The 125,675-nt window shown below is 33.6% G+C and overlaps 1 protein-coding gene and 1 long non-coding RNA gene across 4 annotated transcripts; one reads left to right on the top strand and one right to left on the bottom strand.

Annotated features, from left to right (window-relative positions):
• Positions 1–5,888: 5,888 nt before the first annotated feature.
• LOC144840186 (uncharacterized) lies at positions 5,889–37,988 on the bottom strand. Its single transcript, XR_013611863.1, has 3 exons — positions 37,934–37,988; positions 7,459–7,509; positions 5,889–6,483 (listed from the first exon to the last, which is right to left on the bottom strand). It is a non-coding gene; the product is annotated as an uncharacterized LOC144840186 (long non-coding RNA).
• A 14,335-nt stretch (positions 37,989–52,323) lies between these two features.
• On the top strand, positions 52,324–125,384 carry LOC144840147 (serine/threonine-protein kinase Nek10-like). 3 transcript variants are annotated; one of them, XM_078695842.1, is made up of 33 exons: positions 52,324–52,464; positions 73,022–73,126; positions 75,340–75,394; positions 75,936–76,051; positions 77,065–77,125; positions 78,529–78,566; positions 78,772–78,856; positions 78,997–79,038; positions 82,423–82,501; positions 84,646–84,713; positions 87,780–87,859; positions 88,688–88,774; positions 89,873–90,002; positions 92,246–92,337; positions 93,150–93,249; positions 95,085–95,124; positions 95,862–96,010; positions 96,892–97,059; positions 97,261–97,389; positions 98,486–98,654; positions 100,562–100,683; positions 101,522–101,624; positions 101,747–101,825; positions 103,223–103,352; positions 103,753–103,823; positions 107,299–107,448; positions 111,385–111,513; positions 111,916–112,004; positions 114,590–114,664; positions 115,040–115,150; positions 117,652–117,789; positions 120,235–120,570; positions 121,574–125,384. In XM_078695842.1, exons 2-33 carry the CDS (start codon positions 73,086–73,088, stop codon positions 121,780–121,782), a joined length of 3,471 nt encoding a protein of 1,156 aa, XP_078551968.1. In that variant the 5' UTR covers positions 52,324–52,464; positions 73,022–73,085; the 3' UTR covers positions 121,783–125,384. The 3 variants fall into 3 exon arrangements, with proteins under 3 accessions (XP_078551968.1, XP_078551969.1, XP_078551967.1); XM_078695843.1 differs by having other exon boundaries at positions 111,913–112,004; positions 115,043–115,150; XM_078695841.1 differs by having other exon boundaries at positions 111,913–112,004.
• Positions 125,385–125,675: the final 291 nt, after the last annotated feature.

The following is a 125,675-nucleotide window of genomic DNA, read 5'->3' as shown; positions in this document are numbered from 1 at the left end:
ATTTATTTTTAATAAAAGGTAAATTATTGTAAAAATTTTTTTACAAAACTTCTGTAAAAAAAAAAAAAAAACCCAATTATTTTTTTACTTATAAAAAGACAAGGGAAACGTTTATTTTAACCAAAAACCATTATCTGACAGAAAATTTAAGTATTTTTTGCTCTAAATTTTTTTCAGGGGAAATCAATTTTTTTTCGATCAAGTTTTTGGTGGTCTAAGTGAATACTATTACATGACATTAAAATGGAATATTCAACAAAAAATTGGACCAAAAAAAATGTTTAGGGGGGACAATATATCTTTAATATTTAATCTTACTAATTTAAGGCCGCCAGGCTCCTATGGACTGGATACACATGCAATTCTATTGAGCACTCATTGCAATGGAAAAAGGGAGGAGGTATAGAGAGTTTATTAGACACTGTTCATCAAACGGATAAAAGGCCTTGCATATAAATGTTGTGTACGCCCTCTATTAGAGTATTCTAACACCGTCTGGGACCCATATAATTCCAATTTAATTGGTAAACTTGAAATGGTACAGAGAAGAGCGGCTAGATTTGCCTGCAACAACTATAAGCGCACGTCAAGTGTAACCGAAATGATGAAGGTCCTTGGTTGGGAAACCTTGGAAGAGAGGAGGAGGATAGCTCGACTGTTAATGTTCCATAAGATACATTACTGCAATGTAGCAGCTGATATGAAACTGGTCATGAAAAACACCTGTAGACCCAGTCGGAGAGAGAACAGTCAATCATACCATATTCCTCACTCAACAGTTGATTACTTTAGGTATTCATTCTTTCCACGCACTGCCATCGACTGGAATCATCTACCAGATAAGGTTGTAAATTGTACTTCTATTCTGGAATTCAAAACCCATATTGTCCAAACTTAATTAAATAGGGTACCCCTTGTCACAACTTACTCTCTGAGGGTCTCTGTCTTGGTGACAGCTCGCTGGGCACCTGGATGGCTGAGGCGGGGTAAATGGGTATTTAGCTACTTTATTCTGCCTCCTAGGAAAGTGATAGCGGTTGGCACGGACGGTAGACTTCCATAGTGTTTGATGTTGGGTACAGTTTACTCTATTTTACTCTTTACAAGGTGTCTGAATACAATACAATTATATAAAGGATAGATTAAATAATTATATATATTCATACTAACATGTATATATATTTAAATAAGTAAAAAAAAAAAAAAAAAGAGAAAAGGGAAAGAAGAAGAAAAGAGAGAAAGAAAAGTGAAAGGAGAAGTAAGGGAAAAAAATAATAATAATAATGATAAATAAATAAGAGAGTCAGTTTCTTTCTGTAAAAGAATAAATAAATAGAATAATACCACACAACCAAATACAGTAGAGCTAGCAAAACAGAGTTGGAGGAGCAGAGTCTTCACATATGAAGTTGGCTCCAAATACGAAGAAGAAAGTAAACTGTTGTTCAATTATTCTGCTGCTACAATCTTGAATTGAATTTCAAATATAGGCTAGGCAGTTCCCAATGACGACAGGTTTTATTTGGTGAAAAAACATCATGTATTATTCCAAAAAAATTCAAACAAATTAGACAAGTATTAATAAATACGCTAAACTCAACTTACAAAATAAATCTCCATTTTACATCATTAGCTAATCTTTGAAAGCTCAACTGATGTTATATACAGTATAATGTGAATATCCTGACATTCCTTATTCTTGGTAAACTTCGATGTAAATTGTTGGCCTCATTTACATCTAATGTAATCCAATCTAATTTAAAAGCACTTATTACTTACACAGCGCTTCCAATGATTACCATAAGCCATCACCTTACAACATATTGTTGCTAAATAGATGTGCTTATAAATGGGTTTAAATATTTCATTTGTGATTATGTCATTTGGAAGGGAGACATTTAATCTACATTTTAGAAAGTGTGGAATAAATTCTTGTAAATTATGATTTCTAACATAGGTCAGTCACTTGACAAATCAAATAGATTAATAATTACTAAAAAATAATGATTTGAACAGATTATGATACATACATATGATATACATAATAAAAATACTGTATACCATTTCTATTTTGTGTACATCACACAGTAGCAGTTGTAAAAACAAGATTACCCATAAGCAGTAGTATTAAATAGCTCAAACTGATAGTCGTGGTTTTCCCACTTCCTGAAATCTTCCGGGAGTGATATCTTAAGCTTGAATACGGAAGTCAGTAAACATGACGGAAGCAGTTCTAAGGAAATCATAAGGAGTTTAATATTCCAGCTGTATATAGTTAAAACAATTGTCTTCCTGTTGAATTTAATTGTTGCGTCTTACATCCTTCCATTGTACAAGTTAGGGAAAGGTCTAAAAACCCCAGAGTCATTGTAACATGTGAAGATACTTAAGAACAATTGATACGTAATTAGTTTCTTTTATGTATTACCACACTGACCAGTGATATAGTCTATTATATGTACTATATGACATTGTACGTTCCTTAGTAGATCCTATCTTTATCAACAACAGCTTGCTTGCTGTTCTTCTACGGAAGTCGTAAAGGTAATCCAGATTAAAATGCTAAGTGCTTATTTATATTAATGATTGGTGTTAAGCACAAAATTATTCATTTATCTTTTATGGTTTAAAAGAAGCCGAGTCCCTATTTTTATCTATACATAATGGACGTCTTTTTTTCTTAAAAATGGCCATCTTATTGCCAACTCGATTTCCCATTCTGGAGTTCAATTCTAATATTTACTTTTCTTTCACTGTAAAGATCAGATTGAAGAGAAGCAGTGAATGTTTTTTCGGCAATCAAATTTACCAATATAAACATTCGGGTGAATCTCTTGAAATAAGGTCAACATTATTGAAGCATCACTGTTTAGATCCATGGCGTTAAGCAGCTGTCGTACATGCCAAGGACATGGCTGTAGCCAGGCTCTGGTAAGAGGGTTCGGATACCAAGTATTGGGTTTGTCCATCATAAAATCATAAAAAAAACCCTGGCTGCGGGCCCTGATGGCGTAGTGAGGAACTTTTAGATTTGAGCGAAAGTGCATGACGTTCATGTACACACGGGTCATAGACGACTGTTACTCATCAACAGATTATGAAAATTTAGATTAAGCGGACATTTACGTTGGCGTACCAGTGAATATATGATGTAAAGACCTTGGGATCTGACATGGTAATCTCTAGTAGCACTCAACTATTTTTCCACTGTAGACCCATACACACAGAAGTTAATATTGCGGTAATCTTACGGTTTTCTGTGTGAAATGTAACAGTGAAAGGTGCAAAAAAATGGCAGACGACAAACATGCCTAGCTAAAGTAGTACTAGAACCAGGGTAGTTGTATTTCTTTTATCGGTGCATAAAAACATATATTCTAACGATTTTGACACCATAATTAAGTATCTGTGACTAGCGGTTTCCAAGATACAGAGTACGTTATTAAAAATGGCCGCCATTTTTAATTATGCAAATTAGGCTACTTCCCGTTGTCGAAAAATTTCCTAACGTTGATAAATGTGTTCAGTAGGGTCTAAAGAAGACATTTCATCAAAAAAACCTTTTCTTGCAACTTGTGTCCAGCTAACTAGCTAAATCCCATGGACTATATCCTAGTGGGTTAGTGACACAAAAGTGAAGTTTCAATGCAACGATTGTAACTTACATTGCATTTTTTTTTGTTTTTAGTGCCAACTCAAACCACACAAAGCTGCCTGCATAAATACTATCACTTTTCTGTTCAACTACCCAAGAGGGTTGATAAACAACTTTTTTAGCTTGATGATTTTTTTTATATAGGAAGATGCACCAGCTGAGAATTTGCTAATTTTATAGATAATTTTTATGTTTTATTTGTTTTTGAGTAGGCATTTCTTAGAAAGTGACTTGCCATAATAATAATATTTATATTCATGCAATGGGTATTCTAGTAGGCTAGTGACACCCCAGTAAATTGTCAACACAAAAATAAATGATTATGCAATAATCACTTATTTATTATAAATAAAATATTGCATTTTTGGGGGTTTTAATGCCAATTTAGGCCAAGAGCTTCCATAAAAACGACCCCTTTTTTCTTTGAAACCATTTTTACTGTTGTTATATTGATAACACATGAATGTAACTCTTGTGGAGAGAATTATTATTTTTGATAATGATATGAACTAGATATACTGTATATACACACAATATACAACAATTTTTTTGGGATTTGTGTTTTTCTACAACCCTACATGTTGCCCAATATACAGTGTATATAATCCTACTTTTCTCTAGCTACGCCGTACCAGTGGCGGATCTAGGGGGTGAATAGGGTGGCTAGCCACCCACCTTCATTCTCAAAAAAAAAAGAAAAAAAGATGCAACCAACCAACCGCGACCGTCGCTAGACGCACCTGACTCTTTTTTTTAATTAAGAAAAGTAGGCTAGAGCTAGGGATAGCATTATAGTTGTGTAAATAGGCCTACATAGTGAAATAGCTAAGAGTTTAATTTATGAATTCAAGAGTTTAAAAAGAAAACTCAATTTAAAATCTTCGGAAAATACCCACAACTGAGTTATTTCAAAACACATGACGCACTCCTACTACTACTACTGTACCAGCGTCACGTTGTTGTCTAGCTCGCTCTCCTCGTGTGAATGCCAACGTCATCACTCTCCAAAAATACACCACTGCACTCTGTGGTCGTCCGTCCGTGTGACGTGTGCAAGCGTGGCGTTACACCCGGCCCTGTACAGAGAGTGGAGTGTAATATCGTGAACTTTTTTCTCGCGTATGAAGGTTTTTTATATAATAATGGTATGCAGTATAAACGATAAAAATAAACAAGAAACATGGTGTTCTTTTATTATTTCATAGGCATAAAATAAACATGAAATATGTACACGGCCGAAAAAATTGTGTGGCGTATTTGGCGTTTTATTGATTTGTGTTATAGACACGGCGATTGGCGTTTATTGATTTGTGTTATAGACACGGCGATTACTGCAATCATTGTATACTAAATTACATTGAGTTATTCACCCGGCTGTAGGGTATATATCTGAGGTTAACAGACCACCAAAAACACAATACACTTAACACACATGCACTATCGAGGCATTTTCGGAGTACCTGTGTTTTTCAATCAAAGTTTATCATCAGTTCGTCGAAAAAGATCCGTACAGTATTTAGGAAGGATTTATTTAAATTTACATTATGTAACAATAGTTATTAAATGTGATGGAAACAGTTGCTCTAGCCTATTAAACAGTGCGTAAGCATCTATTTTTTCAAAAATGTTCTGAGGCTCGGGAGGGGGACATCCCCCTCCCAAACCGACCCCCGCTCAGTGCTACGCACCTCGTTTGCCACTTTCGTGGCCACCCCCCCTCGTCAGATCCTAGATCCGCCACTGCGTACCAACATAATAAGTACTGTAGTCAAGTAGAAAAGTTTGTCAATTTTCAGGCGCGGCTTTTTGGCCAGTACAATGGAAATAGCAAATATATTTTAACTATATAGTAATAATTACTATGTAAACTAATATCTGTATATACAGTATGTACATACTAAGTGGTAGGTAGGCATGTCACACCAAAATTGGTCTGGCGAACCAGTTTTGGCTGCCAAAATCGGTCCGGGGGACCATCTATGGCAGGAAAAACCTGTCCGGCCAGACCAATTTTGGCTGCCAAAACTGGTTCTGCCTAGATAAAAGTAAGGCAGTAAGACTGTTTTTGGCAGCCAAATATGGTCTGGTCTTACAAATATATGGTGCGCAAAATTAGTCATAAATTATATATCATTAAAAAATGCCATGATTAGTCATTATATTGAATATTACGGGGTTTTATTTGTTATTTTAATATTATAAATTAAGCCTATTTTTTAATTAGGCTTTTTGTGTACAACAATATAGGCCTATTTATGTCTGTTTTTAATCCATTTTGTTCTTTTGTTTGTTTTGTCTTCGTTTCGCCATGATGTTAAAAACAATTGAATTTATTACTGATTTATGGTTAGTCAATTAATAAATCAATTTAATACAATTATTATAAAACAATTATACCAATATTGATTAGGCCGAGAAAGAAAAAGGCCTCAATCATAAAATACAATCTAGCTGGCAATATCATACCAGTTCATGTGAACTGTGACAGGCTGAAATCAGACAATATAACTTACTTATATATACCATTGGATATTTTTCTAGCCATAAACAACTTTAATAATATCGTAGGCCTAGTAATTTAATTAAAATCGACAGAAGAAAAACCCGGACCGATTGGCCACAAATTTAGAGCCAAAACTGGTCCGGCCGGACCGATTTTGGCCCTGGACCATATTTGCCGTGACAGGTATAATTAAATATCGTGCTGTTGGAATAAAATATGATCAACATAGATTCAGCAACATTTGCAGTAAGTATTTTACATTCAGCCAGTTGATGGTGGTGAAGTTAATGAAAAATGTCCAATTGTTTTGAAGCTGGTATCATTTCTGTAACAAATAATCAAGAATATATTATCTAATTTATCGATTACTTAATATTTTAGTTATACTCCATATTATTAAATTACAATGAATCTTTGGTTTTATATTTAAAAATTAGTTCAGATTTGTGGTAAACCATACACAGAAATGTTGTAACATTCTCAACTTTACTTAATACTCTACCACACACTTTACATACTATAGTGTTTATTGACAATGCAACCTGGTATATAAAACATTTTTAAAGTAATTGATGTTTTTAAAGCATATTTCTTGCTTTCATTACTATTTGTGGCATATGCAAGCGAAATCAGACATAAGTCGCATGTGTAGATTTGTAGAGACAGCCGAAACAATAAAAGGCTGAAAAATTATTTTAGAGAATATCTGAAACAGTATTTATTTACCTTGGTGTTTTTCTATTTTGAGACAAATAAATACATATATTTTAACATTTTGTGTGGTATGATTTACATAAAACCTTTCATGTTTTATGCTTAAATTGAAAGTGTTCCAGTGGGTTGTTTTTAATGACAATTTTGCATAATAATAGAACAATAGTTAATAAACGAAAGGTGCTAAGTTTAGTTGAAATAAAACAATTAGAATACCCTTTTGCTAAGACGTAAACTTAAACGTATTAGTTTATGTACAGCGATTACATGTTTCACAACATTAGGTGCTATATAAATCCAGGATATTATTATTATTAAACGCCCTGTTTATTTTTGTGTACTTGTCATTTCCCGTTACAGCCAAAACTTTAGACTGAGATATCTCTGGAAGTAGATATGGTATCAAGATATTTTTTTCAGCATATTAAATCTTGGTTTATGTAGTTTCAGTATTTGTGAAAATCTCAATTTTAAAAATTCTGACTGATTTTTAACTTTCATTACTACTTTTACTACTATTATACATAATTATAACAAAACATAAAGCATTTCTCATCTCTACATTGAAAAAAGATCCAAAACTTACCAGAAGCAATGAATGTGTTTAGCATGTTGTGCCTCCTTTCCACTAGACAACCTAGACATAAATTGAATTGAAAAGATACAGTTGAAATTGAAATGAAATACATTATTTTTAATTAACTATTATAAATGAAAATAATACTGTCCTGTGATGCATGGGATGTATGAATACTAGTCCTCTGACCAGGTCAGTATAGGGAAAGCCTGCTAACCAGGCCAGACCATATTAATTATGGCATGAGTTTCAAACAATTATATTATTAATATTAATAATGAGTTTGCTCAAAATTTACTAAAATTATGCTATCCTTACCTCTCCCCAACCAAATCATCATTTGGTGTATATTAAAATAAAATACCAAAATCAAACAGTCATTTCTCAAAATTGTTCACATGATGGTTAACTTGTTGTTATCTATAAAATTATTATTCTAAATATGTAAAGAAATTATAGATCCATCACATTGGGACATGATGAAACATTAGAATTTACTGCTCATGGCCTACTTGGACCCAGGCTTACATTACAGCATCTTCCTCTTTGGACCAAAATTATTGTATTAATATCATGGCCATATTTTTTTTATTACAACATACTAATCTACACAAATGTCGATATAATCTAGTAATAATAGTAATAAAATGTCCCGAATTCGACCTTTGTTTGTAATGCTTCGCCTGATCACACAGATCAGGCTTATAACTGTGACGGTAATAATACCGAAATGTTACTAGGTCCAGAGGCGGTCTAACAGAAGCCAGCATTCAGGGATTTTTACCCTTTCACACATAAACCGGCGTTCATGAATTACCGCAATGTTACCGTCTTGCAGCTCTGTATGAAAGGGGTTCTAGTGATAAAACCCAGGCCACAACCTGTAGTATTAAACTCTTTATTTATAATAACCAATAAGCCGAGAAGCAATTTTTTTTTTAGTACAGAAGTTGGGGGCCACTTATGTGAAAGATAGCTGAACTACTTCCTAAATATAACTAAACCTAATCCACTCGACTACACAGACGGCTCGACAGAAAACCTTTGTATTAGCAAATTGTAGTTAGCTCATTTCTTACGTCACACCTTACATGATCATGTTTTTTGTGACGTCTCATGAGGGGTCCTCAACTTAATACGGATTACTGGTAGACCATAATTACAAAAGTAAGTAGCAAGTACGTAACAAATCTCCCATACAAAAAAATTGCAACATATCAAAACCAGTGAATTAAAAATAAAATGTAAATGAATAAACTTAACAATTCGTGTTTCCACAGCAATGTGTTTTTCATTCGATTTTTGTCCACTTTTTATTTTATTTCTACTGTATGTATCAAATAATTAATACACCACGAAAAACACCCAAAATAAATTGGCATTTTATACTTTCATTATGTGTTTGTGCGCATCATCATTCACACAAAAGTAAAGTCTAAAGTTCCATATCCACTGTACTATTGCTTTAATTTTTTAATAGCCTACATATTTTAAAGTGAAGGGATAGTGTATAACAAACCAATGGCCGTAAATACAGTAGTTCCGAATTTTATTTGTGATACAATTTGTTTTTCTATTTTAATAATTTGCCGAAGTACTTTTATCAGAGTGCGCTGTTATTATACTTGCCCATGCAAAGTATATAACTACATATTAAGGCAGAAAAAGACCGTGCGGAGCTAGACCACACTTATTACAAAGTAGCAAATAGGTAAAAAACTCCCAAACCAAAAAAATTGCAAAATATTAAAACCATTGAAATAAAAAAACCACATATTAATTCAGAAAAGACCATGCAGAGCACGGGTTACTGCTAGTTATTATTATTACTGTAATGATTAAATACAAACATTATAATGTAGCATTTGTACTAGAATGTGAATGTTAAAGCTATCATAAAAAATGGCATCATATGAATAAATGAAAGGCATCTGTTTCTGAATAAATTCTCACTTAAATTTTATTAAAATGAATGTAGTAACCTATATTATATTTAAATCAGTCACCAGAATTCACTTGATTTATAAAACACAAATTTAATTTAATTAATTTACTGACTTAGAATAGATGCACAACATCATTTATACATATTATACTACAGCAATTATTGATTATTACATTGGCATTTGCTAACATCTAGTGGTTTGTACTAGTTATCCTAGATTGAATAGTTCCACTTTGAAAATACTGTGCTATGCTGTTTTGTATTCATGAATGCAACTGAAGTATAGAATGAACTATATATCTAATGCAGTATATTTCATTTTATAAAAACCGCCGACTTTATGTCTCATATAGAAGTAGACAAATGTCAAAAATCTGCTATTGCTATGGACGGGTAATCCTAGCAATCCTGCTGCTAATTGTTACAGATGAGGAGTACCATTTTATATAATGCATTTTAACATTAAAAATGGAATATAAGCTTCACATTTACTTTTTGTATAATTATATTTATAAAATATAACTTCAATTTATAAATAATGGAAAAATAGAAATTATATTTAGGGGTGTGGTATTCAACAAAGATTTCAAGGAACATACATTTTGAATAATATAATACCTAGAGTACTTTACCTTTTTATGAATTCCTTTAGTGATAGGTATAGTGATCCAAAAGGCAATTCATACCAAGGAGAGACCTTTATACTGGTGTCATATCAAAGTCTACCAAGAGTGTTTAGGTTGAACATTTGACACTATTCTTTCTGGGGGCCAAGCTTTATTCCAAGGACTCCAACAATATCTTGATTTATTATGTTGTATTCCAAGCAAATATACCATATCATTTCCTATGATGCTTTATTAAACCAATAATAGACATTATGTGCCAGTAAATATGTTCCGTGATCCCTGCTACAGAAATCACTCTGGAATTGACCCTCAAATGAAGACATTAATAAGCTTTTGCATCGGGATGGTATGAAAGGAGACGGTAATTTATACAAAATATTAATTTGTGCATGTGTATAAGAAGCAAAGTATACACTATTCCGTTCATTATCGTGACTGTATTTGGTCATTTTAACGTTCGGACTGCAAAACCAGACAGAGAAAAATATACGTCATTTTGAAACTTTTCAACAATAAAAAATGGCTTCTCAGTACAAAGCGAATGTATACATGGTGGGTCTAAGTTTTATTTTATAGTCACACTCTAAGACATCACTATTAAGGCCAGCCAAACTGGCTTATGAGAGACGTGACTTAGTTGCAGAGTATGGCATACAATGAGCCAACATGAAAAGTTAAAGATTACACAGTATTATTTAAAATAATTTCTTTATGCGTTTCAATGATTTTTATTTTGACAACACAGGTATCTGGAAAATTACAAAATAAAGTTCCAAATCATTGTCAACATGTCAACACAAAAGACAAATTACATAATGAATTGTAGTAGGGACACTTAAACAATGATACTCTTCAATTGTGTTGGAATCACACAAAGGACAAATTCTTTGATCAAGTGGAATATTTCCATATCTATGTATATTTCTATACCACAACTAAAACGGAAAAGGGTATAAGCGATACCCCAGCAAACACAGATTGTTAAAACGTAATCAAAATGAATAATCAATAAAGTTCCATGGACACACTGACTGTTTGGATTCAGTCTGTACCTTTATTTCTCCTTTCTCCCTCTAGAGGGCAGTATCACTCCACCTTGTTTATTCTCTGTAAATTATTTGAATTGTTTTGCAATTACTAAATGCTGAGATTATAAGATTACTCATGTGCATAAACAAAGTCCTGTTATGGTGTAGCCAATTTACCTAAATCAGAAAACAATTGAAAATTTGCTACTAAAACATTGATTTTCATGTATTATAAATCATGTCCATAACATAGTTTGTTATTGTTCTTTCCTTTCCTCATTCAATTTTTTTTTAAACAGGTAAACTTCATAAATTTGAAACTTAAAAAGGTGTAATAGTCATAACAAAATCGTTGAGATATCTTGGCAATCGGGTGTTTCGGTGTGGCAGTAGTGGTAACTGTGGACCAGGTATTGGGTTGGCCATTGGTTCTGGTTGTCGTCGTCATAGTTACTATTTCCATTTGTTGGGTTGGATCTTTGTTATTCTTTAGATACTGGGTTTTCTTGAAGAAGGATGAATTTCTTGTTACTGTGCGATGGCTGTTCGACACTGTAATCATGGTACCCTTGACATCTGTGACTGTATGTCTGGGTGTGGTAGTGGCTGCACATTGATTTGTCTTTTATTAGTAATACAGTGTCACCGGCATGAAAGTGTTTTGTTTTGAAGGATTCCTTCTTTTGGGCATTACGTTTCATTTGGTCTTTTGCCTTCTTATCACGACAACAGATTTAACTCTCACCAGTGGCTTTGTGTGGTAATTCGGGTAATTGTGTGCGAACATCTCAATTAAACATTAATGTAGCTGGACCAATGCCAGTGGAGCTATGTGTGGTTGCTCTGTAGTTTCTTAAGTATTTGTTCAGTGCTTAGTGCTTGTCTAGTTCGATTTGATGGTAACCTTTCTTTAGATGGAGCTAGGAAAATATCGTAGCGCTGTTTAGACTGGCAAGAATATCATCTATCGTCGGAGTGATGTGACACTCCCGCAGGATTGCCTTGTTTGGTGCTCGCATGTGTACACAAAGCCTGATTTCGTTCAGACTTTTGGGGTTTTTTCGACTGTAATGGGTAAAATCCATGGTGTAGGTACTCTCTCTATGACATCCAAGCTTTGAAGTCGTTCGAGCTCCACCTCAACTTTTTTTCAAACCTGAAAGGGTATTTTTCTGTGTGGTTGGGTAATTGGTTGAATTTCATTGAGGTGTAGCTTGCATTTCACATTGGCGAGTTTTCCTAATTTGTCAAATCGGTCACTATAGCTTCCTATGAGTTGTTCGATTATTTCGTTTGCTGTGTTTATATTTCGCGCTACATGTATGTCAATCAGGTTTAGTTTTCTCGCATTTGCGAAACACAATAGTGATTCGTTTCCTTGACTCACTACATAGAAATTGGCTAGCGATTGGCGATCGTAGTTTATTTCAACATGGAAGTTCTGTTTTGGCACCATAGGCAAATATTTTCATGTTTGTGCATTTTAACTGCAAGGGTTTATTTGTTAGGTGATTGTAATTGGTTTTCGCTTAAGACGTCTACAGACGCACCAGTGTCGATTAGTACTGTTACCAAGTCATTGTAGTAGTAGTTTTACGTGTGGTTGTTTGTTTTCAGATCCGGTGGTGTTAGCTCGAAGAATATAAGCGAATTCGCTGTCGGTATCTGTCTCACTACTTGTATCATTCCGGATAACATTAGCTCTTGCGTTTTTCCATGATTTACAACAATTTGCCAAATGGTTTTTCTTTCTACAATAGTTGCAAGTAGCTCCAATTCTTTCTGGTGGAGATATTCCCCTCCACAATTGTAGCATGTCTTTTTTTCGTCGGAATATCGTGGTTTGGATGTTGGAATTTCGCGGCGTGTGTTTGTGGAGGTGTTACCTGGTTTTCTGCGAATTGCTTCCTCCACCTTATCAATATCAGCGATTTTGTCTAGCTGCGCAATTGCTACGTCGTCAGCCCGTATTATGGTTCGTGCCTTGCCTAATGTAAGGTCATCAGTGCACAACAGGCGTTTAGCACTTTGAATATTTTAGTTTTGTCACCTGCTTCAGCCCAATCAAAACTATTATATACATCGAAAGCAGACTGTCCAATAATTGAGAGTAGGGTAGCAACTCACTGTGGGTTGTTTTTTTCAGATACCCCTGTGGCCAGCTAAAATTATCGAATCGTTGTTTAAATTTTTTCCAGGCATCGCCCAGGTTGCCTGACAACATGTCCAGCGGTGGTGGCGCTGGGATCATGAATGGCGTCACCATTGTATCGATGTTAAAAATGGTCGGTAAAAGGTATTTACCTGAAATGTTGCGTCGTAGGTGGGTGACGATCTCTTACATCCGTTGTCATCAATATAATGTTGGTAAATATGCCTTTAGAAATATAAGTTAGGCCGAATAATCAACCAATCAGTTCCAAGGACACACTGACTGTTTGGATTTTGTCTCTACCTTTATTTCTCCTTTCTCCCTCTAGAGGGCAGTATCACATTGCTGCAATCAGAGCCATATATATAGAGAGTTACGACATTGGATTATAGTCACGTGATATGCAGATCAATTTGTGTCAAACTTGTCTCCGTTATTGCATGTAAAGTATAGGAGCAAGAAAATACTTTAAACTTTTTCTTATATTTAAACAAATGTAATTGTACATTTTACGGTGAAATATCGATGGGCACAGCGTACAGAAGTACTTGCGGCAAAGAATATTGCGCGCGCGTGCGCTAGTACATTATAAAGTTCGATTGATTGATTTTGGAAAGAAACATCCCATAACTACGTCCTATTAATAACAATTATGTTATATTTTCAATTCATAATGCATGCTTTGATGACTAAATAAAATAATAGAGTGTCTTGGATATATTTGTTAATATATTGAATAGGGTATGAACAATATTAAAATAATAAAGGCAAATTATTACAAATGAAATGATGAACGAGTCTCTGAAAGTTTGTGTCAAAAACACACAGAGAGCCATATACTGTATAAAAAGAGGGGTGAATTTGTGTGTTTTTTGTATTGGTTCATGCTTTGATGTATCTTGAATTGCATGTAGGCCCTAGCATTTATTCTTTTGTTATAATAGACACAATATATATATGTTACCAAATTAATACCATTAATAAAATTAATTACTAAAATAAAAACGGAATATAAGCGTTATTTCATAAACAAAAAAATCTAAAAATAATGCATGAACTACAGGAAAACGCTATACAAAATAGACGCACGCGCCCTCAGCGTGCGAATTCTGTGACACAAAAATGGCTTCTAATTTTCAATGTCGTAACTCTTTATATATATGGCTCTGGCTGCAATATTACACACTCCACGTTTTTTAAACGTATCTGTGTAGAAATAAATGTTCTACATCCAAACGTTATAAAAACGTTCTAATAATGAATGCAAAACACTAAATATAGGTAGGTATAAAGCTATAAAGAACAGTAGAACATGAATAGTATGAAAATGTGCATTATTATATTATAACTATATTTGCACAAATTATCATTGGTTATCTTTCACAGAAAATGAATAGTTGTTTCGACAGTCTCATATTAGCCGCATTGTTGAACAGCGTGTTGGTATAGTCACGTAGACTCCGAATAAAGGAGTGCCCGAAAAGGCATACTGTAATTGGCATGATACCTTTATAAATTAAAACAGTTACTTACAGAAATGAGGGAGAATGTGTGAAATACAGTTGAATTCTGAAGAAATTACGAATAGTTAGGCTGTGATACGAAAAATTACTCTCCAAATATATAATGACAACAATGAAATGGAATTTAAAAACTGAGTTTTGACGCAGGACGTAGGTTCAGTCTTAATTAAAACAAAGGAGAAAAATGTTGTTTTTAAATTGTCACTAAAACCCCAAAAAATGCAATATTTAAGTTACAATAAATACGTTTATTGCATAATCATTTCTTTTTGTGTTGAAACTTGTCACTAACCTACTAGAATACCCATTGCAGGAATATAGGTATCACTAGCAGTGGCCCGTGCTCCGCACAGTCTTTTTCTGCCTTACGTGGGTGGTTATATACTTTGCATGGGCAAGAATAATAAAAGCGCACTCTGATAAAAGTACTTTGACAAATTATTAATATCAAAAAAAAATTTGGAACTACTGTATTTACGGCCATTGATTTTGTTATACACTATCCCTTCATTTTGAAATATATGTAGACTAAAAAATGAAAGCAAAAATAAAGAAAAATTGTGCTGTGTGAATTAGATGACGAAAGTATAAAATGCCAAACTCTATTATTTTGGCTGTTTTTCGTCGTGTTTTAATTATTTATTTAATACATATAGATAAAAAAACATAAAAATTTCTGTGGAATCACAAATTGTTATGTTATTGCAATATATAAAACAATTTGGAAATTGCGTTTGTGTGTGTTCATTATTATTCATTTACATTATATTTTTTAGATTAAGAGTTGTGAATAGTGAAAATGAACTATACTACTATGTACTATGAACTATCTGTTACGATATTCAAATCTTTTCACTAAGTGGGGAAAAATCCTATTTTATTGTTATTTTCTGTTTTGTATTAATTTTTGTTGTATATGGAATATTTATTCTGAAATAAAGTTTCAATTCAATTCAATTTTTATTTCAATGGCTTTGATATTTTGCAATTTTTTGGTGTGAGAGATTTGTTAGCTAATTGCTACTTCTGTAATTAAATTGTTGTCTATAGCAGTAGCCAGTGCTCCGCACGGTCTGGTCTGCCTTAATAATTCGCATGGGATAGTATAAAAGCACAATACTGGATATGGTATATGAAAGTGACAACTTGCATGTTCGGCAGATTAAAACATTTTAATGAAAAAATATGAATATGAATTAAGTTATAGAATAATAAAACTACAGCTGTTTACGAACACAAAAAGTGCACAACTCGAAATGCATTTTTTACGTTGATATTTTTGTGGAAACATGACACCCATTTGGATTCGTGTTATTTATTAATTACATTGTGGTCTAGTTTCGATTTTTAGCTTTAAGCGGTAATATACTTAATAATTCGGATTCAAACTCGAACATACTAAGCATTAATATCAATCGCCAAACTATGATTTACGAAAATCATTCTGTTCAAAGAATAGGTGTAATTAATTAAAAATTCAACGACGCAATACAGTTGACTAAAGACTGTTTTTGGCGGCCCGGCATGGTATTTGTAGATCCGGCCATGGCGGTACACAACGGAGGACGTTGCGTAGTTTATACAGTGAAGTAACATGGTCAAATTACTGCTATATTTTGCCTTTTTTTAGTGGGGTTGTCGTTATTTTAGCGAAAACAAAAAGAATTAAGAAAATAAATAACAACAAATCGCGTCAGGTCTTAGCCTAACCTTGTACCACTGGGGAGTCGCCGTTATTATTCGCGAAAACAAAAAAACGCTTACGAAATAAATAGCAATAGATCGCGTCAGGCCTAGGCCTAGCCTTGTGGACACTACAACCACTAGGCCTAGCCAAGGCTTAGATAGATGCCCCAAAATCTGAATTCCACAAAAACAGGCGCTTCCTTATTTAGGATCAAATACTGTAGATAAATTATTAGCCTAGACCTTACTACTTGTTGCTCGATATAATACGTTGTTTGTGTTCTTTTGCGCGAGAGTTTTTTAGCGTATTCGCGAATTCCGGATTTGTTGTTTCACAACTGTGCGGCAAGCATGTAGTGCATGGCCGGCAAGAACAGACACGTGTTTATGGGTTAACTGAAGTTCAGCAACCTGAAGTTATCCAGGGACGTCCAGTCCAGTAAGTTTTATAGCAGTTAGCAGGGGAAGTCCCTTGCCGCTGCGCGCGTGGTTGTTGTTGTCTTTGTGCCGTACGTATTTGTTTGTCTTCTTTAGTGTTAATGTATTCAGTGTTTTAGAGTAAAATAATAATAATAAATAAAAAACAGTTTATATTTTCGTTTGTCTGCTTTATTTTTACTTCATTCTACAGTAAATCGATCTCATTTTACTGGCACTTTTAACATATATAATATTCACAAAATAAGAAACATGGCATAACATAATAATTTGGTGGCATAACATGAGTAAAGCATAATAACAATGTTATTAATGTTCCTTGTTGTAATTGTGCTATTGCATTCGGATTCTACGATTCGTTGTAGCAGCCCAACTCTTAACAACCTCTACAAAGTCAAAGTTACTGGCCGTCACGGGCCATCAATAGCGATGCGTATCAGGCCATCAAGGCTTGTCTGACAGTAGGTATCCCAATGAAAGCGCACAGAGGGGTATCACTTTTGAAATATTAACAAAATTCGAATAAGTAGTATGACTTTGATGGTAAATAAAATGGTATTCACTCTTAATTAATACTTTAAAAATTTATATTGTTTGAAAGTACTTGTTTTAATCTATGTATAAGTGTGTTTACAATTAAAATTAATGAAGTAGTTGCCGAGAAAATGTGATTTTAAAACGGTTCTAAAATCCCGTCGAGCCGATTTCCGTGCGTTGAAAACCTCATCGGAAAATCAGTTTTCAAAACACGATCGATTTGACGGGAGCTACTGCTGATCGCGAGTAAGCCGTTACTTGGCCTAAACTTTAGCTACGTATTTCAATTTAATAACGTACTTACGGTTAGAAATACGAAAAGAAAACCATTTTTGTAATGTTATATATGTGACCTGCTACCACGAAATGGCTGTAAACTCGTCCTTCAGCCAAAATGAGTTTTTAATTGATTCTGATAGAACACATTATGAGCTTTATAATGGTGTTTAAATAATTTTAATCGGATGTCTGGAAGCCAAGTTATACTAATTTGAAAAATAATCATACTATCAAAATCTGTTCATTAACGTTTGAGTAAAACAGCTTTAAAGTTACACCATACAATTAATATAAAATGTAACCAGTTGACTACATTCACACCTTAGCAACGACCACTTCCCATGGGACTATTGCAATGAAATTTTCATATGTTGTCCAACTGATGTTTGGGAATGAGGACAAAAAAATTTACAGGAATCCCCCCCGGGGATATGCCCCCCGGGGGATTTAGCGGCCATTTTGAAATTGGTAAAATAAAAGTATAATAGGGCTCATTTCTTGAAGATCTTATTTGGGTGTTAACCTATAATATCCTATTTGGGAGTGTTAGTAACCTATAAGTAGAAAAGGACATACCAGCTAGGGTAGGGAGTCAGGGTGGGGGAGGGGTTATGTGGGGGAGGGGTTATGTGGGGGTGGGGAGTGACTTGGAGAGATGTCATTGTCGCATAAAATTATGACTTTCTTTACGTTCTGTTCACCGATGTTCCCATGTAGGTTGCAGAATATATACTGGATAAAGGTGGGTGTGAGAGGAGATGGCAGGTTATAGAGGAGAGGTATGAGATTGCAGAAGATTAAACAACAACTGTATTACTCTTTAAAAATCACAATTATTCCACAAAATATAGAAACGTAACAGCACAATCTCTGTTATTTATTTTCATCATAAACTTTTATAGGGTACACTTATAGACTTTATTCGTCTTCAGTAGGTTCTTCTCCACCTGGCATAGGACATGTTACGTCAGCTCTATGGTCCTGTGCGCAGTACTGCCTAATGTTCTTATATAAGTACCACTGACGTTTATTTGCAAGGCCGGGTGGTTTGAATGGTTGAGGCAGTTCCAGTGGTGGAACTACACCATCTACCTTCAGTAGTTTTAGAATCTTCTCCTCTGAATCAGCAAAGTCTCGGCATGTGACGACACCAGGGTTATCAGAAGAAAAGCTGAGATGGTGAAAGGATTTAATCCCAACTACTGGTTTAAAGTAACCGGCCAAAAATGATTTCCAATTATACGTTGGTACAATGGATTTTCCATCTTCTGTTCCAACAAGCTGTGGAATATTAACTACAGCATTGGTGCTGGAACGGCAAGAGTCTGCAATATCATTCAAACATGAACTGTGGCATACATTATATCTTTGTTTAAACAGACCAAAGCACCAGTCAGGGGCAAACTTTGTGTGTCCAGCCACCAAAAAGCGTACCCTGATTTCCTTATGCAGGCCATGTAGTGTCCTCCAGAGTAAATACCACATTACATACTTATTCTTATTTTGTCCACTACAGTTGTCACAATGAAGGTGAAGAACTTCTTCACCTAAACTGTAGTGGGCAAAATAATAATGAAGATATGAAATGACGGCATTTGCTCCTTTGCCAACGTCCATCCCCTCATCGATCAAAAAATTGACTTGATTGGAGAATCCCTCACAGTGGATCCCAAAGACGCCACACTTTCTCTCGGTTAAGAAAAAAACAGGTCCAGGCTGTTCGGGGTCGTGTGGATAGAACAGCTGAAAAAATAGAATAAAAATTGTATTTAATAAAAACAAATATAATGTAATTGGCGAGTTATTTACTGCTAGGATGCAAATGGAAAAAAAAACCCAATAGAAACAACAAATATGTACCAACCTGCTGGGCGAAATCAAAGCTGTAATGCATGACACCTTTCCTTGAACAGGGCTGATGTGGTCCAAGTTGATCTGGCATTTCTCTGATGGACTCTTTAGCTTTTGCTGTGTCGTCCTGATACAGCTTTCTTTCTTGGTCAACAACACGAAGATGCTCAACTTGTTCTTGAATTATTGCTGCTTTATGGGAATCCGATGAATTAGCACTCAAGTAAATCTTTTGACTATGCTTCTGACATGTCCAGCACAGGTCACGACGAGGTTTGGTTGTCAAAATAAACGGCCGGTATCTCTTCCAAGCCTTCACAAACGACCATCGACCCATTACACGATATTCTATTGGTGAAAAAATATAATTTGCATAAGTGAATAGAATTTATTTTTATACTGTTTCCTATAAAGAAGACGGTCAATGTATACATTAAAATAAAAATAATAAAAACTTTAAAAATTATACCTCTTCCTGATGCTGCACTAAGTTCATTCAAACTCTTTCGATACTTTCGCCACACTGAGGTTTTGTTTTCCACAGCAGGAAGCAGCCTAACTCGTGGATCAGTGCACTTTATTCCAGGTATACGTCCAGGTATGACTAGTGCCTTCTCATCCGCAAACTTTGAAAGGAACGTCACAGATCTCTCAATATCTTCAACGCTAAATCTCCTTGTGTTATATTTTGCCCCTCCAGAAAACGATTCAGGGATCTCAATTCCATTTTCCATGTAATGTCTAGTAAGTTTTGTAAGAAACTTGTCACTGGTACTGCAAAAAAAGACAATACATTAATTCCAAGTTAAAGATAATTGCAACCTGTGAAAATAATTCATCAGAAAAAAATAATAAAACTCGCTACAGTTACATAAACAGAATAGTTTAGAATGTTTTGATTGAAAATTACTTACATATGGATAAATAGAAATGCATCTCTGCACACCTTGATCTCATCTACATAGTAGCCCATGTCCGTTCTTTTCCGCTTGCGATCCTTATTAATCTGCTTGGAGCACTGAGTTGTTGCACCTGTACGAACACCTGAGGTAGCGATTTTTCCAAGTAGAAAGAGTGTCTTCGATTCCCTGGATAATGCCTTTAATTGGTACCGCATCTTAAAGACGTACTCATCCGAGAACTTGTGAGTGCAACCTAAGCCATTATGTGGGTTCTTACATCGACATTTTTTGTGTTTGATGTTCTGCATTTCCTGTTATTAAAAAATATAAATTAGTTAGTATAAATAACAAGAACGGAACAATGTGTTCTGGATGAATTTAATGTAATGAATGGGGACCAACCAACATTCCAACAAAGCTACGTATTGAGACTATTATACTATTATTAGGCCTAGGCCCTAAGCATCCACTGCCTAGAACAATGAGTAGACCTACTGTAGGCCTAGACCCAAGTCAGGGTCCCCTACGCCCACCCCCGACCTTTCTTGAAAGAAGGTCAAAATAATGGTAGTACTTACCTTTTCTTCAAACTCGGACATAAATTCGGGATCTCCGTTGCTCAAGATTGTATCATCTCCACCAATCATGGCATTTTCGTCTTGGGATTCATCAGTATCTAGGCCTACATTATCATTCTCTTCATTTGGCCTAGGTCTAGGCCCATCAGGTTCGTCAATGTTGTCTTCGTCGTCCTCCGAAAACAAGCCTTCTTTGTCATAATCGTCATTATAATCAGCCCTTTCCTCTTCCGTCAATTCCTCATCATCCGACATCGTTCTCTCATCAAAATACTCGTCAATCAAATCCAACAATTTCTGATTATCATCATCATTAAGATCCAAGCCTCTAGCTTCATTTAATACGTTTTTAAGTCTATGATCAAGCGGTTCCTCCATCTTATTATTTTTACAGAAATAAAAGCATGTGTCTGTGACCAGCTGTTAGCTCGCTAGCTCGCGCAAGGAACACGAAGTGAAGTGAAGCATGTCAGAGTGACCAATCGGGAATCGTTATTTCAACACGTGACAGGTGTAAGCCAATCAAAGTTGATGTTTTCTGGCCTTAGTAACCATTGTTTACCGTACAAAGTACGTTTTCTATTGGATTAAACTTACAAAAAAAACCAATCCAAGCAAAAACTGACCAATCAAATGATATTTAAACATAATAGACAACAAACTAACAGTCAGTGACGTCATAAATCGCAAAGGCAAGCGAAATATGGCGGTCCAAAGGAAGCTTGGTTTTCGGCGATTGTGGTCGCATTTTCTACACATTTCTATTCAATTTATACAGAATCCCTTCAGAAAATGACTGATTTTGACAACTTACAGATGGAATTTCAAACCCAAACTTCAGGAATAGTAAAATTAATGATTATATTTTCTTTATTACACAAAAACTCATTTTGACAAATTTATATGTATTACGGCCTATTCTAGTTCAAAAGGTCAATTTCTCAATACATCGCGGTGCGAGTTTACAGCCCTTTCGTGGTAGCAGGTCACATATACTATTCAGGTAAACAATTAATTGTTTTAATTAACATTGATTATTTTAAATGAGTTTATTTTGACCCATTGTGTATTTGCGCGCCTAAAGGCCAGTAAGAGCATATCTTATTTATAGCCCGGCTTAGATTTGGTGTCATAATCATACGGGCCTAAAATCTTGTTTTACGTATTCAAAAGTTATATATAATAGTATTTATGATTGAAATTATGGAATATAAAATATATTAAAATAATATAATAATCATACTTACCAAAAATTAGTGTGAAAAAAAGGAAACGGTACACACAGTTTTTAACATACCTTTTCATTTTTTTTTAAATTTCACCATTAAAAATTTTTTCATATTACACATATCTCTGCATTTCAAATATTTTTATTAATGAAATATACACTACATTCTAACTACAAAAAAAATTAAATGAATTAGTACAGTAGTTCAAAAGTTAGAGATCATTGAAAAATTGCATTTTTTTCATTTTTTAGGGAAATCCAGCAAAAATGGGCGCAAAATGCTTTCCGACCTACTTTGCGGACCAATAATTTAAAAAATAGGTTTCGTTGAGGCTCCAAAAAAAAAAGAGTTGTACAACTCTGTGATATCTATAGGTTTAACAAAACTTTTAACTGATTATTGTAAAAGTTATAACCTTTTAAAAATGCTTCAAATTTTAACTGCAAAAAACACCATTTTTAAGCAAAAAAATCGTATATTTTTTTACCACTTTAAATAACCATAACTTTAGAACGGGTAATCGGATTTCAATCATTTAAATTGCAAAATGCTAATTACATTAAGTTCTTTATGGTTAACTGAAAGAAAAAGTAAAAAAATCAATCTGAATTTTTTCATTGGGATACCTACTGACAGAGTCTATTTCGTGGAACAGTTTTGATAAGCGTCGGTTGAGAATGTCCGTTCTGAATCGGCAGTATGACATGGTAAAATCTGATAGATTTGGGCCAACTTTGTCACATTTGGGAATGCATCCCTGGCCAGGCGGTTAGTGCAAAGATAGTTCACAATGACATCGGTAGTTTTCCATTCATTTTGAACGTCGGCAGTGCGGGTATTATCCAAAAAATGTTCACTTAGTGTAGCAATGTAATCATTTCCAAAGGTTTTGTCGGCAGTGCGAAGCAAATCTGGATCAAACAAACTAAATTGTGAAAGTTTAGTAACATCATCAACTGGGAATCTTTGAGTAATAATTTCCATGAGTGTGTCAATGTATTTTCCACGGATGTGTTTATCAAAGTAATCAGCATCATCAGTTCTTTCTTTAACGTCAATGTCGGAAGACTTAAGATTATCCAAGAGTTGTGGTAGTTCCTGTAAAGTTGGACCATCTGTCGTCTTCATGTCAGATATCGTAGCAAGTGTTGCTTTAACAAGTGGTTGGATCAAACAATGTTGAAATTCCCGAGTCTGGAATGACGTGTGGCAATATATCGCAAAGAAGCAACATCGTTGCAATGAAACGGTAAGTTCTTGCTAAATGAAAAAGTCCAATGGCCTTGGCGTCACCGCGTTCTTCCCCTTCTCTTTCCAAGCTTACAATAGTACTTATAAAACTGTCTTTCAAACGAGAAACTGAATGTTCAATTCTAAGCCATCGCGTAGATGATGCTTCGATGGGTTTCAACACCTTCTCGTTGAGTGCCGTTTGTATCGCATGCAAACCAGCAGTTCTGACTGCTCTGTTATTGAAGAAGTCGTACAGTTGTCTAAGAATCAACGAAAATTTCTTCACAAATGGTACGGCGTTGGCAGTCTGTGATGTTGCCAGTTGTAATCTGTGTCCACAACAATGAATTCCTATGGCAAATTTCCTGCAATCGCTTTATGACGCCGTTGTGCCTTCCGGTCATTACAGCAGCACCATCAGTACCTATACCACATAAATGTTCAAAACTAAGTCCTTTGTCATTAAAATATCCAGTAACGTGGTTTGTAATTGTTTCGCCGTTTAGGGCAACTGTACCGTCCCCGTCGATTGCTGCTCTCAATGGTTCATCATTTTTAGAAACTTTACACATAAATTCCCATTGCCATCAATGTATCGGCAGTTCAATGTTAATTGTTCAGATACGCTGACATCAGTTGTTTCATCAAGCATAATAGCAAAATAAGGCGAGTTCTTGACGGCAAGTTGCTTCCTCCAGCTGGTTAGAAATAAACGATAACATTTCCTGAATTGATTTGTTACTACAGTATGTAACGTTCTTCGCAACATTTAAATCCTCTTTAATGTTCAATCCCAGTTGTGTGAGTAAGTCCAACAGCGGCTCAAAGTTCGTGGTATGCGGGATACGCCGTTTGGCAAGGGAATTAGAGGCATTTGAACGCAGATGTAATTGCTGAGTTGTTCACTTCTGGTTGGATAACTTCAGCAATGTTGTGCGTAGTTTCTACAACAAGTTCAAGATTCATGCTCATGCTCCTTGATCCTGTTGAGTCTGAGCCGTTTGCAAGGTGTTACATTCCAAGTATCTCTGTCATATAGTCGCATATTGTGTTTCTGACAGAGGCGACAGTACATCCCAATCTCACTAGGCTTAAAAAACAGCCAAGATTTACGGCCATTTGTGGACTGCTTTCCCGTTTTTGCCTTCTTTGTAAGTTGAGGTACCGGGTGGTGGTTCTCCTCATTTTTCTGTTTAGGATAACTAGGGGTAAAACCAAACCGTGCTAGAGACATGATTGGAAGCGAGACTATTCTGGAACGATGACGATAATTAGAGTAATTCTGGACAATAATAACTTGTTGAAAACTGGATAAGAAATGGTGTTCATCAATGTTTTCGAGAACTTTATATAGGCCTATGCGAGGTGCGAAGTATAGAATTCTGACAATTGCACTTGGAACATGCCGTTTTCTTTTTAATACCGGCGAGTGGGATATGTGCGATAAAAACGCCCTTGCTTTTGTTTTATATAACAATACACAATCGGCGGAAAGTCGGCGAGCGCTTGACACTTTAATATACGTCAATACTTACCGTGCGCGCAAGCGAATCACAATTAGCTAGAAGTTCATTGATTATTATGTAATTATTGTACCATGCTCGGCGATCATAAACGAACGAACTTGCCCGGTCTCATTGAACCATGCGCATGTTATTTTATTTTTTTTAATAGTTCGTAGAGTAAAAAAATGTAAAACTAGTAACATAATATAATTAAAGCAGGGTGACAAAACATTCAGCAATTAAAAATTATTTTGTTTGGGTCTATGTAGTTGTATATTTTTAATTACTGCGTACTTGTTTGTATTTTTAATCTGTGCAAAATAAAACACTTGAATGGTCGCTATGTGAACTTTAAACTTGTACACTGTGCTGTGTCGCACGTTGTTCGCCATGACTCACAAGCTGTAACAATGAATACCAGGGCAGGGTAGGCCTGGTATTGTGTTACAAATAAAGTAACATACGTAACCACGGAAACATTTGCTGTAGTCTTTTGTCTTATCTACATGAGGCTAGCTTGTCTGTTATTAACGATGTGCTAGCTAAAATGTTTTAGTACGAATTTTAGTTAGGTCTTAGGCCTAATATAAATATCGTAATGATTAATAAATAATCGTGGTGGTCGGCAGCCTGTAAATCCTGGTCGGAAATTTTGAGTGCTGGACCGGGCCGACCAGTGTGGTGACATCCCTGATAGTGAGAGTTGATTATAAAGATATAACTGCTCAAAAACCAACAAAAAAATATTAAAATTATCTATAAAATTGGCCAAATCTCAGTTTTTGCATCTTCATAAATAAAAACTCCCTAAAGCTGACAAGTTAAAGCTTTAAATGTTGTTTAACAACCCTCTCAAATAGTTGGGATAAATATAAATAGGGTATGTCAATTACAAGCTATTGTGTCTTAAAAATATAAAAAAATATATAGTGATTTTGATTATTTACTGAAATTGATATTATTGATGTCAATTGACATATTAATGATGAACGATGTACGTTAATTAATTGTACAGTACAATGTAACGTCGGCATGTCTGTACGAATTTGGTTCTGTACCCGATCTAGGCCTAGGACTTAACATTGTATTGAGCTAGAATAATGATAATTATGTTTTCTATGGCCTTTGTTTGCCATGTTTTTATGTACTGTATATAGTACCTTATTAAGAGTTTAACTTAACAGATGATATTTCATAATTAACTGCATTGTAATTTAGACTTAGCGGTACAATGATATTGATTTATTCTTATACGTATATTTTCAGGAGTATGTGTGTTTTTAGTCTTTTTATTTAATTCATGTTCAATTGTTCAAAGTTCAGTTATGCAATAAACGTTCTACAACGTTATAGAGTATGAGGTTCATTCCTTGAGTGCGTCCCACGACAGTACTTTATAAAATGTGCCATTTATACCCTTACTTGTAATAATCAAACCTGTAAAATGCTTGCCAAGAAAGTATGCGAGTATGAATATGGCAGCCAAAGTTGTTGTCTTGTGATCGAGGATAGTTGTAGTATCAAGTTAAGAATTGGTTTTATGCTGTAACTTTCTGCATACAATGATAGAATACAGATAATTATACTAATATATAGTAAACAGGTTACAATGGTTTATGATGTTAATTATTATTATTATTAGCTTACTAGTTTGAGTCGGTCAAATGGAAATTGGTGGTTATGCATAAAATAATCACTATCATTAAAATAACATTGATGTAATATAAATTGTATTGAAGATATTAATGATTGTGTGGTGACACAATGTAAGATGTTATATATAATAATGGTTTAAAAAAAAGATGAAATTATCTTTGATATTTTAGTAGACATAATCATTATAGTCATTTGTGTCTTTGGTTGGTTGGTCATTTCCGCTTATTTACCCTATAATGTGTTTCAATAGATCATCATGGAAGCGTTCCTATCATTAACCAGAAAAAGGATAGCATTTGTATACATTAGGGATACATTAATTCTACTACATCATTTGGATTCATATACAATTTACATTGTATTTCATACGAAATTTAATTTAATGCTTTTTAAATGGCATATACTGTAAACTGACATCTGGAAAAAAACAAACAAAAATAAAAAGAACACAATTAGGCCATTGGGGCAGCTAAATTTAGCTACTGTCAGCGGCCACCTAATAGTAAAACTGACTGCTATAATTATTCTTATATTCTGAGATAGCCATGCACAATAAGCCTATGATAATACATACTCCACCTCGGTTACTCCCTCTAGCTGTCCCAGATGCACCACAATAGGTAGATTTGATTTTATCAAACATATACGATACTTCAATAGTTCCATATTTGTCAATTACAACAACAAGGTTTATCAAATTTGTTATACAGTATGTAGAATACCGTAAAACCTCAAAAAGGCCACTGGGCTTCTTTTTTGCAAAAATTGAGATTTCTCCGCCTGGTGTATGGTGTATTACTACTGCTAATGTAGAAAACACCAGCTAATGTAACACCGTTAATGTAGAACAGTTCACCGCTTATGTAGTAAATAAAAAATCAACACCAGCTAATATAGCACGGTTGACAGCTAACGTAGTTATTATCGGCAGCAGAATAAGCTGTTTCTACATTACCTGGAGGTTTTACTACATATGCGGTGGATTTTCTACATTAACAGTTGTTACGACATTAGCTGGCATTTGCTATATTAGCAGTTGTAACAAGCTTCCTGTTATTATATTAGTGACATTCATTTTGAGTAACTAGTAACAAGTTTTTTTTTATTGTCAGCTGAATTAAATTTTTTTCTTGACTGTTGCTAACAATGTTATTCGTTCAGGTTACCATTTCCAGGATTTGATGTCTTCACAATACATTATTCGGACAAGTTAAAAAGTAACTTTGAGAGTTATAATATTGGATGGAAGAATTTGCTTGTTCATATTCTAACATGTCTGGCCACTATGAACTATGTTATATTTTCAGCAAGTTATTTAGCTGGTCACTGGATACTCATACCATTTCACGATTGTGGAAAATGTCTAATATAACACCTTTGCCTAAAAAGAACACCCCTGTTACACGACTTCAGACCTATTACACTTACATCAATTCTGATGAAGTGCCTTGAGTCATTAGTTAAGTGTATTCTGCTTATGGTCTGTAGCCCGCTTTTAAATAGGTTCCAGTTTGCTTATAAACCCAAAATGAACATCCCTGACACATTACTTACAGTACCTGCACTCATTTTGTACAGTCAAATTTGGATAAAACCAGTAAAGAAAATAGGTATGTTCAAACTATGTTTTTCGATTTTAGTTCGGCGTTTACAAACACATCACATAAGCTGAGGACCCTCAATCATCCTTTGGATCAGTAATTTTTTATCAGATCACCCTCAAAAGGTTGTTATTAGAAATATAGCATCTGATGTTTTAGTATGTAATACAGAAACACCACAAGGATGTGTCCTTTCTCCTGTAAAATTAAATTTGATGACTCCTGTTTAATTAAGTATGCCGATGACAGTGTCATAACTGGATCTATTAAGGATAATAATGAATTAAACTATAGATAGTCAATAAATGATTTTATTTCTATTTCAATTGCCACACTATGAACAAAATATTGAAATGGAATTTAAGTATCTTGGTGTTGTGCTTAATAAAAACCTAAACTGGAAAGCCAACACTTTATCTACTACAAAAAGAGCAAGCCAGAGAATGTTTTACCTCCGAACACTTAAAAAACCTTCAATATCACATGTGAAATTCTTAACTTTTTTTTTATAGCGTTATTAATGTTCTTTTATTCGGCTCAATTGTCTGGTTCTCGAATCTAATTCAGAGGGAAAAAAACAAACAAGCTAAAACTGTAAAGTGGGCCAGTAAAATCATCTTGGCATTAGCCTTGAACCTCTTCCTTCATCTCATGAAAGGTTCATGCTAAAAACTGTAAATAAAATTTGTCAAGATCCCGATCACACTCTAAATAAATTCTTTAAGCTTAGCCAAACTGGTAGACTGATCACTCTGAATCAAAACACTAAATGTTTTCTTTATATATTTCTATATTGTATGTACTGTATCAAATGTATCTAACCCTAACCAATTTTTTTGTAACTTGTAAAAATTACAATAAATACTATCATATCTATATATCTTGCTGTTGTCTGCAACAGCTCGATATACGTGATTGAAAATGGAATTGATATAGGTTTACTTGATAAAAACACTTTCACTTCATATTTAGTCTATTGTTAGCCAATCCATAAACAGTATCATATTTATGATTCTTATATAGATAGAGATATAATTATGGTATTTTGATTAAGTATGATAAATTTTGTTTTTTCTAGAAAGTTGGATCATCAGCTTGGGAAAAATTAAAAGAAATATTCATCATCATAAAAATAATAGTTAAATATTATAAGTTATCTATAAATTATATATTACAGAAAACTGTAAACAGAAAATTAACACATGTGAACATTTCCTTGTGGCACTCAAGTTCAGATTAAGCTAATTCAGATCCAGGATTCTAGGCTGTACTGGTTACTATTTGTTCAAATCGGTATTTTGCTACAGAGATATAATAGTGGTTTGACCTAGACAAAATTAGAACAGAATTTATTTTTGCTGTAGATACTTCCTAAGACCCATCTGAACAACATGAAGATGAAGAAATTTCCATGTAACTAAAATTGCCGTTTTCTTTCAATTTTACCCAAATATCACTATCAGTATTAAAGCATCTGAGTTTGGCAAATTTTTGTTCAACATTAAAACATATTTTTTTGCAAGAAACTACTGTATCACTGGAAATTAAAAATGACAAACATACTTCAAAATGGCCGCCATTTTTCTTAAAGGGAAAAGTTTGAGAAAGATGTATACCGTATTTTCCGGAGTATAGGTCAAGACTTTGTGGGAAAATTTTAATTGCAAAATTGGGGGGGTCGACTTATACTCCAACCATGCGCTTTTTGAAAAAAATCAGGCCGAACAAAATATGTTCAAAAGCCGTCAGCTGTCAAGGCCTAGCAAGGTCAGTGGCCTATCATCAATCACTCACAGAAGTTTTCAATTGTACATTGTACAAAATAATATAACTCCAACAAGTACTGGTCAATAAAATATTAATATCACAAAGACTCATTTTAATGTTAATATTACGCTTTTAAGATAACTAAGAATAAATAGTTTTCGTTTCGTGTTTTATGCTTCTTATTCACTCGCGAAAACATCGTAACACAAACCACAAACGAACTACGGTGTCGGAATGTCCATGCAGCATGTTTGTTATTGCGCGATATTTTCATCTATACACATGCGCAGTTTGTTTGTTTGTTCGTAATTACAATTACTGCGCATGTCTATTCATAAAATAAATTCTCCTTAGTCGGGCGCGTGTACATTTACAGATAACGCGATTTACAACTACTCGCCTGTACAATTAATAAGCCTCCTAACGGAAAACTCGTTTTAATTTATTCGAGTGACGCGAAAAAACGCTGATGGCAAGTAACGCTACATCGCTGTCTTTTATTATAGGCTGGCGAAGACGGCGACGAAGACGTTGTGGTTTACATAAATAATAATAATAATAGATTGTCTTATAAATATTATTGATTACACTTTAATAATATAAACAAACAACCACATTTCATACATTTCTAGCCCTCTTTGAACTTCAAAGTAAGTTGCGTTATTAGCCGATTTTGGGGGTCGACTTATATTCAGGTCATACCAAAATCAACGATATTCTAGGTCAAAGTTGGGTGTTGACTTATACTTAGGGTCGACCTATACTCCGGAAAATACGGTAGTTCTTATACCTGATTTATTAGAAGAAAAAAAACCTGCATTACACTACAGTAAAACCTTATAATCAGACCTTATATGTATAAACTATTTAGGTATACCAACAGATTATGACTCATAATTGAATTGATTTAAAAAAAACAGCTCCTGCTTTGATTTCAGAGGCATACTTCCAACCATGATCTCCATGTTCCAACTAAGTTAAAGACCCATTCCCTAAAATTTGTGACGTTTTAAAAAAATAATGATATATTACTTTAAAAACATTAAACCAGGTCATTCCTTGTCTTAAATGAAACAATGTACTACCTAAGTAGCTCGCAGTGAATGTCCTCTCGTGGATGGTCTTTAGGCCTAGCCTAGCTAGGCTTAGTTTTGCAGGCCTAGATAATAAACATCGGTAACGTACGAACACCATACGTTAGCTACAGGCCTAGCCTGACGTTGTATAGTTGCTGCATTAATTGTCTTTCTGTTTTTGCCAGACTCTGTTGATACAAATTGGGGGAAACCCGGTATTTTCGCTGAAATGGTAGGAGTCTTCCAGGCCTCGAATTTTACCGCGGCCACCGCCATCGGCGGCCACCGCCATCGGTGCCCTCCCAGTTGGCCTCAATGCCCTCGAAAATGAATAGCACCCACGGCCACTACTGGCCTGCCCTTTTTGTGCGTTGCCCGTGAGTGCCCTCCCCGAGTTTTACCACAATAAAAACCACTGAAGTAGATAGAAAATAATGTCAAGAATATCGGACGAGACGCAAAACTATCGCCTGTCTTCGTTGCAAGGGGATTTCCCTAAACGCATTTAGACAAAACATCGAACATATTTGTGTAACTAAAACAATATCGTCCTGGCCGCCGTGCGTGGTAAATCATGGTATAGATAGTACATTAAAATACAGGGGTGTATTATTATAATAATAAAGCTAAAAACGTTCCTCGATCGGAGGTCACTGAAAGTATTAAAGTCGCACCACCCCCGCTTCAATAATCGAGCTAGCCGCCTTCGTTGAATAAAAATTACACGCACTCCTAGCCTAGCCTATCCGATCCTCTCCCAGCGCCGATCCGATCAAACACACGAAATTCAATACATTGGGAATTCCATTTGACGCACACGCACCCTCTGATAAGAAATTTCACACGACGTCGTGTGAGAGAGTACGTACGAAGGATCGGATCGTTGGAAAAACAATTCCTTTTGACGTACACGCACCCTCTGATAAGAAAATACCATGTGCGTTCCTGCATGGTGTAGTCCATTATACGTGTAAAATTAGGGGTGTCCACTTTTAGTACTAAAGTTAAACCGGTACCTCAACCCGAAGATCGTTGGAAGTATATTATATTTATATTTTATCGCACCCACCTCAATAATCCAGCCGACAGATCATCGAAAAATCTTGTTTAACAACGTCGTACACTAAATTAACAAACACGTTTTTACCGAACTCAAGGAAATGGTATATAGTCCACAATACACATGCAGAAGGCTAAACAGAGAGAGAGGGTCGGCGTCCGTCCGTGTTTTGAATTCTTATAAATATGGATTATACTAACAAAAAAGCTTCAGAAATCGAAACTCGGAAAATAATAATTTATATTCTACAACATAATGTCATTGGCTTGATTTTTACCGTGGTTAACACTCTGTGTATGAATAGTTGTAGTTAAGGCCTACAAACAAATTGTTTTTGTACCATGTGTTCTCCGTCCGCTGCGCCTTAGAGTGCTGCTAAGTGCTTGCTGTTGTTAGGGTCTTTACCTGTTGGGCCTGGCTTCACATGCCTTTTTTGATCGCATTGTTTGAAACTAAACGAAACATTCAACACAGGAAGGTAAACTGTAAACGCTAAACATCGTACCTTAATAATTATTATTTATATAGATCGTAAATACACGTAATATTTATATGAAATACAAAAAGATGTAGACAGTCCTCTCCTACTACTGTACTACTACGCAATCTGATGAATAGGGGAAATTCCCCCAAAAATGTTTGCGGGTAGAATTTTTTTTTTTTTTGAAAAAAATTCCACCTGGGCGCTCAACCGGAAACAAGCTATTTTTTAATTTTGGCCTAGTTATTAAAATATTTTTTAATTTTGGCCTTAAAACAAATGGCCTTGGTGCCCTCCCATTTGGCCTTGGTGCCCCTCAAATCAACGAAAACCGGAGGCCAAATGGCCTTGCCCCTAAAATCCCCAAATTCGAGGCCTGGTCTTCCATTTGTTTGTTTAAGTTATCTTAATAGGACCATACAGTATTTATTTTTACATTATATGTAGTTTTTGACCTTAAATTAGATCTAAAAACCATAGTGACCTATCACACTTGCTGTGATTGTAAGTCTTTTGTAGTAGATAAAAGAACCTTCAGTTTGGTGGCATGAGGCACTATGGGCAACAATGAACAAAATACAACATAAGACAGATAAGAAACAGATCCACACCATCAAGCAGCTATGCCAAGGTCAGCAATATGTGACGTTTTGTTGCCAATCTGTCAACTGCTTCAGACTAAAGCCTGGGTTGGAATGGTCTGGTTTTGTGTAAGTGACGCTGAACAGCGCCACCAGCCGTCACAAAGGTAATTTTTCCTTATCGTTTCTTTGGTTCATCATAAAAGTAAAATCCACAAACAAAAAAAAACTATTTGGAACCAGATGAATTTATTCAATATTATCAGATCGAAATACGGTCCAGATACGGTAAAATTAGTGCGCACTCAAGTAAAGATCATGTTAAAGGCAGCCCGAACACGAAGCCACCGAGTGTTTGCTTTACATTGTTAGCAGCTCAACATCACGCCGAAGGGCCTACAATTAAAATGCCCTATAAAATCCAGCAACGCAGAGAAGATAATAAAAGATGCAGAAAAAAGATTAGTAACAGAAAGTATTCGAAAATCGACAGAATCAATAAAAATATTACAAAGGCAGAAGAAAGAAATTGAGTGAAGCTTAGACGAGAGGTTTATAAACGACGTGCGTAATAATAGGCTGAAGCCTAGTGGCGTCAATACAGGTTCAGGTAGCCATGACGTTCGCGGCAACACCCGGAAACATTTAACGATGTATTGTCCCTTTGACTAATTCCAAAAAAATAAAAAATAACAGATTTCAAAAAAAGGTGGGTCATTTTGAAGTATCATAATAGTTATTAACTATCACCAAAAAGTTTTCGAAAAAAAAATCATTTAACTGAAATACAGACGTTTTTTTGTTTAAAAAATAACTCTGACTTCCAGTCAAAGTTTTCGATCAAAACATACCCCATAATGAAACGCGCTTGTTTGGCTACTCTGTATGCATAATCATAAAACTTCCTCACGATCTGTGTGAAAATACCTTCTCAACCGTGACGAGTTGTAAACAATCCCAATTAGCATCATGCATAATGCGTACTCGTGGTTTGAAATCTTTGTTTACCTTCGCTCGCGACGATTTTCCAGACGAAATGTAATCAAACTAATTTACCTGTTAATTACGTAAACATGTTGCTTTTGGCTCGAATTTTCGACTTAAAGTGAATAACTTTAATATTACTTTGATATGGCCAATTTAAATTTAGAATATTTTGACCTTCATTTTTTTGTGTTTCAAGGGACAATACATCTTTAAACAATGTTAGACTTAGAGAATCAGAATTTGCACATGTTAAATCCAGACAGAGGAAGAAGCTAAAATGGTGGGAAGACAAAGCAAAGAAAATAAACAAAAGTTTACAAACGGAAATCGATTTAAGCGGAAAATTGTTGAAAGAAAAGTGGGTGGTAAATTTATCGTCTAGGCCACTATCGTCGGACAAACAAAATGTGCTCAGTAAGGGTTTGAACTACGCGGGCAGGTCCATTGAAGAAATAATTGTTTCAACATAAATGATATGTAAATTGGATAGCATACCATTGGATGAGAAGGATACTATCAGAGGGAAGGTAACTAGCATTCTTAAATCATCTAAAGCCCAACTCCCCAATTTAAGTAGAACAGAAAGAAATGCTTTAGAAAGATTAAAGAAAGATAAAGAGGTTATGATATTGCCAGCTGACAAAGGCCGCACAACGGTGGTTATAAATTGAAAAAATATCTGCTTGATAAACGCTAACTTTATTTTAATTGTATAGGTGTATTTTAAATTGTCTTACACAGAAATACTAATTAATTAAATTTTTTATATAATCTGTATATTTTATATTCATTTTTAACTTGTATTAAGTTGTATGTTACAGGGGTTGCGGACACAAATGTGTTATGGCGCTCTGTTGCTGTCGCAACCCCTGGACCGCTTGTTGTTGAATAAAGAAATGAAAATGAAATGAAATAAACACGGAAGATTATGTAAATAAAGTCAATCTAATGCTGAGTTATAAAAAGGTCTATGGGAAGTTGGCTACCAATCCGACCAAGAAATACAAGGATAAACTAATAAAGACACTGGGTAGATTTCTTAAAGAATAAAAGATCACATGGCCACAAAAATGTAGTTTGTACCCCACCACAGAGGTAGTGCTTAGAATTGACTGTCTGCCTAAAATCCATAAACCTGATTGGCCACTCAGACCTATCGTTGACAACATCAACTCTGTTTTCTATCGCGTGTCTAAGTTTATCGCAAAGGATGTGTTAAGCCCCTTGGTTGGTCTACGCAAATATCATGTGACCAATTCGAAAGAACTGGCGGAGGATCTAAAACAGCTGAACCTTTTGGAAAATGGGGTGATGGTGTCATTTGATGTCATTTCCTTGTTTACAAAAACACCCACAGGTCGAGCATTGGATGTTGTAAGATCGTACTTGGAGAAAGATACAACACTACATAAGAGAACGAAATTAACAGTTGAAGACATCATGGACCTCATCTACCAGTTGATTGAAGCGACATATTTCACATTTCAACAACAGATATATGAACAGCACGAAGGTATTGCAATGGGATCTCCGGTAAGCCCTCTGATAGCGAATATATATTTAGAATGGTTAGAAGAGGAAGCCATTAAAAGCGCAGATGGAACCATCAAACCGCGTTTTTGGAGAAGGTATGTTGATGATGTTTTTGCCATTGTCCATAAAGATGCACCGCTCCCCCTCAATCGCCATCTAGATAGCATTGACCCGTCGGGAAACATCAAGTTTACCACAGAGATAATGTCGGAGAAACAAATACCATTCTTGGACATGATTATCACGATTAAACAAGATGGAACACTTGCTACCAAGGTATACCGAAAACCAATCATTGTCATGATCTTGCAGGGCATCTTCGTTAAGTGTGTTGCAATATTGGTCATTAGCCAGGATGAATGCTTCATAAGAAGTCATCCACTTTGTCTATCGTAATCTTGCTTCCGTCACTGGTGTATTCTCATTCATATAGTTTCTCAGCTCCTCCGAACCCTTCTGTCCAGGCTGTACCAAGAGCTTTATACTTCATTTCGGTTGCATATTCTTGTCCCTTGATAGTGGACTTGCGTTCTCGTTCATCTGATAACGCCATCGTACTTTAGAATATAAACTTGAAACTGTAACAACCTCTACTGTTGGGTGTAGGTTTTCACTTTAGAACGATCAAATAAACAATCTTAGACTACTTGTAACGCATCAAACACTTTATTCAATTCTCAATGGCGATGGCCATGGCAACTTGCCGATGTGATGAAGATCACGATAATGACGCTGATGATGATCAGCTATTGAATAAAGACTGACTGTAAGGCCAAAAAAAAATTTATTGTGTTGGCCACGTCCGATTGACCCTAAACTGACGAAAATGAAGGTCGGCTTTTTTTTTTGTGAGCCAAACAGCAATTGTGAAACCAAATGGTGAAAAAATATTGTCTTATTCGCCAAATTGGCGAATATATTTCACCTCCGCCGGACGTGTAAAAAAGAAGCGTGCAACCAACCGTGAAGCAATCATGTGATAACCGGAATATGCAATTATCAATTTTAGGGGTATCCAAGTTTTAACTAAATAAACGTTTGAATAAACAGTGGTTGAGACATGTTTTTAATAGTTATCACATTTTGAAAAACCCTCATAATTAATGGACTCTACCAATTTTGATCTGCTGGAAAGAACAACAGATCGTACATCGCACGAGGTTGTTGAGGCGGTGTTTTTTGGTTTTACTGTACAGTACTACGATCCGATTACGAACTTGTTACATAATTTCAAATGCATGGATGATTCGCCAAGCAAGTAGGCCTATACGTTTAATAAAAAATTACTTAAGATTGTTGTAAGCTATTTTGTTCAAACTTGTTATTTATATAGTGATAATCCACCCATTCTGGCATGCTACTAGGCCTATTCCTTGATCGTTTGATATTTCTGGCTGGTGGGGAATTTCCCCGTGATAAGAAATCGGCGAAATATGGCTCATAACGGCCTACATTTTAATGTTATATCTTAAATGCCAGTGTAATTACGTATGGATAAAACAATAAAAAACTTAATATTTTTCATCTGGAATAATAAATATGTTAACTCGCGTAATGTAGCATATAACACGGAAATAGTTTATTTCGATCGATCTTGATTGTTGTTGGCTATTATACTATAGGTAGGCCTATATGGTAGCTAGAGCCTCTAGCTTAGCAGATATACCTATATTTATAGCTAGCTAGAGTTTTTTTTAAAGTCTTTTTGTATCATTTGTGTAAATTGTTTATTATTTTGCCGGCAACACATTTTTGGTCTGAAAAAAAAAAAAAAAAAATGTCCGACCTACCCATTTTTGGGATTTACCCAAAACGTGGCCAACACAATAATTTTTTTTTGGCCTAATGATGATGATGATGGTTTCAACTAGAAACAAAAGATAATAACATGTTTGTTATTATAACAAGCATTTACGTTTAAATAACTCTTACGGAGCTCCAAACATAACAATAACAAACACTTCCGTGTAAATCAAGCGGAACGACCACCGTCCGCATCACTGGATTTCATCCCATGACAACCGCGGGAGAATGATTACGAACATTGTACAACGAGCATGAACATGCTTTCAATCTTGGCCGTAGATAGGCTAGGCCTACACTCCACGCACCATTTACACGGCGTTCGGAGTCAAAATTGACTATAATATAACTTCAATCAACTACTGGATTAATCATAGTTTCTTATTATTATCACAATATTATTCATTAGATGATTAAAACTTACGTTTGTGTCTCTTCTAGATAGGCCTACGCATAGAACACATTATCTTTGAGCGGACATGTTACACAATTTTTTATTTATAGAGGGCCATATACTGTATATAAAAAGTAACGACTTTGAAGATTAGAAGCCATTTTTGTGTCAAAGAATTCGCACGCGCGTCTATTTTGTATAGCGTTTTCCTGTAGTTCATGCATTATTTTTAGATTTTGTTGTCTATGAAATAATGCTTAGATTCCGTTTTTATTTTAGTAATTTATTTTATTAATGGTATTGATTTGATAACATATATATATATTTTTATAATAACAAACAAAATAAATGCTAGGGCCTACATGCAAGTTAGGATACATCAAAGCATGAACCAATACAAAAAACACACAAATTCACCCCTCTTTTTATACAGTATATGGCTGGCCGGCCGGCCGGCCGGCTCTCTGTGTGTTTTTGACACAAGCTGCGCCGCCAACGTTATTAAATTTCAGAGACTCGTTCATCATTTCATTTGTAATAACTTTTGCCTTTATTATTTTAATATTGTTCATACCTTTTTCAGCATATTACCAAATATATAATGACACTTTATTATTTTATTTAGTCATCAAAGCATGCATTATGAATTGAAAATATTATTATTGTTATTAATAGGATGTTTCGTTCCAAAATCAATCAATCGAAACTTACAGATACAGATACAGATACAGATTCATTTATTGTCCAAAATATTAATGGAAATTACAGTACTCATAAACCTTGGCTTGCCTAAAAAAATAAATATAAATATAAGGGGGACTATCTAACAAATGTTTTGTTATAATGCCTTATCCCAGCTGGGTAGAACGAGTACTTTGTAACGGTCCGTCTGCGCATTCACCGTCCTCATCCTACCACTTCTAACGATAACGGAGCCGATAATGTCGTTATGAAGAGGATGGTTGGTGTCTTCCAATATAGCATGGAACACATCGGCAAGACGTTCGCTGTAGAAAGAGTCAAGCGTTTGCACAGACGAACCACTTACTTTCCCCGCTCTACCCAGCACCTTTTCAATTCGGTCTTTATCCCCTTTACTAATATTCCCAGCCCAGCCCAACATACAATAACCCCAAATAGATAACATCACTGATGAGTAAAACATTTTACAAATATCCTGCTTTACTCCAAACGAACCGAGTTTCCTCAGGCAGTACAGCCTTAGTATTTAACTTCTTAACTATATGGTAAACATGATCCCCCCATTTAACCTTACAGTCAAATACTACTCCCAGTGGCGTATCCAGTGGGGGGGCCGGGGGGGCCCGGGCCCCCCCCCTGATTTGGCGTCCGTCGGCACATCATCGCGTCCGTCGGCAAACAAAGGTGCCGGGGAAAAAATAAAGTTAAGCAAATAAGAATAAACTATTATTCTGACAATAATTGTACTGTAAACATAATTCTTTTGAGTGTTTGTTTATTTACATATCATATTATTACCTTCAGATCAACTATTTTTTATTTTCATTACATCTAACCAAACACGTAAAAAATTAGGTTAAAATATCTTCTCATCTTGCACGTCGTACGGCCGTACGCGCTAGATTGTTTACTCTCAAAAAGTCTTTGAACGGTCCGGTGACCTTATCCTATTCAACCTTGTTTTTGCAGTTGACCTGGGATTTGTATGTTTTCCTACGCTAAGATTATATAGTTCCACTTGCCACGTGCTTTTTTCTCTAAGATATATTTATTATAAGTGCCAAAAACCCGGTTTTTTCTCGATATGAGGCCTTTATTATTCAAATTTTTTAAAGAAAAAGCACACATACCATAAAAAATATCCATGTATTTAATTTTTGTAACATAATATTCCGTGAGGCTCAATTAGAAAACCACCATTGTGTGATATGATGTCATCGTTAGCCAATCAAAGCTGAGCTTTCCCGTGATTATCGGCATTGGTCACGGTTGAATGATTTTGGATTCTGGCTGATTTGATTTGATTGGTGGATGCGAATCACCCGCAGCGAAATGTTTTCTCTCGCGCGTGTACAGTACCATGAACTCACATGATCTCTCGTTATACACAAAGTTAGAGCAATGAATTTGTCCGAATTCCGTTAAGTAAACAACTTTTTATATTTTATAAGCATTTAATAACATGTTTTATTGATATTTCCAATGGGTGATATATAAAATAAATTACTAAAAAACGTAATCATATGTAATTATTTAAACAAAAAATGGCGTAGTTAATAGAATTGTCGACTGAGGCCGGCCTCAAATGGTTTTACTTCTTTCGTGGCTAAAAACGATCTTTTTCGGCGATGTTTTAGACCCTATATTTCGAAAACTACAAGTCAGATTTTCGTAATTCTTTTTTTATTGTAATATTAATACAACATACTAACAGATAATGTTTAATTTGGTTTTAATTTTGCATCGTTATCCCTATAAGACAACATATGACTATGCAATCCTGAACATATATTGATCAGGTGTATATCGGGGTGTAGGCCCTATGTACAGGTAATGACACTAATTTTGTCGGCAAATTGGCAATTCCGGGCCCCCCAACTTCAAAATCCTGGATACGCCACTGACTACTCCCATGTACTTATAATTGTTAACAATCTCTACTTCCTTTCCATTAATGTATACCGGGTCCATACTGTCAGACCTATTGTGTTTTCGAAAATCAATCCGCATTTCTTTCGTTTTATTTATGTTTAGTTCAAGAAAATTATTGCCACAGTAATCGGTGAATCGAATAATCTCAGAAAGGAATAGAGAAGAATTGTTATTATTAATAAGTCCAACCATAGCCGAGTCGTCCGCAAATTTTATCATTGGACTCGGGGATAATACCGACCTAAAGTCTGACGTGTACAGAGTAAACAAAAAAAAGTGTTAATACGGTACCTTGTGGTGCACCAGTACTAGTACGCACAGTATCGGAAATAATATTATTCTGAAACTTAACATACTGGTTACGTTCGACTAAAAAATTAAACACAAACGAAATTAAAACACTTGGAACATTCATATCAAATAATTTATAAAATCAAAGTACATAACCCGGCGCATGGGTTCGTTTTCCAGTCATCTAAATGACGGTACATTTGGTGGAGCTTATAATTATATCAAAGCGTCTTCAGTGCTCCTGTTTGTGCAGTACGTGAATTGGAGTGGGTCAAGATAATCCGCAACTGATAACTTAAGCCTATTTAACACAATTTTTTCACACACCTTCATAGGCACAGAGGTCAGTGCAACTGGTCTAAGATCATTATAACAACTAATAGGATGTCGTTTTGGAATTGGGATAAAACATGACGTCTTCCACGCACGTGGAAGTACACGGGAGGACTAAATTAAAAATAAAACTAAAAATATGTGAAAGATGACAAGCACACAATTTCAAAATCCTAGGTAAAATCTTATCCGGTCCAGCTGCCTTTAATGATTTTAGTGCTTTAAACTGTTTCGTAACTTCTATTTCGTTGGTTTCAAGTATAAAATCACAGTCATTTAATGAGTTGCTAATCGTGAATTTCGTTTCCAATCTGTTACTCCAAAAATCGTATTTGTCAAATCTATTAAAGAATTCATTAAGTTCATTTGCATATTGTTTGGCACTGTTGATATTGATGCTCTTTGCTTGAGACTTGTTATATCCGCTCCTTTCACGCATTCCGCGCCACACTTGCTTCATATCATTACTTTTGAATTTGCTTTCGACTTTATTTTTGTACTCTAATTTGTTCTTACGTATTACTCGTTTCAAATCCTTCTGAATAGGCTACTTTTAGCTTGGGCAACGTCACCATTATTAAAAGCTCGTCTTTTTTTCTTAATTATCTCCATTAGGTTTTTATTGATCCATGGTTTAAAATTACCATACACTTTTACTTTCTTAATTGGGATCACATTATCAGTACAAAAGTTGATATAGGCAGTAACAGTTTCCGCTAATTCATCCACATTCTCAGAATTGTCCTTGAAAACATTCCAGTCTGTCATTTCGAACTCAAATTGAGTGTTCAATTGCTTCATTAGACCACTTCTTTACCGTAACCATCTTCGGCTTTTGACGCTGGACCTTTGGGCGGTACTTTGGTTGTAGATGCACCAGGTTATGATCTGATAAACCCAGGTTAGGTAATTTCCGTGAAATGAAGGCATCCTTTACGTTTGAATAACAGAGATCCAGCGTAACTTCGCCCCTTGTACTGCACTTAACGTGTTGGTAAAAATAAATACTGCTCCTAATGTACAGTGGTTAAAGTCCCCGCTCACAATGATAAAAGCATCAGGATACGCAATTTCTATCTCGCCAATTACGTTACTTAATTTTGCTCTAGCTTCCCTAGCCTATTTCTTGTCTGGTGGTATGTACACCGCTACCATGATTACGTGCGAAAATTCCCTAGGAATATAATACGGACGTATATACAACACCATAATTTCAATATGGGGCAGACAAATACAATTTTTTTGATGAACATTATTCGGATGACAGTAACTTTCATTAAGGTATACAATAACTCCTCCTCCACTCTTCTTTCATGATGAGTTCGTCCTATCACCTCGAAATAACTGGAATCCACAAATCTCAAAATGTTCATCTGACTTATCCTCCGATAACCAAGTCTCCGAAACACATAATGCTGGCCGTCCTGAATTCATGAAAATATATCGCGTTAGCTCTCAGTTCGTCAATTTTATTACAAATGGAGCGTACGTTTCCCATTACGATACTAGGTAAATAAGGTCTAAATTTCCTAGTATGGAGCCTTTTCTTAACTCCGCCAGCCTTGCCCCGCTTCCTACGACGAATCATGTATGGTATTTGTATTTGCATACTCACACCTGGTCTTGAAATGGTACTAGCTCGTATGGCTTTCAATTATTCACCCGCCGCGTAACATAGCCTACTACCAGGCCTAGGCTAGCTTCGTTCGATGTTTTGACGTCCAAAATTGATATAAATATGAGAAATAGGAATACTACCATCACTAACATGTCGAAAACATTACAGATCATCAATACGAAAAAAATTAATCAATTTTCACTTGAAAAATTAAGGCAAGTCAAGTGAGCTCAGTCGTCCGTATGAACAGCGACTATTATTCTGTATTATTCTTATAATATCAAAGAACTTATAACACATGTTTTTAAATATAAGAAAAAGTTGAAAGTATGTTGTTGCTCCTATACTTTACATGCATTCGGAGACACAATTTGATCTGCATATCACGTGGCTTTAATCCAATGTCGTAACTCTTTATATATATGGCCTGGATGAGCCCAGAGCTGGGTTCATAATACTTTCTGTTCTTGCCACATCCCTCTTCTATGATTCTACTCTTTTTTTAAAAGTACGAAAGCCTAACATATTTTAAAATGATAATCGACTTTCGCAGAATACCATCACTGACAGAGAATGGCGTGTCGGATTACTGGAATGACCGTAGCCAATTCTATGGTTTCATTAAAAAAGGTCATTATTGCAAGAAGCGATCTATACAACTATGACCAATCGAAATACACCAAACGGACCAATCACATTACACTTAAGTTGAATTGTTGGCAATTAATTACAGTACAATGTTTTATTTTTAAAATTATCTGTAAAAAGTGTTGGTAAAGTATACGTTAATCGTAATATACCAGATATAGCTGGGACTTTAAACAAGGGCAAGATTTTGAATTATTTCATGGTAAAATAGAAGAAAAGTTTAGAAATTGGAATGCCGATTCATACCATGATGTTGACATGCTTTGGGAATCATGGAAACAACATTTAATTGAAGCGGCCCGTGAAGGAATTGGTGTACGTAAACAAAAAATAGTAATAAATGCAATGCTTGGTTTGACAGGGAAGTCGAAACAGCTATAAAACAAAGAAGAGATGCAGCTCGTCTTCATAGAAAATGGGCAAAGATTAAAAGCAATTTAGATGAAGGGGAAAGGCTATGGCAAAGCTATCTTGATAAGAAAATTCAAACAAAAAATCTAATTAGAAATAAGATAACTGAAATGCCGTCGGAATGAAATAGTAGCATTGTTGTACCAATATATAAAAAGGGTGTTAGAAGGGATTTAAATAACTTCAGAGGAATATCTTTAACATCCATGTGTTTCAAAAATATTCAATAGAGTTGTACATCACACAGTTTCCGACTTCTTAGAAGAAAACAATACTCTTTCAGAAGTTCAAGGAGGGTTTAGACCCCACCGAAGATGCGAAGATTTTCACTCTTAAAAACATTGCCAGTTGCCGACTTGCTGAAGGCAAGAAGACTTACTTAGCATTCCTTGACATAAAAAAAGCATTTTGATAGCGTATGGAGAGATGGATTGCTAATGGCAATATGGAATATATGAATTCGTGGTAGGCCTAGATTATGGAATATTAAAAGTAGCTTGTACGACAATGTTAAGGGGCAAGTAAGATTTGGTGACATTCAAACACAGTCTTTTGATATAGAAGAATGTGTTAAGCAAGGGTATGTCCTTTCACCAACCCTGTTTTGCATAAAAATCAACGAACTCACTAAATTATTACAAGAACACGCGTGAGGTGTGCGCATACACGATATCTTCATGGGTAGCCTTTTTTTGGGCCGACGATATCGTACTTTTAGCAGATAGCGAAAAAGAACTTAATAAAATGTTAGATTTAGTATCCTTGTTTGCTAAAAAATGGAAATTTAATTTTAATAGTGAAAAGTCAAATGTTTTGATAATAGGCCAGAATTTGAATAGTGAAAAACTTTGGAAATTGGGGGATACTTTTATATCTGAAGTTGAAACATATAAGTATCTTGGTGTATACATTTCTAGAAATCTAAAAGACAATTTCCACATCAATCAAGTTATCAAAAATGGTAATCATTGCGTATTGAGATATCCTTTGGAGAAGTATTGGCCTTCCGACTATTAACTATGCTTGTGCTGTATGTGTTTTAATACAAATACTAAAGATTGAGTCTCTTCAATTACAAATGGCGCGATCAATACTTAAAGCGAGTAGAAGCACTGCAAAAGAGGCACTTTATGGCGATATAGGTTGGCACCAATTAAAGTAACTCAGGATATTTTTAAAGCAAAATATATAAGAAATATTATATGTATGGAAATGAATCGCTGGCAAAAACTTATATTAAATACAATTATGAGACTTAAGAAGTTTAATTCAAGGTACCAATTTATTAATGAATTTGAAAAAACTTATGATTATATTAAGTTCGATTTCAATGATATATGTACAGGTACTGAGTTTGATATAAACTGGGTCAAGCCATTTGAAAATACAATTAAACAATCATATTCTACTTTTTGGAAACAAGAAGTAGTAAGAAAATCATCTGTGCTTGATTACTCTTTGATAAAAGGGTCACCTGGCCTAGAACCTTACCTATTGGATAAAACAGATTTTATGGCTCAAGTTTTTCAAACATTTTCAAAATTTAAACTTCGTTCAAACACTTTACCATTTTTGGAAAAATTACAAATAAGTGGAACATTGATAATCTAAGTGATAAATGTAAGGTTTGTGGGTCAGGTGAAGAAGATGGTAAACGTTTCCTGTTTATTTGTAGTAAGTTACATTGTATTAGAATTAAAGAATTGCAAACACTGCAACGTAATCTTATTGCAATGAATTGTGTAGATAATTGGGTTAATTTTATTTCTGGTGACCTATCTATTAATATGTCTTAGGAAGCACGTTATTTTTATGATTATATTAAGTTCGATTTCAATGATATATGTACAGGTACTGAGTTTGATATAAACTGGGTCAAGCCATTTGAAAATACAATTAAACAATCATATTCTACTTTTTGGAAACAAGAAGTAGTAAGAAAATCATCTGTGCTTGATTACTCTTTGATAAAAGGGTCACCTGGCCGACACGAACTTAATGGTGTTAAATGATCAAGAACGAAATGTAAATATAATCAATGTTAATGCTTCACAACCAATTACTATTACTAATGCTAATTAAAAATTATTATTTTGCTGAATTAATTAATTCTGAATGTACTTATGATAATAGTTTAAGTAATAATGTAAACCAAAGTGATTTTATGATAGATTCAAAATTAGGTTCTGATAGTAAAAACAAGCTAAATATATTCTATTGCAATGTAAGAAGTGTTAAAAATAAGTTGCATGATATAAATTCTCGACTTAATTCTTCATTTTATGATATTATATCTATGACAGAAACATGGCTTGACAATTCCATTTATGATAGTCAACTATTTAATAACGATTATATAGTTTTTAGAAAGGATAGAAACTCACATGGTGGGGGAGTATACTTATTGCTGTAAAAACATCATTACAACCATCTGAGTGTCATGAACTAAATGATAATATACTGGAGTTATTGTGGTTAGAGTGTTACACTGGTATTGGAAAAATTCTTATAGGTGTATATTACAGACCACCATCTTCAAATATTCAATACACAAATGCTTTATACACAAATTTAGAAAAAGTACAAAGAAAAATGACTCAGTACAAATGGGTTTCGCTTATTGGTGATTTTAATATACATATTGAATGGAATGATATACAGGTAGATAAAAGTAGTGGTTTAACTAGCCTAGCGAATGGTCTATTAGATGCAACAAACTCTACTGGGTTAGTTCAAGTCTTAAAGCTCAGGTACAGGCATGAATTTTAAATATAATATTTGGTTAATTGTACATAAATCAAATATTTGTAACAGAAATCAAGACGAAAAAACTTGAATTTCCCGTAATATGGTCAAATACAACATTTGGCAAAATTCTTCCATAAAAACCAGGAAGACTTTTTTCAGTAGTTAGGTAGTTAACCTAATGTAATAACATGTCTGGTGACTCCCTAGATGGTGAAAAAAGATGGTGGATATACGGTGGATAATTTTTGCTATAGCATGAAAATAAAAATCTGAAGTTGAATAAAAATATCAGAAATGTAATATTCAAGTTATATTACCTATATTTATTCAGCTGATAATATTTTTTACCAGACCGTTTATTTTTCATAGCTTTTTAAAATGCCTCTCTATTTACAAAATGTGTGTACAAAAGAATAGAGATTTTACTATGTAATTTGAACTATCCCCCCACTGATAAGAAAGTGCTTATTTTCAACAAGCTCGTGTAACACAAATAAAATCTGAAAAATTATGAAACATAGGGGAAACTATAGATCGAAATTATTGGAATGTATGATCAATAGAAATTTTTTGCCCGCACCTGGCCTTTAAAACAACCATCGTATATTACACGTGATAGTAAAGGACATTTCTTAGATTTAGTATTTGTTTCTAATCCACTACTGATTGAAAAATGTCGTACAATTTATAATTTTGAATCATGTGATCATGAAGCAGTTGAGATCTCTGTTAAAGTGTCATATAAACGTGCTAAGGACATAACTAAAACTGTATATGCTCTTAAAAAGGCTGATTTTTCAAAAATGCAGACTATATTAGATAATTTTAATTGGGAGAATTGTTTTCAATATAATAATATTAGTGATATATGGGAAAGTATTTCTAATAATATCATTTTTGCAATTTCAAAATCTGTACCAACTAGGAAATGTAAAAAATCGAAATCTTTTCCCTGGATAACTCCAGAAATCAAAAAGCTTTGCACAAAGAAAAGAAAGTTGTACAAAATTGCTAAACAAGTAGGAACTGAAGAAAGCATAAATAAATTCAAATATTGTAGCAGGGAATTAAAAAAGTCAATATATTGTAGCCATCGGGATTATGTTGTAAATATTTCAAACAAAGCTACAACTGATATAAAACAATTCTGGGCGTATATAAGGTCTATAAAAAATGACTCAGATGTTATTAGCTTTAAGATAAATAACACAATGGTATCTGATGCTAAGGTGTTGGCTAATCTTTTCAATACACAATTTGTAAACAACTTTTGCATAGATAATGATCAGCATTGTGATTTGGATACAATAGATTGTCTTACCAACTTTGAATGTGAATCCTTTGTGATGCCTGAGGTATTTTATGCCCTCTCACAGTTAAATGTATCCAAATCACCAGGACCTGATTGTTTGCTTCCAATATTCTTAAAGTCATGTAAGGCACAATTGGCTAATGTTTTATGTACATTCTTTAATTTAACTGTACAAAAAGGTATTTTACCAAAACAATGGAAGGATGCAAATGTTGTACCTATTTTCAAAAGAAATGGAAAACCCAAAGACGAAATGAAAAGCTATCGTCCAGTGTCCTTAACTCCCATAATTTGTAAGATTATTGAGAAATTGCTTTGTTATCGCTTAAGGGAATATCTAGAATATAATAATATCCTTTCAGAAAATCAGTTTGGGTTTAGACAAATGTATAGTACTGAACTTTTACTTTCAAAGGTTTTTCATTCATGGGCACAGAGCTTAGAACTTAAAGGTTGTAAAAATATTGATATTATTTTTCTTGATTTTTCGTCTGCATTTGATAAGGTGTCTCATAAAAGATTAATTAAGAAACTTGGTGGAAACACTAATGCATGGATTACAGATTTTCTTTCAAATAGACGCCAAAGGGTTATTTACAGAGGAGAAAAGTCAGAGTGGGTAAATGTTACTTCAGGGGTACCACAAGGGTCAGTTTTGGGCCCTCTTTTATTTTTGATTTATGTAAGTGATATTGTAAATAATATTTCTTCTTCACTTTTTCAATTTGCTGATGATCACACATTATCACGTCCTATTTATAACAATAATGATTGTAAATTGCTTCAAAAGGATTTAGATTTAATTGCTAAATGGGCAAATGTAAACAAACTTCCCTTAAATCCTGTCAAATGCGCCGTAATGCATGTTACAAGATGTAAAGAGATAGTTAACTGGGATTATACCATAGAATCAGACAATATTCCTAAAGTTACAGAATTCAAATTTCTAGGTGTTTATGTAAATAGTTCGTTGTCTTGTCATACACAAGTTAATTATATATGTTGTAAAGCAAGCAGATTGCTTGGTTTCATTTCAAAATGTAGTAAAAATATGTCCTGGTTAGCTATGTTGAACTTATACAAAGCTCTATTACTTCCAGTGGTTACCTACTGTTGTTCAATGTGGGCACCATTTGAGAAATCATATATTAATAGAATAGAAAGTATACAAAGGAAAGCAACAAGGATAATAATGTTTAGAAAGGAAGGTTCCTGGGACACATCTTATTTTCATAGGTTGAAAGTGCTTGAATTATTATCTATTGATGACTTGTTTAAATTACATAGACTTTCATTAGGATTTAAGGTGTTGAAAGGTTACTGTCCCCATTCTTTCAATGAGTATATTAAAACTAGTGAAAGATGTCCGGGTAGGCTTTTACGTTGGAATTCGAAAGGCAATACTTTTCATAATTCTGTATTTGTTTCCTTTCCTAGACTATGGGAGCAAATACCAAATGACATAAAGATTCACAAACAATTTCAATATTTAAGGCTGCTCTAACAAAACACTATATTTCATGTTATGTATAATTTATTTGTATTTTTCTTGTATATGGTTTTATCTTTAACTGATTGTATTGTATGGAGTGAGTGCAGAATCTGTTTGGGCTTTAGCCTATTCTCATTCCTGGTTATTTTTACATTGATGACCGAATAAATATTATTATTATTATTATTTCATAAAAATAATCTCATGAGATTTATGCTGTGTTTGACAGTTATTGTAAAATTTACACAAGCCGTGCTTGGAAACTAAGAAATGAAATTGTATCACAACTTTGAACTGTTTTATTTTTAAAAATGTGTGTTTTCTTTTCCATTGCTGTTGCAAAATTAGTGAGTTGTAGTTTTAGTGTAAGTAAGTAATATTTATTGCTTTCCAAGAACAGTACAAATTTATAAAACAGTATAATGTAAATGAAAAAAAAGAGAAAACATTAAATATAATAATACAAGACTAAACTAGAAAATAAGCATGGAAAGCAGGGGATGGCCCTTTAAGCCCACATGCTTGTTTCCAAAGGGGTCCCCAACATGAAAAACAATATTATAATAATATACAAAAATATGGATCTATTATTATTATATACAGTATTACAAATAATTTTAATTACATGTTTGATTTATGCCGAATTCTGATAATGATTATTATAAAAATATCTACTATTATTTACAAGAAAAGTCAATCATAATTTTAGGTCTATAGAATTTGCATATTTGTTAATAACAATTTCTTAAGAATTCTTTTAAAACTATTGTGTGTAAAAATATTTTTTATTTCTATTGGTAATTTGTTCCACAGTGTGATTGCATTTAAAAAAAAGGTCTTACTAACAGTATAGTTATTCATTGGAACAATAAAATTACAATCTTTACCTCTAGTACCATGGTTATGATTTATCCTATTAAAATTATTTAACATAAAATCTGGACAACTTTTTGTATATATTGTCTGTACGTGTTGTAGTGTCATTTGTTCGGCCCTGGTTTTAACATCTAATAAACCAAGAAAAGTATAATCGTCTTTGGTGGTATAGTATCTATTATGTTTCCCTAAGATGAATCTAATTACTTTATTTTGTGTTATTTGAAGTTTAGTACGGGAATCCGCGGTTGTACCGCAGTACCAGGATGATATAGCATAATTTATATGGCTTAGAGCCAGGGCTTCCATTACGAGTTTACGAATACAGCGATCAAAGTTACGACAATTCCTATACGCACATTTAATATACGACCATTAACTTTCTTAATAATTGTTGCGACAATTAATTCACTATTAAGCCTATTGCTTAGTTCGACACCAAGGTATTTTATAGAGCTATTCAAAGAAATTGTATGGCCATTGTAAAGAACGCTAAAATTTGTGTAGTTCTTGAGAGACATCCTGGGACCAAACAACATTAGTTCAGTTTTTCCCATGTGAAGTGATTGTTGTCAATTAACCATTTATTACAATTAGACAGATCCCTTGCAAGATTTTTACTGATAATATCAGGATCATGATGAGAATTGACAATTGCACTATCGTCAGCATATTGCATTAACAATGATGAGACGGACATTGGCATATCATTGACGTAGATGAGGAACAGGAGTGGTCCCAGGATGCTCCCTTGTGGCACTCCACATACAATTTCTGAAGGCTCTGAAACAGCCCCACCAATATTAACTGTTTGATGTCTACATTCCAGATGATTTAAACCAGCTGACAGATTCGATTCCAATTTTTCTGAGTTTCTTGACTAAAGCAGTCAAAAGCTTTTTGGATGTCAATAAGTAAGATACCAGTAAATTTCCCTTTCGCTGTTTGACTTTTAATGAAGTCTGTCAAGTGAATTAAACAATGATCTGTTGAAAAGGACTGTCTGAAACCAGGCTGAAAACGATTTAAAAGTTTGTTCCTTTCCAAAAACTCATTTAATTGTGAGTGAAAAATCTTTTCTACAATTTTTGACACCACCGACAGTATACTGACAGGCCTATAGTTAGCAGTTTCAAGATTACTTTTTTTCTTGTAAATTGGTCGAACACGAGCCAATTTCATCTCATTTGGAAAACATTCCGTTTCAAATGAGAAATTGATAATCCGTGTTATGGGAGTTGCAATAATTTCGGACGCATCCCTTAAAAAACGTGCGGGTATGCCATCTAGACCTGTACTTTTATTCATACCGAGACCCAAGATCTCCTTTTTAACTATATCGTTGTTTACGTAGTTTTAGTTTTAAAATAAGTTTTGTAACCGTTGAATTTTATGTTTTTAGTTCATAATCAAATATGAAAAATGTTTTAGTTTCAGTTTTTATTTTCCATTGTTTTTGTATTAAATTTTGTAATTTGTATGGACGCACCATCTACGCTTGTGTGCCACTGTTAAACAAGTGTTGTTCCAAATAAATACTATTATTATTATAGATTGACTTGGTGGGTTACTATTAGAAGGAGGGTTACTATTAGAGTGTGGGTTACTATTAAAAGATTTACGGTAACTAGTTTCTGCTGCTGCTTGAAATGCCAAAGATTTTATATAGCCCTTTTATATTGCACCTCTCTGAGAAATACAATCAATAAATACATAGATTTCGCGGCCATTTTGAGTGGTGTCCGCCCCCTTTTTTTGGTCATATAGGACATGTCTACCAAATTTGGTGCCTTTATCAAAAAGTGAATGATCGATCTGTTTTTTCGTGCTAAGAACCCCCCTACTAATTAATATATAAAAGGTGCCGAATAATAAAAGAGAGCCGAACGTATTGAAATTGATGGCGCTCTTCTTCCAGCCATACCAGAGTCATATATAGAGAGAGAATTGAACAGCAGCAGGCAGGTCTCATAAAATAGAACAGTTTAAAACCTGTAAAAATGGATTAAGGCCTAGGCCTAGGCCTAGTTTAATATTATGTGCTTATTGAAAAAGCATATTTTTTTTAAAATACTTTTCTCAGCCATAAGATAGTTACATTTAAAAGTGGTTTCTTTACAGCCGAATATTTGAAAGTAGGCCTATCATCAGATCATCAGACAGAGAGGGAGCTGAGAGATATTTTAACAATGTTTACCGTGAGTATGGTTACGCCAAAACTAGTCTCAGTGTAGCCATTGTGTTTTCATTGCTTGAATAAGCAGCACAATTGTTATTGCCAACTAAACGAGTTTTGCTGTCTTTTATAACTAAACATTACAAAAATTTAGAAGAAAAAAAGGATAATGTTGATATTTTATTCTAAGATAAAACACAGGTTTAGCTCTTCCTATCGCCCTACTAGGCTAGCTAGGCCTAGGCCTCTACTCTAGGCCTAGGCCTCTAGTAGGTAGGCGCGGGTAGGCCTAGCTAGGATAGGCCTAGCTAGGCCCAGGCCTAGGCTAGTAGGGGATCCAGTCAAGTCGCCCCATCGCAAAGTCGCCCCTTTTAGGCCTATATGGTTAACCCATTGACCCCTAACTAAGTTTATTTTGCTTCCCCGGAGCGGGACCTAAAAATAAGGTTACCGAGAGTTGACTCCATTGTTATTTTATTGCCATGATTCAACTCTGCGTACGTTACCATGCGCGCTATGTCATTGACATGATTATTTGTCTATTGGTAAACATATTTTTATGTATTATTATTCTGAAAATAATTGAACTGTAAACATAATTCTTTTGAATGTTTGTTTATATGTATATGTAAGCGAACGTGTTTGTTTGTTAGCAGGATTACTCAAAAAGTAATTATGCACTTGAATTGTATGACCCACTATACGACCCCCGGGAGAGGTGTGTTATTTGTCCGATGTGCGTCATACCTTATGAATACCATGATGCACCTGTGCATAAAAGTTTACAGTAGGCGGAGGTACTGTATGCACTCTCAGAGTGGCTTTCTAGTTTATATATCATTCCATCAGATCAACTATTTTTTATTTCCATTACATCCAACCAAACATGTAAAAAATGTAGTTCAAATATTGTATCATCTAGCGCGTACGACCATATACGCTAGATTGTTTACTTTGTTTGTCTTCCTACGCCAAGATAATATAGTTCTACTGTACATGCAATGTGCTTTTTTCTCTGAAAAATATTTATTATAAGTGCCAAAAAAACGTTTTGAAACGGATGCGTCCAAAGTAGTGTTGAGTCAGACCGGCAGGTCCGCACCGTGTCTGGCTATCGGTCTGCCTTGGGTGCTGTAATTCCAACCTTAAAGACGGCTTGAGCATACCTACATCTCCTGCAATTTCAGGTTTGCTTTGCGAGATGTTTAGAGGAATGTTAAAGGAAAGGAACACCCTAATATTTTACCTAACTATTATAAAAGTAACCCTAACTTAATATTCAGAACAATTTATGTTTAAATCTGATTTGTAGTTTTCTAGTAAACAGGATTTTAAAGCTATTTTCAAGACTTTTGAAAATCGCTATCTTGTGCTCATGGCAGCCTGTTTGTGACGTCAGATACGGCCGATGAAAATTTTAAGATTCGCGGTTGCATTCGGCGCTTCTATTGGCTAATATCCGCTAATATGATTGGCTAATAACGCGACATGCGGTCATGCAGGACGGCGATGACACGGTATGAGCATGCGCTGGCTTGGTAAACAAACCTTCGATCGATCTTTTCTTCTGCAAGCCAATTCGTAAATCTTTCAGCTATTGTTAATCTATTGTTACTTTTATTGCCTAGCTGTTTCAAACGGGATTTGGTAGGGGAATTAACTGGCAAACCTTCCAAACGGAGGCTGTTGGTTGACGATGCAGTGTCTACTTTATTTTCGTTCAACACGAGTTCTAGGCCTAGTACTATTTTAAAAATAAAATACTTAAGCTTTTACTTACCATTATAGGGCATAGGTGTGAAAGACGCTTCAATTGTTGTTGAAAATACTTAAATTTAATATTTTTTGGCACGCGTGTCATTTTCCTCATGTGTTCACTGAACATGAGCAGATAGCTCACTAAAAAATTCCACTGCGCATGACATGTTCTGATTTATTATAATATGTCAGCGAGTGCCGTATAGCATAGTAAGTAATTATCCAGCGTTTAGTGTGCGTCCGATAGAACGCGATTACAGTATGCGGCAAATTTTTTAGTGAGCCAATTGTTACTCGTGCCAGTTGGCTCAGCCGAAAGCTCTAGTGTGCGCCGGGCTGTAGAGTCACAAAAACTTAAGATGATGCATCCGTATTTTGAAAATAAGTAGATAATGCATGTTGGATTGAGTGTTTTTGAGTTTATAAAATAAAGTTCAACCAAATTTGTTTATTCGTACTGTTTTATTATTTTGCTATAATGAGTTGCTGACCGAGAAAGTTGGGGGTGGGTTACTATTTTCAGGTGCCTAATTTAAGATTAATTATAGTAACCCACTACTCTAATAGTGACCCCCCCCCCCCTTCTAATAGTAACCCACCCTAAAAAACAATCAAGGAATAATAACCTAGGGTTACAATTAGAAGATTTACAGTATGTAAAGACAATGAGTTAATAGGCCATTTATTGTAAAGTATACATGTCTATTGTTATTTAATATTATGGTTATGACTATCATTATAAGCGCTTTTCAAAATGAAGAAATAAAATACGATCTCATCGCCGATATGATCGTTTTATAGGTATTTTAGTAAAATTAATAAGAACGTATGACGAATACACACGCACTTCATTTTACTAGAAAATTTATGGCATGTTTCGTTTGCAGGGAAACACGTTATAATCATTAACTCAAGCTTTCTCCAGACTGGTTGGATTGTTTTACAAAGAAATATATGTTTTTCATTTTCTGTTTCAGTTTTATATTTTTTGCATAGGTCAGTTTCTACCCACTTCCATAATTTCAGCTTTGCACTATAATGATAAAATTCTGTGCAACAGCTTGAAATTAAATTGGCAAACTTTGACTATATGTTTAGAGCTAACAACTTTATTAAACCATATTTTATGCTAATTTAACTCAACGCCTAATTCAAATTCCCACTTTGCTTGAGATATTGGAATGGAGGCTTTGTTATTTGCATTACTATAAAATATCGAAGATTTGTTTTTCTTATAAAATAAACTTATATCGAACTCGGTGTTCTCCCCAGGATTCACATCAAGTGCCACGCTTCGGGGGGTGGGCGGTACCATTCCGACACTAAGTACATGAGTCACAGCCCCACCATGGTTGGGGCTGTGGCGAAGCGATTTTTCCTAGATGGCCGGAAATGGTACTCTCGCACGTAACATTCATGTTGAGTGACACCTCTAGTTTGTCCGGAATATGCGATAAGAAAATGTTTTTGCATTCAATACAAACGTCAGGGAGAAGTCCCCGATGAAATAAAACTAGTTTTCAGGCCAACAACTGTAGTTGGCCGGAAAGGACACTTCATAGCCCGCCAGCAAACAGCACGATCGTAGCCTACTTTTTCCGCCGGTAAACATACGCGATAAGAAACATTTTTTGCGTTCATCACGAACGTCAAGGGGAAGTCCCCAATGAAAAAAAAATATGCCTACTCATCAGTAGGACCATGGTAGGACAACTCTGTAGTTGGTCGAAAAGGACACTTCATAGCGCGCTAGCAAACAGCACGATCGTAGCCTAGCCTACTTTTTCCGCCGCGAAACATACGCGATAAGAAACATTTTTTGCGTTCATTACGAACGTTAAGGGGAAGTCCACGATAAAATAAAACTATAGGCCTACTCATCAGTAGGACAAATCTGTAGTTGGCCGGAAAGGACACTTCATAGCGTGCTAGCAAACAGCACGATCGTAATCTACTTTTCCGTCGGTAAACATAGGCCTACGCGATAAGAAACATTTTTTGCGTTCATTACGAACGTCAAGGATAAGTCCCCAATGGAAAAAAAATATGCCTACTCATCAGTAGGACAACTGTAGTTCAACGACGTTGTTAAACAAGATTTTTCGATGATCTGTTGGCTGGATTATTGAGGTGGGTGCGATAAAATATAAATAATATACTTCCAACGATCGTCGGATTGAGGTGTGGATTTAACTTTGGTACTAAAAGTGGACACCCCTAATTTTACACGTATAATGGGCTACACCATGCAGGAACGCACATGGTATTTTCTTATCAGAGGGTGCGTGTACGTCAAAAGGAATTGTTTTTCCAACGATCCGATCCTTCGTCGTACACGACACACACCGTGTGAAATTTCTTATCAGAGTATGCGTGTGCGTCAAATGGAATTGTTTCCCCAATGTATTGAATTGCGTGTGTTTGATCGGATTGGCAGTGGTGTGGTGGGAGGATAAGCTAGGAGTGCGTGTAATTTTTTTTCAACGAAGGCGGTTAGCTCGATTATTGAGGCGGGGGTGGTGCGACTTTAATACTTTCAGTGACCTCCGATTGAGGAACGTTTTTAGCTTGATTATTAAAAGTGTACACCCCTGTATTTTAATGTACGTAACTATCTATACCACGATTTACCACGCACACGGCGGCCGGGACGATATTGTTTTGGTTTTTACACAAATATGTTTAATGTTTTGTCTACTGTGTATTATGCGTTTAGGCAACTTGCAACGAAGACAGGCGATAGTTTTGCGTCTCGTCTGAGTCGTGTAAACAAATCTTCTTGACATTATTTTCTATCTACTTCAGTGGTTTTTATTGTGGTAAAACTCGGGAAGGGCACTCACGGCCAACGCAAAAAAGGGCAGGCCAGTAGTGGCCGTGGGTGCTGTTCATTTTCGAGGGCATTGAGGCCAACTGGGAGGGCACCGACGGCACTGGCCGCGGTAAAATTCAAGGCCTGTACGTTACCGACGAAAGAGTAAATCCCACCGATCCATAAAGAGTCGATTCAGTGTGATATTGAAAACATCATTGATATTTATTTTTTAATACACATAACATTTTTACAAGAAAAACAATACAATCAATCACTGTTTTATTTACAATATACAAGTTACTTAGACGATTCAGACAACAGCCAATACTAGAGATCGAAAGAGAGACATGGCAGTAACAAAACACGTGTTTACATCTCTCGACGGCGGCCGGTGAAAGCACGTCTCAGTTGTTATAACACGCAGTCTTTTGTTTCTTGGCTTGTGGTCATGTCACGTGTCTCGTATGCATTAGGCTCTTTATGCATGCCGCGCCTCAGCTCTAGAAAGTACCTGCCTGTTATTAATCTATTTTTAGATTGGTTGTGGTTGATATTTTTAAGCGTCACGGATAAGGTTTTAAGCGTCACGGCCGACCGTAAAGCGTCACGGTAGACAACCCAAGCGTCACGGTACCGTGACGCTTCAAATGCCTGGGGAGAACACTGTCGAACTACATATTTATCATTTTCATTGGTGATGTTACTATTTTTTCCCATTGATTTGGTATTGCATTGATAATTGAGAAATATTCTATTAAAGCATTTTCTTTATGACACAACTTGGGAAGCAACTCTTGGTATTTTTTAAAGACGTCATAGACATTATTTAAATTATGTGCGATTTTATGATTTTTTATGATTGATCATAGATTAAAAACCAAGCTTAATTTTTTATTGACACTTTGTGAAAATTTAAGTCATATCAAGGGCATGTTTCACAAAAAGTTACACGCGCACGCGCATTTAACATTTAAAAATGTGCAAGAATAATTTCTAACTAGTTTTGAACTTGTCACTACGGACGAGTTAGGTTATCCTGCAGCCCAAATGCCACATGCATGTCATACGTTAGAATATTGCACACAGAAAAACGATTATGCCATTGAAAAAATGTTAGTGTGCTCTCTATTTTGTGTCACTTCTATTCTAAGTATATACAGTTTATACTATATATTGAATACGTACTACCAGGGAAGAGTTAATAAACTCTTTCCTGGTACTACATACAGTGCAGAATAGGTGAAAATAAGTGACCAAAGTTATGGTAAAAATTTGCACGTACGTGGACGAACCGCCAAAAATAAGAATTAAGCCCGTGCTTATTATGTGTGCGATTCCATTTAGGCTAGTCAATCTAGCATTTTGAGTGAAACAAATTGCAAACAGAGATTTTTTTTTTTTAAATGGTTACATATGATAAGGTGATTATTTTTTGAGCATCACAACTCTGACACTCATCCCGAAGGTATGCAAATTAGCTTAAATATGCAAATTAGGGTGAAATTACAGGGTTACCATATCTTAAAAACTACTAATCGAAGAGAGTTCATTTTTGCACAGTCTGGTTCAGAATATATATATTTATATTTGCTCTAATGAGACATTTTACATAAAAATGTCCGGAAGTACCAAATTTTGACCCTTGACCCCATTTCTCAATATTTACATAAATATGTGATTAAAATGTCTGTTAAGACTTTATTTTGGACTCAATGACTTGGATATTGTTTTTCAATACCCCCCATAAAACTGTATTATAATTCCCAAAATCACAACTTCGTCACGCACCTCGAAAGTATGCAAATTAGTAGTACAAGTAATATTAAATATGCAAATTAGGGATTGAAATTACAGCGTTGCCATATCTCGAAAACCGCTAATGCTAGAGTGTTGATTTTTTCACTAAAATATTTAAAATGTATATATTTATATTTGCTGTAATGAGACATTTTACAAAAGTAAGTATGACATTTGACCCTCGACCCCATTTCTCAATATTGCATATATAATGAAAACTAAAATGTCTGTAGAGACTTGCCCTCAAATGACTCGGATACAGGTTTCTAATAGCCAACATAGGAATGTTTAGTAAATCTCAAAATCGGTCATTAGCGTTTTCGAGATACATAAGGCAATTCACTGTAATTTGCATATTTCATATAGCTTGTACTACTAATTTGCATACTTTCGAGGTGCTTGACTTATACTGGCTATATAAAACCTGTATCCGAGTCATTTGAGGCCAAAACAAAGTCTGTACATGTACATTTTAGTTGCATTATATGCAAATATTGAGAAATAATAATAATAATATCCTGGATTTATATAGCGCCTAATGTTGTGAAACCTCTAAGCGCTGTACATAAACTAATACGAAAAAAGGGAATTCCAACCATGCCAAAACAAAGGCGTGATTTTGGGAATTACAAAGCGGTCCTATGCTGACTATAGGAAATAGGAGTCCAAAACAAAGTCTCTACAGACATTTTAGTCGCATTATGTATGCAAACATTGATAAATGGGGTCGAGGGTCAATTGTTGTATTTCCGGTAATTTTTTCGTAAAATGTTTCATTAGAGTAAATATAAATATGTACATTCTGAACAAGTTATTGAAAAAATCAACTTTCTAGCCTTAGTGGTTTTTGATATATAGGAACCTGTAATTTCACCCTCTAATTTGCATATTTCATGTAACTTGTACTAATAATTTGCATACTTTGGAGGTGAGTGATACAGGTGTGATTTTGAGATCTACTAAACAGTCCTATGTTGGCTATTAGAAACCTGTATTGGAGTCATTTGAGGGCAAAACAAAGTCTCTACAGACATTTTAGTTTCATTATTGCAATATTGAGAAATGGGGTCGAGGGTCAAATGTCATACTTCCGGTCAATGTTTTGTAAAATTTTTCATTGGAGCAAATAGAAATATGTACATTCTGAATACGGCTGTGAAAAAATCAGCTCTCTAGCATTAGTGGTTTTCGAGATATAGGACAACTGTAATTTTTTCCCCTTATTTGCATATTTTATTTAAATTGTACTACTAATTTGCATACTTTCGAGGTGTGTGACAAAGGTGTGATTTTGGGAATTACAAAGTGATCCTATGCTGGCTATTAGGAACCTATGTCTGGGTCATTTGAGGGCAAAATAAAGTCTCTACAGACATTTTAGTCACATTGTATATGCAAACATTGAGAAATGGGGTCGAAGGTCAAATGTTGTACTTCCGGTCATTTTTTCGTAAAATGTTTCATTAGAGTAAATATAAATATATACATTTTGAATAGATCAGTGAAAAAATCAACTCTCTCGGACTAGTAGTTTTTGAGATATGGTAACCCTGTAATTTCACCCTAATTTGCATATTTAAGCTAATTTGCATATCATCGGGATGAGTGACAGAGGTGTGATGCTCAAATTTTGATCTCCTCATCATATATGACCATTTAAAAAAGAAAAATGTCTGTTTGCAATTTGTTTCACTTTGGGCTGTTTTTTTTGCTAGATTGACTAGCCTATTTTGAGCGCCAGACTGGGCATATTCTTGGCTGCGCCTACAAGTTAAGTTATATGTAGGTCTAAAGCCTAATGCTAAATTCTGCCTAAGAAATATCGGGAAGAAACAGATGAATTTTAAATTTAACAAAGTAATTACCTCAATAGTATAATTTAACATGTTTAATTTTATTTCCCTTTCGATTATTCTAACCGTAAGTTACACTTCAAATTGAAATATATGGAATATACGGCAACGCTGACCAAAGCGCGTTGCGGCCCAGGCCCGTATACAGCATTTATAATGGGGGGGTGCGATCGAAGCGAGCAACAATGGCGGGGGGCCAGGGGTTGTTGTGGCTTGGGCTAGTTGAACGATGGACACCAGAACTTAACGCTTTCATGATGTTTAAAGGCCAACTTAGACAGCGTCGATTTTCCAGCAGCTTTCCGCTTTCTAGCTTCCTGCTTCCTTCCCATGTTTAGGCGCCGTATTCGATAGTGTCTGTATTTACCGCCGGTTGTCTGTATTTCCAGCAAATTACCGCCGGTTGTCTGTATTTCCAGCATGCAAAAACACTTTACCGCGTACCGCGTACATGAAGCGCTAAGCTATTGCTTGTCGTCACATGATCGACTGCGCATGTTTCACATCGAGTTTGTAGTCAGTTCAGATTCCGTAATTTAATTACCGGTATTTTTTCATTTTATATTAACATATTTTTGTTTGTATACCATTGATAATGTAAATTTTGTATATATATAATGATTGTCTTTAGTTAAACAAGACAAGAAAAAATACCAACAAGGAAATAGTGGACCTTTTGGGACTTGGGGGGGTGCGTCTGCACCCAACGCACCCCCCCTGGATACGGGCCTGCGGCCGCCTACATAGAATTGGTTACGGCCGCTGAATAACAAATTTAAAGCTTCTTAAATTTATTCGTTACATTTCTTCATAACATACTTGCTTTATAAATTAGTAGATTGATAAATATTCCACTTTAAAAATAATTTAATAAATCGGTAAAATTGATGTTTCTAAGCAAATATTCCATGAGAGGCGACATTTTTTTACCTGTTTCGTGTGCGGGCAAAGACTAGTTCCGAAAAATGAAACAGTCCACTGCAGGGGTATCCAATCATTACTTAACGCGCTAATACATGCATACCATGCACATTGCCTGGGCGACGGTAATTTAGTAATAAGCGGAGAACTGAATCCCCCTGTAAGGAAAGTGGTAAACACTGATATTTACAGTAGAGAATATTTTTTTCAGTGGTTGGTCTTGTTGGCCTCTTCACACGATGTCCACGCAAAGTCAAATAAAAAAATGTGGTTTATCCAGAAATATAAATTAGCTTCAATTCAATACTAAATTAGCCAGATTTTGATAATGAGAAAGAATTTTATAATCGGAAATTCAATTTTTATCGGAAAAATTGACATTTGAGGCAGATGTACATAATAATAATAACCGATTTACATATCAAAATAAAGAAATTTAAAAAAAATTAAATATTTGCAACATGCGACTGATCTGGCTTGTCCCTGCCACATATTCTTAGACACAAAATAGAAAGCACACTAACAACATTTTATTTTCTTCAGGTCATAAGAGCGTAATCTTTTTTCTGTGCACAATATTCTAACGTATAATATTATAATATTAATGATATTACTGTAATCGTTTGAGGTACAACCCACACGTACTTCAACCTCAGCGGTTCCTTTGGCCCAAGGGGTTTGCCATCAGCCTGATTTAGTTCTGAGGACAACTTTGACAGGCATGGACGCTCCAGTTCGTGTCTATTCCCATCACCTTTACTTACACTTAAACTCTTCATTTGGGTCCAACCATGGTGCATATGATCTCGTACTTTCTGTGGTTGGTTGTCCGTCATTTCATGTTGGCTACTGGGTTTTTCTCGTCCATTGTTATTAGGACGATCTTGTCCGCTATTATTACTATTGATAAATTTGGTTAATTGGTTCAGCGCTCATATTGAACCGCTCATCTATACTTCCTCTCGAATAGCTTGCACATGCTTGCGGCTTTGAATAGGCATGCTCTGCTATATTCAATGCCGCTAAAATTGCATTGTCCAGTGTCTTTGGACAGGATCTAACGATCCCCTCTCATACATCTGTTAATATCACTATAAATATATTTGTAAAATAAGTGTTCATACATTTTACTGTATTATTAGTTTAAACAGTAAATACAAATTAAGTAGTAGGAAGGAAGGCTGCATAGTAATGCAAGAATCTAATAATTAATGCTCATTAAGTAATTGTAAAAATAATTTGTAATAGAAAAAGAATTCTTCTTTCACCCTAATTGTTTTACTATCTATAACTAAATACAATTAACTTGGCTTGAAGTTGCAGTGCACCTACAGTAACAAGTTCAATTAATTTTAATAACAATGATTTACTTTAAACATTTCTTTTTTCAATTCTTCAGTTCTTATTCTATTACCTAAAGTATAAATAGGTATCCCAATGACAAAATTTAAATTAATTATTACATTTTTTCTTTAAAATACCCAAAAAGAACATTTTGCAATTTAAATTATTAAAATCTGATTACCCGTTCTAAAGTTATGGTTGTAAAAAATGTATGATTTTTTGTTGGTGCATTTCTGAAAGGAACAGTACAATAATGACTTAAAAGTTTTGAATTTTGTTAAACCTATAGATATCACAGAGTTGTACAACTGTAATATTTTTGGAGCATGAACGAAATATATTTTAAAAATGATTGGTCCGCAAAGGTGGTCAGAAAGCATTTTGCGCCCATTTTTGCAGAATGTCTCAAACAATAAGAACCTGCAGTTTTTCAATGATCTATAACTTTTGAACTATTGTATTACTTCATTTAATTTGTTTTTATTTGTTAGAATATAGTTTATATTTTATTGATATAATTATTTGATTCTTAGGGATAATTTGAAATATGAAAAAAATAAAAAATTCTGACGGCCATCAAGCAATCATGTTTGAAAACAGGCGGGGGGTTTTCCGAAAATCGTTTGTAGTGCGAAAATTCGTCGGTTTGCGATTTGGACTAATTTTAAAGTACTGTTTTCGCTGGAAATACTTCATCAATTTTAATAAATAACACATCTTAGTGAATAATAAAAAACATTCTTTTAATATACTTAATTTTATTAAAATGCAATCAAAATTAGTGTAGTAATTTTAACATCATAGCCATATCAATTTTTCAAAACTGCCACAACACAATGTGCGTTCATTGGGATACCTAGTATAAATCCCCTAATTATGTGGTTAAATTGCTGGATATCTATGGATAAAGAAAGGTCATGGCTCATTACTTGTTGCACTCAACCAGAAATAGTCAAATAAGAGCTTTCAAAACTCGCTAAGTGTGTCCAATTGGTTTATTTTCTACCAATTATAGTTGTATATATATTATTTTCTTCCATTTTAATGATTGAATGTTCTATTGCATGCTCAGCTCTTTGTAAACAAAATAACTTTGTGCGCCATCTATACCTGCCCTGCTTTAGAGACCAAAATATGAACACCTCATTTTAAAAAGCCCAGCCATTCAATTTAAGATAAAAGGAGCAGATTAATTTGATCAGTTATTTATTGTTACTTAAGTGATAATAAAATTGCAAGACAATCGCAGATGTATTTTGAAGAGAGAGACTTTCTGTGGAGTTACTTTAAAATATGTGTACCAAACTTTGCAAGCAAAGTGCCAACCCTAGTAGTAGAGCAGTTAGTGCCATAAAAATAGCCAAGTTGTGCACTTTATTACCAAAGCATGAAACTTGCCACAAAGTTTCTTTGATGTATATAGATTAAAAATATCGGGGGGTGCCAAGTGTCCAACGTCCGGTATGGCGGCCATCTTGATTTCAAAATGGCCACCATAAAAACAAAAAGTGTTCATATCTTGGCAACTATAAACAGTAGAGACTTGATTCTGGTGTTAAATTGTTCACAAACCACATATTTCTATTTGCTCTAATAAAATGTTTCGTCAAAAAATGACCGGAAATGACGTTTCTCCCAGTTTGACCTTTGACCTCTTATCTGTATATCTCAGTAACTACTGATCATTTTCAATCGATTTTGGTGTCATTTTGTTCAGAATAGAGACATTTATATTTGTTGTAATGAAATATTTTCACATAAAATGACTGGAAATACAATTTATAACCTTTGACATATATAATATGTGAACATACTGTATGTGGTTTACATTGGTATAAATGCACCTAATTTTTTTTAACGAAATAAATGACACTGCAAAAATGACCAGGAATTATTATTCTGAATTTTTTACTTTTAGACAGATCACTGAGAAACAGCAATCACTGAGCTCATCTATGCCGACTTGTTTGCTAAACTGTGATGTGTCAATTGTTAGATAAAAGTTTTGGTCCTCTCTCCATCATCTTTTTTTTTTTTGCAATGTATTATACCATATGGACAATTGTCTGAAATAAAAGTTGAATTGAATTGTTAGATGCCATTTGGAAATATTTTTGATGTAAAGTAGCATTCTTTCGTTGGGCTCTTTGATGTTGCATATGAGACAAGTTCGGAAAGTTTTCATTTTCATGAGTTAAGAGAATACCGTCTTTCAAAGTACTTACTACAAACTTATCCTGCATTTGTGCAGTAGACCTACTTTCATTAGTCAGAAACTCAGATAATTCTTGTTCATTTTCGTTGCATCTAAAAAAATGTACTCCATTTTTATGGTAATGGGCCTTTGCTGTAAACCATCTGAATCCTTTTCCTCGATTTTCTCTACTCATTGATTTTTTAGCAAAATCCGAACCAAATCAATTCGTAAAAGACATCTCAATATAATTATTCAAGTAATTCTCAAATTAGTGACATGGACCTACAATATACTGTTCTGTACAAGACCTTTTTAGGCATCCACTTGTGGACTTTCACTTTGAAGGTCTTGGTCTCCTAATCATACAAGAAACAATGTCTGATTTAATCAATCAAAGTAGTGGGTCCAGACAAAGAAGGGGGTATAAGACCATCCACAGACAAAGAAGGGGATATAAGACCATCCACAGACAAAGAAGGGGGTATAAGACCATCCACAGACAAAGAAGGGGTATAAGACCATCCACAGACAAAGAAGGGGGTATAAGACTATCCACAGACAAAGAAGGGGTGTAAGACCATCCACAGACAAAGAAGGGGGTGTAAGACCATCCACAGACAAAGAAGGGGGTATAAGACCATCCACACACAAAGAAAGGGGTGTAAGGCCATCTACAGACAAAGAAGGGGGTGTAGGACCATCCACAGACAAAGAAGGGGGTATAAGACCATCCACAGAGAAAGAAGGAGGTGTAAGACCATCCACAGAGAAAGAAGGAGGTGTAAGACCATCCACAGAGAAAGAAAGGGGTGTAGGACCGTCCACAGACAAAGAAAGGGGTGTAAGACCATCCACACACAAAGAAAGGGGTGTAATACCATCAACAGACAAAGAAAGGGGTTTAATACCATCAACAGACATAAAAGGGGGTATAAGACCGTCCACAGACAAAGAAAGGGGGTTCAAGACCATCCACAGACAAAGAAGGGGGTATAAGACCATCCACAGACAAAGAAGGGGGTGTAGGACTATCCACAGACAAAGAAGGGGGTGTAGGACCATCCACAGACAAAGAAGCGGGTATAAGACCATCCACAGACAAAGAAGAGGGTGTAGGACTATCCACAGACAAAGAAGGGGTGTAGGACCATCCACATACAAAGAAGGGGGTGTAAGACCATCCACAGACAAAGAAGCGGGTATAAGACCATCCACAGACAAAGAAGGGGGTGTAAGACCATCCACAGACAAAGAAGCGGGTATAAGACCATCCACAGACAAAGAAGGGGGTGTAGGACTATCCACAGACAAAGAAGGGGGTGTAGGACCATCCACATACAAAGAAGGGAGTGAAGGACCATCCACAGACAAAGAAGTGGGTGTAGGACCATCCACAGACAAAGAAGGGAGTGTAGGACCATCCACAGTCAAAGAAGGGGTGTAAGACCATCTACATACAAAGAAAGGGGTGTAAGACCATCCACAGACAAAGAAGCGGGTATAAGACCATCCACAGACAAAGAAGGGGGGTATAAGACCATCCACAGACAAAGAAGCGGGTATAAGACCATCCACAGACAAAGAAGCGGGTATAAGACTATCCACAGACAAGGAAGGGGGATATAAGACCATCCACAAACAAAGAATGGGGTATAAGACCATCTACAGACAAAGAAGGAGGGGTAGGACCATATTACCGAGGAAGCATAGGCCTACAAAAAGAAGATGCAATCAAAATAGGCCTACCACTTGGAAAACAATAAATTGTAGAATAACTGAGGCTTGATTGTTGAAATATAAAGGGTTCTTTGTAAGGTCATTAATAATATATTGATATAAACACGATCATCATACTATTCATTTGACATTCAAATACAGTCTATCTCGAAAAGAAGCTCATACTATCACCTTTTCGAGGTTTTACGGTATTCCATAACATGTATGTTATTTCCTCTGTCAAACTATTAAAACTTTTAGCGAATCAGAAGGTGCCAACATCATTGAACTAATGGTACCACCAAGCACAATGTTTACCAATTTTATGTACTATATACAATTTAAGTCCATTAATCATTTAATATAATTACGCCTATCAGGTCAAAGTTCAAAATTAGGTGCATTTAAGACCACCAAAAACCACATACAGTATATTCACATAATTAAAAATCAATAATTAAATGTCAAAGGTCATAAATTGTATTTCCGGTCATTTTATGTGAAAATGTTTCATTACTACAAATATAAATGTATTTATTCTGAACAAAATGACACCAAAATCGATTGAAAATGACCAGTAGTTACAGAGATATACAAATACGAGGTCAAAGGTCAAACTGAAAGAAACGTCATTTCCGGTCATTTTTGGACGAAAATTTTCATTAGAGCAAATAGAAATATATAGTTTGTGAACAATCTGAGACCAGAATTAAGTCTCTAATGTGTATAGTTGCCAAGATATGAACATTTTTTGTTTTTATGGTGGCCATTTTGAAATCAAGATGGCCGCCATACCGGACGTTGGACACTTGGCACCCTCCGATATTTTGAATCTATATACATTATAGAAACTTTGTGCCAAGTTTCATGCTTTGGTAATAAAATGCACAGCTCATGTCATTAACTGCTCTACTATAGGCCTTTTGTTGGCAATTTAGATCATTTACAAGCACATGAGAAAGTTTTGAATACGTAAGAATGGGAGACAAAGGGTTATGATTGAAAAGTAGGCCTGTGTTTTATCTGTCCATGGTCTATCCGTGTGTATGTACTGTATGTGATTATTTAAAAAATATCATACACTACTGTGAAGTTATTATTTTCTAAGAACTAGGTGCTACCTTGGAAAGGAACTGGCCACCCTACCAAACAATGCCGACAGCTCATTACCCTACGTTTAAAAATGAATACGGGACTTACCTTTACCTTTACCTTGGCTTATACCTGGATAGTATGATATTGTGCTATGGAGGCTAATGGACAAAAATCATTCAAAGTACTGTTCATAGTTAAAAAACAAACAATTAAATATTTACTCATTACAGTCGTCTAAAAATAACCATTTTAACTTAGTAGCATCAAATGTTCCACAATGGATAGTTCACCTATAACTTGTTTTTACTCCTTTTAATATCAGTTTATTTTTATACCTACTGTACTCTTCTCTAAGAATAGAATAAGTAAATACTACAGACTTATATTCGTATCATGATTTTTCATTTTTGTCATTTTTCATTTATTCATTTAGCATCCATTCAACAATACATTTAAAATTTTTAACAAAGAAAAAAAAAACAAACAATTGGAATATTAAAATTGATTAAAACCAAAGTGAATGGATGCAAGGACGACCCATAAAATCGACATGTCAATTTATTTCCAATGGGGTCCATTGCAAGAGAAATCGGAGATGTGAAAGTGAACAAGGATCATAAGAAAAGCATATGGAAATGTGAAAGACTAATAAAAAACACATATAAAATGTTAAAAAGGTAATATAAAAAATGTACAATAAAAAGATATATATATAAATATAAAAAGTGAAGAGCAACAATATCATAAAACCGGAAAATATAAAATCAGATAGGAATATCAACGATGAGATACTTTCTTAATTTAATTTTAAAAATAGATTGATTATTGATGGATTTTAGATCATTGGGAAGAGCATTCCAGTCCTTGATTCCTATATTGTAGAAAGCTTTAGTTTCGATACCCCTAGCTTTGTGAACAATAAAGTTGTATACACTGTTCCGGGTGAGGTGACCATGAAAATTACAGACTCTAGAAAATTGAGAATACATGTAAGAGGCATGTCGGTTATGAAAAATTTTAAAAACATGACATAACCTAAGATATTTAACTCTAGTCTCAACATTAAGGTAACCGAGGCTAGAAAGCTCTTCTCGTCCAATATGAAACATATTATTAGCACCCAGAATAAAGCGTGCCATCTTATTCTGATTAACTTGCAATTTACGTTTAAGACATTTATTTAGACTGGAATACCAAGAACAGGCACCATAGTCAAATAAGCACTGAATTAGAGCGGAACATAACTGTTTTCGGGAAGACAGAGATAAACATTGTTTATTCCTATAAAGGAAACGAAGCCTACCGTTAATTTTAAAAATAATATGATTAGCAACACTGGAAAAACTGAGCGATTGATCAAGTTCGATGCCAAGGTAGTTAACCGTTGATCTAGCTTTGATTGTGTGCCCATTAAAGGTAACACAGAGCTCACTCACAATACGTTGTTTTTTCTTGGAGCAAAACACAATAAGTTCAGTTTTACCAGCGTGCAAAGAAAGCCTATTATCAATTAACCATTTGCTACACATTTCAAGAACTTTACCAAGTTTGATAGAAATAACATCTGGGTCAGTGTGAGCAAAGATTATAGCACTATCATCTGCGTAGAGAAGAAGAGTACAATCTTGATCAATACATATAGACATATCATTTATGTAAATTAAAAATAAAATAGGACCTAAAATGCTGCCCTGCGGGACACCGCAAGAGATCTGCCTGGCTTCAGATAGTTCGTGTTCAATACTAACTAACTGGCTCCTAGTGGAAAGATATGATCGAAACCATTCAACACTGTTCACCCCAATCTTGGCAAGTTTTTTAAATAAGATGCCGTGATCAACAGTATCGAACGCCTTTTGAAGATCAATAAGCACCATGCCTGTGTAGAGGCCATGAGAGATATTTCTTTTAATTTGGTCAACAAGATTAATTAAACACGACTCCGTAGAGTGTGACTCTCTGAACCCAGACTGATATTTAAAAAGAAGCTTACAATTATTAAGATAGTTATTTAGTTGATTGGATACGCACCTTTCCAGAATCTTAGAGAGGGCTGGGAGAACGCTAATTGGTCGGTAATTTTCCATTCGAGTCCGGTTCTTTTTTTTGTAGAGGGGAATAATTTTGGCAACTTTCATAGAGTCCGGAACTTCATTTTTAGAGATAGAAATGTTAATAAGATGGGTAATAATTGGCGTCAGCGTTTCCGAGCCATCTCTCAAGAATCTGGAAGAGATCCCATCCAATCCAGTACTAGTATGGGTTTTAAGTCGTTTTAGTTCCTGTAACACATCATCAGTAGAAACAGGAGACAGTTTAAAAGAATTATTGATGTTAGAAAGGTAAAACGACTTAAAGGCATCAGACACAGTACTAAAAATACCACTGCAAGAAGCAAGTTTATTTACAAGGGCAGATGCTACACCAGTAAAATAAACATTAAATTTATTGGCGACATCTTTGGGGCTAAAAAAGCTTTTATCATTAGTTTCAATAATTATTTTAGTTTTAGACTTATCTTTTTGTGAGAAACCAAGATTCTTAAGGTTATTCCATAGCTTTTTTGGGTTATCTTTATTTTCTTCAAGCTTATCTTTAAAAAAGGATGACTTTGCCTTTTTAACCATTCGTTGAACCTGATTACGTTTAACACAATAATTCTTGTATAATTCTTTGTTAGATTTATCATTTTTTAATTTGTTAAGAAATGCATCTCTAAGATGAATCGCGTTTATAATGTCATCATTAAGCCATGGATTAACTTTTTTCTTTAGGCGAACCTGTTTTAAGGGAGTAAGGGTGTCAGTAACATGTTGCATTATTGAGATAAATTTGGACCAAGCAGTATTTGTATCATGACAATTCAGAACATCTGACCAATCAGTTTCTGCAAGCTTATTATTTAAAGCCTCAGTGGAGTAATTTTTCATAGACCTAATTCGGACATCATTATGTTGAACATTTTTCTCACTAAAGAATTTTAATTTCCTAGTACAAAAAACAGCAAAGTGGTCGGATATACCAATAGTAATAACACCTGATTGGTTAATCTTTTCAGGTGAGTTACAAAGAACATGATCAATGGAAGAAGAAGAGTGATCAGATATTCTGGTTTCATCAGTGATTAGTTTTACTTTGTCATTTTGGTTGTATTGTTTGCTTTCAGCGTCACGTCCTTTTGTAATTCCATAACCCTAACCTGGGAAAATTCTCTAAAAACAAATAAAATATAATATTTATTGACTTGAAATTTGTGAATCCGTTACAAATGAAGCATGACAATATCCCAAGCAGAACTAAAATATAATCTAAATTCTATGGTACAAATGGGACTATTTTTATTATAATTTGAATTGTGGTTCTTTACAAAGTAAAGCTAACAATTCTTTGTAAGACTGTGATTGGGTGAAACTTGACAGAGTAAAATTGTGATAATTCACACTTGGTTATAAAGCATTATCACCATGAAAGTATATTTACACTTATTGTCTGATGGCAAACATTTCAAGTCATTCTTTGACTGGTACTTGGACAGGTACAAGGGTATGACTCCAGCTTTAAAAGGTACTGTAATCCTAATTTAATTTATAAAAGTATAAATTTAATTATGTTAATCTTTGTAATGTATATTTAAGGATACTAAGAATATAAAATATTTTTGAAATATTTATCGCATTAGCTTTAATTTGAATTGATATTTGTGGTAAAAGCATAGCATGTACATAAACTGGCATCCTTTCACTACTTATGTGCACCTCATTCATCAATTTGTTTCTGTTTAAATACTATGCAAGCAAATTCACTTGTGATGTTCAAATCCATCATATTAAGGATTACACAATAAATTAATAATAATACTTGCCAATAATTTTATTTTATATTGTAACATAAGACTTTGTAATGGAATGTTTCATGTTAATTACTGATAATATATTTATATATTAATTTCAACTATTATTTGCATTTTTTAATTACAGTACCTGTAGTACAAATTATTGTAATCGTAAACTATAGCTGGTTATAGTTAATTATCTAGCATTACAAAAACAGTTATATTGCAACAGTTTAATTGTAAGACAACAGAGATATATTTTATTTACATGGAACCAGGAAAGCTTGTAATAGCAGCTCCAATCTTTCACTTAATAAAAGCAATACAAAGTTTTCAAAATACTTTAGCGTTAAGTGAAGCAACTTGTTATGTACACAAATGTATGTAAAAAGTAGAGATAAGTATTTTTTTATATGGTTAAATATTAAATACTGTAGAATATGTTACTGTCTTATGCGTTTATTTATCACCATACAAAATCTTGAGTTTAGTTCCTGGTGCCAAACCCATTTCCGACTCACTGAACCGTAATGATCATTGATGCATGTTCGCGTGGATAGAAGTGATAATGATTTGCATTTCAATTGTGGTTTCATAGTTCTGTGTCTTCTTATCTAATCCAAGTTAATCTACAATACTGTTTGTTTGAGAAATCATCTCAACCTATTAACGTAAATTCTCTTATTTATCCCTAGTCATCTTTACCTGACCTTTGAAAAGTGTTTCAGTTTTATTTTATTGGGAGTTTTGTTATAAAAAAAAACACCATTTTTGTACAAAATACATTCTAAATATTTAACTGTATTCTTGTGTGTAGCTTATAAATTAAAAAAATGAAATGTGTATAATAGTAATACTGATTTTCTTCAAATGCTAATATGATTGAAGTTCTCCGAAAAATATGCTTGAAGTTATAAAGATTATCATCATTGTTTCAAGTTTTTATAATCACGCCTTATGGAATAAACACCGAGTAAGATAGAAAAAACTATTTGATTTATAAAATAGGAAATTTAATTTTATAGGAAAGTAGATGGCAATGAAAATTCTGATTTTACATTTTTATTTAATAATTTCTTTCAGTCATCAGGAAATGTATCCTTTCTTTGAGAATAAGTTAACGGATGAAGTATACAGTTGTTCCTTTTTCTTCCAAGTCATTCATTTTTAATGATATTTTTTAAAGACTTGTATTTAACTTGTTTTGTAATTTTATCTGATCAATCTTTATTTCTTTGTATTTTTGTAAAGGGTGTTAAATTGATGTTTTACATGACAATGTAAAGTTTGAATCCTGTCAAAAAAGCCAGTTAAAATGCCAACTGGAGAGAACAAGAAGTTCAATAAAAATCCCAAGTAAGTTTTAATTGATTGTGTAACAAAGGCATAACATTTCCTGTTGTAAATTATTGTTCTGTATTATACTATTTAGATCATTTAATGTTCATATTTCTTTTTTTTTTATACATAACTTATGAAAAGAACACATACTGTTTATGAATGATTTTGTTATTTCAGTTGAACCTCCATTAGCGGCTGCACTTTCAAAAGCCTGTTTGTTCTTCCTATCTAATTAGTGTATTTGGTACCTCCCATAACCGGCCACCTCCCGTAAGCAGGTTGACTTTTGAAAACAAAAATACAATTTTGATACTTGGATTTTGATCGACCATTTTCATATGATAAAAGCTTTTAAAATTTGTCTGATAATCAAATAATACTATATAGATGTACCTAATCATGTTATTGTGGAAGTTAATAAATTGTCATATGAATGAATGAAGAAAAAATAACAAGAAATATTCTTACAAAAAAACGCAGCTCGCTTGTTGATGTAGCAGTTTTAAAGATGTATTGTCCCCCTAAAAAATAATTTTTTTTAAAATTTGTTTTTGAATATGTCATTTTAATGTCACATAATAGTTATTCACTTTAACCAAAAACTAGATCGAAAAAAAAAGTTATTTACCTGAAAAAAATGTAATTTTTTAGTGAAAAATATTTAAATTGTCTGCAAGACAATGGTTTTTGGTTAAAATTAAAATTTACAGAAGTGAATTACTTTATTAAAACCTGCAAAATTACCTACTTAGAAGTCTGATTTTATTAATCTTCATTTTTCATGTTTTTGGGGGACAATACATCTTAAATAATTGTTCTTTCTTCAGAAATAATGATTTATTATCAATTATTTTTGTTTAACAATCAGTAGTAAACATTTTGTGTAACGTAAATATATAATCAAAAGTTCATAAAAATGAATGAAATCTACTGCAGAATAAATATTTTTTTAGCTTATGTGAAAGAATATTGATTTAGCAAGAACATATTAAAATATAGGAGAAAATGGGAACCGCATTAGTGCGATGCGCTATTTTATTAAATGGGATTAACTAGTACAAAAAAGAAAAAAAAAATTTTTTTTAATTCAAGTGGCCATATGGTGACGTCAGAACATCCTGTAGGTACAAATTGTACATGAATTGATATCTACAACTCATTAGCTTCCATAATACATTTTAAAATTTGCATTAAATTATCTATTCTTTAGCACACAATTATTAAAGTTTAACATGCATGTGCAGCGTTATTTTGCAATTAAAGTTCATCAAAATGAATGAAATCTACTACAGAAGGTATGGAAAACAAAATTCAATTGCAAAAAACATATTTCTACGCTTTGTACGAATGCAAACATTTTTTAAAATTTTGAAATGCTCAAAATGACCTGAAATGTACGCGGAATTGATTAGAAATAAATTTTGCGCATTTTGAAATTTGCATAGCATGCTATTTTTATCATGTCAAAATTTGCTCTATATTATGAAATATACTTTTTTTTTATGATCAACCATAACATTTCATTAAATCGCGCGTAACTTACGCTGCGCGACTCTTAAAGTCATATAACAAAGTTTCTTGCATATCTACAGTTAGAGGTCAATCTTCTGTTATACAATCTTATGTTATTATAAGAATTAGAGATATGCTGCAAACAAAATTCATGGAAAGAAAGAAGAATAAGATAGGAAAAAAATAAGAATCTGACAATAACAAGGGGTTTTGTGTAACATATTTTATTGTTGTAAATATAGGTTGTTTTTTTGAAAAGGGTAACTAATAAAAGGATCACTGTATGCAAGATTATTCCACAATGTGGGTCCGGTGTATCTTATATTGTGTTTCATTTAATTTGTTTCAGCTTTTTATAAATAATAAAAAACCAACATAAGTTGGATTTATGAGTAGGTAAAGACAGTTTAATTTAAGATCGTGTGTGGTGGTAATTGAGAGACGCAATAGACGGCCCCAACTATCATCAGAAAAGACATTTATTATCAATAAAAAAAATAACATTCTACTTTTTTTTAACTGTAATACTTAATGGTACAATCCGATGATAAGATGTCCTCATTCGTTGTTTTGGCTCGAAATTCAAACAAACATTTGAAAATGTTACCGATTTAAGGCTTTAACTAATAATGTTTGAATTTAGTTAGGACTAATTTTATTATTGTTATTGTCATTCAATAAAAAATATACAGTGTCTTAATAATTTTCTATTTTAGAGAGGATTTGAGTCGACTTCTAAAGCTTCTAATTACACATCCAAGTAAACAACAAGTAAGTTTGATGTTTTACTATTCTTGTTTGTGTATTTTATTAAAGTAAATGTGTAAACATTTCAATGCCATTAATATTTTGAACATAAACTCTCACATAAATGTTGCAAACAGAGATTTTTCTTTTTTAAATGGTCACATATGATGAGGAGATCAAAATTTGAGCATCACACCTCTGTCACTCATCCCGATGATATGCAAATTATCTTAAATATGCAAATTAGGGTGAAATTACAGGGTTATCATATCTCAAAAACTACTAGTCCGAGAGAGTTGATTTTTTCACTGATTTATTCAAAGGAAGTACAACATTTGACCCTCGACCCCATTTCTCAATGTTTGCATACACAATGTGACTAAAATGTCTGTAGACACTTTATTTTGCCGTCAAATGACCCAGATTTAGGTTCCTATTTACAATCAAGCATTTTTAATGTATTTTATCACTTCTTGATATGTGTCTAGGGGGTATTATTTGATTCTACATGTAACCATTACACCTAGTTTTTGCCATTAATGATTATTTTATTTTTATTTTCTAGTTACCATCATTAAAACATGAAGAGAGCAACAACAATAACAACAACAGTCCACCACGCAAATGCAATAATGTATTGCAACATCACAACTCAGAGGCTAGAGCATTAGAAACATTCAGGTAAAAAAATATTACTTTACTATGTGGACCCTGGGAAATAAACTTGACAAAGATCATTTTTAGCAATTCTAAAGGGCATTGTATTTAAATTAGATCAAAATAAAAAATGTTTTTTATTTTTTTATTAATGATACATGCTTATGAAGATATGATTACAAACATGATTTCTTTAAATCGCGTAATGTTTCATTGCGCACAGTGACAAAATAACCACATCGATTCCTGGCCATAAGAAATATACTCTTGATTTGACGTAGCTAGATGAAATTGATCTCAAGATAATTGACGGACAAAATAGTGCTAAGGAAAGAATAAATAAATAAATAAAGATCCTGATCAAATCAATAAGGTTATATGCATGATTACTGAAAATAATAGCCCGTAGCCAGGATTTTTACAGGAAGGTTCTTTTTTCCCAAAAAGGGCACCTCCCCCTCCATTATGGGGATTACCCCCGGGTGTACACCACAACACCCCTCTCCTTTTTTAATAATATTTAATATCAAACCTAGATCAAACATTAAAGCCAATGCTGTTTGTCGCCTGCCCCCTGGCAAATGCAAACAGCCCGATGTGTAACAAAGCCTTGAGTCAGGCAGTCACATGCAAAAAGCCACAACCTACTGTAATGTAATGATAAATTTATTGGAATGATGAAAATAAGTGACCAAAGTTATTCACGCTTTTGCGCATGATGACGTCATAACCAATTTAAAATGGTAAATCATGCGAAAGATAATTGATTGACCTATCCAATATCATGTTATGTTTTAAAAAAGGCATAGTTTTGATGAATTTTTGAGTTTTTCCATAAAAAACACAGAAAGTTAGCGCATAATATAAATTACACTTTTGCCAAGTTCCAATTTAAATTGTTTAATGGTTTTCGATCTATGTTAAATACGCGAAATTCATAAAATCGCGCGTATCTTACCTGACACAATCATTACAACCTACAAATAGGAAAATGTTGGATTATTGATTGAAATAATAAAATGTTTTTATTTTAACAGTTCAACCTATCAGAATGAACGGCTCTTTAGCAAACATCATCTATCCAAGCAATTTGACCAGGTATGTTTTCATATTTTGACAACAGCACATTCTTCATTTCCAACCAACAGTTCAAAGAACAAATGACAGGTTGATTTAATCAAATATACACAATAAAGGTAAACAAGAAATATTTCTTACAAAAATGCTGCTCGGTTTTTGGACGTAACAGTTTTAATTATTTTTCTTCATTAAATGATTTTTTTTTAAAATTGATATTCTCTTTTTAATAATTTAAGAAATAATGATTTATTATCAATTATATTTGTTTGACAACCAGTTAACATTTTGTGTAATGTAAATATAGTCTGAAATTAACAAAGTCCTAAAAGTCTAGTCCTAAACTTAACTATAGTAGTAGTACTGTACATGCTAGAGGTGTGACTCCCTAAGGCCGGAGTGACTCACATACCCAACATTTCAGTAACATTTCCCAGCCGCCTACAAACGTACTCACTAATCAAACACTTCTTCATATATACACACCATTCACCAAAAATATATCGATTATAATATTCACTATATAAAGAACAAAATAAAGATAAAAAACATAAAACATATAGACGCAAAATTATGTCAATTGTGAGTCAAAAAAGGGAGTGCTGTTTCAATTTGCCTTAGTCATTTCTTTTGAGATTCAGTCATAGGTTGGGTTTTTGGGTTTCAAACTTGTTATCGTAGGCCTTCTTAAATGTGGGTTATGTTCGCATAAGCTCAAATCTTTATTGCGATTTAATGGTTGATTCTGATTTCGCATTGATTTTTCGGGGTTCAAAATCATTTTCTTTAGTACATTACCCAAAATCCTCTTCATTCTCGGTTAATTCTGGAATTCCATTAAAATTGTAGATTGTTTCGCTGCTGACGCCCTTCCATGTTGTCAAGTTGTCTTTAATTATTTCAAGATCTTTGTTTACTGTTCTCTACCATGTCTTGAACTTTACATCCAATGAAGTCCGAGTGTTCTTGGAATTTTACATTTATTGTTTGTAGTTTGATCTCGACTTCGCAATTGTTATTTTGAAAGAATGGCAATTGTTTTTTTCTGTTCCACAATTTTACTAATAACATCGCAGACAGTAGCTTTAATATCTGATACTGATACTTTTCGCTCTCATGAGAGCTTTCATAGTGCTAGCCAGTCACTGATTACCAGCAGTATGTTTGTGGTATTCGTCAACTCATAGACACGCTTGTATTTGTCACCTTTCATATTTATTCTTTCTTACTTTCACTTCAGTACTAAAGAAGGTTAGAATAAATGATTGAGATGCATTTAATATGCTATTTTGTCATATTCAATTTTTCTGTAAAATCAATAGAAGTATCAACAGAACTCATTTGTTCTTTTCCTATTGGAATATTGTACATTAAAATTAGACCAGACACAGCAATTGTTTATGACAATTTTGTTTATTTTACAGATATTTTCAGCCCTTGTCAAAAGTCGGCTTTGTTCAAGGTGAGTACACATTCATCTAAAATATATGATTGGGTGGCTACGGTCACGCTAGCCATTGGCGTTTTCGCAAACGGCGATTGGAGTTGATTGATATCTTTCGCAAAACTGGCGAAAATAATTTTTCCTTTCATTCGCCTAGGCTCTAAGGCCTGGCTCCGAATAAAATTGTCTTCAACAACATCGCTAAATACATTTTTCTTTATAGTGAGTGGTCTGAGAGAGCACCAGCTGAAAACCAACTATGCATTTTGATATGTCTACGAATATTTCTACGGGATACAATTTACCAAGTAAGTTTATATCAAAACAGTGTACATATATTTTTTAACTAATAATAATTAATATATACCATATAATTACATATTTAGTACATGTTTTTTTTTTATTATATAGAAATGTTCAAATAATAAATACATATCTTTGTTTATAGAAACATATATTCAAACTCGATGGAGTAAAGCCATTAGCAGAGGTAAGTTCTTGATCTAACTTCAGAAATTCATATTAATATTCTGTAACAAATTAAGTAAGGGATTTTCCCCATAAACTTTGGAACATCTTCTTCCGCTCGACGCCCCTAGCTATTGTGATGGATTGTAGTTTTTTAACGAGGCCTAGAAAACTTTTGACTATTTAATTATTTTGGAATGATAGTTTCAACTTTCAGTATCGATTATGATTAATAAATTGTGTGATGAAAAAAATTGCAAAGAATTTTTCTTTTTCTGTTGGATGCTAGTGTTTATAGAATAGCCCTAGTTAGGGAAAGAGCTGTAGGGCTACCTGTAGAAGACTGACGAACGTCATGTCAGCCATAACATACATGGAGATAAATTTATATAATGCAATCTGCGTCACAAAACGTGTCAATAAATGGAGATAATACTATACCAAAATAATGTAAACTGATATGATTTTCTCTTCTGGTACTCTTTGTGATAACACTTTGCATTTATATAAAAAAATCACCCGCATTACAAGTATGAACTAAGAATTGTACACTCAAAATATATACATAAAAAATAGTAACGTAAATGTACAGCACGGCATTGTTATACTAACCGTTTTGACGTTATGCTGCTGCATAGTGAAAATACTACAATATATTGAATGTATTATTTATTACGAAAGCTGCATCCAGCATGAACATATTTCCTTTCTGACTGAGATCACATTTAAAACGATAACAGAAAATAGGTTTCCCTAAAGAACTAGCTGGAGAAAACTATCATATAAAACAATGTTTCTCTGTCCCTGAACCAACATATTCCAATAAATATGGCTATATCATACCAAAAATATTCTACAAAATAAACAGCCAGCATCATGTAATTATTATGGTTTGAAATGTCAAAGACCAACTGATGAATGTGGAATTTGCATGTATGGTGGTTTGATTCCTGGTAAAGAAACCATAATACTGTATAAGTATTTTGATGATGTAAACTATTGCATTTTCTATGTATATGTACCTTGGATGGCAAACTGTGATCCTCCAGATTTAGGATGGCGTTTAAGTAAAGGGTAGAATTAAACGACATTAACTCATTACAAACTTTCTCTTTTTCCAAAGTTATCAGATGCAATCAAATAGGCCTATAAATAAGATTGCAATTAACTGGAATGTTCTAGTGCTGTGCATATTGTGGTTTCTAAAATATAACTTCTGATACACAGTTGATGATCTTAATCTGGATGTATTAAATGTTCTACTATTTTCATGAGATTTAAAACATCTTTTTCTGCGGTTTCTATATTTTCCCTTGGAATATGACAATTGAGTGTTATTTTGACATCATACTTGTATAACGATTTTATGATGTCATAGGTACGTTATATGGTAATTTAGATACTAATTAGTTATCCTTGTTATTGTATTGGATCAATATTTTTTTTCCTGTATTATTCTTCTTTCTTTCTTCCTTTTGTTGTAAGTCGCGTTTCTCTAAAATGTGTAAACATAACATTTCATAACTTTGACAACATGTGGACATTTACCTGAAGTTGTGCACCTCCTATATTTTCGAAAGACGTCAGAGTTGCGCAACATGACTTGCACGCGATTTTATGAATTACAATGATTGATCATAGATTAAAAACCAAAAGTCATTTTGTCATATCAAGGGCAAACTTTCTATGGATTAAAAATGGCATGTTTCACAAGAAGTTACGCGCACATGCGCATTTAAAATTTCAAAATGCGCAAAATTAATTTCTCAAATGTTTTATAACATTTTGCTCATGTCAAAAATTCCCACGCGCGCGAAATTATTTACGCGTAAGGTGTGCACGGAGTATGAAAAACATTTATTCTCTTGAATTATATTTTTCAAGCCTTTCCTTGTAATTTTGAAAACAATTTAGACCTTTTCCACTTTAAATAATGCCAATCGAACACGTTGAAGACAATTCGCACACGTTTTTGATGAAAAAACTAAAAAAATTGTTGAAATTAATTTTTATTACAAATTCTAGAAGTTAATGAGTTGTAGATATCGGATTATTATAAAACAGGCTTAACGTGCGTGCATGTGGCGTTTGTGGTACGGATAACTAACTCGTCAAAGTGACGAGTTCAAGTCTATTATTATTCTTCTGTCTTTCTCCCCCATTTTTTGTGCATTGCGTATCTTTAAAAATGGGTAAACATAACATTTAAAATTTAAAAATGCGCAAACTTAATTTCTAATCAACTTCATGCGTGCAAATATTTATGTGTGCGGTGCGCACATAATGGCAAACACATCTTTTTTTCACATGAATTATGTTTTTCCAGCCTTCTAGTAATTTTACCAAATTTGAAACCATTTCGACCTAAAATCACGTCATACGAGCACGTTGAATTGAACAATTCGCGCGTTTTTGATGAAAAAATTTTAAAATTTATCAAAATTATTCACACAAAACTCTGCAGTGATCTCCGGAGACACAGGGTTTGTGACCATTCAAAACATTGAGAAATTCCGGAGATACCCTAGCAACACCGGGGTTTTTTAAATAAAATAGTAAATACCACCCTCTATTTTGTTTGTACATAGCGATGATCGTTAGAATCTTTTTAATTGATAATATTTTAACTTTAATAATTATTTTCGAAAGTCTCAGAAGTCATATAATATTTTATTTATACTATTTATTATTTTTTACACCCGCTATATATTTTGTACAACTATTTAAGTATTTTGAAATAAAACTAAAGCAATGATGAGGATGATCTTTTGACCTGAAAATCCGAGTTTGACACTGATGTGTCCCCGCAGTTCGCCCTCCGGAGAACATTTAGCTGTTTAACCCCGCTGTTTTGAACTCCGGCGTTGTTTGATTTGACCTTTCACACCAAAACACCAGGGCGTCAACTCCGGAATGTCTCCACAGTTTTGCTTTTGGTGTGAAAGGGGTAAAGATAAATGGTTTTGGTTTTCATGTAAATTTAGTAATACATTAGGCAGAGGAGTAGCCAAGATCGAACAATGGGAGTTTTGACACGCCAAGATGCCCGGAAATGGTACTCTTGCACCTAAACACATGATAAATGGCATCTCTAGTTCACCAGAAATTACACTTTTTCTGCCGCTTACAACATTTTTTGCGTTCAATGTATGTTCACGTCAGGTCAGGGGGAAAGTCCCTGATGAAGGTACTTCCAGTAAGGTATAGATGTTAATAAATATTAATGAATGTAAATTTATTTTATTTAAATACGCAAGAAGTTTTCGTTTTCTTTTCCATTGTTTTTGTATAGTTTTTAAGTAATTTTGTAAAATGAAATTTTGTAATTTGCATTGTGCCCCTGTTAAAAAAGTGTTGATCCAAATAAATATTATTATTATTATTGTAAGTTAATTCTTTTTTACAGAGGCTTCATGCAAGAACAGAACAGTATTTGTGCTCAGGGGAACAGCCATTAACAGTAGACATCTTAAAAGAACTAACAAGTAAAGTATTACAATAGAATCTCACCTTTGGGATATCCATATTCAGGCGACACTCCTATTAAGGGGACACTTTTTCTGTGAAATGATAAAATATGAGGGAATCCTCACTAAGTGACAATCTACCATGAAATGAATAAGAGGTAACCCATGCCCAATCCATACCTATAAGAAGACACTTGGTTGGGTCATGAAGTTGTCTCCTTAATAAGAGTTCTACTGTTTCAGTATATTTCTCTATATTAGAGAGGTTTCGCAATCTTACGAATACGATAACGAAAACGGATACGTCACGCACACGTATTCGTTTTCGTAAGCCATAAAAAAATCTGTTTCGCATGGCAACGAAATATTGAGGCGCGTCCAAAATATGACTGCGGTAAATTTGAGCGAAGCGCAGGTACGTGCTGCTTGGTGCTTGGCTGCCTAGGCCTAGCGTAACATCAAAGCGAGTGAGGACTTTAAAAACTGCTATTTATCAAAATTGACTTGGCATTTTAGTAAATTACTTTAGTAAATTACTTTCAATAAATCTATAATTATATTATAATCATGAATCATTCCTGATTCAAATGCAAAATGTGCAAATAGATCAAAAACTATACTCGTTTTGTAGTTACGAATATGACTGGTGATATTCGTCAACACGAATACGCTTTACGAATATGAAATGGGGATCAGCTCAAAAGGTAAGGTTGCGAAACCTCCCTAATAGTGTTGTAGTTGAACCAAAAATATAGGCCCTACCAGGAAAGAAATGGTACAAAAGAAATGTTAACATCATTGAAAGCGGAATTTTATCGAGAATAACATATCCAAAATCGACAAAAATCCATCTTTGGGAGCATTTTTTAGACGCGTTTTTCTTTTATTTTAAATTTTTGATAAAAATGGCCTACTGTAAATTAATATGATTGTATATCTTGGCAACCGCTAACTGCAGAGGCTTCTATTTGGTCTCAAATTGTTTACAACATACATATTTTTATTTACTCTAATGAAAATGTTTGTCAAAAAATGGCAAGAAAGGTCATTTTTTAAATATTGACCTTTGACCTCATAATAATATCTCAATAAATACTAGTTGTACACACTTGGTCTTAAATTATTCATAAAGTGCATGTTATATTTACTCTAATGAATAATTTTGACAATAAATAAATAAATGACCTCTGACCTCGTATCATATGTCGATAAATACTGGTTGTACACACTTAAAATTGGTCTTAAATGGTTCGTAAAGTGTATGTTTCTATTTACTTTATTTAATGAATAATTTTGACATCAAACAACAGTAAATAGGTTATTTTGACTTCGGAAATTGTATAATAGTAACTAAACTATACCATGGAAATGGTCTCAAACTTTTCATACAGATAATACATGCATATTTTTATTTGTGATAATGGATTATTTTAATTTTTGAATAATGATAATAATGATAATAGATAATATACAAATAATGAATTTTTATTAGTGTAATGGTACAAATAATGGCATGAGGTGAATGATGAAAGGTTATATATCAACGAGGCAACTCTGAGTTTACATTCTTTGAAATTAGGCCTGTAAAGATAAATGTAAAAATATTTAAAGATTCCACAAAAATGATTATAATTTTAATAGTACAATTTGATTAAGAATATATATTTTAATGAATGTTAAAATGTAGTTTATTTACTTACATATTTACTTGAAACCATCTTACACTTTTCACTTCCAGTCGATACTTTAGAAAGATAAACAATACTGATACTCCTTAGTTAGTTGTCTCATTCCCATTTCTAATACCGTACTGGAAAAAACCAAGTTTCATTGTTTAACTACAAACAATTATACTTTTTTTGATTTTCATATTTCATTTTTAGGCATATCTATATCTAACCAACTTCAGTGTTTACCAAGTAGATTTTTTTTATGATTCACTTACCAGTTGATAGTTCTACAAAATGAAACCATCCATGTTGTCATTCCTATTGCATTCATAAAAATTTCTGTTGTACCATTTTTTTCCTAGTTAAACCCTTCAACTACCAGACTATAAATAAGCAATGAAAGATTGGATTCAGTGTTTTTCAGGTTTGATAAGAATATGTGTATACTCTATCATAAAGTTCAATTTTAAATATGCCTTTTTTATATCTTAGATATTTTTCAAAAATTAGCTGTAGAAAAAGAACATCAAGATTGGCTTATTGCATCTGGGGCACATGTCGTAAGTATATTGTGAAGTAGTTAATTTGTCATTTTAATTAAGAAATTGTTTTATTCTACACTTATAGCATAATTACAAATCACTTTCTTAATTAGTTTAATTAAAGGGCCATGTCAAAATTATATTACTCCGTGTAACACAGTACACATGGGGCTAACGCTCCTAACAGATTTTCCTTTGTGCATAATCTTGTGGATTTCATTAAATGAAATAATTACATCGGGATTGACGTTACACAAATATCTTACGGACAATGGTCAAAACAAGTATTATTATTCTATTTTTTCTGTCCAGAGAATTCGACTAGAGCGCGAAACACACATGTTAAATAATAGCCGCATTGTTCCTGACAAATCGCCACTGATAGTGGAGTCTGTTAGGGATATTTTGGTTCACTTTTTTCCAAAAGCACCAAATTTGGTATACAGGTTGCCTACCCTATACGAATTCAATTTTTGATGGGTGCCAAGCAAAATGACCCCTAATTTGTATTATTTAAAATGGCGGACATTTTCGCTTAAACACTATATCTCTGAAAATATTGGTCATAGAGAGTTAATTTGAGGTCAAAATGTTCAGAACATAAACATTCCTATTTACTCTAATGAAGTATTTTTTTTTTTAAATGACCGGAAGTACCAGTTTTAACCTTTGACCCATATTTTAAGGCATTGCCATATCTCATTCTCAGTAAATAGTTGTCACAGACAGTTTATTTTGGTGTCAAATTGTTCAGAATATATATGTTACTATTTAGTTTAATGAAACATTTCATCCAAAAATGCCCGGAAGTATGCAGGTTTGCCTTTGACCTTTATGGTGCAATTGCAACCTTGTTATTAAGGTTAATATATTTTGATATCCATAAAACTACTTGTCATAGAGAGTCAATTGAGGTGTCAAAATGTTCAGAACATAAACATTTCTATTTACTATTATAATAAAGTTTTTTTCTTAAATAATGACCAGAAATACCATATTTGACCTTTTACCTGGATGACTTGGGTCTGGAGGACAGAAATTTTCAGTGCCTTTCCCCCCTTCAGTCGTTCGTGCTATGGCAACATTAGTATGTAATATTCCTCAGTTTCAAGGCCGTTTTCAAGAGAAATGTAACAATATGAAATTGTTGTGCAACAGCAAACACAAGTGATGGAAACACTAACTTTCCAAAACAAACTTTTACTAGATTTGATCATCGGTACACATATTGTTAAATGTGTGGAAGACTCGATTAGATGAGATTGGGTATTTTTTGTCTATACAATTTTCTCTTATTTGCATTACTCTAGACTCACTACAATTACAATAGAACAATATATTAAACTTCATTCAGTATACTTAGTTCAATTGCACATGCAAGCAGCCATCTTCGACAAGTGCTCAAAACTGGATTGCAAAATAATATCATAAATAAACAGTTAACTATACAATTAACTGAACAAATTTATAATTTTATATATTTAACAGGTCAATAACTGTACTTCCTGACATTTTTTTTGAAAAATCTTCTATTTAAAGCAGAATAGAAACATATACTCTAGTAGCTAGATCAACTTTCGTATGCACTTTGAGGTCCAGTGCTTCATCAGAATTTTGCCGGTTATAATTTTCTAATTGGGAGAACACTGTTTCCACAGGAACATTTATTGGTTAATTTTTGGCTGCAGAATTATTATTTTTAAATGCATAGCTATAGTTTGTTGCAAAATCAGCTGTAATTTGGTGCGTTGACAATGCTGTATACAATTCACTTCTTATTGCCATTGACTCTGAGCTGGGTTAATACAATCTTTCTATACAAATTGCTTTTGATTAATCAAAGTACAATACATGGAGAGGGGTGGCCACGAAATTGGCAAACGAGGTGCGTAGCACCGAGCGGAGATAGGTTTGTGAGAGGGTTTCCCCTCTCGAGCGTCAGAAAATGTTGACAGAATAAATGCTTATACACTGTTTAACGCGCTTAACATTTTCAAAATGTATTTTTGATGAAATTAGTGTACGTTTCAGGCAATTTTAAGCGTTTAAAAAATTGCAGTGAGTACGCGTTAAATGCATACTCTTTTTGCCCGATTTCTGTTTTACAACTTTTCTTTAATAATATATCATCATATTTGATTCACTTTTCAACTCAAAATTGCGTTATATGAGCACATCAAAACTAAATAATATTATTATCCGTATTGTTTGTTAAATTTTATTTCTTAGTGTATAGATTATACACATGATTTATAATGAAATCTAGATAAAAAGTAACTTATGTCTTTATTATTATGTAACAAATGTGGTTTATGACATTATACGCAAAGGGATCTTTGATCGGATTGTAATACCGGCTATTGTATTTGTGTTAGCAAGATCCTAGTCGTATATTATAAATAATTAAAGATTCTGAGAAAATTAATCAATCAATATATTTAAAAAAAGTCAATTATCTTTATTTAAATCAATGCATATAACCTATAATTCGTCACAGTGACGAATTAAATCAAGTTTAGTATACAATGGTTGCAGTAATCGCTGTGTTTATAACACAGAATCAATAAAACGCCAAATACACTACACACTTTCGGCCGTATACATATTTTTTATCATACAGTGATTACTGTAAAAAAAAATCTATACGACCCTCTGGTCAGGAGAATTTTATAATTATTTCTGTGAATTTGTTTTCTTATTTCAGTAATAAAAATATAGAGTGTAATACGAGTGGGATATTGCTTCACTGATGCTCTCGATTCAAGTTTGCCATTGTTATGTGTACTGTAGTTTTCTTTCTTGACATAAATTTTAGTCTGGCTGCTAAGTTGCTGCGATATTTATGTCATGAATGCAGTGTACGTGAATGGGTAAAAGTGTATGATGGTGTTTCAACACTTGTTAGTGCCTTACATTCAGATAATGTGCAGCTTTTATTGAATGTTGTGGGATATTGCTTCACTGATGCTCTCGATTCAAGTTTGCCATTATTATGTGTACTGTAGTTTTCTTTCTTGTATCATGAAACCTGTACCCTTTGTATTAATTATATATTGATTGGTATTTTATTTCTCTACATTTCAGCCTCTTGTTAAATTACTAGCATCAAAAGATGTTCATGTGTTGCACTGTTCCTTGTACGGCCTTATTAGTCTTGCAAAAAGGTAACTTTATTATGGTTGTCAATAATCAAAAGTGTTGTTTGAAAATAAATTTATTACAATTTTTGTTCTCTTCGGTTCTGTAATAATTATGATATTAAGCTTTATCATGACAGTAACACAAATGCTTGCCATTTCATGGGAAAATGTGATTAAAGTAATTTAGTAAAAGTAATACTTTAAAGATGTATTGTTCCCTGAAAAATAATTTTTAAAATTTTTTTTGTTGAATATGCCATTTTAATGTCACATAATAGTTATTGACTTCGACCAAAAATTGGATCAAAAAAAAATTTGTTTACCTGAAAAAAATGGAATTTAAAGCAAAAAATGGTCAAATTGGCTGCCATCCAATGGATTGTTGGTTGAATTTAACCATTTATTATGTTATTTTATAAGTGAAAACATTATTTTTTCCGTTTTTTTTTCTACGGAAGTGATTAACTTTATTAAAACTACAAAATAACCTATTCAAAGTCTGATTTAATTAATCTTCATTTTTCATGTTTTTGGGGGACAATACATCTTTAACTAAAAAAATACAAAATTGTATTGTATTTCACTTAAATTTTCAAAGAGTGCTGGTTGTTTTCTGTTAAATATTGAATACTGTATCTTCCACAACTTGTGATTTGAGAAAATTTTTTTGTATATTTTTTGAAATATTAGGTATTGTACCAAAAACGTTAAAAAAATGTAAATCATCAAAGTTAGTATATTTTAACATTACATGATTATCTTCTATTAAACATTACATACTAATGACTACAATTTATGTCGTTGGTGATTGTGTATAATAACAATAATGATGTTTTTGTTTTCTATTCTTAGTTCAGAAACCAGACATATTCTAGGAGAATTAAACTGTGTAGACAAAATGTTGACTATTATTAAAGACTATGAAAATTCTTCTAAAATGTAAGTTTTAAAAATGAGTCATTTAGTTCATTGTTTCCGCAAACTTTTTATTTCGCGGCCTATAATCTCATAATGAATGATGCAAAAACTGAACTGATTCATTTCTCATCCCATGTATTGTCCCCTAAAATCATGAAAAATTAAGATTAATTCAACCAGATAATAATTATTTTTTCAGGGAGACAATACTGTTGCCTGCCTGCTGGACTCCATCTATTTATTAAAATAGGTGACGCTTTCATGGAACCTTCAAAATCCTGTAGAAACCTTGGAGTTCTTATGAACTCTTCCCTTAGTATGGCCAATCAGGTACAATCTGTAAAACTGGATTTTAAGCGATTCGTAGAATTTCGAGTATCCAGAGGTACATTGATTCTAGATCAACTGAGCTTCTTGTTCATGCTTTTATAACATCTCAGCTAGATTGTTTTAATTCATTCCTTTATGGTTTGCCAGCTAAGGATATTTCAAAACTGCGTGTTCAATATGCACTCTCTGCCCAGTTAGGGAACATATCACACCTGTGCTTAGAAACCTTCATTGGCTTCCTGTTACACAAAGAATCAATGCCTTTATTTAGAATTTAATTCATCCAACTTTGCAATCTAGGTCTCTACTTGCTCATTCCATCCATCCCTCCATCCATCAACAAAACGTTACGGTTTTTCTTGGACCTCTGTCGCCCTTTGGAATGGTTTTACCAATCTGTCAGGCTACTTCAATCGCTTATTTTAAGGCTACTCTGAAAACTCACCTTTTTAACTCTTTTTTTCTCTTAGTTTTCCACCTAACCCACATTGCATTGTATTTTTTGGAGAATAAAGATTGCACTGATCCATCGAAAAAATTCAGTGCAGCCCGGTGTTTCCCCTTTATAATGTACATGTCACTGTGTCACAGTTCACACAGGACTTTACATTACAATAGATACTAGCCGCACATATCAAACATTTTTGGCAACATCAAACCATATTGTTAAAATAAAGGTGTTTTTACGGTGCTGAATTATCGTTTTTTTTTTAATTTAAAAAAAATGTTTCCCGGCCAAATTGTGTGTGGTGTTATAATCATTTTATTTTTTCTTGACATAAATTTTAGTCTGGCTGCTAAGTTGCTGCGATATTTATGTCATGAATGCAGTGTACGTGAATGGGTAAAAGTGTATGATGGTGTTCCAACACTTGTTAGTGCCTTACATTCAGATAATGTGCAGCTTTTATGGAATGTTGTAAGTTAAACAGTTTTAAATTATAGTTTAAAGTTTTTAAAGTATATTTCATAGCATTTAAATTCAATTTTAGTGACACTGTTGGTGGTTGACTAGACTTGCATTTATTGTGTTTTTTAATGTTAGTCCACCAGTCGACATTTCAATTTTTGTCTTGAAAATACAGACTTGTATATAATGAGTACAGAAATCAATTTGCATATTGCAAACATCATATGAGAATCATTCCGTATATGGCTAATAGGGTTGGCTGGTATGCAAATATGGATTTTTATCAACCAATGAAACTGACATCATTTTGGTTTCAATCAAAAGTAAGACTTTAGTTGAAACTGCTGAAACAACAATTGTCTCAGGTTGAAATATAAATGATGAGAGTTATTATCGAGTGCTGTCAAGTTTTTTTGTTAACATTATCAAGTCTACCAGCCTATAAGGCCTCATAAGTGACCTGCCAATTAAAACGGCATCAGCATCAGCTGAGCTACACTAAGCAGTCAGAAAATGCAGGGTCTGGGTGGGAATCAATATACTGTATTGTGTGTATAAATGCCCTGGGGGCATTGCAATTATTCAAAAGGGGTGGAGGCATCTATACATTAACATTAATAATAGCACAATAAAACAATAATGATAATAATACCCAAATTCCAATAGCAAAAAAAAACAAAGACAGATACTACCAGACAGTCCACACAAGTTCTCTTCCTTGGCTAGGCCTAGCTTGCGTTGGTACCAATGGTAAACAAAACACCACACATGCACATTCCAGGTCTTGCTGAGGTCCACACCGGACTTGCAATTCCAAACAACATATGTTATTACGAGGCGGCTTCTTGGCATTCACATACTGTACACACACTGCGGTCTGCTGAGGTCCACATCGAACTCGCAATTCCCAACAACATATATTATTACGAGGCCGCTTCTCGGCATTCACGTACCACAACTGTAACCGGAGCGGCAGGACTAACATTAAAGGACAACTTGACCGAGGACCATATTTTAACAACGTATTCGGGATGTACATATGATTTCAGAACAATCGCTAGTAAACACACTTTTTAAATAAATCGTAAAAAATATAAATGTTGAATTTTTTTTATTGTTTCTTTTGCCTATCTGGATATTGAAGTGTTTCTTCAAAATTCCAGATTAAAGATTTTGGCAAATTTAAGCCTAATACAGGTCAAATTAGCAATTGAAGTGACGGTACCTATCTCTTGTATGTTAACAACAGTGTAAACTCATTAAGTAGATTTTGCGATGCACCATTGACGTCACAGCAATTGACGGTGACGGCTGTACGGCGAGCACGTTCACCTTATGACAGCTGCTGGCTCCAAGAATCGAAATAAATCTAACTAATTTGTTTTGGTTGGTTTGTAATTTGTTTTAAAACTGAATAAGAGTTGAACCCAGAAGTTTGCGAGAATTTTTGTTAATAAATGAAGATTGACGCCAAAGATATTTCAACCTGGTTAACAGAATTTTGTTCGAATTTCGTCCGCGGAAAAACTGCGTGGGTATGGTACATCTTTTATGGATGTAGTGTTCAATCATAAAACCTCAATATTTGGAGTTGTTTTACTTACAGTTACTTGCATGCTCCGTAAAAAGTGTGTAAAAATCAGCTGTTATGGAAAAATCTTTGAGGGGCATTTATTAAGTTTATTTAGACAATCAATCAATATTATCTATGCATCATAAGATCCATGTGTGATTGTTTGAGAAGCTAGAAGCTAGTCTCCATCAAGACGAGTTTTACTGCTTTGGGAAATCCCAAAACGGGTTCAAGTTTGTGGACTCCATGTTTTGTCGAACGTAACAGAGTGCATGCTGATATATGAATATTAAAATGGTTTCGAGTGAGTAGCCAATCACATGCGGCTGAAACCAGATAATGCTGTGCTCCATAAATTCTTGGTGTCAAAACACTTGTACGTCTGCCTAGACTGTATTTTGAGCTTAAGTATTATTAAAAGTATGAAATGCTATGTGTGCCAAAATATTTATATTTTTACCAATATTAAATTGAAATACAGTCTAGTTCCTTGCATGCCATTACTAAAGCCTCAATGAGACTTGCTTTAGAAAGCATGGGTTATGGTAATTGCTATTTAATGGTGAGAAATAAGAATAAAAATAATAACAGTAACAAATACCTATCACAATTTTTTCCAAATGATTATAGTTTGTTGAAATATTAATTTAATACATTTGTATATTAAATGTATGTGTAGGTATGGTGCTTTGTTTTGCTTGCTGAAGATATGGATACCAGTAATGAGATTAGGATCACAGGTGGTTTACCCATTCTTTTGTCCCTATTACAGTAAGTTTGTGAATATTGCATTTTTTTATTACCAGAAATATAACATTGACTATATTTTACTTTTATTAATATAACGACTCCACGTAAATAAAATTACAAATTGTGGCAAAAGGCCAAATTTTTACAAAAATATATACTGTATAAATAAAAAAGATAAAATTATATATAAAAATTTTGAACAATACCATGAAAGCCTTTTGGTGTAATGTTTAGGACATCTGCATATCAAGCAGAAGGTTCCGGGTTCGAATCTCGGTTGGAAGAATTTTTCTCATTTTCACAGATTTACTCATCTTTATCGTTTCAAATTAATTAATTAAATTTCAGTATATCACCGGGCGGTTTAGAATCAGTGTTCTCTGCCTGATGTGTTTAGATATATATAAAAGTATCTCTTTGGAGATATTTTGTGTCATCATTTCTACAGTAAAGTATTTTTACAGAATACACTGTATATATTATATACAGTGTAGCGGCTTTTTTAACTTAACTGGCTATATGATGACATCAGATAGACAAAATTTGTATATGAATTCATACAATTCAACAGCTTCCATAATAAATTTGATCACATGGGTCACTTTTCATTCCGATGAGCTATAACAGATTAAACTAGAAAGCCACTCCGAGAGTGCTGTAAAATTCTCTACATAAGATTTCTCTGGAAAATATTATATATATATATATTTGTGTGTGTCCTAATGCTTTCAATACAAGTATGTGTAACTTACGCAGTGCGACTCTAACGTCATATATCAAAGTTTCTTGTAGAGGTTAATCTTCTGACTATGTTGTATTTTCTCTGTTTATAGGGATCGTAAATATACAAGTGATCTGCAAGGTACTACAAGCATCTCTAGTGCAAGCTCCATTGGAAGAATGCATTCATTAACAGCCATTGATCAGCCATTGGTAAACAGGGTCTTTCACATTTGCTTTGGTTCCAAGACCGCGGAAAATAAAATCCCAAGTTTTTAATGTAGAAGTGTTCTATTCACATCTATTACAATATTTTTTCCCTTGACAGTCAACTAGCTCATACATGTTAAGTTTGATGTTGCTGCTGGCTTGAGATTTCCTAATTATGACCGTGCCCCCAACCCCATAACCCTAACCCCCGGCACCAAACATTTTTTTCATCCTAAATCCTGAAACAAAACATCCCGGCCGACAGCTGAAACGTTCTTGGCCTAAAACATCCCTATGCATAACATACTAAGGTCGCTAAAAGCGTGAGCCTCACGTCAGATGCACAGGACTTGGCATGTATGCTAGCTTACAGCGCGACCAGAGACTCAAGTACTCAAGTTGTTTGTATTCAAATACGAAATGACAGTTTCCTTTTCATTACAATTACATAATAAACATATACCTGAATTTAGAGGTGACCATGCTTTCACTGGTTGTTCAATTCAGCTTAGGCATGAGCTCATGCACCTTGTGTTCTCTGAAATCTCGCTTTTGTTTTTGAAAGTTTTCCAATTTGCATTAACTAACTCATGACTAAGTTGAGTTCATCAACCAGAAAACTAGAGAATGATTTTCGTTTTATTCAATTTATTTGTTGGATCATCAAAAAAGATAATACTCATTTGTATCCTGCTAATACAGTTATGGGTGACCGTAAGTAAAGGCCTATATCTGATTAACTAGGCTAGTACTAATTTAGTAACGGTACAAAATTATTGCAAAATAGCGAGAAGTAAAACATATACTTATGGACTAAAAAAATAAAGAATAATTTACTTAATTTGGTAAATATAGTAGAAAAGCTTTTTTTAAAACAATTAACAGGTCTCTGAATTCTCACAATAATCATAGGAGTCTCCAGATGTTTTGTGTCATCTCTCCTGCTAAAATTTTTCCTGATTTTCTTGGATGAACAAAATAAAGGCCCGATAATTTAAAAAAATATATATAACTTCTACTATATACTACTAGGCTCTAAAGAAAACATATTAATATAGATCAGTAAGATGTTTTATAATGAATTCATAGATTGTGTAATACATGAAAAAATGAATTGCACCGCATTTCCGGCCTTTGGCATGCCTGAAATAACCTATGTTTACTATTATAGATGCCAATACCTTTTGATTGATTAATATGGTTTGATATGTTTAAAAATGTTCTAGCACCATCTATAATTTGGACATGCTTGTATAAAACTAAATACAGTTGAACCTCCGTGAGCGGCCACCTCCCTTAATGGCCGCACTTTCAAAGCCTGTTTGTTCTTCCTATCTAATTAGTGCATTTGGTACCTCCCGTAAGCCGCAGCCACTTTTTTTAAACTAAAAATTAGATTTTTTGTATGCTAAATTACGTATTGACTTTTGACAACAAATATACAATTTTGATACTTATTGTGCTTTATATATTAGCTTTATTTCGAAATGGTTTTAAAAACGTTTTTGTGAAGAACATTCCTGTTTTTTTTTAGATGAGATGAGAAAACTACACAGATTTTGACTGACCATTTTCATATGAGCTTTTTAAAATTTGTCTGAAAAACATAAATAATACTAAACCATCATAAATAATAAAATACAATTATCTGGAGAATTTAGAGGTTCTTAGTGTTAAGAACCCCGAAAAATATCGTGCATATACATGATTTTGGCCCTCTATCAACAGAACCTCCCCGGTCCCGAGGGTGGTGGTTACAGGAGGTTGAAATGTAAATAAAATATAGCCTATAAATGTCAAATTGTGGATTGAATTAAGGTATTCCTTATTATCCATAGGAGGATGTTAGTCTGGAGAATATTTTGTCCTTACAATCTGGTAAGTACTGTACTCATAAGTCCCAATTTTTTCTTTATAACAATTTCATGGCTGTATTTTAATTTGTTAATGCTTTTTAAAAGGACAATATGGATAAGTCAGTTTTGTAATACGGTAAATTATACTGTAAAGCACAATAGGGACTTTACAAAACACGACGGTTAGGGGAGGACGACGAATATCCTGTGTTTGCTAGAGCGTAAAATCATATACAGTCAACATAGCCGTTTTATTAGTTATGCACCCTTGCACGAAGACGACGACTGGCAGTATATCTCTCTCCCTCCCCTGTCTAGTGGCGTTCTGAATCGCTTGGCTCTGGTGATATAGCATAGGCCTAGCCTTCCTAGCTAGGGGCCTCACATTCAAACGCCGCTTTTAACGCAGCCATTTTAACCCAATAAAAGTGTTATTTCATTAAACAATAAAATTAGTAGTTCAAATATTAAAATTCCACGTTTAAGTGTAATTTGAACTGTATATTTAAGGTTATATATACATTATTTGTAGTTGTTCTCCATAAACGGAAAAATGGCAACTTTGTTGTCCTCAAAAAGTTAAGACGACGGAATTTCAGGCTAAGCTCCGCCCACTTTGTTTCGTAAAGTCCCTAATGTCTAACAACTGAAACTGTTGATGATTAAGATTTTGTTGATGGTGGTCATTGTATGGCTCATATAGTATACAATCAAGTCTATTGTTGATACTTATAAGAATATTGATGTTTGAATTTGCAGCTTGCTGTGCAGCATTGACTGAGTTAGTTCTTAATGACAGCAATGCTCAGCAGATAGTTCGGAACAATGGCATCTATTACATTGGTGTTCTCATATTTCCTCAAGTAACTTGTACATTAGCAGAAGCCTCGGCAGTTACTAACTTGCAGGTTTGTCAGCACCAACCAGAAATTACTATTATTAATCCGGACAATCTGTGGATAGACCCGAAACAAATTGCAATAGTTTCTTTTTTTTCTGATTCTGTAGTTATTGGAGTTTTCTATTTTCAAAATTATAGAATAAAAGATTCCAACTCTGTTGGACAATTAATTGCGCTTTCTAGTTTGCATACTTTTGAGGTGTGTGACAAAGGTGTGATTTTGGGAATTACAAAGCGGTCCTACGCTGGGTATTGGAAACCTGTTTCCAATGGACGGGCACTATCTTTTTACTTATGTTAAGGTTCGGGAATCAAAAAGATAGTACAGTAATATAGTATAATGCAGTACACAAATCTATAAATGGATGTACATTGTACAGCATTTATATTAGAAGTATGATAAAGTTAATAGGCATACTGTATTCATTATATTTCAATGTCTATATTGTTTTGGAATAGCAAGCAACCCCTTCCAGGGGTTCAAAGTTTCATAGACAGTTCACTAAAGTGTAATAGTTGAGTGAATCGGGGCTGTCCTATCGTTACCTAATTAACCATGTTTTGTCAGAATTTCGTGGGTATGGTACATTCTGGATGGTACTGTATATTTTTGCAGTAAAAACTATTTTTAATACTTTTTTGGAAAAAAATATTATTTCCTTTCGATAGTCAAGGACCTGAGTAAGATATTTATGCATTAAATTTAGGAGACAATATCTCAACTGTTACAGGATAATTTAATCGTAAGGAACTATTGCAGGCCATGACCCACAGTTGTCTACTCAAATGACAGGAATTTATTTAGATGTTATATAAAATGAAATATACTGTACAAACAAGTGTCCTGTCAATATATATTATTTATATGTTTTTCTCCTTTTCTTACAGCAACATGCTTTCCGTGCAATACGTTTCCTCTTCAGTATGGAGCGCAACCGACAGCTTTTTAAGCGGTTATTTCCGCCGCATTTATTTGAGATGTTCATTAATGTTGGCCATTATGTGAAGGAGATGTCAAACTATAAACCTATTGTACAGAATCTTAATAACCTTCCTGTTAGTAAAAACCACTCCATTTATTTTAAGATAATACAATTTAAATATTTACTTATTTTGACATTTATATGTGTTTTTTTTAACAAAATACATTCAAATATAAAAATTCTCAGAAATATAGTTTATGTATTTAAAACTATATATATTTATATTGATTTTGGTTGAAATTTGATTGATTAATTGAGGGTCATACAATTTTAGAAAGAAGAGCGTGAACAAATCTTTAATAGGTTTTTGGAGACAAATCAAAATAAGGAACCAACGCAGTCTATATCAGATTACTTGGTGTATGAACACCTAGGTAGTGGTGCTTTTGGAAGTGTCTACAAGGTATGTAGAAAATGTATTATTTAATAATTTAAACAAATTTAATTATGTAATATTGAAAAAGAGAATTGTTCGGTATTAATCTGCTTGTTTTTTTTTTCTTATTTCTTAAATACCTCATTATCTTTAGTTTGTCAATGTAACTTGTAATTGTACAGCTTTAAAATTAAAACATAGAATTTGTGTGTGTTGTGTTTTTATTTCAAAATTAGGTTTTTTACCTATTTAGTATAATTTCCTTATAAATAGAAATTGGCTTTTTTGGCCTATTTAATATTAGTGCGTTATGTTCTTATCAGCTGATTTTGATCATCTCCCTAAGACAGTGTTGCTTAATTAACCATGCAGAGCCATACCACTTAACTGAGATGTAAGTTTTACAGAAGGAAATAAACAATTACACAAATGCTGCAACTAGTAACATTAATCTATATATAAATTTACGTAAGGGCAAAATTTGATAAATCGCGTATTACTTGCTAGAATGTAAGTGAGTGGCCGAGCAGTTAAGACAGTGGAACCGTACTGCAGCTGTGTATCATTATAATGATGACACAAGATGAGGGTGTACCATTTTGTCTCCAGATATAGACACAGTATAGATTGATCGTGCATCAACGACAAATTTCCACATACATACAATAAAAGATGTTCCAGACGAATGGATATTACACAACGTGTTACAATGATAAAGAATCAGTTTTCAGACATGACAACAATATAGAAAACCCTCATGTATCTTGAAATTTTTCTTTATAGGAATTTAAATTAATAAAATGTAAACATTTATATGAAATGTTCACAGTAATTATTTCAGAAAGTCATTAATTCTGCTAAATTGGGCTAATTATGATATACTTAAGTATATAAAGCAATGTTCTGCAAACTATGGGGCGCAATATATTTTAAGAAATGGAACAAAAACACCTTTATTTTAGCTACACACAACTTACAATAAACAGTCCAGTGTCTAGATGATGAATAGTGTTGTGGTTTAGCGCAATTTTTATCCTCCAAACAATTACATACAATGCAATTTCCAGGGACTTAGCGGTTCATATTATAAAATTATTTCACTAAATTCTTTTGTTATACGTAGGTTAAGAAGAACAGCAGTGGAAACTTTTTGGCTCTTAAGGAAATCAATCCCACAGTAGGCAAGAAAGCTAAAGAAAAGGCCATTGAGAGTATAGTGAGTGAGCTAAGTATAATCAAAGAACAGTTGAAACATCCAAATGTTGTCAAGTATTACAGAACTTTTAAAGAAAGTAAGTTTTTAATTGATATATTCGCTTTGTAAACTGTATCTTTGAAAATGGATATGAAAGCTTTTTAAAATTTCAAAAAAATTGCTTTGTATGAATCCTTTTTATATTAACAAACAACACACAAAAATCTAGATTCGAATACCTATGACTAATTCTATGACAAATGGTGTGTGAAATGAATTGTATTGAACAAATGTATCAAAATGAGTTTGGAGCAAGCAGGATTTAAACAGGACATAAATTACTTTTGAGGCAGGAGGGATTAAAGTGATAAATTTTAATTTCATCAACACCAGCCAGCTCCATCATATTCAAGTGATGGATTCTTTCGTAAATGTTCATTGTACATATTGGCTAAATAAATAGTGTATAAAAATGAAGTACAGTATTTGTTTATTTTTCTATATATTACACCAAGACCCACTATTTAGATATTTATAAATGATACACTACTAGATTCTTCAATATTTGTTACTAACATCAGTACACATGTCTGGTAGTACCATAGTTTGACTGTAACTATAGCATATCAGGGCTAAAACATTCTATTCTATTATGCATATTTTACTATTCCTAAATATTTAGCTTGTTATGCTCATTCTATACTTAGTGTCTAAGTATACTGTATCGAGCAGGCAGGATCCATGTAGCATCTATAGAAAGTACACTGGGCATCCGTCAATTCAACTGAAAAAAGGAATAAATATAAGAATAAGTACAGTAATTAAGGACAAGAACCAAATGTATACGTTCTATACGTTATATCACATTCATGTTTATCTGCCTTCGAAACAAATAATAATTGAGTATAGTGTATTATATAGGCTTGGTCAACAGATATTTTATAAAAGAAATTTGGTTTAAAAAATGTAATGACAATGCTTGGTATTTGTTACCTTAATAATTTTACGCTTTCCATTCCAATCAATAAATGCATTTGCTTATCCCATCCATCAATTATCATAGTAGCACTGTTTAGACTACCTGTATAGGTAGGTAAAAATACAAGTAAATTGTTTATTTATAATGTATTTATAATGGCATAAAATCAATACAATTTTTATAAGCCAGGGAGGTAAAAAATACCTTGATACAAACTTGAATACCCTAACTAGTAATCCACCAAACTAAACTGATTACATACTGTAAGTACTAATTAGTGTGGGAATGAGATCCTTAGACCTAATATTATGAGACGGTGTTGCCTAACTAGGTCCAGACCATGCATGGAACAACAAAATAATATTTTAATAATGTCTAGACAGACACTACAGCACATAAATACATAATTTGTATAGGCATATACATAAAACAGTTCAGTAACACATTATCACCCTCAACAAAATACATCGCCTCTGGGCAGCTACATACACATCACATCCAGCTGCAGTCACTACTAAAAAGGCCTAGCTAGGCCATGTCATTTTCAAACACCATTAATTCTTCCAACCGTCCAATCAAAACGATGTTAACAAAATGCTTAATGTGGACGAATTACATCAATTTCGCTTGCCATTTCAACCAAATAGTTAATTACAACAAAATAAAATTAATGTTATGATAGCGAAATTAAAATCACTTGCGAGAGGCTGATATGTCATGAGGGGGAGAGCTCGACACGACTCGTGTGATTCTCATGCAAAATAATACCGTGTACACAGACATAATAGGCAAGTGGCTATGAATTTCATGAAAGATGGCCTTGAAAAACAAAATTAAAATCTGGTTTAAAAAAAAATGATAATGGTAATACAAATTATTTATCAAAGAATAAAAATGTCAAAGGTAAGTAATTACTACCATAGTTTGTCAAGCCCAAGTTTACTATCAAGCTAGTTATCGAGAAAACAATTCAACATTTTTTCATATGTATGTAATTTAACATATGCACATTTGTTTTTTTATAGATGATAAATTGTATGTTGTGATGGAACTGATTGAGGGTGCACCTCTGTATGAGCATTTCAGCTCTTTGAAAGAAAAGAACAATAGCTTTTCAGAAGAAAGAATATGGAATATTTTTATTCAAGTATGTATATATGTGTAAAAAAATATACATACTAAATCAGCCGCGACAATGAATATAAATCGTGGACATTTTTCCAAATTGTTTTAGGTCACGACGAATTACCTGGCAATGTCCATTAAGTGCCTTATTATTATGACCAAATTAGGCTAATTGTAAGCTAGGTCATCCACAGCCTATCGGTTCTGCTTTGTTTACTTCCGCTCCGTTGTTTTGCGGAAACGATTGCTGCTCCTCTTATAGCACATGCTCGACTATTGTGCAGTTTCAACTGCTGTATCTATGTTTCTTCGGTACATTTTTATCTACATTGTATACTTGCTTGATAAATCCTTCATATATTTAAAACACCAGTGAAGTTGTTAGATTGATTTTTAAATCAGAAATTCTACAATAAATGACAAAAACCTACAAATTATATTTTTCAATAGTACACTACATCTTGTATGTAATACATCTCGTACAAGCTACATTTGAGGTGATAAAAACCAACATTTTGAAAATAGTAATAGTAATCCATATTATTACAGTAGAGTATTACAATAAACACAGAACACTGCAATGATACTAGTGTAATAATAATAATAAATTTGGACTTAAAGCATATAGCCTTTAGGCCTATGCATTTCACAATAAAATAACAAGTTTCCAATAATAATTTCAGAGAATTTAATTCACAATCACATAGCTATTTAAGTGTACACTATTTTGAGTGTTAACAGTTCATCTCTCAGGCCATTTATTAGAGACAATACGCTACATTAGTGTCAAGAATATTTATTTTACATTTCAATATTGTTTTCTAAATAAAAATTATTAATATCAATATTTCTTTGCTCAGATGGTTCTTGCTTTAAGGTACTTGCACCGAGAAAAGAAGATAGTGCACAGAGACTTAACACCAAATAACATCATGTTGGATGAGAATGATAAAGTTGTTATCAGTAAGTATACTGTTGTCTTTTTTCTTTTCATTTAATAATACACTGAAAATAATCCTGAAGAAAACAAAAGTCAATTGTATATTCTTGTAAATGAGAATATATATTTTTTTTTCATTTTCAAGCTGATTTTGGACTTGCTAAACAAAATCATCCAGAATCGAGTAAAATGACATCCATTGTTGGCACAATATTGTATAACTGGTAAGATAAATTATTTTTTATACATTCAAGTATTGTAAGTAAACCGGCTAACTGTTTTATCATTTTAATTCAATATACAGTTGAACCTCCATGAATGGCCACCTCCCCCGTGAGCGGCCATCTCCCTTAACGGTCGCACTTTCAAAAGCCTGTTTGTTCTTCCTATCTAATTAGTTCGTTTGGTACCTCCCTTAAGCAGCCACCTCCCGTAATTTTTTTTACTAAAAATTAGATTTTTTGTATGTTAAATTACCTCCTGCAAGCGGCCAGCCGAAAAATGTTGACACTTATTGTGCTTTATATATTAGCTTTATTTCGAAGCGGTTTTAAAAACATTTCTGTGAAGTACTTTCCTGTGTTTTTTAGATGAGAAACAAAAAACTACACAGATTTAGACCGAACATTTTCATATGATAAAAGCTTTTTAAAATTTGTCTGAAAATCATAAATAATACTAAAACATTTGATCATAAAAAATAAAATACAATTAGCTGGAGAATTTAGAGGCCCTTAGCATTAAGGACGGCGAAAAATATCATGCATAGACATATACATGATTTTGGCCCTCTATCGGCAGAACCTCCCATAAGCGCCCACTTTTCTCGGTCCCCAATTTATAATATATTTTCATTCAATAATAATATGATGTGAAAAGATACATATTGTTGACAGGAATCAATTCTTTGTTATTTTGTATTGAATTTAATAGTAAACACAATCATTTTTGTTACTGCAATACAGTAAATGATTCTACTGAAATATAGGCCGTGGTATGATCAAGGTGAAGAGAGCACTGCTTGTTAACCATCTTCCAATAGATTAGAGTGTCTCTCTATAGACAGACTAGGCTTAAAGTTACTTACTGAGTGAAGCAAAAACTGTACACTAAAATGCATGATATTTAGGTAAAGTAGCTTCCACCATGCATAACATCCTTAAAATCTAGCGTGTGTTGCTGCTGCTAGTTTTATAAACTTTCACAGAGTTAGATACATCAACACAACACTAATTCGGCATATTTTATCATAAAAAAAAATCACAAAATGATTATGATGGAAGAGTATGACATGTGTGACAGTACGTGTGTGTCCATTTTTTTGTTACCAAGCCAATACCAAATAGCTATATTAGAAGGCTTCTCATTGGGTAACATTGGATAACACTCTCCTAACGCCTATGAGAACTTATTCGCGATTGGCCTGTTATTATATTCAACAATTCATAATTTGTTCGTAATTTTTCATTTTTAACAAAAACAGTGCCTTATTGGCAATGTTGAGTTTATGATTTATGTTGTTGAAAATGTAGTTGCCAGAGGGGGACCAAGAAAAGTAACAATTTCGATGTTCGTCCATGGTCTAATATTTTAATAACATGAAATTATTTTGTTCTTATAGTCCTGAAATTATTCAGAATGAACCTTATGGAGAAAAGGCAGACATATGGGCACTAGGTTGTATCTTATATCAAATGTGTACATTACAAGCACCATTTTACAGTCAGAATATGTTAGCTCTAGCAAAAACGGTACAAACATTTTATGTTATCTTTTGATTGTGGATGTTACCCATTATAACGCACCTGAGTAGATTCCGGTAATTTGATTGGAGGACTGCAGGTCCCATGATATACTAATTAACTACTCCATTGAACACACGTCTTTTTGGTATATGGTGTTGAATTTCATTATGCATGTTCATTCTTTTGACACAATCACGCATGGCCATGAGTTTATTTTAACACAGCCTCTACTCTTAGTAGTGTAAATATGCACATCTATCTAGTGGATTATGAAATTCTTGCTCATGATATGTGCATAGTTATACATTGATGAAAATATAATAAAGAGTGGTAAAAACATGATTTTATTTAATTTTTTTGTTTGGTTATCAAATCAAATATATTTAACACCTACTGTAATTATTAGATTGTTAAAGGTGAATACCAGCCACTTAGAGAAGGCACATACTCTGACAAAATTGGCAAAGTTATAGCAATGTAAGTATTATATGTCTACAATTGTTTGCTAACTTGTTGTTTGATATGTTAATTAGTTATCTGCACATTGTGATTGATGAAATCATCTTTTTTTTTCTTTGTTATTGGTTATCTGTTGTAGACCTTGTGATTTTTTTTTCTTCGTCTTCTTTGTTAGTTATCCGCAAACTTTGCGGATAACTCCTTGTGATTGTGCAATCTCTTTTCTCTTTTTTCTTTATTATTCTTCTTTCTTTCCGTCATTTTTGTGTCACGTGTGTCACTTGACTTACGCACGATATTTCGAATTTCAATGATTGATCATAGACTGGAAATTGAAAGTAATTTTTTATTGACACTTGGTAAAAGTTTAAATCAAGCGCCATGGAATAAAACGGCGTGTTTCACAAGAAGTTACACGCATTTAAAATTTTAAAATGTGCAAATTTAATTTCTAATCAACTTTCTACAAGATTCATGGCCTTTTGCAAATGTGCGCAGACTTTTCTTATGCGTGCACATAGTATGAAAATCATGTTTTTTTCTTTTGAATTTCCAGTCTTTGCTAGTAATTTAAAGAACAATTGAGCCCATTTCAACATTAAATCACACCATACGAACACATTGAATTAGACAATTTGTGTGTGTTTTAGTTGAAAAAGTTACAAAATATTGTAAAAATCATGCCTATTTAAAATCTATTATAGCTCCTCGAAATCAACGGTGACCCCCAATTTTTTTAACTTATTATGCAAGTAGATAAGTTGTAGATATGACTTTATACAAAATTGTTGTTATGTTACTTCATCTATTGGACTCGTCACCCGCAATTTACTTAGACCTAGAATAATATAATTATTAATTTGGTATCTAATTTAGGTCTACTCATCATTCCCGTGTGGACATTTCTCCGAAAACAGTCACGAGCGACATGGCCAACATGTAACATCTACAGGGTTATTATTGGAAGGGTATGGACGTTTTGGCGTTTCGCGCCTGGGAGTGTCCCTGATACTGTTATACCTATCCCCACCTTTCTCTTTTTCTATACTAGGTAAAGGTACCTGTTGTAGGGCTTTCCATGATCCTCAGGCCTCTGAATACTGATTTGTATAATCGCCAAACACTTGAATCTTTGGGCTTTCTTTCCCTTACGAAAATTGTGTGTTCTTTTGAACAACAAGCTAAGAATTGTTCCATAAGCAATAACTCAATAAAATGGATAGTTCCATCCACCTATTTGAACAGTTTTTAAGTCTTTTCAGAAATTTGGTTCCATTTTCTGCCGCTTGTGACCTTATTTTTCTGAATTTTTTTCTAAACTCCTTGGTTGTTAAATGATAGGCCTTCAAAATTACTGACTTTCAAAAGCGTTGATTTCCTCCGGAGGAAGGAGTGAATATTCAAACATTGTTTTAGCTTTCTCTGCCTCCTTTCTTATCTCTATTTCGGCCTCTACTCTCTTCCTTTCCAACTCAATTTGCGATTCAATTTCTTTTCTCTTTTTTTCTTCCTCTCTTATTTCTGCTCTAGATGCTCTCTCCTCAACTCTCTGATTACTTAATTTCACTCTCTCATCTTCTACAAACGCTCTCAATTCTTTTCTGGTTAATCAAAATTTTTCCCCGATACCGATTAATTTTTCAAAGTAGTATAGCCTATACATTATCGTTATTACAAGTATACAATATTACAATAAATGAGTATCGGTCAATCTGTATTATTGCTGAGGTGTGACACCTCCCTTGTCTATAAGGTTGATGTGAGGTGATTCCTCAGCAAATCTTATATACGGTAATACACCTGAATACTTCTACGCAAATTACCCTTTTCGTTTAACTTGGAATACCCGTCACTTAGAACTGTGACATCCAGTAATTTCACCTATGCTACACTGTAGCATACTTAGACAACAACATTTTATTTTCTTCAGGTCATAATGGCATAATATTTTTTCTGTGCACAATATTCCAACGAATGACGTGCATGTGGCGTTTGTTATGCGGATAACTTACTCAAAGTGAAGAGTTCAAACCTAGTTCTTTGCTTCTGGCCCTTTTTTGTGCGTCGCGTTTCTCTAAAATGTGTAAACATAACATTTCATAACTTTTCATTCACATGAAGTTGCACCTCCTTTTTTTTTTGACGTCAGAGCTGTGCAACATGATTTACGCTCGATTTTAGGAATTTCAATGATTGATCATAGATTAAAAACTATAAAAGTCATTAAATTTAATTCATGGAGTAAAAAGGCGTGTTTCACATAATGTTATGCACGTACATGCATTTAAAATGTGCACAATTAATTTCAAATCAACATTCTATACGTTTTTTTACCATTTCAAAATTATTTTTGTTTGTGTTGCTTGCGCGCATTTTTGCACACAGTGCATAGAATAGAAAGACCAATTTTGCAATTACTTTTTGTTCTGTATACTTTCTGTGATAAATTTCATTCATTTTTATAAACTTTAGTTGCAAAGTAACGATGCACATGCACGTTAAACTTTAAAATTTGTGCACTAAATAATGGCTAATTTAATGTGAATGCGAAAAAACATGCCTATTTTGAATCTATCATAGCTCCTCAGGATAGATGTTTTTTTTTTACTTATTAAGAAAGCTGATGAGTTGTAGATATGAATTCATGTAAGATTTTTGCTTGACTAGAGTTGTGACATCATCATATGGCCACTCTTTTATAGAGTTCTATCTTGCTTATTTGAACCCCAATCCAATATTTTAATATTTTCTTACATACCTGCACGTGGCGTTTGTTATGGATAAACTAACTTCTCACTTTGACGAGTTCAAATCTATAGCTTGTAATTAGTCAAATCTGGACACTTAATTCTTTTTACCATATTTAAATTCAACAAATTCGTTCATTTTCTTTTCATATTTTAAACTTAAAGATGTATTGTCCCTTTGACTAATTCCAAAAAAATAAAAAATAACAAATTTCGAAAAAAGGTGGGTCATTTTGAAGTATCATAATAGTTATTAACTATCACCAAAAATTTGTCAAAAAAAAAATCATTTAACTGAAATACAGACGTTTTTTTGTTAAAAAAATAACTCTGACTTCCAGTCAAAGTTTTCGATCAAAACATACTCCATAATGAAACGCGCTTGTTTGGCTACTCTGTATGCATAATCATAAAACTTCCTCACGATCTGTGTGAAAATACCTTCTCAACCGTGACGAGTTGTAAACAATCCTAATTAGCATATGCATAATGCGTACTCGTGGTTTGAAATCTTTGCTTACTTTCGCTCGCGACGATTTTCCAGACGAAATGTAATCAAACTGATTTACCTGTTAATTACGTAAACTTGTTGCTTTTGGCTCGAATTTTCGACTTAAAGTGAATAACTTTAATATTACTTTGATATGGCCAATTTAAATTTAGAATATTTTGACCTTCATTTTTTTGTGTTTCAAGGGACAATACATCTTTAATTTTTTATCTCAACATTTAATTGATGTTTTCAGGTGTTTGACACCAAAGCAAGATAATAGACCAGATATTATAGGAGTTGCAAGTGCAATCTCTGAAGAAATAATGGTGCACATGGACATGCTAAATAATAAACACATTGGTTTAGAGAAGAAGCTTGCCAGAGAAAAGAAACGTACACACAAGTAAGAATAAATTACATTTGAAGTTCATATAGTAGTTTATTTAAATTTTATTCTTATACATATACATAAAATACATGGTGAGATATTAATAGATTTCTAGAAGCCGAACTCAAATGTTATTGCTATTCAAAAAATGATTCTCCATGGAGAAAGTCCTGGACTTCAGTTTGAATTAAGTAAATTGCATATACTAATAATTCCATTAGCATTGTTAGAGTTAATTGATGATATATGTTCTTTAGATAATTCCTAAATCCATCTTTTTAGGTTGATTGCATTTTTTAGGCAAGTTCAGGACCTACATTACAAAAATAATTATTAAAGCTATTACAGATTATGTCATTGCATTCCACATCATTTTTTATTTCATTTCATTAATTTTTTAAATTAATAAGAAAATATCATTAAAAATATAGAATAAAAGGTCCAAAAAGCTAAGTGGTTGATGACCTAAACAACTTACTAAACAACCATAAAACACAATTGATATTTTAGCCTGTTGTTCTACAAATTTAAGAATATCTTAACCTTGGCTCGTTCTTTTCAAGAATTTAATGAGCTTTATTTACTCACTTAATTTGTAATGGTTTGGGAAGTAAAAGGATGAGTGAGTTTATTTTAATAAGGGAATTTAATACCAAATGGGATTGACCAAATTGAGTTTTTAGTATGTTTAACACCTGATCATATCCCTTGTCTACTTAACAATGTACAAGCTTCAATAAATGCCTTTGCTTCACCAGTAAGAGATACAGTACTTCAGTTGCATTATTAATATTACTAAGTTTAGAAGCTATATTAGTTTCAAAATTTAAAATGAAATACCAATATTCACATGAATCACCCTAGAATTCCTCCTCACACAGCTATCGACACGCGTGTGATTCCAGGGGAAGGATTGATAGCTAAAATAATGTTCGAATTGGAATAAAAAAGCTTACAGCAATTCTTAGGTAATTTTTTTATGAAATGTTTAGTGTACTTGCTTGACGAATCCTTTGTCCATTAAATCATATAATAAGTTGTAATGTGTCCATAAATTAATTATTCTACTTGTGTAAGCCTAGCTTGTGGTGTGTAGCAAACGGCAAAAATACCATCGCCATGCTCTCCACCACCACCACAGACTACAAAGAGAGATCCATCCAGCCGACGTCGCATTCGTTCGTTGTTTTGTAGAAACAACAATAATTTGGAGTACATTAATTATGGGGGTTTTCACTATCTAAGAGCCTATTAAACATGTGCGTCACCCACTGTGTAGCCAAAACATTAATTTATTTACATCCCTAAATTTACAATCGCATATTCTGTAATTTTACTAAACGCTATTTAATTGTTGTTTGACATTCATCGCGGAGGGGAAATACATTCGCCTCATCACTCTCAATGCTACAAATGCTTCATGAATGTACTCCAGTTCCACAACTTGTTTTTCCGATTTTTGGATCAACTTTATTATTTCTTTGGCATCTAGATGTTCATCTTCTTGCGACAACACCTTTATAATATTGAATGTCCTCGTCAAATGACCCTTTTTATTTCTCTGACTTATCTTTATTGCAGCCTTCCTTTCCTCCATTTATGATAAATTGTCCAAATGCCTTTGTTTAACACAAACAATTCTAACTAGAATTTAATTTGTCACTTTGATGAATTATAGGTGATCATTTTTATAATTTTACTGATATTTAATTTTTTTTTAAACATGCACATACGTTAAATATGACCGCAAAATATTGATTTATGCAATCCTTATTACCTGATGCATATGCTTACTGTATGGTGCTGATTGGTGCCTAATATGTGTCATAGAATATATACTCTATACGGTACAATGTACTGTATATCTATACAGTGTAAACTGTAACATAGGTGAAATTACGCAAACCACACACCATGTATGATGACGTCAAAATAAACTTGAAGATCACAATTTCGAAAGATAATGAATTGAGCAAAAAATTATAAGATTTGGAAGAAAATTTGGCACATGTAGAAGCGCACTACGAGCTCTTTGAAACTACTTTTTAACTTCAACTGGCAATTTCATAACGTCACAACATCCGATAGGCTTAATTTTTATATGAATTCATATCTACATTTCATCAGGTTTCAAAATAAATTATAATCATCAAGGTCACCTTTAATTCTGAAGAGCTGTGAGATATTCAAATATATGCTGAAAGTGAAATTACTCTACCCATGTTATTTAAGTTTTTACGCGTGATGACGTCATCAAGCGAAAATGGTGGTAACTCATGATAAAGATAATTAATTTAGCAAGCACATACTGAAATGTGAGCGAAAATCGGTGAATGTACTAAGGATTGTGAGTAGAATGTGATTTATACATCAAATTTTATTTTTACACTTTATAAGAATCGTGTGCGCAAAAACGTGTTTTTGCACAGTAATTTTTTTAAACACGCAAATGGTAATTCATGTTCTAAATTGATCAAAACATGATTTTAAGCTTTTTATATTTGTAACGAGCGATTTCACGCGCATGACCTTACGTGCTCGTGCATTTTTATTTGCTAATATTTTCACCCTTGACCTGAAGTTTACATGTAGTGAATTTCATTAATATGTGATAATGAATTGGGAAGTGATAATCAAGATTATCACTTTTTATTCTGACGAGCTATAGCAGATTGAAAGTTACTGAAAAGATGAAAATAAGTGACCCACGTCATTTACATTTTTAAACATGATGACGTCATAAAAATTAAAATATTTTTTAACTCATGCGAAAGATAATTGATTGACCTAGACAGTATTAAAATCTCGGGGAAAATGGAATACGGATAAGCGAGATGCGCTCTATTGAATGTGATGAGCAATAACGAAAAAGACAAAAATCCCATATTTTACATTCGTGTGGCCATACGATGACGTCACCATTTATTTTGAAACTATTAGTTGGGAAAGCCACTCAACAGTGCAGTTCTTTTGAACTGATCCACTTTTGGTTACCCGCAGGTGCTGATAGTACTTTTGTTCTGTTTTGTTGAATGATGCCGTACCTTGTTTATGATTTTTGTATGTTACCTGGAAATTGAATAAAAAAATAAAAGTCACAACATCCGAGAGGTAAAGATTCTGCATGAATTCATATCTACAACATATCTGCTTACAAGTTTACATATTAAATTAAACAAATTGGGGGGAATAGGAAAGACAAACACAATTCAAGAGAAAAAACATGGTTTTCATGCTGAAATTGTTCGCGCGCACAGGAATTTTTGACATGCGCAAAATGTCATGAATCGCGTAAAAAGTTGATCAAAAATTAATTTTGAGAATTTTAAATGCATATGTGCGCGTAACTTCTTGTAAAACATGCCATTTTTAGTGCACTAAAAGTTGACCCTTGATCAGAATTAACCTTTCACCAAGTGTCAATTAAAAATCACTTTTAGTTGACTACCTAAATTTAAGTTTAAATATTAACCACCATTTAAGCTGTTTTTTAGTTTTATTCCAAAATAGTTTATATCTACCAAGCTATCTTCTTTGTTTTCTACCCAATACTTTCTCCACTCTCTATTTACCAGTCTGTGCCTCTTTTGTTTTATTTCTTTTATTCCTGTCCACTCAGGCAGCCCTTGCCTAATATATCTATCTATCTTTGTCCGAGTACCTTCACTTGCACTGATGAAGGGCTAGTGTTGCCCGAATGCTCTGCTAACTTTTCTGACTGTTTTACTTCGTTTTGATTTAGCTGTTCACTTTTTTTTTTGTATCTCCATTGAGATCCAGCCACTGATACCCACAGCATTGTCATTTTTTCAGTATTTTGCCTTTAGATTTATATATAAATATATACATACATACACACTGAAATACGTATATATATAAAGCTTCTGAAAATGTTATTTATATTGCGTTTAAACAATTTGATTTGTAATCTGGGATTTCTTCTCGATTCAGACATTTCCATGAAGCAAATGTTAACATGCAAAACTATCAAAGATTGTTCATAGCATCTCAAGAACGTTATGACAAGCTTGTAAACCTAACTAGTAGTGGAGGTGCCTATAGTTTGAAAAGTGAAACAGAGTAAGTTAATATTTGTATGTTTGGTTACTTCTTTTATAACATTTTTCTCATCTTACCTTTGCGCATAATAAAATACTTTTATTTACATTGTACTGATGACATTTTAATCAGTTTCTGAATTGCCCAAAAGAGTTTCGTGGAATTTGGCATTATTCTGGATGATGGAAACTGTTCTGTTTCTTAAACACTATAAATCTAATGGATAAATCTAAATCTGGTATTACCAGAAAAAAAATACAAGGAATTAAAAATATTCCATAGAATTTGCATTTTGTAAGAAAATACCTTCTAGTACCACCTAATATAATAGCCCCCAAAACATCACTATAATATAAAAAAAAAAAATCAAAAATCCATTTCGGGTCCATTTTAATTTAAGATCTCTTTTTTTTTGGCCAGCAGCAGCAGTGATGTGTTTGAATCAGCAGATGAATCAAACACACCTATTAATCAACGAGTTGTTGGCAGTTACAATATGTTGAAAAGCACAGGTAAGCAATTATTGTGTATATTAAGAGACATATGTCCATAGAAAATAAAAAGGATTTTGATGAAAGAAACTGAAAACAAATTTTGAAAACAAATTATTTACTAAACCAACAATATTTATATACAAGAAAAAGCTAGTTTAGTTTTTACTCCTCACTTGTTTTTGTTTATGAGATGAATAAAGAGATTTATTATTATTATCATCGTTTAAAACATGTTTTACTCCTAGTACTGTATTAACTTCAGTAACTAATTGTCCAAACAGTTAAAGATGTATTGTCCCCCTGAAAAAATAATTTAAAAAAAAAATGTTGTTGAATATTCCATTTTAATGTAACATAATAGTTATCCACTTTGACCAAAAATTGGATCAAAAAAAAATGTATTTACCTGAAAAAAATCTAATTTAAAGCAAAACATTTTATAAGTGAAAACATTTTTTTTTTTTTTTCTATTGAAGTGATTAACTTGATCAAAAGGGGACAATACATCTTTAATAGATGTTAAATAAGCCTAAATATAGGCAAACTCTGAAAATGGTGCTAGTTCAGTATCAGACATGATTCACGAGATCTCCGAGATCTCCCCCGATTCCCTCAAGTTGGTTTTAGGTGATATTAACCATTGCGATAAAGCGATTACCGATCTACTTCCACATTTTGCCAAATGTGTTGATAAACCCACAATAGGTAATAATATTCTGGACCAATGCTACTGCTCAGTTCCAGATGCCTAAATGTCTGATTAGTTTCAGTATTGGCAACTCGGATCACAGCGTAGTTCAACTTCTTCCGAGTTATATACAGCACGCAAAAGGTTGTGAAGGTCTGGAGCAAGGAAGCGATTGAAAGTTTACAAGATTGCTTTGAATGTACAAACTGGTCGGAATTTTTTGTTGATGATAATGAACTTTCGTCTAATGTTATTAATTATTTTATTTTATTATTATTTTCTGTCAAGACATGTTAGTAGGTAGTAAAACCATTAAGATATTTAATAATGAAAAACCTTGAATTACTAGAAAACTGAAAGGTTTGTTGTTTAATGATAACGATGTTGTCCAACTAAGTAATATTAAAAGTTTAATTAAATAACGCTAAACGTAATTATAAAATTAAATTGGAAGACTCATTTAAAAAAAATATGCTTGGAAATGTATGTATGAAATGACAGGTCTAAAAGAAGGTCAATGGTGGTACTTTTCTTTCATCGCTTGATACTCCTGGAAAAGTATCTAATTCAAATAAATGTTATGCTAGGTTTGAAGATGCAAATGTTAATGTCCCACCCAATGACTCATCTATTGCTCATATAATCAATTACTTAGGTACTGTATTGATCTGGTCATTATTGATAAGCAAGATGTGCTTTAACAATTCAAGAGAGTTAACAAAGGGAAAGCTTGTGGGCCTATTATTATTCATGAATGTGCCAATCAACTTGATATTCCATTTAGTAATTTATTTCAATTGTCTATGGACATGCATATGATTCCTAGGTGTTGAAAGTAATCCGTTATTGTACCCGTGGCTAAGAAGGCTAGGCCTTCTGAGCTAAATGACTTTCGCCTGGTTGTGTTTAGAACGTATCGTCTGTAAATATTTATTATGTTCATTATCTCCGATTTTGATCCATTGCAGTTCGCGTATCAGCCACTTAAATGTGCTACTTTTGTAGACTTTAAATCAGCGTTTAACACTATGCAACCGTCTATCTTTATTGAGAAACTGTATAAACTTGAGGTTAATCCATATTTAATTTCCTGGATTAGTTTTATATCTAAGGGAACGAACTGTCTATCTGATGTTATTACCACAAATGTTGGTTCTCCTCAAGGTTGTTTATCACCTCTGTTGTATGTATACTATATACCAACGATTGTAAATCCCATTACCCGAATACCTATTTGCTTAAATATGCAGATGACACAGTAATTGTAGGACTGATGCACGGTGATAACGAAACTCACTATCGCGAATCCGTCGATAATTTAGTTAGCCAGTGGTTATGCCTTTGACTGAGGATTGCTTTATTCATTGGTGGTTACGTTTGCTGGTGGGTACACCCGTTAGCCATTGGTTAAGACTACTGGTGGTTACCCTGTTAGCCAGTAGATACTATTATTATTATTATTATTGGTGGATACCCTGATAGCGGGTGGTTACATTTGCTGGTGGGTACACCCGTTAGCCATTCGTTAAGACTACCGGTGGTTACCCTGTGTATATGTTTACTGGTGGATAACCCGATAGCTAGTGGTGTGCAGAAACTGGTGATGCTGGTTAAAGATGTAGATCAAAGTCCTTCGAACAAAACACTTATTTGTACATATTATCTAATTTTATCTAATTAATCGTAATTCTAATCATTTTCTGCTGTTGATCATTAATCTGGGGAAACAATAAAACGAGGACACCCCAAAATATGTTGCATGTATTTGTTTATTTTGGTTATGTGTTCTGGTGAGAGTGAGAATTGGTTCAAGCCGCAGATTTTCCTGAAGGGCCGGACCCTATTTAATCAGATTCTTGACTGCAATTTTATTACAATACAATAAATGATAGTTTAAAACCAATTATCATTACAGAAAGTGGTATTGTTGATGATGAAACTAGTAGCAGTGAAGATAGTTTGGAAAGTAGCACAAATAGTACAGTACTTGGTAAGCAAGCATCAACACCAAAGGTCCAGTTGATAATTTCAGATAAAATATAACCGTAAATCCAAATAAAGAGACAAAGTAAAGGGAAGTTCTTTTAATTCTCAAAATGTTTTCTGTTTTCATATTATCACTAATTATTAAATATAAGAACAACATGCACTTTCATGGAATAGTAAATATAGGAGAATAACCTGTGACAATAACTTTCATCCCCCCTCCAACAGTGGAGATGAACCAGAACATTGAGGTAACCCCTACTACTGTGTAGATTTTGTCACTATAGATTGTGGTTTCTCTGCCTCATCCACTTGACTCGATTAGGATTGGCTACATGCACTATATTGTAATAATGATAGAATTTTCCATTTTTTTAAGCAGCTAATTTGTCTTTAAGTAGAAATCGTGAAAGCCTAAATCATCCAAGACCTCCCAAAACAACTAGTAATGACAGTGCATTAAGGAGACATGGAATGGTGGATCTAATCGGTAAATATTAATTATTATATTCCACACTTTTCATTTCACGGTTGGTTGATAGCCGTGGTGTATTTATTGCCATGCTTGCGAACTATCCCACCCTTAAACTGTGCATGTCTGTGTTTCATCCGCAATGTTAATAACAATTGGATTTATGATGCACGGATGTGGTGTTACAAATGTAGTCGACTTGTGTTGACATATGTCAAAATGTGGGAACATAGGGCTGCTACTGTAATATTGTGTCAGACATTTATTTTTCGCTCTCGACTAAAGTATTGAACTTTTTTCAATAAATGCATGTATTTTTCGCGCTCGACTACACTCAGGTTTCTTGACATAGGCCTGTTTTTGGTACTTTATTATAAAATAGTACGTTATTATTTATTAACATGTTGTTTCGGGTTGTCATACATACATGGTTTTTTTTTTAATGAATATCGCTACAGTTATTACAAAATAAACTACAAATGTTAGTTACATACGTTCATTATATTAATAATTTCACATCAAATATTGTAAAATGTATAGTGTGGTAAACCGCCCATGTAGTCCCCCCTCACATACAATTTGTTAAAATTGGCACCAATAAAAGCCGCTTGTTAATTTGGTTACCAATCGTAGTTGTCCAGGATAATTTTCCTAAGCTGTAGTTAGTTGTTCTAGAGGGTAGTTGTTCTAGAGGGTAGTTGTTCTAGAGGGTAGTTGTTCTAGAGGGTAGTTGTTCTAGAGGGTAGTTGTTCTAGAGGGTAGTTGTTCTAGAGGGTAGTTGTTCTTGAGGGTAGTTGTTCTTGAGGGTAGTTGTTCTTGAGGGTAGTTGTTCTAGAGGGTAGTTGTTCTAGAGGGTAGTTGTTCTAGAGGGTAGTTGTTCTGGAGGGTAGTTGTTCTGGAGGGTAGTTGTTCTGGAGGGTAGTTGTTCTGGAGGGTAGTTGTTCTGGAGGGTAGTTGTTCTGGAGGGTAGTTGTTCTGGAGGGTAGTTGTTCTGGAGGGTAGTTGTTCTGGAGGGTAGTTGTTCTGGAGGGTAGTTGTTCTGGAGGGTAGTTGTTCTGGAGGGTAGTTGTTCTGGAGGGTAGTTGTTCTGGAGGGTAGTTGTTCTAGAGGGTAGTTGTTCTAGAGGGTAGTTGTTCTAGAGGGTAGTTGTTCTAGAGGGTAGTTGTTCTAGAGGGTAGTTGTTCTAGAGGGTAGTTGTTCTAGAGGGTAGTTGTTCTAGAGGGTAGTTGTTCTAGAGGGTAGTTGTTCTAGAGGGTAGTTGTTCTAGAGGGTAGTTGTTCTAGAGGGTAGTTGTTCTAGAGGGTAGTTGTTCTAGAGGGTAGTTGTTCTAGAGGGTAGTTGTTCTAGAGGGTAGTTGTTCTAGAGGGTAGTTGTTCTAGAGGGTAGTTGTTCTAGAGGGTAGTTGTTCTAGAGGTTAGTTTCCTAGGGTGATAGATGTCCAGCGGGTAGTTGTCCGGGTGGTAGTTGTCCTAGAGCCGTCACAACATCAATGGATACATATTTTACATTCGTTAAAGCTTTAAACAAATGGGGTTACTTTTCAGCCTGCGGTACTATAATAAAATCAAAATTGTTACACAAATTTGTAGTAAATTGCCCATTAGATAGTGTACGATTTTTAAAGCTTGACGTGCACATGTGTTATTATTTCGCATTTCAATTTCATGAAAACTAAAATTTATCACAAAAAGTATGAAGAAACCAATAACAAAAACTGTCTTTCTACATTAGTTATGTGCATTGCACAAAACATTGTATACTCAAAATGATTTTCCATTTGTAAACACCTGTGCACGCATAATTTCTTGATGAACATTTTTACATTATAGAAAGTTCACTCTTATTAAGTTTAAAAAAAAAATGCCTTTTGGTTTTTAAATTATGATCAATCATAGAATTTAATAAAATCGCTTGTACTGTAAATCACCCGCAACTCTGATCATTGAAAAATAGGAGGTTGTTACGACCAATTTTGGCCTAGGCCAAGTAGGTTTCAAACAGAACGACATACACTAACTATGCAGTTGAAGCACAGGCTTGTTTTTATTCTTGTCATATGTTACAATAAACAACAACATTCACAACAAATTATACCAATACTGTGGTTTTATGAATGAGAGGTACCCGTTCACAATTCGATCTTCATGTGTCTCATTATCGTTTCCCATCACTACAGATATGCTCAATCCACGTGAGTACAGTTCGCTATCATTTATTCTTAGTTCATATAGTTCAGTCAACTCCAGATATAAGGCATGACTCTTCTCGACAACCTCAGTTTCCCTTTTCCTTGTCGCACATCCAGCAAATAAATAATCCTGCATCAAACATGTCACCTTCTGATAGGGCGATTAATTTGCAACACCTGCTTCAAAACTGTCTATAACCGATATATAAATATGCTTCACCCTCTGTCTTATGTGTTAACACAGATAACCCAAACTTGTTGCGGTGATGATTTCAATTCTATTTATTTATATTATTATTATTATATACTGTTTTCAAATGTCAATTTGCAGCTGTAAATAAAGTATTGAGTAACCAGTTGTCCCCAGTGGAAGGTGTTTTTAGTGGAGAACGAACTATTCAACGCTCAATCAGTGGGTCATATGTTGAAACTAAACGGCGACAGAATAGTTCAACAAGAAACAGACCACGTAAGTTCATTATCATAACCTTATCGTAAATATCTTCCAATGCAACCCCTGAATAATGGGTTTTTACCGCTTTACTATACATGTATAATATTATAACACATATATAACTATCTTCCATTGAACCTTACATACATTTTTGTTATATGCAAAGTGCAATTTCCATCTATCAACACTTAATGTGTAAGCCTGTGGTGGTTGGTGTAGCTGACTTTAGATGATTTTCAGTTTCAGAAACAATTCAAATAAAGTATGGTTTGGGAATTATTTAAAATGGACCTGAAATGGATTTTCAATTTCCGCGTATCCATATATTTCTGTTTGTGTGTACTGTATTTTGTGTGTCGTCGTCTGTAATTTATACTTCTAAAATGTGTTTAAAATTAGTTTTTAGTATAGCAGAATTAGAGAATAATATTATACAAATAATGAATGTTTACAAATGCCATTATTTGTACCATTACACAAATATAAAACATTCATTATTTGTTTTATATAACATCTAAATATATTCCTGTCATTTAATCAGATTGATTGAATCACAATATAAAAGATAGGCCTACAATTGATTCACATTGAACTTTTGTAACATACTTTACATTGCAAAACAATTATAACGTTTGGTTTTTTTGATAATATATTAAATGTTATATTAATTTGGATTTTATAATCACACCTACTGCAGTGTTAATAATGTCAACAAACTCCCAAACAATCCTAGGCCTAGCTAGGCTAATAAAGCGCCTAGACGTAGCTAGGCCTAGAAAGGCAGCGTTACCATTGCGAAACTTTGCCAGGAAATTGAAGCTGTTCTAGGCTAATGTGTTTTCTAACGATTCCATGTCTTGTACAGTTGTTCCCATTAATTATTCAAAATCATACAAACGATCTAAAGCTAATTTAAATGCTTTTTTGGACTAAATTAGTATGTATATCTCTCCAAAAATGGTGTCAATGTTTGTTATTAGGGACTTTACGAAACACAACGGGAAGCCACAGGACGGTGCTCATGAATAATTTATGCTTTAACAAAGTGGGCGAAGCTTAGCGTGAAATTCCATCATCTTTACTTTTTGAGGACGATAAAGTTGCCATATTCCCATCTATGGAGAACGACTAGAAATATTTGAACTTCTAATTTAATCGTTTAACGCAATACATTCTGCGCAGCATTTGAATGCGAGGCTCCTAGCTAGGAAGGCTAGGACTATGCTGTTCCGCCAGAGCCAAGCGATTCAGAAGGGCCCCACGCCGCGAGATAGGCGAGGGAGAGAGACACTGTCGGTCGTCTTCGTAACTAATGAAACGGATATGTTGACTGTGCATGCGGTGTATGTATATGTTTTATGTACCACAAAAGTGAAAAGGGTTTAGGTTTTTGGCTAGATTCAGTTAAAATTATGCTTGATTTTTTCGAAAATACGCTAGAAAAATGCTAGATCGTGGTAAATATGCTTCAGAATTGGATTTTTCAGATTATGCTAGATTTTCTAAAATTATGCCTAGCATAAATGCTAGATGGGTCAAAATTATGCTTGATAGCATAATTATGCTAGATTTGGCCACTTGAGTTATTGTTAACAAAATAGGCGGCGCTGTTGTATTTTACGTTCAGAATCACAGTAATGTTTGTAAATTTTTCGTCTGTTCAATAGTGCATACTATTGCATGCCATGTGTCCCACAATCGTCCAATCAAATGTCAGGTGTTATATAAAAGATGATAATTTATTTGTCACGAATCGGACAGTTTGAAAATGAATTTGATTCATATTTTACTTTGACTAGACAATGAGCAGCAAGTTGATATTGCTTTGCATTTGGCTGCGCATGAAACGGAGCCTTGCATGGGTGGTGGATCGTCAGCCGGATCGATTCTGCCGGAGCCTATGCCTAGTAAAGGTTACTTCTAAATTGAGTTTAGAGCAAAAGTACATTTTAGGGCACTATCTTTCAACAGCATTTGATATTGAACAAATTAGTATTATTAGTGTCAACGCTTCGTGTACCTTTCCCGACCGTTGAACTTTCACTGTCTGACATCTAATTCGCGGCCTCCAGCACTCTTGTGTATGTGACTTTGTGAATACAGATGCTCCCAATGGCCGTTGAAATAGAATATTCTAATGGCGGGAGTATTTTTCGATAATTTACCAAGGTATCTTAAAATTTTGTTTTTTCTCAAAATACTGTTTTTATTTGTATAGGCTTTTGTTATATTTTGAGACATTTAAATAACATGTGTGAATTTCTTAAAAATCTAAATCCATTTCAGGTCCATTTTAATGCTTTTTGATACAATACTTCGATACTCACAGATTTCTATAAAGCTGTTGACATGGTAACAGACAAGTTATTTAATAATATCATGTGACCCACAACCATCCAATCAAATGACAAAAATCTACTTAGCAATAACATACTTTATACCTCAATTTAATTTCAACAGCATCAGCGGCAGCCACCTTATCTATCTCTCCTCGTAAAGTTCGCCAGATCAAAGACCCAATATTGGAAATGCTTCACATGATTCATAAAATTATTTTCATATGTCAACTACCTCCAACACTCACTTACAACCCACGGCGCCGTGTTATCGAGTGTTTCAAGAGAGCACTATTTTCCCCACAAAGTAGCTCAGTCAATCTTAAGAATGAACTCAAGAAAGTGATAACAGGGAGTAAAGACTTGGTGGATTTGAACTTTGGATTAGGCGAGGCGTCATATCTATTTAATCAGGCTAGTCATGAACAGGCCTCTTTGCAGGTAACTGGCGAAAAACCAGGTAAATTATATTGCACTATTTTGCTTCTAATATTCTGTAAAATGTTTGATACAAGTAATTGATGCTTCCTTGTCCTTACAATGGATAAATTGAATTGTCAATGTTGTCAATGATTTTGTCTTCGAAAGATTTAATTTTATTTGAAGTTACCATTGTCAAAGCGCTAAGTTCACAATTTTTGAGTGATAGATTACTCTCGAGCACAATATTGGTGTAATCTGGTTACCATTGACCAGTCACTTTTCAAAAAAATGCCTTTTGTCATTGTCATAATCAACAGTCATACAAATGGACGATTGCTATTATAAATATGTTTTGGTAGGAATAATAGTGGTCAATGTTCCTGTGGAAGAACTTTGGGAGGTGCTTATACAAATAGGGAAAACAAATTTCTTGCAAGGGACTGCAAATTTAAAGAGTGTATATTTTATTAAGTTATGTTTTATCATCATCACCCTACTGTGACCATACATCACCATTAACAGGGCTGAAAGACATAAATATAATATAATACACAGGCAAAAATCTACATTAACAAAAACACAAAATTTAGATATTAGTGATATTTGACAAAATATTTTGATGGAAAAATACAAGCGAATAAAAAAAAAATATCAACAGAACCATCAACTTTACACAGTGAGTAACGTTTATATGGCAGACGATTAACAAAACAATTTTTAGTAATATTTACCGTCCCCCTTGATATAGAAAATACAGCTGGAACAGAAATTTGAGTACACTTCAAAATGACCATGACAAATTAATGAGAATGACTTTACTAATAAAACCAAATTTGCTTTGGTAAAATCGACAAAACTTATTATGAACATGTTGTAATGTTGCATACAGTAATACTGTAGTTATTCAGTTTGATCAAAAATTAGATTTAACAATTTAAAATTGCCTGATTAATTATATTCAATGGGTTTTCGGTTGGTTTTTGTTGTTTTTATATTAGCAAAATCATTGTTTTAATGACATTTAATTTTTGATTTTTCAGCATACAGTACAACGGATCTTCATGACCCAGAAATTGGTATAACATATGAACAACTTTACACATTTATAGAAAGTGTTTTAAAGGAATATGGTTATTACAACATGTCACCAAATGCTAGAAATCGAACCATACCTCTTGCTCCTATAACAGGTTCGGCACAGAGGTTCTTAAAACAAGCTTCACTTGAAGCATCAGTGTTGGAAATGTAAGCCTATAGATTGTTTTCAGTGATGTCATATTTTTCCCACAGTACTTAGTAAGCTGCCATCTTGGTGGAAAACATTTGGCTTTGCGAAAGCCTTTTGTGTTTATAGCTGTCGTGTATATAATATAACTTGCTTTCTCTCTAAAGTTTCTTTTTTTGCAAATCGAAATACAATTGAATGGCATATAACATTTTAAAAAGTAGTCGCTCACCGTAAATGCTAGGCCAAGGTTATAATGTCCCGCCGCCTTTGACACCCTTATTCTCTCTGGTCACGCGTCATATACATCTTAGTGTCAGGATTTTTAAAAATGTTACTGGATTACATGGTTGGTTGTTGGTTGGTTGGTTCGTGGAGTATTATACTGTTGGCTGTACATATAGATATGTGTAGCAAAAGAATTGGATTTATCCTTTTTTTATCGTATTGTAACCAATAACAACTGCTGTTATTTAGAGTAATAGAAATGTTTGTGAATCAGAAAAAAACAACCAATTTTACAACTTGAACCATTGAAAACATATAATACCATTTAAGCAACTGTAGTTACCTACAAAGTACAGTATAAAGCTAGAAAATGTTCATACAGTTATATTTTTTTATTGTGGAAATCTAAATGAATGAGGTTGATCCTTAAAAGTTGCCAGAAGCCAGTCTTGTGGAAATCTAAATGAATGAGGTTGATCCTTAAAAGTTGCCAGAAGCCAGTCTGTCTGAAAATTGTGAAAGCTTCTTGATGCTGCAACTTAGACTAGGACATGTTTTGCAGATATCTTAATCTAGATTTAAAGGTCGGTTTATATGATAATGAACGATGATAAATAGATAGATCAAACTAAAACTATAGAATTTATACTGTAGTCGATGACAAAATTGAATAAACTGATGTCATGGCCAGTAATGAATAATAAAATCGCTATGCTACAACGATTTTGTTCTTACTGTTGATGAGGGATATTAAACTGACAAATTTTGACATTAAAACACTTTTTCATCTCGGTGTAATATAAACTTATTCCAAATAATAATAATTTCCCGTCTCCACAATTGTATTACATATTTAATGTGCACAGTTCCTTGAAAGATATATGCAAATATAAAACACCTTGAAAAAGACATTATACCCTCATACATGGTTAAATCAGTATTTAGAAAAAGAACCAGTCTTTTGCATTGTTATACAGTTATTGGGTTGGGTTCAGATTGATAATCACTTAGTTTTTTATTACAAAATTGCAACATAACATAATGCTATGTGTCTTTAATATGCTGTATTTAGTAGTAGAGGTGGCTTGTTTGCCTTTATTTGTATGACCAATGCTACTTTGGATAAGTAAAATATTTTGTAATTTTGTGCCTTAATATTTTTGGTATGTTTATTTAAACTGCATGTTCATGGGATATAACTTACACTGTATCAGCTTTCCATTATTTATTTATTATCTTACATACCTCTGGTATTTTTCCCAACTAGGCCTATAGTGTAGGTAGTTTCATTATCCTGTGAATTGTTTTTTAAATCTGTATAATTAAAATGTGATAAACAGTACTAAATATTATACTAGGGTTCATTATCATATAAAATCAGTATTTACCACTGCTTCTAATCCATCCAAAATTAAGTGCCAATGAACTTTTCAATTATGTGATTAATATAATTGTTACATGCATCTTGTATTCATTATTATTCGGTTATGTACTGTAGGTGTAAATCTTAACTGTGTATAAATAGTATGTATCTGGTCAGATGTTTTGCCCTACTCTGACGCCAAGCTTTCTCCACAGTATGTATACAATTATCCTTTTGCCATGCAAGACTTTTGACTGATTTGCGTTTGAAAATCAAGCTGTAGTGCGCGCCATCTATAACTACTTCGCATCCAGAGTTGGAGCACTGCTTTTTTTTAATGGCCGAATTTCCCGGGCTAACCATTCGTCAATGATTTAAAATGGATAAATTGAATAAAATGTTATTTTAGAACAGTAGGTTAGGAATGAATGTTTTGAATTTGTTAAATTGAGAGAATAGTTCATTCTATGAAAATTGGCTGCTCTATTTATTTTATTGGAGCCGAGTTAAATAGAGCAGTTCATCCAACTCATAAACATTATTTGTATAATGTATTGTAATAGGACTAAGAAACATGCCTAAATTAAATGTATGATCTTACATCAATACACTATAGCATAAAGTACCATACATTAATGAATATGTAGTATAATAGTATGATATTGTACTATAAATTGTAATTTGTGTTATATAATTTTGTAGTTATTATACAGTACAAATATAATACAGAGTATTCTTATAGATAGGTTTAAGCTAAAATATATTATAAATAAACTACTTTAAATGAAATTATTTTTTAAAAGAGAGTTATATTTAAGATTAAAAGTTGTATTTGCATCTCCAGATAAAGTATTAGATTATTACACTTGAATAAAATTAATGCAAATACTGTATGTAGTAGTCAGTGAAGCCAACAACACCTTGAATTCAACCGGCATGTGGTAGGGCCACTACTTCATATTTAGAATTTAGTATTTGTGGTGGTTTATTGGTTTTGTCTTTATGTACTTAAATAGTCAGCTATAAAAATTCTAGAAAACAGTTAAAATTAAATTATTTAAAAATATTTTATGGTTTGTCAAAATAATATTTTTAATACTATTATTTACCTTTGTGTTCCGTCCAATGATTTTCTAGTTGTGGATATATGTTCATTTTAATTGATATACTTGAAACACTGAGGTCATAATTAATTTAATTTCATTTTTTTTAGTATTTACTTAAAATTTTATTTTGGTGCATATATTTTTAGTTGTCTACATAATATATTGAATGCTTTTAAACGTTATATATCGATTTGATATATTCTCAATGTACTTAGTATAAAGTACAAATTTGTCAGAGTAGGGCAAACACCTTACCAATTTGATCTCTTTTGCGTGTGCGTACAATTGAGCATGAGTGCTGTTCCTCTTCATCACGCCAAGGATGTTAGCCCTGCCTACACTATCAAACTAATTTGTGATGTGCTCAAATATGGTAGTGATATGATGTCCTTGTGTCCATATTGAGCACATCACATTTTTTGTCTCGCCAAGAGTCGCTATCCAATCAAATTTGAACAATACCATGGAAGACACATAGTATTGGACACCAACTTTTATTGGATAGCAACTCTTTAACACCCTGGGCATGGTACGGCGGAACAGCACTAAGTTCTCAATTGTATGTATGCGTAACAGAGATCAAATTGATACAGGCACAAATTCTAAACCGCCCATACATATAAATGTTTATAGGCCCAGAAGAAATCCATAAATACATCTTGAGTTGTCAAAATACTGTCCTCGAAGGATTCAATTTTGCAGTACAATATTTAATATACAGTATAATATACATGTATGTATTTAATTTTAATATTTAAGTTTTCAAATGTATATGAGTCACCAAAACAGCTTTGCAGGCAGTGATTCTAATCCGTCCGATTTATTTATAGAAGAACATATTATTTTATATAACAGCTTTGCAGTGATTTTATTACTAATCCGTCCAATATACTGTGCTGTGTTTTACCATAATAAAGAATATTTCATTACATGGTGTTTAGTAATCAATTCTGTTTGTTTCTAGATGCAATTTGTGTACACTGAGAGTACCTGCCAATGGATGGTTCTTGAATATTATAATGTAACTGAAAATTCAAATTGATAAAATGTAACCATGTAGTCAAATCAAATTAATAATCATTAATAGCAGCCAAAAAATGACTACAGCCTACTTTTATTGCTTTTTAATTACCAATATAGAGTTATATGTACCAACAAAAATGAATGTTCATACAATAATATATTACATTAATTTACTATTTTCATTTATTCATTTTAAT

This window comes from Antedon bifida, chromosome 4, assembly GCF_963402885.1.
Source record: "Antedon bifida chromosome 4, ecAntBifi1.1, whole genome shotgun sequence".
NCBI classification, from domain to species: domain Eukaryota; kingdom Metazoa; phylum Echinodermata; class Crinoidea; order Comatulida; family Antedonidae; genus Antedon; species Antedon bifida.
This window is presented reverse-complemented; position numbering and strand designations above follow the sequence as displayed.

What these genes read in the sequence shown, in the direction of transcription:
- LOC144840147 (XM_078695841.1), top strand. Translation starts at nt 73,086, where the DNA reads ATGCCAACTGGAGAGAACAAGAAGTTCAATAAAAATCCCAA. An exon ending in AGAGCATTAGAAACATTCAG is followed by an intron (nt 76,052 to 77,064) that starts GTAAAAAAATAT and finishes TTATTTTAACAG; the next exon opens with TTCAACCTATCAGAATGAAC. An exon ending in AGAATCTTAATAACCTTCCT is followed by an intron (nt 97,060 to 97,260) that starts GTTAGTAAAAAC and finishes ATACAATTTTAG; the next exon opens with AAAGAAGAGCGTGAACAAAT.